The sequence below is a fragment of the Thalassophryne amazonica genome, chromosome 20 (assembly GCF_902500255.1).
Source record: "Thalassophryne amazonica chromosome 20, fThaAma1.1, whole genome shotgun sequence".
Lineage (NCBI taxonomy): Eukaryota > Metazoa > Chordata > Actinopteri > Batrachoidiformes > Batrachoididae > Thalassophryne > Thalassophryne amazonica.
Genome location: NC_047122.1, coordinates 21,954,078 through 22,074,370, shown reverse-complemented (window position 1 = coordinate 22,074,370; position 120,293 = coordinate 21,954,078). Strand labels below are relative to the sequence as shown.

General features: G+C 41.4%; 4 protein-coding genes across 7 annotated transcripts; 1 reads left to right on the top strand and 3 right to left on the bottom strand.

Annotated features, from left to right (window-relative positions):
• Nucleotides 1-7,016: 7,016 nt before the first annotated feature.
• On the bottom strand, nucleotides 7,017-38,970 carry tatdn1 (TatD DNase domain containing 1). Of its 2 annotated transcripts, none has more exons than XM_034161554.1 (12): nucleotides 37,803-38,970; nucleotides 15,655-15,720; nucleotides 15,517-15,566; nucleotides 15,332-15,395; nucleotides 14,472-14,615; nucleotides 11,351-11,393; nucleotides 10,615-10,700; nucleotides 10,418-10,458; nucleotides 8,996-9,072; nucleotides 8,347-8,417; nucleotides 7,485-7,611; nucleotides 7,017-7,194 (listed from the first exon to the last, which is right to left on the bottom strand). In XM_034161554.1, the coding sequence occupies exons 1-12, from the start codon at nucleotides 37,840-37,842 to the stop codon at nucleotides 7,092-7,094; spliced, it is 912 nt and encodes a 303-aa protein (XP_034017445.1). In that variant the 5' UTR covers nucleotides 37,843-38,970; the 3' UTR covers nucleotides 7,017-7,091. The 2 variants fall into 2 exon arrangements, with proteins under 2 accessions (XP_034017445.1, XP_034017444.1); XM_034161553.1 differs by lacking the exon at nucleotides 37,803-38,970 and adding an exon at nucleotides 16,884-17,044.
• On the bottom strand, nucleotides 29,144-50,134 carry LOC117502494 (class I histocompatibility antigen, F10 alpha chain-like). 2 transcript variants are annotated; one of them, XM_034161551.1, is made up of 8 exons: nucleotides 49,958-50,134; nucleotides 46,489-46,755; nucleotides 44,894-45,172; nucleotides 43,643-43,945; nucleotides 42,690-42,791; nucleotides 41,933-41,953; nucleotides 41,741-41,801; nucleotides 41,310-41,345 (listed from the first exon to the last, which is right to left on the bottom strand). In XM_034161551.1, exons 1-7 carry the CDS (start codon nucleotides 50,007-50,009, stop codon nucleotides 41,746-41,748), a joined length of 1,080 nt encoding a protein of 359 aa, XP_034017442.1. In that variant the 5' UTR covers nucleotides 50,010-50,134; the 3' UTR covers nucleotides 41,310-41,345; nucleotides 41,741-41,745. The 2 variants fall into 2 exon arrangements, with proteins under 2 accessions (XP_034017443.1, XP_034017442.1); XM_034161552.1 differs by lacking the exons at nucleotides 41,310-41,345; nucleotides 41,741-41,801; nucleotides 41,933-41,953 and adding an exon at nucleotides 29,144-29,197 and having other exon boundaries at nucleotides 42,778-42,791.
• Nucleotides 50,135-69,470: 19,336 nt separating this feature from the next.
• Nucleotides 69,471-85,081, bottom strand: LOC117501464 (serine/threonine-protein kinase Nek2-like). The gene is made up of 7 exons (XM_034160366.1): nucleotides 85,052-85,081; nucleotides 72,225-72,442; nucleotides 71,875-72,112; nucleotides 70,396-70,478; nucleotides 70,182-70,308; nucleotides 69,702-69,921; nucleotides 69,471-69,496 (listed from the first exon to the last, which is right to left on the bottom strand). The coding sequence occupies exons 1-7, from the start codon at nucleotides 85,079-85,081 to the stop codon at nucleotides 69,471-69,473; spliced, it is 942 nt and encodes a 313-aa protein (XP_034016257.1).
• Nucleotides 85,082-111,968: 26,887 nt separating this feature from the next.
• Nucleotides 111,969-118,892, top strand: ndufb9 (NADH:ubiquinone oxidoreductase subunit B9). 2 transcript variants are annotated; one of them, XM_034161310.1, is made up of 4 exons: nucleotides 111,969-112,098; nucleotides 112,696-112,888; nucleotides 115,957-116,070; nucleotides 118,603-118,892. In XM_034161310.1, exons 1-4 carry the CDS (start codon nucleotides 112,010-112,012, stop codon nucleotides 118,732-118,734), a joined length of 528 nt encoding a protein of 175 aa, XP_034017201.1. In that variant the 5' UTR covers nucleotides 111,969-112,009; the 3' UTR covers nucleotides 118,735-118,892. The 2 variants fall into 2 exon arrangements, with proteins under 2 accessions (XP_034017201.1, XP_034017202.1); XM_034161311.1 differs by having other exon boundaries at nucleotides 111,983-112,042.
• Nucleotides 118,893-120,293: the final 1,401 nt, after the last annotated feature.

Below are 120,293 nucleotides of genomic sequence, written 5' to 3'. Positions count from 1 at the left end.
TTTTGGAATCTTTATGATCAGGCAAATAATGTGGAATATTTTTCAACATGATTGGAGCATCTTTTAATTTTGACCTCTGTGTAATTCTTCAGTTGACCCCTACCTGACCACTGATTGAAAATTCAAGTGGCGAATCGGTTTTTTCAAAAGAGTTTTGTCTGAGGAGTATTTCTGCCGAATTTGATGCCTTTATCACCATTTGCAGGATTCTCCTCTAAATATTCTCTTATCTGCTGTACTAACTATGGGCCATGCCGATCAGAACGCTTCCCCTGTGACCCCCTATATGCACACTACCTAAATTTGGTATTAAAATGCACAAATGGATTTATTAAATTTTCTAAGTGTGTTTCCCGCATCAGGAAGTGGAGCATTTAAAAAAAGAAATAGTAAAATCAATGAATAAATTCATTATCAAAAAATATTATCGAAGCGAATTTCAACCCTTAGAGATAGGGTGAGGAGCTCGGTCACTCGGGAGGAGCTCGGAGTCGAGCCGCTGCTCCTCCACGTTGAGTCAGTTGAGGTGGCTCGGGCATCTTTTCCGGATGCCCCCTGGACGCCTCGCTGGAGAGGTGTTCCGGGCACGTCCCACTGGGAGGAGGCCCCGGGGAAGACCCAGGACACGCTGGAGGGACTACATCTCTCAGCTGGCTTGGGAACGCCTTGGGGTTCCCCCGGAGGAGCTGGGGGAGGTGTGTGTGGATCGGGAGGTCTGGGCGGCTTTGCTTGAGCTGCTGCCCCCGCGACCCAACTCCGGATAAAGCGGAAGAAAATGGATGGATGGAATTTCAACCAAATAAATTCTCCGTTTCATCAATCTTTGTTGCCAACTAACACTGCCACAGTTGATTGTTCCGATTGGTGGTTAAAATGTTGACATTGAAGGATCCAATGCCAGAAGCCCGGATACTGATGTCTTCATCATTGGCATAGCACTTTCACCCCACCTTGGAAATTCTACTTCCACACTTGAAGAGAAAATAAACGCACAATCCATCTGCAGGCCAATCGGCAACACCTGGGTGAATAGACAGCAGATACTCTTATTGGCTCGCATTGTCTTACAGGCTGTGATTTGGTTAGTGCGTACATTTGCAAAGGGAAGACGAGAGCATCCAAATTAGCCAAACAACATGCCCATTTCTTGTCTGCATTGCAAATGCTTGGCAACAACTTCAACCCAAGTAATGAAGTCCCAGCTGCACTGGAGGAATTCACCATTTGTATGGCCACAAGACAGACAAGCAAGTGAATGATTTGCAGTATGCAGTTTTCATTGTCTACCAGGAATGAGTTCTTGATGCCACCAAACCAAGATGTGTTGCTAAAGCATATCGCTCGTGCCAACTACCAAACTGCCATACATAAGCTTAGCTATTAGAGTCAACCAGAAATGCCATCACCAGTCGGAAATGGTTGGAAACTGATCGACAACATGCTGGGGATAGACTGGATGGACACGCAGCCAGCCCAACAAAGTATCCTCGAGCTCTCACGATGTTCATGCAAGAAACCAAAGTGCAACCACGAAAAGGCAGATGAGCAACATTGTTTCTTTGGATCTGGTGTGCACAGAACTGTGCACTTGCAAGAACTGTGAAAACACCATCCAACCAGATGAGGATGAGTCTGACAGTGCTGATGATGACGACAACTTTGAAGCTGAAGAATCTTTTGAGGTAAGTTAATGTAGAACAACTAATTAACTGATGAATTCTTTCTCAACTGCCAATGGTACATAGACACTAAACTTTTACACTAGTCTTGCTCTTAAATGAGAAAGCTTTAAATCAGTATTATGCATTGAACGGCATAATAATAATCTTAACTGTAATTCAGTTATAGAATTATGTGGATCAAAAGTTTTCTGTACATGTTCCAGTTAAGACCTTAGAAAGTATCAATTGTGACTTCTGACAATTTACCAGCAATTATATCAGCAAGTTTGACAGTTGAAAAGAAATATGTGGACTGAAGTTTAAGTCTTCCAGGGGAGAAACCAACAACAGCAACCTTAATATTTTGGGTGCAACCTACATACAATTACCTACTGTGCTTACTGATGACATCGGACATTGACTCTTGCAAGCTGCAATGTGGCGTTGTGCTAAATCGGACTTGGACATCTTATTGTTAGTTATAGTATTTGACACAATTCTAATTTCATGTGTAAGCATACAGGTTCCAAAATTTTCAATGTGTACCATGTGTCTCCATCAGGTGGTATCACGATGGTTGAGCTTTGGCGCGGTGAGCCACGTGAATAGCTTGGACACATTGCTGTAGCAACCTACACTATTATATAATCACTTCCACAGTGAAATGGGGTGCCAGTTCAGAATATGACATGTGGCACCTGGCATGTCTTGTGAGCGACGTGCTCAATGTATGAAAAAGAATGATTTTCGGAAGCAAAGCTTTTTTTATTGCCAGAGAAGGAATACTTGTTGAAGGGTGTTCAAAAGGTATTTGGTCACACGTGTTAAACATCAAACTTGACTTGCCCTTGGCATAGCTGTAAGATGAAGTTTGTGAAAGTGTTTGAAAATTCATTTAGATCAAAATGTTTTTATTTGGTGGGTTATTGCATGATAGACATTTGTAGTTGTTCTGAGAATCTTGATGTTTGGAATTTAAGAGTTTCTATTATATACCAATTGGCATGATTTGGCCCAGTCACTTTTTTAAATATTGCCCGCTCAAAACAAAATCGGTATATAAAATAAATATTGACTGCTCTTTTATTCGACCAAAACTATTTCCCCTCAATGATCTTGAGCCTATAATACAACCCCTGGCAAAATTATGGAATCACCGGCCTCAGAGGATGTTCATTCCGTTGTTTAATTTTGTAGAAAAAAAAAGCAGATCACAGACATGACACAAAACTAAAGTCATTTCAAATGGCAACTTTCTGGCTTTAAGAAACACTATAAGAAATCAAGAAAAAAAGATTGTGGCAGTCAGTAACGGTTACTTTTTTAGACCAAGCAGAGGAAAAAAATATGGAATCACTCAATTCTGAGGAATAAATTATGGAATCACCCTGTAAATTTTCATCCCCAAAACTAACACCTGCATCAAATCAGATCTGCTCGTTGACATTGACCCTATGTGTCTTTTTGCAAGGAATGTTTTCACAGTTTTTGCTCTATGGCAAGATGCATTATCATCTTGAAAAATGATTTCATCATCCCCAAACATCCTTTCAATTGATGGGATAAGAAAAGTGTCCAAAATATCAACATAAACTTGTGCATTTATTGATGATGTAATGACAGCCATCTCCCCAGTGCCTTTACCTGACATGCAGCCCCATATCATCAATGACTGTGGAAATTTACATGTTCTCTTCAGGCAGTCATCTTTATAAATCCCATTGGAACGGCACCAAACAAAAGTTCCAGCATCATCACCTTGCCCAATGCAGATTCGAGATTCATCACTGAATATGACTTTCATCCAGTCATCCACAGTCCACGATTGCTTTTCCTTAACCCATTGTAACCTTGTTTTTTCTGTTTAGGTGTTAATGATGGCTTTCGTTTAGCTTTTCTGTATGTAAATCCCATTTCCTTTAGGCGGTTTCTTACAGTTCGGTCACAGACGTTGACTCCAGTTTCCTCCCATTCGTTCCTCATTTGTTTTGTTGTGCATTTTCGATTTTTGAGACATATTGCTTTACGTTTTCTGTCTTGATGCTTTGATGTCCTTCCCATGTTGTTTGTATTTGGTCCAGAGTTTAGACACAGCTGACTGTGAACAACCAACATCTTTTGCAACATTGCGTGATGATTTACCCTCTTTTAAGAGTTTGATAATCCTCTCCTTTGTTTCAATTGACATCTCTCGTGTTGGAGCCATGATTCATGTCAGTCCACTTGGTGCAACAGCTCTCCAAGGTGTGATCACTCCTTTTTAGATGCAGACTAACGAGCAGATCTGATTTGATGCAGGTGTTAGTTTTGGGGATGAAAATTTACAGGGTGATTTCATAATTTATTCCTCAGAATTGAGTGATTCCATATTTTTTTCCTCTGCTTGGTCTAAAAAGGTAACCGTTCCTGACTGCCACAATCGTTTTTTCTTGATTTCTTATAGTGTTTCTTAAAGCCAGAAAGTTGCCATTTGAAATTACTTTAGTTTTGTGTCATGTCTGTGATCTGCTTTTTTTCTACAAAATTAAACAACTGAATGAACATCCTCCGAGGCCGGTGATTCCATAATTATTGCCAGGGGTTGTATTATTTCCTGAGATCACAGACCGAACTACTTGTTTTTTAGTTTTTCAATTAGGCGGGAATCCCCAGGAAATGCTCCACCAACTGTTGTGGGAAATGTTGGTTGTGTGATCATACATACATTACCCACATTTTAAGACCAAATTCAGGTAATGTGCAGGAGGGGGTCATGAGAATGACTTTCTAGCCACTTATTCATGCCACGGCCCACAGTGTATATGTAGGCCTCTACTGCACGTCTTGATTTCTGAGAAATCTGATCCCGACTCTGTCCAAGCATTGTTGGTGATACCAGTGTTCCTTTTTGTACATGCTTGCTTGAGAGCCTCCGTGTAGGAGAGCTTCTCCTCCACCCGGACTCTCTGTATCTTAGCTGCTCATTTGTGTGTCTCACGCCCAAAGTTAAAGTTGCTTCAGTTTTGATAAAAAGTTCTGAAAATTATGGTTTGAGCTAATAGGGTCATAAAAAGGAATAGTTTGCACCATGTCACGTTTAGTTATCACGTTATGGGATAACGTGTGAAATGTCACAGAATCCAATGGACGTCCACCTTGTTTGACCTTTACTTTGGAGACCAAACATTCAACACGGTCAAAACTATTCCATTTATTAATCCTATTTGCTCAACCAACAATTTACATAACTTTTTAACCAAAATTGGAGCAACTTTAACCTTAGACCCCGGTACAAACTGAAATTGACCTTTGTCACCATTTTTGCTGTTTTTACCCCATAACACTCAGTCATACTGTATGGAATCTTTATGATCAAACATATAATGTGGTATGAAAAGGACTTCAATATAATTAGGGCATTTTTACATTTTGACCAGTGTAATCCAGGGATGGCCAACATACATTTTTTTTGTGCAGGCCGGGGGCAAGATTGTTCAGTCCCCTTAAGTGGTACTGATTAGGTCAAAATTAGCTTCCAGCTCATGGACTAAAAGACTGTTTATTATTAACATGGACAAATACATTCCTGTATGATTAGGTTTGAGGTTAAAAAGGCCAAACTGTCAGTCTGATGGCTTGATGGCTGCTTTAGCCTGGCAGATATGTGAAATATAGCAACCACTTGTGGGTTTATACAACCCCTGGCAAAAATTATGGAATCACCGGCCTTGGAGGATGTTCATTCAGTTGTTTAATTTTGTAGAAAAAAAGCAGATCACAGACATGACACAAAACTAAAGTCATTTCAAATGGCAACTTTCTGGCTTTAAGAAACACTATAAGAAATCAGGAAAAAAAATTGTGGCAGTCAGTAACAGTTGCTTTGTTAGACCAAGCAGAGGGAAAAAAATATGGAATCACTCAATTCTGAGGAAAAAATTATGGAATCATGAAAAACAAAAGAACGCTCCAACACATCACTAGAATTTTGTTGCACCACCTCTGGCTTTTATAACAGCTTGCAGTCTCTGAGGCATGGATTTAATGAGTGACAAACAGTACTATTCATCAATCTGGCTCCAACTTTCTCTGATTGCTGTTGCCAGATCAGCTTTACAGGTTGGAGCCTTGTCATGGACCATTTTCTTCAACTTCCACCAAACATTTTCAATTGGATTAAGATCCGTACTATTTGCAGGCCATGACATTGACCCTATGTGTCTTTTTGCAAGGAATGTTTTCACAGTTTTTCCTGTATGGTAAGATGCATTATCATCTTGAAAAATGATTTCATCATCCCCAAACATCCTTTCAATTGATGGGATAAGAAAAGTGTCCAAAATATCAACGTAAACTTGTGCATTTATTGATGATGTAATGACAGCCATCTCCCCAGTGCCTTTACCTGACATGCAGCCCCATATCATCAATGACTGTGGAAATTTACATGTTCTCTTCAGGCAGTCATCTTTATAAATCTCATTGGAACGGCACCAAACAAAAGTTCCAGCATCATCACCTTGCCCAATGCAGATTCGAGATTCATCACTGAATATGACTTTCATCCAGTCATCCACAGTCCACGATTGCTTTTCCTTAGCCCATTGGAACCTTGTTTTTTTCTGTTTAGGTGTTAATGATGGCTTTCGTTTAGCTTTTCTGTATGTAAATCCCATTTCCTTTAGGCGGTTTCTTACAGTTCGGTCACAGACGTTGACTCCAGTTTCCTCCCATTCGTTCATTTGTTTTGTTGTGCATTTTCGATTTTTGAGACATATTGCTTTACGTTTTCTGTCTTGATGCTTTGATGTCTTCCTTGGTCTACCAGTATGTCTGCCTTTACAACCTTCCCATGTTGTTTGTATTTGGTCCAGAGTTTAGACACAGCTGACTGTGAACAACCAACATCTTTTGCAACATTGCGTGATGATTTACCCTCTTTTAAGAGTTTGATAATCCTCTCCTTTGTTTCAATTGACATCTCTCGTGTTGGAGCCATGATTCATGTCAGTCCACTTGGTGCAACAGCTCTCCAAGGTGTGATCACTCCTTTTTAGATGCAGACTAACGAGCAGATCTGATTTGATGCAGGAGTTAGTTTTGGGGATGAAAATTTACAGGATGATTCCATAATTTATTCCTCAGAATTGAGTGAGTCCATATTTTTTCCCTCTGCTTGGTCTAAAAAGTAACCGTTACTGACTGCCACAATTTTTTTTTCCTGATTTCTTATAGTGTTTCTTAAAGCCAGAAAGTTGCCATTTGAAATTACTTTAGTTTTGTGTCATGTCTGTGATCTGCTTTTTTTCTACAAAATTAAACAACTGAATGAACATCCTCCGAGGCCAGTGATTCCATAATTTTTGCCAGGGGTTGTACATGGAGGCATGTGCCAACTGTCATGCTTTTATGTATGAACCCACAATTGTTCCACCGATCTGCCCGACTATATCAAGTGGAGGTGAAGAAGACTTTGATGGTGTTGTTGTAGATGGTGTTGGCCAGTTCCGCCGGGTCCTCCTCCCTCGCTGCCGCCAACACCTCCAGAACTTGTCTGGAAGAAAAAGAGGAAATGATTCAATCACCCATCACGCATAAATGTGCTCACTGCTAAAACTGTGCTGTCACATGTGTCACGTGTTCAAAACGAGCTGTGTCAGGCTTCACGTTTACTTCTGGTAATGGAGTTTATACGAGAACAAACAGAACTGTCGAGATTAGAGGACCTTCCTTATTTAACTGCAAAGAAGCCCCCCCCATTATAACCCCTTTAATCCTCAGATACTAGATTTTGCAACAATGTACGTTTGCGCGCTTGCACAGGAAATTAATGTGGATCCTCACATGATGTGACAGGGCTCGTTCCTGTCCTTCAGACAGTGTCCTGCCTCCCATTTTTTCTTTGTGGGAAATGTTGTCTTAACATATTTGGAGCCTGCGTGAGTGTTCTTCACGCCACACCACGGAGCGTCTGCAGAGAAATAGAGAAGAAACGTGCAGAAATTCAGAGAAGAAGCAAGAAGCAGTTTAACAGTCACATGACACACAACCTCAAACATGTGCAAGATCTCTAAAGGAGCAAGTTTGATCATGGTCCAGGGTGACGTCCTCGACAAAGAAAGACTGTCAAGATGTCACATACAAAAAGTGGCCAAAATTACAGAAACAATCTTAGGCAAGGTGCCCATGGTTGACATCGTCTGAGGTCTTGGTGGCGTGACCCTGAGCACAAAGTTTCACCTTGATGCACAAAGCCTTTCCCAAAGTATAGTATAAACAAGCCCCCCCCCCCCCCCCCCCCCCCAGTGGCCACAGTTAGAATCAAAATGCATCAGATGTTGAACTTGTCTGACTTCTATGTGAGGTGACTTTTCAGATCAAGTTTCACTTTGATGAAGACATTTTTCACAAGATATATTGCACACAAGGTTCCAAAAGTCTGCCCCCTAGTGGCCACAATTATAAAATGAACAAGCGCAGAGACGTCGCAGGTAAAAATGTACGTCAGTAAAACCTCAAACCTGCGATGAACTGATCTGAAATCACGCCAAAGTGTGAATGTTTGTCAAAGGAACAAAGCACTAAAATGACGCGATCATGATGTCAAAGAAAGTGGATAAAAATGAGTTTCAACCTGCGTTAAATGGGATAATTTAACAGATTATTATTTATTTTCGTTACCATTTTTAAATGGCTTGTATCTGACCTGTTTCTATCATGAGTCTCTCAGCAGGAATAGACTTCATTGCGTCGATGTTTGCTGACGTTTTTAAGGAACTAAAAAAAAAAAAGAAAGAAAGAAAGATGAAACAGGATTAAAATCACAGACTAAAAATCTACTCACAAAATGAAGGAATTATGGCTAAAATGGGATTTACTGTATTTGTATTTAATGTAGTTAACATTCCGATCTGCTCTGTGTCAGCCTGATCCCGTCAGATCTCAGAAGTTAAGCAGTGCGGGACCTGGTTAGTACTTGGATGGGAGACCTCTTTGGAACACCAGCGGCTGTGTGTGTTTCTCCAGGTAACACTGGAGTTGCGTCAGGAAGGGCATCCGGCGTAAAACCTGTGCCAAAATATCAATGCGGATCTGGTTGTATCCGCTGTGGCAATCCCAAACACAAAACGGGAGCAGCCGAATGGACAACCGTATTTAATGTAGTTAACATCAATTTTTGAAAGGATTTTTTTAGTGTTTTTTTTTTTTTACATTTTAACCTCCGTCTCTGCTGGAATTCTTTCGACTGTCACTTTGACTTTTCATTTCCAACAGTTAAAGCTTTATCTGGACCTAAAAACATGTGACCTGGAAACCCGGCTGAGTTTAGGTGACCTGACCCCACAAACTCTCACCATCCGTTAATTCCGATGTAGAGGTCGAGGTCAACGAGTGCTACAGCGTCTTCTGGATTCCCGTCAAACGAGTGGACCTGAAAGTTAAAAATGAGCACAAATCAGCGAGTTCCTGGGTTTAATCTGCAGCTGCGTTAACTGTTTGAGTTCGACAGTTATGACTTTGAGCTTCACCTTTCAAGGTCACCCAAGGTGTGAGCAATAGGGTGATACATGACTTCATTAGTGTTTAATAGTAACCAGAGAAGTATCTTTAACTAATTCACCACAGCAGCCAATCAAAATCACCCCCCATTATAGAAGCATTGGACCTAAATTTTAACCTTGACCTCTGACCTTTGACTTAACAGTTTTTTCTCTAAATCAAATCATTTTGTCCTTGACTGACCCTCAATTATTCCAACAAATTTGGTCCAAATTCATGAGAACTCCCATGCATGCAGGCAACACACACACACACACACACACACACACACACACACACACACACACACACACACACACACACACACACACACACACACACACACACACACACACACACACACACACACACACACACACACACACACACGATGTATTATTCTCTTCACCAATGAAGCTGGAGGTTATGTTATCGCTCCTGTTTATCTGTTTGTGAACAGCCTAGAGCCAATTTTTCATATATCATTATGAAATTTTTACTGGAGATTCATATCCTGATAGGCAAGAAGTGATTAAACTTTCAAGGTCATATGTCAAAAGGGAAAAGTCATGAAAAATCTTGGAATAATCCCTGTCTTTAACATTGAATGAATTTTCAAAAATTTGTAACTGTCAAAAAACAACAAAAAAACCATCAAATTTCTTTCATATTTGAGAGCATCATATATGATATCCTTTATTGACTGACAAAGTTTATCTGAATCTGATCCAGATTACAGATTTTGTGGCCATTTAAATTTAACACTGAAAACTTTATCTGATGTATATTTTACATTATATCTTAATCAAACGTGCCCCAATCATTCTCATATTTCAACATGAGGTGCAGACTGACACTCACTATCGCCTGACAAAGTTTGATTTGGATCTGATCTGGATTGTGGATTTTGTGGACATTTGAATTTAATATTGAAAAGCCCATTTGGTGTACATTTTGCATTATATCTAAATCAAAAGCGCCTCAATCACTCATTTGTGACAATGAGGTGCAAACTGGCACTCTCAATGAATAAACTAAGTTTGATCACATCCGATCCATACAGCAGATTTAGCGAATATGGGATTGTTTTTAACAGGACTTTGACCTTGAAATTTATTTCCAAGGTAAAAATTTGTGGAATTGGAAACTAGTGTTGGTGGAGGTTTGCCCTCTATGAGGGCGGTGCTCTAGTTTTATTTGCGTTTAAGTTTTGTGACTAAAAGCGGACGGGCTCACACCACTGCTCCGACACATCGGTCTCGATTTCTCTTCACAATGTCTGTCAGACACAAAGAAACACACCATCAATTTGAGACAATTGTCATGAACCCAGTTATATATATATATATATATATATATATATATATATATATATATATATTTTTTTTTTTTTTTTTTTTTTTTTTTTTTTTTTTTTTCTGGTGAACAAATGTACCGATAAAATCCTGATGGGAGTTCCTGCAGTGGAAGAACATCGGCAACCTGAACTCCTCTGCGAGATCAAACTGCTGCTCAAAGAATCTGACAGAAAAAAGGTTCATTTCACAATACATTTATAAAGACAGAATACATAAAAAAAAATACACACCAGATTAATTAATGAAAATAGACATTATCTGGAGATCAATTACAACCTATTATGGATATGAAGAAAATTTTTAAAATAAGAAATTTTTGTTTATAAGATTCAGTGTGACAATGTTAAATTTTTATATTTTTCCTTTTTGAAACATAATTTTCAAGTTCATACTTTTCTATAATTTGAGATTACAGGAAATAAAACTGCAGAATAATTTAATTTAATTAAAGAATCATCAAGATTGGATTTGATAGAAAAGACCTGAAAAATAGAGAGTAAAGACACATTGCTAATCAGGCTCGTGTCCTTCATTTGTGTTTCTTTTATGGACAGATTTTTTTCAATGAAGTCCTCAAATAATTGTATAAGGCAAATCTCTCAACTTGTGTGTGATCATTTGTCCTCAAATTTTGTTGTTTGTTAAAAATGCATCAATAAACTATGAATATGAAATGATCTTTGAACTATGTTTAATCAAATTGTACTTTGTGTGTCTCTCTTTTTTTTTTTTTTTAGGTATCCCAACAAATTTTAACATCTTACATGAAGATGGAGGGTAAATTTATTATATAAAAACATAAATAAAACTTACTTGAGCTGAGTTTCTTTTGGACAAAATTCCAACCTGTCAAAATCTGAAATTGTGACATATTAATAAAAACATTAATTAAGTTTACAAATTGCTTCATAAGAATATATAACAAAGAAAGACATGTAGTGTACAACCCCAATTCCAATGAAGTTGGGACGTTGTGTAAAATGTAAATAAAAACAGAATACAATGATTTGAAAATCCTCTTCAACCTATATTCAATTGAATACACCACAAAGACAAGATATTTAATGTTCAAACTGATAGACTTTGTTTTTGTGCAAATATTTTCTCATTTTGAAATGGATGCCTGCAACACATTTCAAAAAAGTTGGGACAGAGCAACAAAAGACTGAGAAAGTTGATGAATGCTCAAAGAACACCTAATTGGAAACAGGTGAGTGTCATGATTGGGTATAAAAGGAGCATCCCCAAAAGGCTCAGCCATTCACAAGCAAAGATGGGGTGAGGATCACCACTTGTGAACAACTGTGTGAAAAAAATAGTCCAACAGTTTAAGAACAGTGTTTTTCAACATTCAACTGCAACATTTAACTGCAAAGAATTTCCATCATCTACAGTCCATAATACGAGGTCTGTTAGAAAAGTATCCGACCTTTTTATTTTTTGCAAAAACCTGATGGATTTGAATCACGTGTGCTTGCATGAGCAAACCTTGAACCTTTGTGCGCATGCGTGAATTTTTTCACGCCTGTCGATTGTGTCATTTGCTTGCAAGCAGCCTTTGTGTGAGGATGGGTATTGTCTCTCGTCAGATTTTCATTTCAAGGAAAATGGCGGAACGACTGGAGCAGCGCTACTGCATCAAATTTTGCCAGAAACTGGGCGACAGCCAGGTGGAAACCATTCAGAAGATTCAGACGGCTTTCGGTGACGATCCTATGGGCATCACACAGATTAAGGAGTGGTACAACCAGTTTAAAGACGGCCGCACAATGGTGGAGAGCGCGCCACGCAACAGTCGGCCATCAACATGCTGAAATGACCAGATCATTTCCAAAGTGAACGCTGTGGTGATGCAGGACCGTCGTGTGACTATCCGAGAAATTGCGGAAGAGGTGCATCTTTTTTGCACGTTCCACTGTGACAGCAGATTTGGCCATGAAAAGAGCGGCGGCAAAATTCGTGCTTCGGCACGAAGCTGGTAACGGCAGAGCAAAAGCACCTCCGTGTTGAAGCCTCACAAGACATGCTGTGACATGCCCACCTCTTCCACCATTCGGAATATTCAGATGGCTTTCGGTGGCTTTTCAGTCGTGTGACTATCCGAGACATTGTGGAAGAGGTTGGCATCATTTTTCGGAGTCCAGCATCATCACCGAAAGCCGAATGGTTTCCACCTGGCTGTCGCCCAGTTTCTGGCAAAATTTGATGCAGTAGCGCTGCTCCAGTCATTCCGCCATTTTCCTTGAAATGACAATCCGACGAGAGACTACACCCATCCTCACACAAAGGCTGCTTGCAAGCAAATGACGCAACTGACAGGCGTGAAAAAAATTCACGCATGCGCACGAAGGTTAAAGGTTGGCTCATGCAAGCACACCTGATTCAAATCCATCAGGTTTTTGCAAAAAATAAAAAGGTCCGATACATTTCTAACAGACCTCGTATAATCAGAAGATTCAGAGAATCTGGAGAACTTTCTACACGTAAGCGGCAATGCCGAAAACCAACACTGAATGTCCATGACCTTTGATCCCTCAGGCGGCACTGCATTAAAAACCAACATCATTGTGTAAAGGATCTTACCGTGTGGGCTCAGGAACACTTCAGAAAACCACTGTCAGTTAACACAGTTCATTGTTACATCTACAAGTGCAAGTTAAAACTCTACCATGCAAAGCGAAAGCCATACAGCAACAACATCCAGAAACACCGCCACCTTCTCTGGGCCTGAGCTCATTTCAAATGGACAGACACACAGACGAAAAGTGTGCTGTGGTCTGATGAGTACACGTTTCAAGTTGTTTTTGGAAATCATGGAAGTTGTGTCCTCTGGACAAAAGAGGAAAAAGACCATCCAGATTGTTACTGGTGCAAAGTTCAAAAGCCAGCATCTCTGATGGTATGGGGTGTGTTAGTGTCCATGGCATGGGCAACCTACACATCTGTGATGGCACCATCAATGCTAAAAGGTACATCCAGGTTTTGGAGCAACACATGCTGCCATCCAAGCAACATCTTTTTCAAGGATGTCCTTGCATATTTTAGCAAGACAATGCCAAGCCACATTCTGCACGTGTTACAACAGCGTGGCTTCATATTAAAAGACTGGCCTGCCTGCAGTCCAGACCTGTTGCCCAATGAAATGTGTGGCACATTATGAAGCGCAAAATATGACAACAGAGACCCCGGACTGTTGAACAACTGAAGTCATACATCAAGCAAGAATGGGAAAGAATTCCACCTACAAAGCTTCAACAATTAGTGTCCTCAGTTCCCAAATGCTTATTGAGTGTTGTTAGAAGGAAAGGTGATGTAACACAGTGGTAAACATTCCACTGTCCCAGCTTTTTTGAAATGTGTTGCAGGCATCTATTTCAAAATTAGCAAATATTTGCACAAAAACATTAAAGTTTATCAGTTTGAACATTAAATATCTTGTCTTTGTGGTGAATACAGGTTGAAGAAGATTTGCAAATCATTGTATTCTATTTTTATTTACATTTTACACAACGTCTCAACTTCATTGGAATTGGGGTTGTATTATAGTATTAATATAAAGCACTTCCTGGGCCTCATTAACAAAAAAAATTCTTACATTCTCACTTAAATGATCATATTTCCCGGAGTACAAGTTGTGTGATTATTTATTTATTTATTTTTTAATAGTTTGGGAGGTCCTGCAACTTGTGTGACTTATACATTGAAAAACATTCATTGCCTACTAATATAAGCAGCAGGTTGGTCATTATTGGCGTTGACCTACAGCAACTTATACTCAAGGTTCTTAAAATGGAGCAATCCTTCCACTTGGTGGACATTTACGATGAATGCAGGTTCCACCAAGAGCTCTGACTAGTAATAATAATTATGACAATAACAATTAAGTTTTTTCTAAATAAACCTATTGTTGTAGTTGTGCTGATTGTATACACACCTAAACCACACTCTCCAATGGCCACCACCTTTCCTCTGTTCGCTGTCACCAGCTCCCTCAGTCCGGAAAAGTACTGGGATGCCCCATGTTCCTCGAACTCACCACAGCGGGTTGGATGGCAGCCAACAGTGCAGAAGAACTCATCTGGATTAAAGAGAAAAACATGTTGGGTAAAAAAAGATTAAAGGTCCAACACAAAAATTAGCAGCAATGATGTTTACATCTGTCCTGCGATACACTGGTGATCTATCCAGGCCAGGGTGTACACATCCCTCATGCCCTATGACTGCTGGGATAAGCTCCACCCCCCCCCCCCATGACCCTGACCTGGAGTAAGTACGTGTTGAAAAAAAGGCTGGATGGATAGATGTTTACCACTGTTGCTCTGGGGGTTAGTAAGGTTAGACCTTACTTGTGTGAAGCTCCTTGGGGAACTCTGTTGTGATTTTGCGCTATATAAATGAAAATAAATTGAAAATTGAAAATGTTTACGTCTCATCTGTAACGTTCAAAATAAAAGTACTGGATTCTAAATACAGCTAGTATTAAAATGCTTTTATTTTGAAGGCCCAAGTATCAAAGTGGATGGCCGTCCTTCCGGGCCTATGGAACGGGACACGCTGATAATTTCCCTCAAAACAAACTTTTCTGCACTGACTCAAGGGGACAATATGGCTGGAAAACCTGTTTAAGTTTGACCTCTAAGACTCAAGCAGCCGCGCAGAAAACAAACAAACCAACCAACAAACTCTAAACAATCATTTACTTTTCTACAAAGATGAAAACGAAACCTTCATAAAATCACATTCAGGTCTGAGACACCGGAAAGCAGCACAGCAGGATCACGTTCCTGTCCTGACCTCTGGTCTGAGCCAGTGCGACAGCCGCCCTGCTGTCCTCCAAACTTCCTCCCGTGATCATGAACTGAAACACAAACATCATGTCGTCACCTCACAGACGCATCATCAGAGTCATCATCCATTAATACAACGACTCTACCATTACGGAACATGCATCAGTTTGCGCCTCTTCTTCATGTATTTACCTTTTCCACGCCAACTGTGATGGCTCTGTCGATGATCTGATCAAAATCATCTGTCAAGAAAAATCAATCAGAGTCATCTGGCTGGAAAATCAACAGACAAAAGTGTGCACAGGTCACAGACATAACTGAGCATCTCACCGTCATGCTTCTGCTTCCCTCTGTGGACTCCTCTGAATACCGGGTCCGTCAGGTTCACGCCGACATCTGCACAGACACAGAGTCACTGATCAGTAACTGAGTGTCTGCTTTAACAGGAAAACAGCAGCTAGTCTTCACAATTCCTGTTTCTGATGCAGACCGCCATGAATCACAGCCGACATTTCATCCTGCTGAACAGACACACTGCACAGACACGACTGTGAGCTGTATCAGCTACCCCTTGACCCCTGACCCTAAACCATATCATATTACACCAATTTCTTGCAGTTCAGAAACTGACCACCATTTCAGGAGCTATGGTGCTTCCGGTGTCAGAATGAGGCTCTAATCCTAGTTACTTAGTTAGTTACAAGTTGGATTTGGATTAGAGTTCCTTTTTTTCCCTCAAAAGCATCAAAAGTCTGGAAATTTAAACAGTAATTCTGCTACCAGACTGTGACTTTGCACACTTCAAAAAGTCTTGCGCATTAGCAGAACTCCAATTTCGGAATGTTTCTGATTCACACAATACTGACAAATAAAACCAGTTCAGCAACTGTGAAATAAAATTGAAAATCATCAGATGTAATAAGGTATAAAAAGTAATTTTTTTAAATTAATTAATTCATCCATCCATTTTCTAGATCCTGCAAACACAGGGAGAACATGCAAACTCCACTCAGAAAGACCACAGGTAGGAATCAAACTCATGACCTTCGTGCTGTGAGGCAACAGTGTTAACCACTAATCCACTGTGCCGACCTTATGCATTCATTATCGGGGTCATTTTTGATCATAATTAATTATTTTAGTTGTAAACTTTGCTCCCATGTCACTTTTGATGAAACAAGGGCCTTTATTATTTAATTTTTAAAATGACAGATTTTTTCTGATTTATTTAGTGGCTTACTTCTTTTACAAAAAACATATTTAATGTTTAACTTGCATTTATTATCTTTAGGCTGCACTCTTGGCTGAAGGTTCAATTCCCCGAAGTTTGAACTGACACGTGCGTTGTTGTAGACTTTTTTTTTAACTAAAGTGTTAAATCGGGACGTGTTTAGTATGAATAATATGAACAGTAAATCAAATCAAACATTTTATTCCTGGAACGTTCAGCAGGGCTAAATCATTAGCTTACAGGCTAACTCAATGGGTACATTTTAAAAGCGTTGAACCGCTTAAAAAACGTTGGTTTTAATTAAAGGCATAAAATATGAGTTTCTTACCGATTAATTTGAGCCGATTCATGTTTGTGAGAGTATTTAATGTTTTTACAAGAGCCACACATGCAGCTCTCACCATAACGCCACATTACCGTAATCTCTAAAAGAGATACGAATCACATTTTAACTACTACGTTACTGTTTATCCAAAGAGATAAACTTTGGTTTCAGCTAATCGCTTAACTAATTAGTTGTTGACAGTTACCACTAAAGAAGCTGTTTAGCCCCGACGTAACAATGACAGTGAATTACTAAAGCGTATTTATTTTATTTTGAAATGTCGTCGTGGAAACTCTGTCCACGTGGTACCCTGACATTTAAATTTAAATAATTTCACATGTACCTGATACATGAACGTTGCTCCATTAAATAAAACGCAGAAAAAGACGTTAAGCCTGAAAGGAGATATACAAAAAAAACAAGTTACTTGTAAAATTACAAATATGTTATTACATTCATTTTCCTCCCTAAATCAAACTATATAAAACAGATTTTTTTTTTTTTAATGGTGTAAGTCGCGCGGATAACCAAATATTTCCTGCGCATTTTATACAGGTACAACGATGATGTGTCGTAAAACTTCAACTCCCAGAAACCTCCTTGCGGATTCCAACTCCGTGACTTTCCAAACCCCCTTGACGACTTATTTTCTCAAAAGCGACTAGCGACAAATCTAGCTACTTTTCCTGAGGTCCATGGACTCTTTTCCGGTGTTTTTGGCGACTCAAAAATGAACGCAGTGCCTGTTGTCAATGCGCAGCTTGGCCTTGAGAAGTTATTTTATTTTAAGAAGTGATAGCCAATTTTAATGGCAACATAAATAAACAAACCAAGAATCAAGTTTATTTTGTGTTTTACTCACTTTATTTGTCTCTTTCACAACGTTTTATTTTTCAAAACTTTATTTCAACAAATACATTGACGGGCAGGGGGGGCGGTGCGGCGAAACACCGACAGGAGCCGAAAGGAGCCAATAGGAACCGACAGGAAACTGACAGGAGCCGGTAGGAGCAGGTGTTGTGCCGAATTCAGCACACCTACCGTGAAAAGCACCACTTCACGGGAACGCGCATTTGAACCTCGTCGCCAAACTCACATTTAACAGCACAGATACACAGTTTGCACCGACAAAAATGTACACGTCAATATAATTCTTATTCTATGTCACGTTCTCTCTAGATATGTGGGAGTGAACCTGTTGAGATTAGCGTCCATTCCTAGTTGTCTGTATATGTATTATGTCTGTATATAAAATAAGAATTTATTCAGAGTATCCTAATCATCATCATAATCAGAATTATTATTATTATTATTATTATTATTATATAAATGTACACAAAACAATGGTTGTCATTCCAAGTTACTTAATTTCCAAATACAATACAAAAGTGAAAGAACGTGTATTTTTGGAAGTGTGTGAAATAACTTTCTGTCGAACTCGTTACACATGGAAACAGATTTATTGGCAGGGAAGGGGAGAGCAGTGGCAGTTCTACAATGAATTACTCCCCAGGTAAGACCAAGCGCACCCCCCCCCCCAAAAAAACAAAAACAAAACAAAACAAAAACAGCCATTTTTAATTATTTTATTTATATATTTATTTTTATATTTTAAAAGGGTCCCTGAAATTGTAATTCAAATTGACATCAAAAGACAGCAGGCTAAACTATAACTCTTATTCATGCATTGCAAGTTTGAATAAACAGGCCCTGACATGCTAAATGTCTGTTATTAGATGCTTTATTAATCTGGCTTTCATGGAGGAACAATTAGCTCTTTATTAATGTGCATATTTGTCTCAACATTTAGCTAAATATGTAACTTGATTTTTGTAAATATTTGGCTAAATGTGAAAATACTGAGCATTGACTGATTTAAAAAATGTTTTAGGTTTGACAGAAATGTGACACTCAAGTTTTTGCCTTTTTTTCTCCCTAATTTTTGGTCTTCATCTGTGGGTCAAAAGAAAATCTAAAGTGAAATGTTACCAGCATTCCCATGTCACTGAAATCAAATATGATTCTTTTTCTCCATCAAATAAACCAGTCAATTATGAAGATAAGTCTAATTTAAATGTCATTATTATTATTATTATTATTATCATCAACATCATCATCATTATTAAGTGTGTAAAATATATTTTCTGTCTACATACACTGAACAAAAATAGAAATGCAACACTTTTGTTTTTGTTCCCATTTTTCATGAGCTGATCTTACGAGGGCTGTCAATAAAGTAACGGTCCTTTTTATTTTTTTCAAAAACTTTATGGATTTCATTCATATGTTTTTACGTCAGACAAGCTTGAACCCTCGTGCGCATGTGTGAGTTTTTCCACGCCTGTTGGTGACGTCATTCGCCTGTGAGCACGCCTTGGGAAGGAGTGGTCCCGCCCCCTCGTCGGATTTTCATTGTCTGGAAATGATGGAATGAAAAGGACTTTTTTTCCATCAGAATTTTTTCAGAAGCTGTTAGAGACTGGCAGCTGGAAACCATTTGAAAAATTTATCTGGCTTTCGGTGAAAATTTTACGGGCTTCACAGAGAATAAGGTCTGTTATTACAGCTTTAAGGACCCCTTTAAGGACGCTCGGTGCGCCACGTTCTGAGCTGCGACGACGCGGCACAAGCCACCGGACCATTTCTAAACGGATGGCTCTGTGGATACGAGACCGTCGTGTGCTCTTTCTCTGGTTATCACAAGAGCTGGACATCAGCCATTTTCTGGCAGATTTCACTTTTAACAAGAGATTTTGTCATGGAAAGCCGAGCAGAGGCTTCGCGCGTAAAGACCGATTCGCTTTGGAAGCGAGACAAAGGAACACCTCCGTTTCGGCGTGTCAGAGGACAAGTTTGGACATGTCCAGCTCTCCACAATTTCACTGATACTTACTGGACTGTCTCGCTTCCAAAGCGAATCGGTCTTTACGTGCGAAGCCTCCGCGCGGCTTTCCATGACAAAATCTCTTGTTAAAAGTGAAATCTGCCGGAAAATGGCTGATGTCCAGCTCTTGTGATAACCAGAGAAAAAGCACACGACGGTCTCGTATCCACACAGCCATCAGCTCAGAAATGGTCCGGCGGCTTGTGCCGCGTTGTCGCAGCTTGGAGCGCGGCGCGCCGAGCGTCCTTAAAGGGGTCCTTAAAGCTGTAGTAACAGACCTTATTCTCTGTGACGCCCGTAAAATTTTCACCGAAAGCCAGATACATTTTTGAATGGTTTCCAGCTGCCAGTCTCTAACAGCTTCTGAAAAAATTCTGATGGAAAAAAAGTCCTTTTCATTCCGCCATTTCCAGACAATGAAAATCCGACGAGGGGGCGGGACCACTCCTTCCCAAGGCGTGCTCACAGGCGAATGACGTCACCGACAGGCATGGAAAAACTCACGCATGCGCACGAGGGTTCAAGCATGTCTGATGTAAAAACATATGAATGAAATCCATATACTTTTTGAAAAAAATAAAAAGGACTGTTACTTTATTGACAGACCTCGTAAGATCTAAAGCATTTTCTATATACACAAAAGACCTATTTCTCTCAAATATTGTTCACAAATCTGTGATAGTGAGCACTTCTCCTTTGCTGAGATAATCCATCCCACCTCACAGGTGTGGCAGATCAAGTTGCAGATTAGACAGCATGATTAGGTGGGAATCAATCCCACAGCCTTCTGGCTGTGCGGTAACAGCGGTAACCACAAAGCCACCATGCTACCCATAAATTAATACTCTTATACTGAACTGTTTTGTTTTTTATATGCACTCCAGTTTTATTATATACGAGGGCTGTCAATAAAGTAACGGTCCTTTTTATTTTTTTCAAAAACTATATGGATTTCATTCATATGTTTTTACGTCAGACATGCTTGCACCCTCGTGCGCATGCGTGAGTTTTTCCACGCCTGTCGGTGACGTCATTCGCCTGTGAGCACTCCTTGTGGGAGGAGTTGTCCAGCCCCTCGTCGGAATTCCTTTGTCTGAGAAGTTGCTGAGAGACTGGCGCTTTGTTTGATCAAAATTTTTCTAAACCTGTGAGACACATCGAAGTGGACACGGTTCGAAAAATTAAGCTGGTTTTCAGTGAAAATTTTAACGGCTGATGAGAGATTTTGAGGTGATTCTGTCGCTTTAAGGACTTCCCACGCAGCGAGACGTCGCTCAGCGCTCTCAGCCGCCGTCGTCAGCCTGTTCAAGCTGAAAACCTCCACATTTCAGGCTCTATTGATCCAGGACGTCGTGAGAGAACAGAGAAGTTTCAGAAGAAGTCGGTTTCAGCATTTTATCCGGATATTCCACTGTTAAAGGAGATTTTTTTAATGAAAGATGTGCGGACGCGACGCTCCGCCACAGGAAAAACACCTCTGTTGAAAGCCTTAAGGACAAGTTGGAACATGTCCTGCTGTTAAACAATTTCTCATATACTCACTCCACTGAAATCCATCAAAAGCCGCCTGGATTTTACAAATGGTTATCAACACGGAGGTGTTTTTCCTGTGCCGCCGTACCGCGTCGGCTGTGTCCCGACGCGCGGACCCGTCCGCACGTCTTTCATTAAAAAAATCTCCTTTAACAGTGGAATATCCGGATAAAATGCTGAAACCGACTTCTTCTGAAACTTCTCTGTTCTCTCACGACGTCCTGGATCAATAGAGCCTGAAATGTGGAGGTTTTCAGCTTGAACAGGCTGACGACGGCGGCTGAGAGCGCTGAGCGATGTCTCGCACAGTGGGAAGTCCTTAAAGCAACAGAATCACCTCAAAATCTCTCATCAGCCGTTAAAATTTTCACTGAAAACCAGCTTAATTTTTCGAACCGTGTCCACTTCGATGTGTCTCACAGGTTTAGAAAAAATTTTGATCAAACAACGCGCCAGTCTCTCAGCAACTTCTCAGACAAAGGAATTCCGACGAGGGGCTGGACGACTCCTCCCACAAGGAGTGCTCACAGGCGAATGACGTCACCGACAGGCGTGGGAAAACTCACGCATGCGCACGAGGGTTCAAGCATGTCTGACGTAAAAACATATGAATGAAATCCATATAGTTTTTGAAAAAAATAAAAAGGACCGTTGCTTTATTGACAGACCTCGTATAATTATGGGTCCAAGCTAAAAGTGCTGGAGCCCTCTTGAAATTGCTGGCATTATTATTATTATATTATTATCTATTACCTATTAGTATCTGCATTGTGAATGTGCTCTCAAAATACCCCCCACATTTGAACCATTTCCCACTCAAATAGTGTAATTTGATTGTTATTATTATATTATATAATCCTTAACTGGGGAAACAAATTTGCTACAATTAGTTATAATTAGTTATTCTGGAGCAGCACGGTGGGTTCGTGGTTAGCACTGTTGCCTCACAGCAAGAAGGTCATGGGTTCAATTCCCACCTGTGGCCTTTCTGTGTGGAGTCTGTGTGTTCTCCCCGTGTTTGCGTGGGTTCCCTCCGGGTGCTCCGGTTTCCTCCCACATCCAAAGACACAGGTTAGGTGGACTGCAGACTTTAAATTGTCTGTAGGTGTGTGTGTGCGGGTGTGAATGTGTTTGTTTGTATATATGTGGCCCTGTGACAGACTGGCGTCCTGTCCTGGGTGAACCCCGACTTGCATTCTATGACTGCTGGGATAGGCTCCAGCCCCCCGCAACCCTTCATTGGACTAAGCAGTTGAAGATGAGTTTAAGCATTTTCCTTATTTTGCCTTTCAGCTTCTGGAGGGGCTCTGCCCCCCATGCTCCCCAACTTTTCAAGCATTTTTTTTTTTAACTTTTCAGCTGACCCCCCAATTACAGCCCTCTTAACCCCCTGCCAATTTAAGCATTTTTTAAATGTAGATGTAAATTAATATTCAAAGTTTTCAGCTACTTGACAGTAGGGCTGTACAATATGGTCAAATTATCGTATCTCAATATTGTCACATAAATTGTTATGTAAATGTCACTTATATACATGCTGTCCATATTCTTGAGCCGCTTAGGTGGGTAGGGAGAGTTCCCATGGGATAAAAAAGCTTTTCAACCTACCATCCCTGGTTCTCAAGACCAGGCACCTACTCTTTTTTTTTTCTTTAAAGATATTTAGTTGTACCTTAGTAAACACTAGTAGAGTTCCACGCTAGATTTGGAATATATAATACAGTAGAAGATATACCTTACTGAATTTTTATATCAGTATGATATACGATATGACTATGATCTGACACAAAATACAGCAACAGTGAAAATTAAACACTCAAACAAAACAGTAATAATACTACATTCATTTTGCACTCATCATAAGGTTAGGATACTGTGCCCTCCAAAAGTATTGGAACACTTGGAATTTCACACATTTTAATTTGTTTATGCCATTTTAAATACAAGAAATTCACACACACACACACACACACACACACACACACACACACACACACACACACACACACACACACACACACACACACACACACACACACACACACACACACACACACACACACACACACACACACAGAAAGAATAAAAATTTCTAAAATTATCTTCCTCAAACTCAAACTGAAAGCAAATCTCTAAAACTTGATAAAACCTGTAAGTAATCAGTTTTCTTTAGACAAGTCAGGGGATGGAAACATGAACATTTTCAAGTCACTGATTTTATTTACATCAGTTATGAAGAAATGGGAAAGGTTCCTTCAACAAAACATCAAATCTACTCGTAGTCTTTCATCTCAAATGTACTTTCTGTCAAATTGCAGCTGAACTTTCAGGTCTTCTTTTTAAGAAAATCCTCCTCTACACCACTTCATCAGGAAGCTAGATTTTATATTTTTAATTAATTTATATAAAGTTGTAGGGAATTGCTTTCAGTTTGAGTTAAGGAAGATAATTTTAGAAAAAAAATGTATTTGAAATGGAATAAACAAATTAAAATGTGTGAAATACCAAGTGTTCCAATACTTTTGAGGGTAATTGAGAAACAGTGAGAAGCAGCATCTTACATCTCATATTATTACATCTCATTATTTGCCTGATCATAAAGATTCCAAAAAAGGTATAGTTTGGACAATTTGTGACTGAATGTTATGGAGTTATGAGGTAAAAGCAGCAAGAATGGTGATAAAGGTCAGTTTCAGTTTGTACAGGGGTCAAACGTTAAAGTTGCCCCATTAATTTTGCTCCAGCTGTATTTGTGCTGGATTTGATGCTCGTATCACCATTTGAAAGATTGTTTCAGTTATCTGCTGCACTAATAAACCAACAGAGCATGAACCAGCTGCTGTCTGTTAGCTTAAACGTGTATATAAGGCAATCCAAATTAAAGGAGAAATGCTGCTTTTAACAACCTGGACCTCATTTCTGGCATAAAATACGGTCGTTTACTCACCAATATAAGTGTGGTGTGATTAGAAGTCTATAGTTCAAATGACGTGTTCAGTTCAAATCTGAAGCAAACATTTTTCTTCTTCTACTAAGGTGGATTAGAACTTTTCGTGGTACACAGCACAATCTACTGGACAGGAGGAACCTAGCAGTCAATGTGACTCTGATTTCAAAATGCAGGTCTTTCAACCAGAAGTGTGGTGCCTTGACATGTCAATCATCTGTGTCCAATCAGATTTCAGGGGAGTCCAGTGAAACCCCGGCCTCTGCTCTAGCTCCATCCATGCAAGGAAGTGTTCAACATTTCCTGTTTCACTGTGACTGAGAATTTGGCACTCCTGTTTGAGTGTGAGCTTGCCACTGAGGTCCTGCGAGATTCCATGGGATCTCGTCTGTCAATCCAGGAAGTGTTTGACATTTGAACATTTCCTGTTTTACTGTGGATTTGAAAATTGGCACTTCCTGTTTATGATGCCCTGTACCATGAGTTAGCTTTTGCTTTGCGCTGCTGTGAGACGCTTCGCTCATATTAATTTGATTAAGACAATACTTTGAATAAGACAGTTCCAAGTAAACACCGTTTTCTGATTGCCTTAACTTGCATAAGGTCATAAACACCATAAACAATAATCTAATTGAGATGTGGAGTAATCAAACTATGACATCTTTTTGGAGTTTGCACAGCATTTTGCAACACATAAGGCATAGTGGACTTATAGCAGTCATCAGTCATTAATCACCTCTGTATGCTGTAAGTCAGTTTGTGAGTGAGTGAGGGAATGAGTTAGTCAGTCGGTCAGTGAGTCAAGCTGTGTTCAAAACCAGATGTTCCATTATTTTCTTTTGAACTTTTGCTGCTTGCCACAGTGTTATGGACAAACTGGATGCTGTTTTATCTTTAATGAGGAGGAAAAATGAACAGCGAGAGATGGATTATTTAAGTGCAGAGAATCACCTGGCTTTAAACGTGTGTGATATTTCAGAAAGGAATTCATTTCAAACCTCACAAAAAGTTAACATTTTAAGCTGCCATCAGAGCCAGGGTTTCCTGTTTTAATATAATGCTGTGTAAAATGCTAAAACACTTTATCTTTCATTAAGTAAATTATTGTCTGTGTTGTTATTGAAAAATGGCCGCGCCTCATGTCATTACCTGAAGTCTGATGCTGCAGACCACAGAAACTCTGCTATAGTGACCACAGTGATGGTTTTTCTGACACCATCATCTGAATGCAGCATCAGTCAGTGAGTAAATCAGTGAATCAAAGAGTCAGTGAGTAAGGCACATGTAAAGTAGACCTGTGGTTTAAGTGTTTATAAAGCCTTGTTGATAATTTCAGGATCTGATAGACACTAAGGCCAATGCTGAACACACTATGAAGTGATTTTTAAACTTCATACTAAGGTACATAAGAAGAACGTTGTTTCTTTTAACCTGATGTCAGATAAAACTGGAGCACTTTTTGTTCATATGTACACTGTGAAGATGAGCAACACTAAAACCCATAACTTCTCTGGCCTGATGAGACAAAGATTGAACTCTTTGGTGTGAATGCCAGGTGTCATGTTTGGAGGAAACCAGGCACCATCCCTACAGTGAAGCATGGTGGTGGCAGCATCATGCTGTGGAGATGTTTTTCAGCAGCAGGAACTGGGAGACTAGTCAGGATTGAGGGGAAGATGAATGCAACAATGTACAAAGACATCCTGGATGAAAACCTGCTCCAGAGCGCTCTTGACCTCAGACTGGAGTGACGGTTCATCTTTCAGCAGGACAATGACCCTAAACACACAGCCAAGATATCAAAGGAGTGGCTTCAGGACAACTCTGTGAATGTCCTGGCCCAGAACTGAATTTGATTTAACATTTCTGGAGAGATCTGAAAATGGCTGTACATAAATACTTATGTACATGTGATTTCTTAGTTTTTCCTTTTTAATAATTTTGCAAAAATTTCAAAAAGCGTTTTTCATGTTGTCATGATGGGATGTTATGAGTAGAATTTTGAGGAGAAAAATGAATCAACTCCATTTCAGAAAAAGGCTAGAACATAAAATGTGAAAACCTGAAGCGCTGTGAATACATTCTGGATGTACTGCAAAGATCAAACTGCAACAGTCTTTGTGTATGTAGTTGCCCTTTATTTATTTACACAAAAAATTAATACAAATGTTTCAATCTGTTGGTCCACTTAGAGAGGGACCACGATTGTCTCAATGTAAAAAATACATATGGAACATGGGAAGGAGCACAAAAAAGAGGTGTCCCACAAGAGACACAGAGGTGTAAGTTTTCACAGAAAACACTGAGTTATGATGAGCACAGAACACTGATGAGGTGATGGCGCACGAACGGGAACAACACGCCGTGCTCACGTGTGATAAGAACATTTCAGCACCACTGTCGCTGGAGACGCACAAAAGAAGTGGAGCTCATCTTCAAGTCCTCACTTCAGTCTTCATAAAAAGTGTGAGATCAAGTGTGATGGGATGAGAAACTGTTTGAAGGAAGTTACGAGTTGGAAAGCTTCCTGCTGGACTTTGTTTCCGTACAGAGTCTGACCCTCAAGATCGTGATCCTACAGATGGGCTGGCACAGCTGCTTCATACTGTTTTGTGTTCTCCATTGCTCTGGAAGTCACACCTTCATTTTTTTTTTTTGTGGTAACACTGGATCCTGCTTACAGAACAAGGTTCTAAGCTTCTGCCACAGGTGGCCTTCCACAGTGTCCATGCTGGTTGTTAACAAGGTGGTTTGGAAGCAGTGGTGGTCCATTGACACCAGGATGGTAAAATGCACAATTGTTCTCATAGCGACAGCTTCCCTTCATCATGAAGTGTCGACACACCGGCCTGTTGGATGTGTCCGATGGAAAAACAGAAAACAGCATTAAGGTCAGCAAACGCAGCACATCTTTTATTCCGCCTTTAAAATGCATCGACCTGGAATTTGATTGCATTATTAGTGGCTTTTATATAACGGCTTGTCATGTCACGTGACATGGATTATTCGTCCCATTTGTGTTACGGTGCCTTTAGTGTGCAAATTTGGTTCCATACGTTTTGTACCATTGCACACTGTGAACCCTGCCCACGCACACACTAGTGGGGGCAGCGTTTAGCTAAACATGGCAGACTTTGTTTTGCTAGAGACTTTGCGGGGGATTCTTGCAAATAAATTAGCTTCACACAGGCGTCTTCTAACTGTCACAGCACTTACAGGTAACTGCAGACTGTCTTTGATCATCCTGGAGCTGATCAATGGGTGAGCCTTTGCCGTTCTGGTTATTCTTCTATCCATTTTGATGGTTGTTTTCAGTTTTCTTCCACATGTCTCTAATTTTTTGTCCATTTTAAAGCATTGGAGATCATTGTAGATGAACAGACTATAATCTTTTGCACCTGTGTATAAGTTTTCCCCTCTCCAATCAACTTTTTAATCAAACTACGCTGTTCTTCTGAACAATGTCTTGAACGTCCCATTTTCCTCAGGCTTTCAAAGAGAAAAGCATGTTCAACAGGTGCTGGTTTCATCCTTAAATAGGGGACACCTGATTCACACCTGTTTGTTCCACAAAATTGACAAACTCACTGACTGAATGTCACACTACTATTATTGTGAACACCCCCTTTTCTACTTTTTTTTTACTAATAGCCCAATTTCATAGCCTTAAGAGTGTGCATATCATGAATGTTTGGTCTTGTTGGATTTGTGAGAATCTACTGAATCTACTGGTACCTTATTTCCCATGTAACAATAAGAAATATACTCAAAACCTGGATTAAACTTTTTAGTCACATAGCACTACTATTATTCTGAACACTACTGTATGTGGACAGGTGTGTGTCTTTCCAAATCATGTCCAATCAACTGACGTTACTCCAAGTGGACTCCAATTAAGCTGTAGAAACATCTCAAGGATGATCAGTGGAAACAGGAGGCACCTGAGCTCAATTTTGAGCTTCATGGCAAAGGCTGTGAAGACTTATATACATGTGATTTCTGAGTTGTTGTTCTTTTAATAATTTTGGAAAAAAAATCTCATAAATGCCTTTTTCACATTGTCATTATGGGGTGTTCTGAGTAGAATTTTGAGGGAAAAAATTAATTTCATCCATTTTGGAATGAGGCTGTAACATAAAATGTGGGATAAGTGCAGCGCTGTGAATACTTTCTGGATGCACTGGATTTGTATTTATTAAAAGTTCTATTTTAAATTGAATTCTCACAGTTAGGATGCACGCTACATATTTTTGCATGATTTGACATATACAAGAGCTTACAAAATTGTCCACCAGAATCCAAAGATTTAGAGAAGAGATAATTACCTTTTCTGACATTATAGTATGTAAATGTTGACAGGAATTACTGTATGACTATACTATACACTCTACCACAGTATACTGTAAGTAAATATATGTTTCAGTACATCACTGTGCCAATGTACTGTAGTATTGTAATGGAGGGTTAGTCTAACTGTTTGCAGGCCTAGTATTCCATGTATATTTTTGTACTTTTTTTTTTTTTTTACCATAGGCTTTCTGTGTACAAGTGTGAAATGCACATGATTTCTGTTTGTTTTTGTACAAGTGCTACATATAAATGCGCAGGATTTCTGTTATTTGTACTTCTTTTTTACAAGTGCTAAATGCACAGGTTTTTTTGTTCTGCAACATGCATCTAGCCAACAGTGAACAATAAACATTTATTTCTACAGCTTCATGTCCTGAGAATCATTTCTTCTGTTTTTCTATGTAGCGTTTAGAGACTGATCAGTACTGTTTTTTAATTTTGATTAACTCGGGGCAGGATTTGACAACATAGTTCAGTTTGGAGCACAGATTGAACTGGTTGGAGGGGGAGGTGTGTGGGGGGTGGTGGTGGTGGTGGGCATTATTATACGTGGCACTGCAGGTCCTACCAGCAGACATACGGTGCCAGATTCATCTCGAGGATCTCTCGTATGCACTGAACTGTGGTTAGATGGTCCTCAGATTGCACATGGACCGCTGTCGGATAGGTGTCCCATCTTGATGGCGCCCGGAGAATTATGACCATGTGTGTCACACTCGGGGACGCCGGCCGATTTTGACCAACTGTGTGGACTTCCGCAGATGGCTGTCAGAACTTTTCGGATGTGCGCCGATTCATAACTCCGACGGCACTCTGCGTGATTCCAGTTATGTGTGATGGGGTATAAGAGTTAAACCGAATACGATTTATCCCGAGCTGTCAGTTCCGCGGTTCTGAATTTGGTCGATTAGCTCTGTGTCGGTTACACAAGAGCTGTGCAAGTTCACCATGAACCCACAAACACCAGAAGCATAATTTATAAAACATTACACCAACAGTCGTCTCTTTTGACTTTAAATAGAATATTTTTGGCTGTATTTAGTGTGCTTTAATAGAGGATGGCTCTTTTTAATGTCAGTGGTTTTAAGCCTCGACCCAACAAATCACTAGCTTTGGGACCAAAATCCAGGAGTTTTCTGTCCCGCTGGTTGCAGATGAGTACATTATTAGTTTGAGCAGTAAAATTATATTCTGCATCTTCTGAGCTGAAGCTGCTGAGTTGGAAGCATCAGATGCGTTTCTTTCATTTTATGCGTCTCTTGTTCTCACTGTGTGACGTGTATTTGTTGATCAAATGTCATATTCTTCCTTTATTTTTGCTGTCTCGAGTTGGTGCCAGATAATGTTTGGTTGTAATATGAACACTATTATTTTCTCTTCCCTGTGCGGTGCCATTACGCATGTCTTATGTTAGTTTTCTTTTCAGCCATCAGGGTTCCTGAAGTCCTGCGTCCAAGAGGAGGGGTGTGTCTGGACCTGAACCATGGGACGACCCCCCTGACCTTCAAGTTCAGACATGGAGACACTGTGGGCTCAGCAGCCAAATACTGAGGAAATAATGCAGATCTGGCAACGTGGAAAATCATTGTCCATGCAAATGACAAAGCGTTTGCTGTTTTTGTGTGTTTTATGTCATAAACATCCGAGTCCACTGTCATGAGTATTTATATGGCCCCATTCAAATGGTGTTAAATCAACTCTGGCATATTGTACAAGAGCTCTGTTAGTCCTGATCAACTTGATTTAACACTCTAATACACTGTCACAGATATTGTTTATGGATAACACACACTCAACAACAAAGAACAGACAAATTTTCTTTTTCGTGATGTAACCGATGACATCAGACAAAGAGAATTATTTCCCTGCAGATGAGATAATGACTGTGTTGCGTTCAGGGACCTGGTCTGTACTGTGTGGTTGATATTTTGATGCATCTGTCTGCTCGCCTGTTCTCCACCGACTGTGTGTGTTTCTGAAATAAAAATCTGGCAGTGTTTTTCATTTTGTTTTGAAATATTTATTGTGAATGTCTGTATGTGTTTGAAGGGATAGAATTACTTTTTTGAACTATACAATAATTTTTCAACATCATGTCCAGTCACACCTCATAGTAACAATGAACATATCAGAGCTCCTTCAGGTCCAACAGACACTTTACATTCAACAATGAAAGAGGATTTTATTCCACTGATTAAGTGTTTACTTTCTCTCCACAAGAACATGTTTATTTCTTTGTGAGGTTAAAAATATCAAAATTCATTTTATTTAATTGAGGAATTGATTCAAAATGTTCACTTCTATAAAGCTGCTGTCAATTCAAATGTCAGAGTTTAAAGCAGGAAAAGTGGCGATCCAAACAGACACCTGATACAAAAGCTAACAGTCACGTGATTTCTCAGAAACAGGCCTCGTTTGACTTCAGTCACGTGATCCCACACAGGCTTCGTTTGGACACGCCCCCTATGCTCAACACACCTGTTTGTTGAGATCTCTAAAGCCCTCAGCTTGAGGCTTGAACCCATAGACATTATATACATACAACCTCAATTCCAATGAAGTTGGGACGTTGTGTGAAATGTAAATTAAAACAGAATACAATGATTTGCAAATCCTCTTCAACCTATATTCAATTGAATACATCACAAAGACAAGATATTTAATGTCCAAACTGATAGACTTTTTTGTTTTTGTTCAAATATTTGCTCATTTTGAAATGGATGCCTGCAACACATTTCAAAAAAGCTGGGACAGAGGCAACAAATGACTGGGAAATTTGATGAATGCTCAAAGAACACCTGTTTGGAACATTCCACAGGTGAACAGGTTAATTGGAAACAGGTGAGTGTCATGACTGGGTCTTAAAGGAGCATCCCCAAAAGAATCAGCCGTTCACAAGGAAAGATGGGGCGAGGATTACCACTTTGTGAACAACTGCGTGAAAAAATAGTCGAACAGTTTAAGAACAATGTTTCTCAATGTTCAATTGCAAGGAATTTAGGGATTCCACAGTGGGTCTACAGTCCATAATATAATCAGAAGATTCAGAGAATCTGGAGAACTTTCTACATGTAAGCAGCAAGGCCAAAAACCAACACTGCAGGCAGCACTGCATTAAAAACCGACATCATTGTGTAATGGATCTTACCACGTGGGTTCAGGAACACTTCAGAAAACAATTGTCAGTTAACACAGTTTGTCGCTACATCTACAATTGCAAGTTAAAACTCTACCATGCAAAGCGAAAGCCATACATCAACAACATCCAGAAACACCGCCGCCTTCTCTGGGCCCGAGTTTATTTGAAATGGACAGACGCAAAATGGAAAAGTGTGCTGTGGTCTGATGAGTTCACATTTCAAATTGTTTTTGGAAATCATGGACGTTGTGTCCTCTGGACAAAAGAGAAAAAAGACCATCCAGATTGTTACCAGCGCAAAGTTCAAAAGCCAGCATCTGTGATGGTATGGGGGTGTGTTAGTGGCCATGGCATGGGCAACTTACACATCTATGATGGCACCATCAATGCTGAAAGGTACAACACATGCTGCCATCCAAGCAATGTCTTTCAGGGACGTCCCTGCTTATTTAAGTAAGTCAATGCCAAGCCACATTCTGCACGTGTTACAACAGTGTGGCTTCGTAGTAAAAGAGTGCGGGTACTAGACTGGCCTGCCTGCAGTACAGACCTGTCACCCATTGAAAATCTGTGGCGCATTATGAAGTGCAAAATATGACAATGGAGACCCCGGACTGTTGAACAACTGAAGTTGTACATCAAGCAAGAATGGGAAAGAATTCCACCTACAAAGCTTCAACAATTAGTTTCCTCAGTTCCCAAATGCTTAATGAGTGTTGTTAGAAGGAAAGGTGATGTAACACAGTGGTAAACACACCACTGTCCCAGCTTTTTTGAAACGTGTTGCAGGCATCTATTTCAAAATGTGCAAATATTTACACAAAATATTTGTGTAAATATTGGTCGTGGTTACGTTATGGCAGAGCGGCGAACCCACCTTCCCCCTCCCCCATCCCATGGTGGCTTTCCTCTCACTCAAACCCGCAGCTTCACGGTGCTTTAAACAGTGTGGACAGAGTTCACAGAGTTCAATAGCGAAGCAAAGAGTGCCTCGAAACGAGACGAGTCATTGGATAAATGTTGGGCTTTGTCCTGCCCATCGGACGCTCAGCGTCTCTGGGGGTCTATGGGGCAGTGGGCTGGCATTGGCTGGCCTGGACGCTCAGCTTCTGCATGATGATTGGATAATCTGTCTGAGGCTGAATCCCTTTTTGATTGTTAGCGACATAAGCGAATCAGCGATCTTTTGGTGTAAACATCCGTGGGAGCATTTTTTAATTTTCATTCTGTTCTGGGTTGAACCGTAGACTTTCCTAATCCTCTTAGCAGCATTTTCTTTGTTAAAAACGACTAGCGACAAATCAAGCTTCTATTTCTGGTGTTTTTTTTTTTTTTGTAGCTGCTTGTGTTTGGAGACTGATTTCTATCACTCTTTCTGACTTCTATCGCAGTTTCTGTCCCTACTGAGCAGCGGGTGTTCCTTCACCGTCACAAAGCACTCACAGGCGGACACACTTCACACTAGCCTTGCGCCAGTCCCAGCTAGCGAGCTAGCTAGGTAGCAAGCTGCACATAATGGGAGACAATTTGAATGTTGTGGACCAGATTTTGGCGAAGCCATTTGATAATCTTCCTTACGAAGAAGCCATGGCTGCTGTCATGGCTTCGGCTCTCAATGGTTTGCAGCTCAAAGTTAAAGCAATAGCCCCCAGTGCAATGTTTGTGCATTGCTATGCTCACAGACTGAATCTGGTTCTGTCTCAGGGGGCTAAATGCTTATCTGAGTGCAGAATATTTTTTGCATCACTCTCTGGGTTTGCCACATTTTTCTCAAAATCCACAAAGAGGATGTCTTTTCTTGAGTCTGCAGGCTGCTCAAGGTTGCCCAGAAATGCTCCTACTCGAAGGAATTTTACATCACGGATAGTGAACACTGTGGCAAACAATTATGATGCCTCCTGCAAACTTTTGAGATGATCATTGCAGATAAGTCCATGGATGATGACACATTAGACTGTGCCAATTTCTTTGTGTTTGTTATTGCAGTAGTCATTAAAACCGGAAATTTGTTCTTGAAAATAGCTGTTGTGAGTTCATTTGTGGGATTGTGGGTGTTCTGGACGAAGTTAGTGTTTTCATGGGTGCTGGGGCGGAGGTGGTGGCCACGTTAGTGTGTGCGGGGGGGGCACGCAGGGGGTTTCGCCTGGGGAGTCAATCACTCTAAGACCGCCACTGCTGGTTGCTGCAGGGTGAAGGACGCTGCGCTCCGGCTTATACTTTCACCTTTGCATTGCCCAATCAAATTTCTTCTGCTTTTTATATTGTAGTAACAAAGATGTTTAAGAGAAATGTATTGGAGTAAAAGTATACATTTTACTGGGGAAATGTTGTGGAGCAAAAGTGAAAGTTGCCAGAAATGTAAATAATGAAGTAAAGTACAGATACGTCAAAATTCTACTTAAGCACAGTAACAAAGTATTTGTACTTTGTTTCATTACAACACTGCATCTTGTCAGAACAGAATTGTTGTCAGAATTTACTCAGATGTAACCCAGGGTCAACCTCTTAAACCGGGGTTGACAAAACCTGGTTTTCTCAAGTGGTGTTAATCGGTACTACTACAACCCCTGGCAAAAATTATGGAATCACCGGCCTCGGAGGATGTTCAGTCAGTTGTTTAATTTTGTAGAAAAAAAAGCAGATCACAGACATGACACAAAACTAAAGTCATTTCAAATGGCAACTTTCTGGCTTTAAGAAACACTATAAGAAATCAGGAAAAAAACATTGTGGCAGTCAGTAACGGTTACTTTTTTAGACCAAACAGAGGGAAAAAAATATGGAATCACTCAATTCTGAGGAATAAATTATGGAATCATGAAAAACAAAAGAACGCTCCAACACATCACTAGTATTTTGTTGCACCACCTCTGGCTTTTATAACAGCTTGCAGTCTCTGAGGCATGGACTTAATGTAGTACTCTTCATCAATCTGGCTCCAACTTTCTCTGATTGCTGTTGCCAGATCAGCTTTGCAGGTTGGAGCCTTGTCATGGACCATTTTCTTCAACTTCCACCAAAGATTTTCAATTGGATTAAGATCAGGACTATTTGCAGGCCATGACATTGACCCTATATGTCTTTTTGCAAGGAATGTTTTCACAGTTTTTGCTCTATGGCAAGATGCATTATCATCTTGAAACATGATTTCATCATCCCCAAACATCCTTTCAATTGATGGGATAAGAAAAGTGTCCAAAATATCAACGTAAACTTGTGCATTTATTGATGATGTAATGACAGCCATCTCCCCAGTGCCTTTACCTGACATGCAGCCCCATATCATCAATGACTGTGGAAATTTACATGTTCTCTTCAGGCAGTCATCTTTATAAATCTCATTGGAACGGCACCAAAAAAAAGTTCCAGCATATTCACCTTGCCCAATGCAGATTCGAGATTCATCACTGAATATGACTTTCATCCAGTCATCCACAGTCCACGATTGCTTTTCCTTAGCCCAATGTAACCTTGTTTTCTTCTGTGATGATGGCTTTCATTTAGCTTTTCTGTATGTAAATCCCATTTCCTTTAGGCGGTTTCTTACAGTTCGGTCACAGACGTTGATTCCAGTTTCCTCCCATTTGTTCCTCATTTGTTTTGTTGTGCATTTTTGATTTTTGAGACATTTTGCTTTAAGTTTTCTGTCTTGACGCTTTGATGTCTTCCTTGGTCTACCAGTATGTTTGCCTTTAACAACCTTCCCATGTTGTTTGTATTTGGTAAAGAGTTTAGACACAGCTGACTGTGAACAACCAACATCTTTTGCAACATTGCGTGATGATTTACCCTCTTTTAAGAGTTTGATAACCCTCTCCTTTGTTTCAATTGACGTCTCTCGTGTTGGAGCCATGATTCATGTCAGTCCACTTGGTGCAACAGCTATCCAAGGTGTGATCACTCCTTTTTAGATGCAGACTAACGAGCAGATCTGATTTGACGCAGGTGTTAGTTTTGGGGATGAAAAATTACACGGTGATTCCATAATTTATTCCTCAGAATTGAGTGAGTCCATATTTTTTTTTCCCTCTGCTTGGTCTAAAAAAGTAACCGTTACTGACTGCCACAATTATTTTTCCTGATTTCTTATAGTGTTTCTTAAAGCCAGAAAGTTGCCATTTGAAATGACTTTAGTTTTGTGTCATGTCTGTGATCTGCTTTTTTCTACAAAATTAAACAACTGAATGAACATCCTCCGAGTTCGGTGATTCCATAATTTTTGCCAGGGGTTGTACGACGCTGAATAAGATGTTGATTTGTTGAACCTGTGTTAAGCTAATTGGAGTTTGTGCGCGTTCACATAAAAGGGGCAGGTTGCAGCACACGTCACCATTTTTCAATGATGGCGCGGTCACCTTACTTTACTGAAGAAGAATGCACGATTATTATGCAGAGCTACGAGGAATTTAAATTAATGTTAAGGGGGAAATCGAACACATCTTCTGCCAATAAAGCAAGACAGGCTTGTTGGCAACGTATTGCTGATCGGGTAAATGTGTATGTACAAGTCAATTGTTCCCCAAATCTGTTACAGATGATTAACCTGTGGAATGTCTAATATGTGTAAAAAAATGACCTTCTGTCATTAATTACACCCAGATGCAACACGATTCAGAAGTGGGCATAGGCCTACTAATAAATGTTAGGTTAATTTAATGTTTCCTAAATAGGCTACCTTGACTGTATGATTGCTATTCCTAATCCTGTCAATATTTCAGATGCAATAGCAGTGCCAAACGCACCTGGCAGCAGGTGAAGATGAAATATAAACATCCTTCAGAATGGTAGGTTTATATTCATAGCTTGATAAGCCCCACTTCGCCTAATTAATGGACATGCATTAAACCTATTTTGATATTAGTAATTACCCGCGATTGCATACAACCCTTCTTTGATTTGCATTGCGGATAAATGGCCAGGGAAAACAACAAATGCATCCAACAGTTTAGATAGAGCAAGTACTACCTTGCGAATCATACGACATACAGTATTCTTGCTCAGATGTTCAGCATCACCGATGGAATACATAAATTGTCCACTGGCAAAACAGGCACAAGGCACATTATCTGCTCGATCGTCAGGGCATTGCTACACTGTGAAAAATGACTTTTTTGTACAGGAAAACGCTGGCAGCTGTGGTTAGATAACATTACAGACATAATATGTATATGGATTTACAGTAATGAACCACGGCTGACTCACATTAAAAGAACTGTTAAATCTACAAACAAGAGCTCTCTTTTTTGTACATTTAACTGCTGTATCTTTTACAGGAATTCCCTGGTAACCACAGCTGCCAGTGTTTTCCTGTAAAAACAAGTCTTTTTTTACAGTGTACGATGGGTGATGTTACAGACTTCTGGCCCGATCAGCTGACAAAGATGACGAATTCCCTCGGCTAAGGATCTATATCTTTCATAGAGAATATCTTCCAGGTATGTCAGCGGATTCTGGCGGTCTTTAAAAACCCTCGCCCTGCGAAGAGATCCCCTCACAATTTGTGCCCCAATATCAAACGGATCATCCAGGTAGGCCGGCATTGTCTTCGGAGTGATTGAAGGTGGATGGATGGTACTTATAAAGGGAGTGGTTAAGCGAAAACCTCAAGCTAACCGAGAACATAACCTGCTCGGATCAGGTTTGGCACACAGCATAAATTGCCATGGCAGCATACCTCGATCAAAACCTATCCACCTTTCGTAGTATGGGTTAACCGGGAAGTTACTCCACACATCATCAACTTACTCCCGAAGTTACCCTGATAAGCCAGTAACCCCGCTTCGTTGTACAGGCCCCAGGTTGTCAGACGAGGCGACCTCATGACTTGCTGAAATGTAATGCAGCGTCGCCGCCATATTGGATGGGTCTCTTCACAATCGGCTGGCACCAAAGTCAACCGGAGTTAATGGAGAGTGAGCAAATAGGCCGTTATTTTGTGCTGCTTAAGGATGCAATAACCGGTGCAGTATAGAAACCAGAGTGGGATTACCTTTCACAAGTAAGACTGAACAATAATTTTGATTATTTTACCATTTGTAATATTATGTCATCATAACAAATGGTACTTACCTGTAATGTTAATACAGCAGGAACTGGTTCTCTCTCTCATTAGCTGTTTCCATCTGGGCTGATGATCCCCTCAGAGGGACCAGTGAAGGTGGTCAGAGCAGCAGAACGCGATTCACCAAAACACACAGAGAACAAGGTGTCAGTGTGTCCTTCAGAGGATGTGTTCTTACTTGGGGAGCACATTACAGAAACCCAATTTGGAATTGAGAACCATCATTTCATGCTTCTGTCATTTGTAGATAAATTGATAGAAGTACAATGAAATTATCTTCACACCCAATCACCTCAGACAAAAATACAGCAATTAATCCACAATTATTACTTGTTGACTGTAATAATGGCACACATTACATTTGATTGTTTATGTACACTAAGACAGTCCATCATCCGAATTGAGGCAATGTGTGTGTGTTGTGGTGTCTGTATTTCACAAAGTAAGGCTGTGAAATAACACATCTCAAAATTAACTACACTGGTGTTACAGAATGCCAGAACACACAAGAAGCTGTGCAAAACAAATCTTTTTTTCAAAGGTTTTAGTTCTCCAGCCCCAGTTGCAAGCCAAAGAAGGTAGTTTAAGACCCTGGAATGACCTGGAATTATATTGTTTCTTTTCCTGGCCTTGAAAAATAAAGTTCATCTTTGTAGCAAAACCTGGTGAGCAAATTCAAATGAACAATCCAAACTTGTTTATTTACTAAATTATAAAATTAATTCATTTATCTATATGCCATACCATATGTCTTTGTTAAAGAGCATAAGACAAAGTCTTTCAGCATGAAAGAACGCATTTTTAATGTGACCGCATCCTGTACTTTTACTGAATCTCTGCTGTTATTAATAAACCAAACCGTGCGAAAATCAGGTAAAAATCAGGGGAGTTACGGATTACTGTATTTGGGGATACACCTTCCGCAGTACAAATAAAAGCAATAGGGAGCCATCTAAGATGGCAGCCACACTGATACGTCAGCTCCAACAGGCAGCGGCAGTCCATGCGGCGTCTACGTACAGTGGGTTGCAAAAGTTTTCAGCCCCTTGGTTAAGTTACACATTTTAATTTGTTTATGGCATTTAAAATACAAAAAGTAAATCAGGCTTCTCAATATAAAATTTCTAAAATTATCTTCCTTTGCCTCAAACTGAAAGTAAATCTCAACTTCACTAACTTCATTTAATTAAAAATATAAAAGCTAAGATAATGGGTTGCATAAATAGTCAGCCCCTTTGATATAATACTTGTAAATCAGTTTAATTGCCAGTTTTCTTCAGACAAGTCAGGGGATGGATACATGTGTAACGGAGGCCAGCAGGTGTCGCTGTGCAGATGTAGTTAGTAAACCTCACTCCCAACAGCTCAAAAGGATTCTCTGGTCACGAAGCCAGAGCCCTGGGTTTTAGCCTTCTGGTTAGAGAGTCCGACTCCCATGCCGGAGCTCGTACGTTCGCATCCCAAGGGGAGCGAATGGGCGGAGTCATAACAACACAACGCAGAGTGCAGCCGCTACACATGAACATTTCCAAGTCACTGAAATGTCTGGAACTTTATTTACATCAGTTATGAAGAAGTACAAACAGTATGGCACTCTATGGTAAATCTGTGTGGAGTAGACAGTTCTCAAAAACTGAGTGAGTGTGTAAGAAGTAGAGTGAGGAAAGCCACCAAGACACCCAGACAACCCAAAAGAAGTTACAGGCTTCTGTGGCTGTGATTGGAGAAATTGTGCACAGTGCATGTTTTGCATTTTGTATCACCAGTTATACAGCTTCATGATGAAGTGGTATAGAGGATTTTCTTTCACCATGTAATTATTAAACATCCTTGATCAAAACATCTCAATATGACATACAGTGTTTAAAACATGAATAAAAATTCTTTATACTGAAAAGCTTCAATCAACAAGATGGTAAAGAAAAAAAACAAAACAATAAAGAATATTTGCACAACTAGAAAATCTGCAGATTGGTTGTGTGATAATGTGAGTCTATGTGGAAATTTATATTATATTACTGCATTTATATTAATTTCAATTCAACAGCAACACAAACCATCACCAAAAATATTGAATTGCTCTTACTGTTGATTTGTTGAACACAAACATAATAATGTATCATTTTATGATGATAATAGTGACAACAATGACACATCTTGTTTACCTGCACCCACATATGAAACAAAAAACATATATATACACATATACATACATACATACATATATACACTCAACAAAAATATAAACGCAACACTTTTGGTTTTGCTCCCATTTTGTATGAGATGAACTTAAAGATCTAAAACTTTTTCCACATACACAATATCACCATTTCCCTCAAATATTGTTCACAAACCAGTCTAAATCTGTGATAGTGAACACTTCTCCTTTGCTGAGATAATCCATCCCACCTCACAGGTGTGCCATACCAAGATGCTGATTAGACACCATGATTAGTGCACAGGTGTGCCTTAGACTGCCCACAATAAAAGGCCACTCTGAAAGGTGCAGTTTTGTTTTATTGGGGGGGGGATACCAGTCAGTATCTGGTGTGACCACCATTTGCCTCATGCAGTGCAACACATCTCCTTCGCATCATCCGTGAAGAGAACACCTCTCCAATGTGCCAAACGCCAGCGAATGTGAGCATTTGCCCACTCAAGTCGGTTACGACGACGAACTGGAGTCAGGTCGAGACACCGATGAGGACGCCGAGCATGCAGATGAGCTTCCCTGAGATGGTTTCTGACAGTTTGTGCAGAAATTCTTTGGTTATGCAAACCGATTGTTTCAGCAGCTGTCCGAGTGGCTGGTCTCAGACGATCTTGGAGGTGAACATGCTGGATGTGGAGGTCCTGGGCTGGTGTGGTTACACGTGGTCTGCGGTTGTGAGGCTGGTTGGATGTACTGCCAAATTCTCTGAAACGACTTTGGAGAAGGCCTATGGTAGAGAAATGAACATTCAATACACGAGCAACAGCTCTGGTTGACATTCCTGCTGTCAGCATGCCAATTGCACGCTCCCTCAAATCTTGCGACATCTGTGGCATTGTGCTGTGTGATAAAACTGCACCTTTCAGAGTGGCCTTTTATTGTGGGCAGTCTAAGGCACACCTGTGCACTAATCATGGTGTCTAATCAGCATCTTGGTATGGCACACCTGTGAGGTGGGATGGATTATCTCAGCAAAGGAGAAGTGCTCACTATCACAGATTTCGACTGGTTTGTGAACAATATTTGAGGGAAATGGTGATATTGTGTATGTGGAAAAAGTTTTAGATCTTTGAGTTCATCTCATACAAAATGGGAGCAAAACCAAAAGTGTTGCGTTTATATTTTTGTTGAGTATATATATATATATATTCAAACTGGTTTGTTTTTAGATATTCACTCAATAAGCTCCAATACAGAAAATTAAATCATTTATTTTTTAATTCTAAAATTAGGATGAATTATTAAAATAGTACTCATCAATAATAGTTTATAAAAGTTTACAGATGAACAGAACACGACGATGTCTCCTCATATTCCAGTGAGACATTTATCCAAAAACCTACGACACCATAAAATGAAAAAAAAAAAAAAAAAAAAAAATGAAGTAAAAAAACTGTCGCAATTTAGCTGCTCCACATTTCATTAAATAAGTCATCAAAATGCTTATGAGAAAAATTCTTAGTCTAAAGCTCTCATAATAATCCCATAATCACTCAAATGAAAAAATAAATAAACCTGAACCACATTTGATTTGACTTCATAAATATTATCATGCGAATTAAAGAAAATAAAGTGAATAAAACATTTACAATCTTTTTCCCCATTCTGAAGTTGAAGCAATTTTCTTTCTTCCACCAAACAAATTACACCTTACATTTTGATGATGATTGTTGTTTAAAATGTAAAATTTGCAGAGTTTGAGTCGTGTTTTTAAATCCATATAAAGTGACTCACAGTGTTCATGTTTTCGTGGCGTCTGGATTCAGGTGCTGTGACGCCTCAGAGCTGCTGTCAGCTGTAAAATCAGAAAAACAGTCAGTCCATTTATTCTGAACAGCCTTTAAGAAACAGCCAATAGAGCAGCAAACATCTGCAACTACAAACCTTCAACAAAATACAACTGAATAAAAAAAAATCTGCACTTACGAGACGGAGGACATTTAGCTCCTGAAACAAAAAGACAAGTTCAGTGTCAGTTTCAGTTCAACAAGTCAGATTGTTTCTTCTACAGACTGAAAGAAATTCCCCTTAATGTTGGTTTGGAAAAGGTCAAGGTCATTGGGGTCAAGGGTCAAAATTAAGTTTTTCACTTCGCTTTGCACCAAACATGGCTCACATATGCAGGTGGGTTCTGGAATTACCCAAGTGAGGTCAAATTTTCCAGAGGTCAATCATTGGGTCAAAGGTCATGTCTGACTCCTCCCAGGTCCTTTCACTGATTTCTAACAAACCTCATATTTCAGTGAAGTTTGATCCTGAAACTGACCTTTAAAAAATCATTTGGTCAAAGGTCAAGGAATTACATTTTTAGCCGACTGGGACCAAATGTGTCGCACATTGAGGTGGATTCCAGGTTTGTCCTATCAAAGGTCAACCAGAGGTCAATCATTAGGGTGAAGGTCACTGGGGTCAAATGTCAGATTGCTGTAGTTCTTACTGTCTTCATACTCACGGGTACTGTTACCTCGGAGTATAAATACTGATGACAGATACAGTTGAAATTGCTGTAGAAATATTTGTTTTTATTTTATTGATGCTGAAATGACATAAAATAATAGAGATGATATGAAGACGACTGTGACGTCACTAAAACAGAAATTACAAACTGATCAGATGAACTCTGAAAAATAATTAAATCAAAGTGTTGGAAACTGAAATGAGAAAATCTGTTTTATTCGCTCACCTTTCTTCTTCTTGTAAACTATGAATCCAACGATTGCAGCCAGAACAAGTGCAAGAAGAACCGCTGTAACAATGACTGGGATGAGCACGTCACTGGGCGTCTCTGTCCAAAAAACAACAGCAGCAACAATTCAAACATGCACAGAATCAACATGTCCCATCTGTCCATTTTTAGACAAACACGTCCAGTTAGTGAGGAACTGGTTTCCTGCTGTCCACCAAAATAGACGGGTGCAGTGGGTGGTGAAGTCTGCACAGAGGACCATCAGATGCAGCTTACCACCCATTGAGGACATCTACCTACATCTCCAGATGTAGAGACAAAGCCACCTGCATCCTCCGAGACTCCACCCACCCTGCGTACAGTCTGTTCACACCCCTTCCCTCTGTGCAGCATCCAGGCAAAAGCATCCAGACTGAAAAACAGCTTCTACCCGAATGCTGTCAGACTGTTGAAAAGTTCAACATCCACCACCAAACTGTGAACGTTGTACTACATGCACATTGTCACCTTCTTAATACTCTTAATACTACTTCTTAATGCTGCTGCTGCCGACCCTGTGCCTTGTATATATATTCTATGGCCACAGGGGTGCGCATATTGTACATTGCAAAAGTTTATATTGCAAACCCTTACTAAAAAATAGTACTGATAAGTATATAAAAAGTAAACTAGAAGTATACTTGCATATACTACTTTTTGGTAAGGGAAAGTTTATACAATAGGTTAGGTAAAAAAAAATAAAAAAATTGTCCCAGTTAACTACACCAAGACCTGGAGAAACTGCATTTCGTTCAGCCTGTAAGGGTCAAGTGACAATAAAAGTGTGTCTGAGTCTGAGAATAAGTGTTCCAGATCAAACAGGATCATCTCTGACTTTGAACTGAGTGAGACTGTAAATATGCATTTAGCAGTTTGACTCTCAAGCAAATGAACTGAGACTGTTGTCTCACCGTGGTTGGTCCAGATGACGTCTTTGTCCAGTTTGGTGATGATGTCGTGTTTGACACCAGCCAGCTGAAACACACACTCGTACTTCTCCCAGTCTTCAGGTTTGACTGATGAAAGGTTCAGGTCCACACTCATCTGGAAGGTTCCGTCGTGGTTGGGGAGCAGCTCTCCGTGATCCACGTCCTCGAAAAGCTGCTGTCCTTCTTTTCTCCAGAATATGTCAGCTTTATCAGGATAGAAACCTGTAGCGTGACAGCAGACTGGAGAGGACGGAGACTTCTGGAGGAGAAACACTGAGGGGAGGTCTGGAGAGAGAGATACAGAATAGAGAGATATTACTGATAATTCTGCGATATTGACAAAACGGTCACTAATGTCTTGTGATTATTTATTCTAAAAAAGTACAAAAAAAAAACAAAAAAAAACCCCATAAAAATCTTGATTTTTACTTTTGATTAATTAATTAATTAATTAATCAATCATTTTGTCTATAATAATGTGAATCCAAACATATTTAATTGGTTTTGAGAAAGAAGTCAAAACCAGTTTAACAAATTTCATCAGTGTGAATCCAGCTTCATTTTTAAATTAACAAAAGAACAGTTAAAAAAAAAAACCAAACCAAAAAAAAAAAAACATATCTTAAATTCAATCCAGTTTAAATAATCCAGTTTGCACCAATTTAAAACCAGTTCAAATTATATCGAGATTGAAACAGTTTAAAATCAAAAACCAGTTTGTCTGAAACAAGAGAGGAAACATTCACATTTGAGAAGCTGAAACAGATTAAAATTTGACATTATTTCTTATTAAATTACAGAATGAATTAATTATAAAAGTTGTTTCAGTTGTTTTCTGTTAATTCTTGAAACGTTTGAGCTTCATTTTATCGTTTTATTGACCGTTTGCTCATATTATCATTCACGTTAGAAAAGAGGTCAAAGGTGAAGAAAGAGATGGACAGAAGTGAGGAGAAGTGAAATGAAGAGAAAAAGAATTCAAGATGGACAGAAAAATAGAGACAGATAGAAGAGAAAGAAAAGAGGAGGGAGAGAAAAATAAGTGAGATGAAGACAGATGAGACAGAGAGAGAAAACTAATGTGTGGACATTGAAAATAAAAAGAGGACAGTTTGATGGACAGTGAGTCTCTACGTGATGGTTCATGTTCAGAAACATGTTCCTGTGAATCTGACACAGAAGAGCTTCATGAACCGTGTTTCAATCAAACCTCATCAGGTCATGTGATTCCACCTGTTCTCAGCAGTTGGCTCCTCCCATAGTTCAGGTACTTCTTCAGCCACTCAGGACACTCCTGGGTGTAGTAGTGTTTATATCCTGCCAGTAAAGCTTCGTTATTGTCCCACTTGTGTTTGGTGAAGACAGCCTGTGGATTTGGAGCGATCCATGTCAACGTCTTCAGGTCCAGTGATATGAAGTCTTCTCCATCATAACCATACTGCTCATAACCATTAACGTGTCCAGTCTCATCGTCCCATTCACAGCCGAACATCCACTGGACAATGTGGACACCTGAGAGAGACACAGAGACGTGAGTGAAGCAGAGTGAGACCTCAGCACAGTCAGCTGTTATCAGCTGATTTCACATCTTGACCACAGAGACACACTGATCCACAGACCCCAGATCACAGGATCCACATCTCCTGCTGTGATTGTCCCCACTGAAGACACTCACAGCCAAACATCACGTGGACAAAGTGGACCAAATAGTGTGACGTCCTGACACAGTCACTGTCACACACTGAAGACCTGTCCTGACCATCAGACGCACATGAAACCTGATCCTGGACTTCACATCACGTCCACTGAAGCCCTGCAGCCAGAGGACCAGGAAGGAACCACAGAACCAAAGCAGAGCGTCCTGAAGCTGTTCTAGAAGCTTCCACTGAAGGACGCTTTGAGTCCAGGATCAGTCACTGGACTCCACCTGCTCAGTGATGTTCAGCAGAGTCTGACTACAACTGGTCCAATGAGACGGAGACCAGTAGGACCTTCATGGAGACCAGGAGGCGTCTGTGTGTCCTGATTGGTCTGTCCATCAGCCAATCACAGCACACAGATGTTGGTTTGACGCTGCCTGCTGCATGAAGCAACATGCTGTGGTCAGCAGACTTCATCTAATCTGGACTTCTACTTTCTATCTGAGACTTTAGTGAGGATTCAGGAGTTTTTGATTCATTGATTCATATTTTTCTCAGTGAATGAGTGAGTGAGTGTCTTCACATGACTGATTTTACTCACATTTGGCAACATGCAGCCTGATGAACTGACTTTGGACAACATGATCTTTTCAGGACAGAATGAAGAGCATTTTTACAAGAACTAAATCAAGAATTCACACTTTACAGCACTGATTTCCTGCCTTGATTTCAAATGACACTTAGAACACTTGTGGTCCAGTTTAGTGACTTTACTCTGAGCTTCACACACTTTACATTTTTAAATACGACAAGAATTCAGATATATTATTATCAATATTTACAGCTCACGACTTTATCTCACATTTTAAATTGATCCTCCATAAACTCACAAACTCAACATTTATATTTTCCTCAAGTGGAATCTGGACAATATTAATAAACTGAATGAAACTACGAGAGATTCTGCAGATAAAAAGAGAAAAAATTTAGTTTATCTGTTTGTTTCAGGTGTTAATGAGTGAAGATTGATGAATATTAAGAACACACACACACACACACACACACACACACACACACACACACACACACACACACACACACACACACACACACAGTTTTGTGTGCGTGTGTGTTTTGCAGCTACATAATGAAAAAAATATTCTGTCAGTAAAAGTGAAACAAACTCACCTCCAGTTTGGTTGAAGCGACGTTTTACTGTTTCAATGTTGTTTTTTTCGACCTGCTGGTTTCCCTTATTGAGCTCAGTTTGTGTCTCCCAGTACTGAGGATCATCAGTTGTGATTTTTTCCATCCAGTCCTGTTTGGGTTTTGTTCTCTTGGTGTTACTGTCATAATGAACTATTAAAACATCATCAACATAACCGACAGCCACAAACTCTGGAAGATTTGTGACTCCAGAGGAGGAGGTGTAGAAATACTTCAGAGTGTGAGTCACTGTTAAAAAAAGAAACAAAGAAAATAAATGTCATGTTTAATAAAAAATGTGACAAGCAGTAAATTTAAGACATCAGAAACTTCATGATGATAATATGAAGATTTAACTCAGATCTAAATCGAGGAAGAATAATTTCATATTTGACAGATCAATAAACTTGATACAGGAAAAAATAGACAAAAACACGCAGAAAGTTTTCTTATTTTGTAAGAACGTCCCAAAAATAAATAGTGAATAATTGGTTCCTTGAAATAAAACTTCATATTTAAGGACACAAAATGTCTAAATCATTTAAAACACCTCAGATAAAGTAAAAATAATTTCATAAATATGTGACGCAAGAAGAAAAATAAAGGCGATCCTTCATAAAACATACAACCATCAGTATTTTTTAACAAGTACAGACGGTTGCCCAGTTCCAGATCACCTTTTATAAAGTCCCGCTATATGGAGCCATAATGCAACTGAATGCCCTTTAATTGTGTATTGTTGTATTGGGTATTTGGATGTTATTTAGCTGAAAAAGTCTGGGTGGAGTAGTGCTTAAAGTGTGAAGCCACATTATGTGTGGCGCAAACATTTACCAGAAATGGATCACTTTTGCCGGTTCCGGATCACGACACTCTGTGTCACTTTGGGTTCATTCCTGGCATCTGGCTGGAGCCCTTCTAATGCAGAATGATACACACTGTGCCCGAGAATGTGTTTTGAACACAAAATGATATAAATTATACTTATTAAATGAGAATTTACTTAGTTTCAAAAGGCGCCGTTATACGTTTTTACGAGCAAAAAATGAAGTGTGGAGGTGAGATTTCTCCCGAATTAAAAAGTAAAAGCCCCACATTCATGCCCATTTGTGATGTTGAGATGACCCCCAAAGTCCACATGTCTCACAAGTACTGACACGAGGCTGCTGCTTCAGGAAGACATAACACACTGATATTTTCTACACAAGTAAGTAAGTATTTTCCCACTCTAGAACCAATGACACTGATTGGCGGACTCACCTTTGCTACGTTTTAGAGATCATCACTTTCACACTTGCACGAAAGAGTAAGTCAGAAAACGCGCGCACACCACGGAGACTGGATGTTTTGATTCCTCTGCTGATCACAAAGATGGCTGGATCCGGTCGAGCTTGTGATCGTTTGTAGACAAAACATCAGTATTTCCATTGGTACCAAGTATTAACTTATTCGCACTGATTACTAGAAACGGCGGCGCAAAAACTACAGCAGTGATTGGGAACCGGCAATGATCCAGAACTGGGCTACCTTACACGTAGCTAAGGGTGGGCCTGGGCCCGCCCACTTGTCAGCCAGGCCCGTCCCATCCAATGAGAAGGCTGAGTCAACACTCGACTGTCTCCTGTTGCCTCATTGTATTCCTATGATATGGTATTGCATTAGCACTGAGCAACAATTAATAAATTTTGTCAAAAAAAATCTGATTCATCTTGTGATTTTTATTAATTCATTTTCAGAGTACAGTGGTCCCTCGCTATAACGCAGTTCACCTTTCGCGGCCTCGAAGTTTCGCGGATTGTTTTAGTGCAATTTTGCATGCTTTTTTTTTTTAACGGCGCATTGTGTTCTGCGTCCTTATCAGGCGGGCCGTTCGCGGCACTGGTCGGCATCACCGCGACTGCTCTCACTGCCTCCGATGCGCTTTCTGCGGGCTCGGTAAATGCAGCAGCGGGCCACCTCCTCCTGTCTGCTGTGCAGAATTGCGCCAAATCTGGCAAGAGGTCCAGAGATACACTCGCTGTTTTGATCTGGATGTTGATCGCAGCCGCAGAGCTCCGTGGCCACCGAGAGAGGACTTGGATTCTTTGCGGGTCCCACATCCGTACCTCTGGAGGCAGTGAGCGAAGGGAGAGCTGCGCATTGTGTTCTGCGTGTGTCTGTTTATAATCTTCTCGCCCAGAAGAAAAAAGAGAGTGTTTACACAGGAGAGAAAAGTGAGAAAATGTTAATGCCTGTTTGAGAAAAGTGTATAAAGTGTGTAGTGAGGGGTTTTACAGCCTTAAAACATCTATAATAATTGTAAAAACTAACGCTGACTACTTCGCCGGATTTCGTTTATTGCTGATTATTTTTGAACGTAACTCCCGCGATAAACGAGGGAGCACATTTTTCCTCAAATAAATAGTCTTCTGCGGGCCCTCATCACAATGCCAATAACAACATGCACCGTCGAACGGCTGTTTTCTACTGTTAAATGGATAAAAAATGTCCACCAGAACATCCATGTTGACTCACAGACTGAATGCACTCTCCCTTGAAAGAAAACTGACTGAATCATTGGACTATGATGACGTAATAAGAGAGTTCAACAAAAAACCCCGTCGTCTCCTGCTGTAGCATACATTAAAAGGATTCGTCAAATGTAAGTGTGAGACCATTAATTACTTTTTTCTTCTAAATAGGCCTAATTGTTAATATTATATTGCAACTGCCACGAATCACGTTGGTGTCCGTTGTGATGGTTTTTAATTTGGCCGCTGAGCCATGGTTTCCACTGTTTATCAATTTCATAATTTGGCCGCTGAGCCAACCTGTTTTCATGTTGCGGATATATTTTGAATTTTTATTTTAAAGGACTTTACATGACTAAGCATTGTGTTGCTGCTTGCATTGTCCATGGGCTTGTGTCTGACACTTTGCGTCTGTGTAACTGTGCACACAGCATCTGTGCAGTTGGCTGAGATGTGTTCATCATTAAACTTGGAATTCATTTTTGAAACAATGCCTTATTTAAATACCTATTGACGTTTTGGGTTTAGGCCGAGCCAAGCAGGCTACCAGACTTGCACTGAATGTGTGTGTGTGTGTGGCGCTGCACTGCAGCTTGCATTATCCATGAAGAGTACTTGTGTCTGACGTGTTGCGTCTGTGTGCTCACTTTGCCAGTGCTGTAGGCTAAGTGATAACGTTGCTTGCGATGTCCAAACGAGGCACACTTTTTCAAACGGTGTATTATAATACCTACACCTTACCTACAACCCCAAAGGTTGGGCCCGTCTGATTTTTTTCTGGGCCCACCCGTTTTATGATTTCTGCCTACGCCCCTGCAAGTGACTGTACCTCCTGAAAATACACACAGAATAATGACCAGTAAATCTTATAAATCAAACCTAAAACACAAAATGTCGACATCATTATTATTAAAAATAATCTAAATGTTGTTTAAACTCACCAGCTGCAGCTCTTTGTGCTCCGAGGAGAAACAGAACAAATAAGATGTTCATTTTTCGCTTTAACACGAAGCTTTGACAGACTGACGAAGAGAGTTTTGGATTTTGAAGTTAAACAAACAGAATCCGCAGCAGAACCGACGACGATCAAAGGAAACAGTCAGAGAAGAGTCCGACTTTGGCCTCCGTCTGAGCCAATCACAATTCAGTCTGAGCCCCGCGTCACTTGTATCTGGGTAAACCGGATCCACACAGGTTGTGAATGAAAGAGAAAGTGTGTTTTTGTCTTCTTTTAGTTAATTATAAGAGCAGAAATATTGTTTTTGTGTGTTCAGATGCAGAATGTTCAGGTCTGTGTCAAAGGTCATTGGGGCCCCTTCAAAATATGTCTCTTCTTCAGGAAAATTCATTGTTGTGTTACGATTTATGCAGGTGTGTTTTATAATTTGTATCTGTGAACTCCTCTAATGAACATTTCTACTCATGTTTATTTTCCATCTCTAAACCTTTCAAATAATATCACTGAATCTTTGTTCCAAATCTGAAGAGATAAAACAAAACAATCGCTCACAAAAAAAAAAAGAAAATTCAGGATGAATTAGATATAAAAATTGTTTCCTGTCACAATAATTTATTTGAGGCCCATCTAAGGGGTCCAAACCCACAAGTTGAAAACTAGTAACAAGGCAAATGAGACATTTGAATCATTGTTTTTTTTCACAAGTTCACATATTGAATTTATATGATAAAACTACTCCTGTAATATTTTTTATGTAATTTCGACAAAAATGTTAATTTTCTGTGATGTCAAAGGTCAAAAACTGATTAACTGTGCAGATTTTGGGAATGAAACAGTGTTTTTTTGTTTGTTTGTTTTTTAGTAGTAGTTTTGTTTACGTTTGAAAAATAAAAGTGAAACTAAATCAGTAGTTCAATGTGGTAAAGTGCGCCACCTGGTGTTCACTGTGCAGCACTGAACACCAGAACAGAAAAAAGTATATTACTATAAATAACTTGTGTTGGTCAAAGTGTTTGAATTTAAATTAAATGAATCAAACTGGTGGTCAGTCTGAGCTTCTTCCTGCTCGTGAACTGATATGAAGCTGTGCAAAAGAAACATTTAACACCACTGTTGATGTTTGAAACCTGAAGCTGTTTTTTTATTTATTTATTTCAGATGATGGGCCCCTGGACACGGACGCCTTAAAGCTCCAAACTGCTCATCACACTCCATCACACCTGAAGGAACAAACACACAACATCATTTTATGTATATTCTACACTTTGTCATTATTTTTTTAATTGCATTTCTTCTTCTTCCAGTTTGCTAAAATTTGATTTGCATGAAGATTTGAATGATGCAGTAATTGTGCAGGATTCTTCAATTAAGCATTTGGTCTGTTGTGCAGAATTCTCTGGAACTGTCAGTTCAGTTCTCTCTCTCTCTCTCTCCTTTCTTTGCATATGTTTTTTCATGTGTGTATATTTGGTGTTATGATCCATCTTTTTATAACCTGCACATATTTTTTTCTTTTACCTGCACAAATATCAAACACTCGACTTTATTCTGTTTTTCCTTTTAAGTTCTTTGTGCCCACAGTGATAAATAGATTACTGGAAAATAAAAGGACATATTTTTATAAAACATCTTTCACGAAAAGTCTGAGTTTGAGGTTGTGAAATGTAAAGTTGAAACTGTTAAAAAAAAACTGTTAAGTTAAAATTGTACGAGCTAATGAGAAAAGTGCTTTCTACTCTGTTTCTATGAAGCAACAATACATGTCCGTCTAAAGCTCTGTTTCGTGCAACACATCGGAAGGGCAACTTCATTCTTGAAAGGAAATTTGAAAAATATTATTGTTGTTCAGAAAATGTATATTCCCACATCAAAATGTGCTCACAAAAGCATGGAAACAAATCATTTCTGCAATAGAGTTACTCCAGAGGCCCTTTGGGAGAAAGGACATTGTCATAAGTGCCCATATGTCCAAACTACTGAACTTGACACCTGTTGAAAGATCGTCTGATGTTGCAGCTTTGAGTCACTTATATGACGAATGTGAGATCCAGATACGTAGCTTGGAGTCCTTTGGAGTGCAGAGTGACACGTACGGCTGCCTGCTGTGTCCAGTGCTACTACAGCTCATTCCCGAGGACATAGCACTTGCCTACACTCACCAACCAAACTCAACCAACAAATGGAAGGTGCCAGAGTTGATTCAGTTTCTGCAGAATGAGTTGCAAAGCAGAGAATGGGCGCTTCAGCTTACCAGACCAGGCCACACACACTGAAGGATCCTCACATGCAACACAAGCATGTGGACAAGCCATCCTACGCCTGTGATAAAGCCAGAAAGTGGAGCATCCTATCAGTGACCGCTTAGCACACAGCCAGCGCTGTACCCCGGACGTGTGTGTATTGTGACTAAAGTTACCACAAGCCAGAGAACTATCCCGAACATAGAGTGAGCGCATGCAAGGATAAACTGAGGAAAGTTGGATGGTGTTATGTCTGCTTAGGCCAAAAACAGACAGCAAAATACTGCAGAGTGAAGGTTTTATGTTGCTTATGCAACCGTAAACACCATTTGTCAGTTTGTGAGCAATCTGAAGCTAAGCCAGATATTGATACTATCAATAATATGGAAATGGAAATACACGTGTTGTCTTCAGTGACAAACCCTGTAAAGGTTAAGACAAATAGAACACAGTATTGCTTCAAACTGTTAAGACATGGACTGTAGAGCCAAAAGAGAGAAAGATAACTCGCTGTTTGTTAGATGGAGGCAGCCAGTGTAGGTTCCTTCACAGAAGCATTGTTATAGCATTAGGACTGACAGTTGTAAGGCAAGAGACGCTAAACCTCCATGTTTTTGGTTCCACTACTCCTGTAACGGGGAAATGCAATGTTGTGAGAGTTGAGCTTGAGAATATGTGGAACACTGAACACAGACTTGAGACAGAAGCTGTCGAGGCTCCTCAGGTGTGTACTGCTGTGATAAAGGTCCCAAACGAGCCCATTCAAGAGGAGATAAAAGAAAAGAGGACTGCAACTTGCAGACTTTCCACCAGATGGTGCTAATGACCAAGAGTTGCAGGTCTTAATGGGGCAGACTACTACTGGCAGGCAGTCACTGGGAAGGTCCAAAAGGTCACCAATTCACTGGTGGCAGTTGAAAGCATTTTTGGATGGGCCTTACAAGGACTAGTGACTACCTCCAGTGTTACAGAGACCACTTGCATGCACATTAGTTTGACTGAAGCAGTTACATGCGTTCTAGGAGGTAGAGTCCCTGGGCATATTAAACAAGCAGGCAGAGAGTCCAGAGGACTCAGACGTCCTACAAGGCTTTGAGCAGACTACAACATTTGAAAGTGGACGCTACCAAGTTGAGTTACTCTGGCGATGCCACCAAAGACTGTTCCTTTGCCAACTCAGGTACTCACAACAAACGGTGGGCAGCTAAGTAGAAGGTGGAAATACTGGCAGAGACTTTTGACCAGCATTTGGAACAGCTGGCGCAGAGACTATCGAATGGGATTGAAATCAGCTTACAAGGTGGACACCCCAACTCCAACAGCACTTAAAGTAGGAGATGTTGTTCTCATTGGGGAGGATAACTTGTCCAGACAGACTTGGAAAATGGGTAGTCATTGAGGTCTTTCCAGGCAGGGATGGCCTGAGTTGGATTTGAGCAGCAAGAAGAAATGAGTGGATTTAAAGAAGCGAAGAAACTAGTCAACGTGCTGAATGCTGTTTTCAAGTCTGAAATTCACTGATCCAGACAGCAGTGGGAGCAGTAGAGCAGACATGGCCATACCTAGGGATGGGTATTGATAAAATGTTATTGCTATCGATGCCATTATCGATTCCGCTTATCGATCCGGTTCCTTACTGATTCCCTTATCGATACCCCTTGTGAATTTTCTGTGTACTAAAAGTAGGCTTTACAGGTTTTCTATGTCAACAACATTTTAAATTGTAGACTGGATCCTTGATCTCTGGACATAAATAAAACTAATTAAAATCTGTAGTTTTTCCTTTCAGACATTTTGGCATGAATGTCTCTCTGTACCTCTGAGCTGAGCTCAGCCGGCTGCTGATTGCAGTTTGTTTGTAAAGAGGTGTCATTTGATTTAAACAGTGTTTCTCTTTAAATTTATTAATTCTGACTGGACTCTATCGTTTTAACTTGACTCGACAGAGAGCCGCACAGCATTTGGAGCTGTGTGAACAGAACGGAGGAGTGACTCACGATTGACATATTCAGGGATGAAAATGGTGAAAAACAAAAAAAGCTGAAACCCCAAATAACACCACCCGCACGAAAATGTTTGAATTCTAGAAGCTTTTTGTCTCTTTCTCTAAAATTGTATTGTAACATTATTAGTCTATTATTATTGACTATTATTGTCTATTATGTAGACTATTGTTGTTGTTATTATTATTAATATATGAATAAAAAAAAAATACCATTTGACTATTTTACGACAACGAACGCGGAGCCATTAATTATACAGAAAACTAATCAACAAAATCAACAAATGTGCTGAGATGCGAGCAGCTTAATGCTAACTTTAACATTGAAAACGCTGCAGACATGCTAACGAGTTAGCATTGGTCCAGTTTTTAAGTTATAAAATACATCTATCAACTGTTTCAGAAGACCATAACAGGTCGGTTTAACATAAAAATATTAAATATTACTCACAGACATATGCTCTTCAGGGTTTTAGCGGGGAAAAATTAGGATAAAGCGATGGACATGAGCACTGCTTCGATCTGCGAATCACTGCTTTGATTGGTTCAAGGTTCAAAACAAAGCCGAGCTGCAGAAAAGTTGATTACAGACCCGCAGCAGGTCTGTAATCAATGTAGAGAAATGATCATTTTCCTGACAAACACCCCCCCCACCAAAAAAAAAAAAAAAACAGCCACTCTGAAGGTTTGATAAGGGAATCATTAAGCAAAAAGGTTATTGATGTCGGTGGATCTAATCAGTTCTTAATGATACCCGAAAGGAACCGGTTCTCGATACCCAACCCTAGCCGTACCGCTTTCTACAGCTACAGCCTTTGGCCACGTTTGGCGTTCACTCAACAGTGGGCTGGCGGGCTGATGAGCACTGACGGTGGAGTTCTCTTGCAGCAGCTGCGTAGCGGATGAGCTTCGGTGGTGGAGATGCGCAGTTGGCAGTGGTGTCAAAAGTACACACAATTGTTACTTAAGTAGAAGTATAGATACTGCAGTTTAAAAACACTCTGGTAAAAGTTGAAGTATCAACTCGACTTCTTTACTCAAGTAAAAGTGAAAAAGTATGTGCTCCAAAACCTACTTAAAGTATAAAAGTATAAAGTAACCTTTTTTTAAAAAAAAAAAAAAAAAAAGGTAGATGCCACTATACGAACTGAAAGCTTAATTTAAAAACTGATTCGTTCTACATGTGGCCCAAGACCCAAAACCCAAAATTACCCCCCAACACCACCTGCACGAAAATGTTTCAATTCTAGAAGCTCTGAAATGCAATCTGGGACTATTCCAGAAAATAAACTGCAGTGAGTGCAGCATCCATTTAGTGAAGAAAAAAAAAAAAAAACTTTCCTTATTCAAATTCATTCCAGTAGTATTCTGCTCTTACAATGCAGCAGTTTTCGAGTTTGGCAGATAGTTCTGGAGAAAATCACTGAAGAAATTAACACATTAAAAATATGGCTTGACCGAAACAAACTGTCATTAAATAAGACAGGGATGAAGTGGAGGTGTAAGAGTCACTAGGTGTTCACAGGAAACATTTATATATTTATGTATGTATGTATGTTCATTGTTAGTTGCTTTTATATTTTCTGTTGTGTTTCTATTGAGGTTCTTTTTGCCTCTTTCTCTAACATTGTATATAATAATCATTAGATTATTAATATATAAACAAAAATAAATTTAAGAAATATTACAATTTGAAAACAAATGCACCCAAACGTGATAAGAGCTGCAATTGCTTAATGCTAACTTTTAACATTGAAAATGCCATAGACATGCCAACGTGTTAGCATCGCTCCCGTTTTTAAGTTATAAAATACATCAACTGTTTCAGAAGACCAAAACAAGTCGGTTTAACATAGAAAAGGTAAATAATACTCACAGAAGTATGCTCTTTAGGGTCTTAGCGGGGGAAAATTAAGCGAAAGAAAATGAATAAACGAAGCAATAGGTCGAAGCATTGCCTCAATCTGCGAACCACTGCTTCGATTGGTTCCCGGTTCAAAGCAAAGCCGTGCTGCAGAAAAGTTGATTACAGGCGCACATGACGTGAAATATATATATATAAACATTAAACTGAAGCCAAGAGTAACGAGGCTGTTTGTTTTAAAAATGTAAGGAATAGAAAGTACAGATACTTGTGTGAAAATGTAATGAGTAGAAGTCAGAAGTAGGCAGAAAAATAAGTAATGGAGTAAAGTATAGATACCTAAAAAGTGTACTTAAGTACAGTAACGAAGTATTTGTACTTCGTTACTTGACACCTCTGGCAGTTGGACCCAAAATGGTGCCATGTTCTGAGTTGTAGCTACTCTCAATTAAGGGACTCCACCCTGAATTAGTCATGGCTGGAGTCCTTTACAGAGGCAGGGCGATGACATCATCCTTTCAGTTTTTCACTGTAAGATACTTCTAGTATTTTCAGATTCATGTGATGAGATAAATATTTCACTCATAAAAGAAAATAAACATTCATCAAGAGAACTGGTTGTTTAAAACAAAATGAGTGTAACGTGATGTTCAATGACATCACGTTTGATGATGACGTAGTACTGTACTGAGTGTAGTTTGAAGTTGCTGAAATGGATCCGTATTTGCTGCCCAAATATCCATAAGTGGAACTGTAAAAAGTGAAGTTTGTGTTGTAGTGGGGACGGACAAACCAGTGATCCGGTGTCACAGACCGAATGGTCCACCTGAGAAATTGGTCTGGCCTGCCTTCACTGCGCATGCGTCATTTCTGAGCGCCACCAGCAATTCATCCATTATCACCCCGTTTCTGCTTCAAACTGCACTCCAGTCATCATCGATCTCAACGACAGATATCTGAAGCTTTTGTACAACAATCATTTGCACATAAATTCAGCATTATTTCAGAATAAAAGACGGCGGACTGATCAGAGCAGCTGCTGCGGCGCCTACGTCATTTCAGAGTGTCAATAACGACTCGCTAATTATCACCTCGTTTTCTGCTTAAAATGGCCTTGTTTCTGCTTAAAACTGACTTCAGAATGACTCACTTAAGAGGTTTTACGTTGTCATCTGATGGTTAATAATCCCATTAATCTATTTGAACACTTTGGGTGTAGAGTTTCCGTCTCAGACGTGCTGCTGTGGTCCCAAATGACGCATCTGCGGGGAAGGCAGGGCGGACTATTTTTAGGGGGGCGTTCGGTCTGTGACACCGGCACTCCTGACATTTAACCCTCAGAGAACACGGGCCCTGGACAGGAACCAAAGCACTGATGCTTTTGCTCTTAACCACAACAGGTGCATTGTGCTGTTTTGAAGACATCAATGGCAGGTGAAAGATTTCCTCTCTGCCTGCCGTTGGCGTTTATTCCCTGAGGCTATAGGCCACGTGTCAGTCTGTGGATATTTTTATTGAACAGCAGCCTAGGTTTGTGTGTGATTTTATTCATTCTGCATGTCATCAATGACTGTCCTAGATCAATCTGGGTAGATGTGTGTGCGCCCGTGAATGTGGCAGAGGTGCAGCAGAGAGCCATTGTGACACACTGCCCTTATTTAATCGCACCCTCATTAAAATACCAAGCCCCCCATAGCACCTGCAGAAAAAATCTCTGGAGCCGCCACTGTTGTGTCCATGTTTGTCATGTCATGAACAGAATCCCACAGTCTCTTGTTGTTGGCCCTGGAGAGGTCCTGTTCTGCACGCTCCTTATGTTGCAGTCAAGCCTCTCTCATCCTCTGATTCAGGTCTTTTTGTGTGTCCCTGAACCCTGCAGTGTCCCTTGATTTAAAGGCTGCTTTCTTCCTGTTAATACGTTCCCATATTTCCTGTGTGACATATGATTTATTGTTCGGGTATTTCTTAATGATTTTTTTGAGGAATGATTGAGTCAGCACAGAAGAAGATGTAACTAGGAATTGCTTCTGTGGCAGAGTTGATGTCCACATCTTGGAAAAAATGTCCAAATCCGTACACAAAAAACATCCTTTCAGCTCCTCAGGTTTACTGGATTTAAACGCTGATCGATAGGTGGGGAGAAGCTGGATTACACTACGATCCGAATTGCCAAGGTGGGGGTCTGGCTCTGGCCGTATAGACATCTCTTATATTCCCAGAGCACTTATCAAGGGTCTTATTGTTCTTGGTGCTACACTGAACATATTGATAGAACCCAGGCAGGGATTTATTTAAAATGCAGTGGTTTAGATCACCGAGAACAAACATAGGAGCAACCGGTTTGTTTTGAAGATGAGAATGAACACAATCTCAAATCTGGAATCTAATCCTTTTATGTTATTTAAACATTTATGTTCTTTAACCTTTTATGTTCTCTATAATCATGAAATCCATTTAAAGCCCAAATGGATGGTCTTGTTCAGGAAATTGGCTGACTGTCACAGGCTTGTTGGATTACAATAACATGTTTTTTGGTCCAATCATTTTATATAACATTTACTACAAAAATGTCTGTATTAAATTAGTAGTGTGTCAAAACATTTTGACTAAAATGTAAATCTTTTCTGTCACAAGGGTTAAAATACCTTTAGTCTTTGTCCGGGATAATGAGAGAGAGAGAAAAAAAAAGACCACAAAACATGCTTGATATCAAATTTTTAAATTAACTTATCTCAATTTTCACCATATAAGTGTCAATTGTCAAGTATCTGTATGCATATTGATTATATGGCACAGCATGATACAGTGGAAACTTCATCATCACTCATCTTCAGTCACTTTTCTGGGATCGGGTCGTGGGGGCAACATCTCCAGCAGGGGACCCCAGTCTTCCCTTTCCCGGGCCACATTGACCACCTCTGACTGGGGGATCCTGAGGTTTTCCAAGGCCAGTGTGGAGATATAATCTCTCCACCTAGTCCTGGGTCTTCCCCGGGGTCTCCTCCCAGCTGGACGTGCCTGGAACACCTCCCTAGGGAGGCACCCAGATGACATCCTTGCCAGATGCCTGAACCACCTTAGCTGGCTCCTTGCAACGCGAAGGAGCAGAGATTCTCCTCTGAGCTGCCCACGGATGACCGAGCATCTCACCTTATCTCTAAGGGAGACACCAGCCACCCTCCTGAGGAAGCCCATTTCGGCCGCTTGTACCCGGGATCTAGTTCTTTCGGTCATGACCCAACCGTCATGACCATAGGTGAGAGTAGGAGTGAAGATTCACCAGTACACAGTGGTGGGCACAGTTCCGATAATCCGATAACTGATAATTATCAAAGATAATGTTTTCATTATCAGATTATCTTTTAAGATAACTTAAAAAACCATTATCGGACTAATTATCTTGCGATAATTTGTAGACCGATAACGTGGTAAATAAAGCTGAACAGGTACAAACATTTCTAAAATTTAAAATCAGTTGAGCACCTACCTGTTAAATGTTTTGTAGCAGATGTGTAGTTCTACCCTCTGAAAAACAGAGAAGAGGTGTTTCTAGAAGAAACCGCTCTATCCTCTGCAGGCAAAGGAGAACTGGTCACCAAAAAAATTAATTTCTTTTAACCCCATACTGATACACGGGCAATATCACTCAAGTCATCCAGAGGCATACATTTTTAACTTATGGTTCATATTTTAACCAAACTAATTTCGGGCAAGTTATTTAAATTAACGTCATGTCTGAAGTTTTATAAAGTGAAAATATCAGATATATGTTTTAGTTTTAAAGTAATGCACTAATTTTTAAGGTTTTAGTGTGGACATGCTGTGTCCAGGTGCATTATGGGTGATAGGGTAATCTCAGTACGTTCACAACAGGAGAAATGAATTTGAACAGCTTCACGGACAACTCCATTAAACTCTAGTGCCTAAAACTCTCGTGAATATATTCTCTGGATTTATAGACGTTGTTATTTTGTTTGCATTTATTAAATTCCATGCATCTTAAATGTAGCAGACACAGATTATCTGGAATTTTGTTTTGGCAAGTTTTTACGGTCTCTACTGCCATCTACTGGCCAGTAGTGTTCATGGCAGTATTCAAACTGAAGCTGGGCTGATATTTTCAATCACTGTACTCAGTTCCAGCTCAAACTGTGAGTACAGAGATTGGATGGCCCTGTGAAGGGACCCCCTCACTCCATACTCCCGCAGCACCTCTCACAGTATCTCCCAGGGTACCCGATCATACGCCTTCTCCAAGTCCACAAAACACATGTAGACTGGATGGGCATACTCCCAGGCACCCTCCAGGATTCTTGTTAGCTTGAAGAGCTGGTCAGTTGTTCCACGACCAGGACAGAACCCGCATTTTCTCTTCAATCAGAGGTTTAACTATCGGCCGAACCCATCTTTTCCAGGACGCTGGAGTAGACTTTACCAGGGAGGCTGAGTAGTGTGATGCCCCTGTATTTGGCACACATTCTCTGGTCCCCCTTTTTAAATATGGGGACCACCGCTCAAGTTTACCACTCCTTAGGCACTGTCCCAGACCTCAATGCAGTGTTGAACAGACGTCTCATCCAAGACAATCCCTCCACACCTAGAGCCTTCAGCATTTCTGGACGGAGCTCTTCAACCCCCGGGGCCTTGCGACTGCAGAGTTGTTTGACTACCTCAGCGACTTCCACCAGGGAAATTGATGAAAATCCTCCATCAGCTTCCAGCTCTGCTCCTACTATAGGGGGTGCTCCGGTCTGATGCAGGAGTCCCATCCTTACTATAGACAGCTTGGATGGTTCCCGTTTTCCCCTCCTGAGGTGCCTCAAGTCCACCAGAAGCACCTTGGTGCCAACCAAAAGTCCTTCTCCATGGTTGCTCCGAACTCCTCCCACACCCGCTGCTTTATCTCCCCACAGCAGAAGCTGCTGCCCTTCGGGCCTGTCAGTACCTTGCAAGTGCCTCAGGAGTCCTCCAAGATAACAGATCACGGAATGACTCCTTCAGTCAGACAGCTTCCCTGACCACCGGTGTCCACCACGGTGTTTGAGGGCAGCCGCCCCTTTAGGCACCTAAGACCTTCAGACCCCAGCTCCCCGCTGCTGCTTCAGCAATGTAAGCTTTGAACATTGCCCATTCTGGTTCAGTGCCCCCAACCTCCACAGGGATGCTAGAAAAGCTCTGCCAGAGGTGTGAGTTGAAGATGTGGTCGGACAAGTGAGCTCCTCCAGACGTTCCCAGTTCACCCGCACAATCCGTTTGGGCTTACCAGGTCTGTCCAAAGTCCTCCCCCACCGTCTGATCCAACTCGCCACCAGATGGTGATCAGTTGACAGCTCTGCCCTTCTCTTCACTTGAGCGTCCACAACATGCGGCCTCAGATCAGATAATATGATCACAAAATCAATCATGGATCTTTGTCCTAGGGTGCTCTGGTACCATGTACACTTATGAGCATCCTTATGTTTAAACATGGTGTTCATTATGGACAGTCTGTGACTAGCACAGAAGTTCAACAACAAACGACCATTTGGGTTTAGATCAGGGAGGCCGTCCTCCCAATCGCAGCCTCTCCAGGTGTCTCTGTCATTGCCATGTGTGCGTTGAAGTCCCCCAGCAGAACAATGGAGTCCACATATGGACAACACACACACACACACACACACACACACACACACACACACACACACACACACACACACACACACACACACACACACACACACACACACACACACACACACACACACACGTCAACTGCAATATTAAAATATTTGAGCAATTCCATAAGAAAGCTAACAGTGGTGTAATTAGAAATACAATATTAAAATAAATATTTAAGTAATAATATAAAAAAGTTAACAAATAAACTGCCTTGTAATTCTAACACCACTGTAAATATGATTAGAAATACAATATTAAAATAAATATTTTGGCAATAACATTAAAAAAGTTAACAAACTGTCTTGTAATTATAACACCACTGTAAACATAAGAATACAATATTAAAATAAGTATTTAAGCCATTATATGAAAACCTTCATCAATGTGACACCTTCCGGGGGGTCGGGGGGGAATAAAAATATCATTCTTAGTCCCAGCGTGAAATGCTTTTAAGAGTACATTCATAGCACAGATACTGATAGATACAGCAAATTTCATCAACTTGACACCCTCCGGGGGGGAGATACGAGGGGGTGCATTTATGTGCTAAATGTTGAGACAAATATGCACATTAATAAATAGGTAATTGTTCCTCCCTGAAAGACAGATTAATAAAGCATAATATAATGTAATAATAATATAAAAATAATAAAATCATAAAAAAATGGCTGAAAGGGGTCCCGGAAAGTAATTCATTGTAGGAACCGCCACTGCGTTCCCCTTCCCTGCCCTTGCTGAATAAATCTGTTAATGGTAAAAATGGACTGCATTTATATAGCACTTTTCCATCTGCATCAGATGTTCAAAGCGCTTTACAATTATACCTCACATTCACCCCGATGTCAGGGTGCTGCCATACAAGGCGCTCACTACACACTGGGAGCAATAGGGCGATTCTATGGTAACGGAATTACAATCGCAGCACTTTTTAATGGGGAGCTAAAATATGGCCAGATTTTCCCATCGTCATAATTCCGTTACCATAGAATCACCCAATAGGGGATTAAAGGCCTTGCCCAAGGGCCCTTAGTGATTTTCCAGTCAGGCGGGGATTTGAACCCATGATCTTCTGGACTCAAGCCCAACACCTTAACCACTAGATCATCACCTCCCCCCATCTGTTTCCATGTGTAACTAGTTAGACAGAAAATATATTTCACACACTTCCAAAAATACACGTTCTTTTCACTTTTGGTTTGTATTTGGAAATTAAGTAACATGGAATGACAACCATTGTTTTGTGTACATTTTTATATCAATAATAACAATAATGGTCATAACAATAATTCTGATCATGATAATGATTACGATACTCTGAATAAATAATATTTTATATACAGACATAATACATACAGACAACTAGAAATGGACACTAAATTCAACAGGGTCTTCAAACGTTCCACAGTGATTCGAGCTGCATATTCATTCATAACGTCAATGAATAAAATTAAAATCATTTTAACAAATAAACACTAAAACAAACACCATCATGAGTGATGAAACGTCATAAAATAAAATAGAGACGCTTCGTTCCGACTAAACAAAAGAAGCCAATTAGTGCTCGTAAATATGAACATATTCTGTTCACTCCCACATATCTGGAGACAACGTGACATAGAATAAGAATCATATTGATTTGTGTACATTTTTGTTGGTGCAAAATGTGTATCTGTGCTGTTAAATGTAGGCAGACAAGGATTATCTGGAATTTTGTTTGGCAATTTTCAAGGTCTCTGCTGCACATCTACTGGCCAGTAATGTTCATGGCAGTATTGGCCGTGAAGCTGGGCTGATATTTTCAATCACTGGACCTCGGCTACAGCTTCAAACTGTACCACAAAACCGCACTGTGTAAAAGCTCAGAGCGCACGATTTATGTTCTCACACACATTGTATGTTCAAAAAACCACACGTCGGACTCGTGTTTCCAGAAGCAAACGTAAACAGAAACTTTTTTTCAAACTTAATTTACAAAAACTCTCGATGGGAGTATGGAACCTGGGAGAGGTCACTTATAGTGATATTTTTTTCTGGCCATGATAATTTGTGCGCACATTTTCCTTTAACTGAGCCCACAAATTAATAAAATGTGCTTGTTGTGGGCTGGGGTGTTTGGCTGGCTTTGTTTTTGTTTTCTGTTTCTCCCACCAGGTGGTATGCATTCAGGACTGAGTGGCTGAGCATTAGGACCTCACCTTGAACACCTGAGGCTTGTTTTCACGTGCAGGTCATCAGGACTCACAGCTGTGGTGTATTCTGTCTTGATCAGAGATTGCTGCATTTAAACCTTGAATGCACAGTGTGTGATTGCCAGAGACTCGACCTTGTGAGCAGACGTGTGAGATCGACGTCAGGAGAACAATCTCACCATTACGGACGCAGAGACCGCTCCAGGTTTGACGCCACAGTCTGTGAAGGAGGATTGGGTGAGGTCTCACGCTCTTCAGCACACTTCCTGAGGTAATTTGGTTTTGGTGACTTTTATGAAGTAATGACAGTGGATTTGGTGTCCCTCACACCTTGTGTTATTGAGCTGTCACGTTATGCTAATTGTCTAATCAGCTTCTGCTGCAGTGGAGATTTGAACTGAGTTGTTCCGTGCCTGCAGGGTGAGAAGCTGATATACGAGGTCTGTCCGTAAAGTATCGTACCTTTTATTTTTTTCAAAAACTATATGGATTTCATTCATATGTTTTTACGTCAGACATGCTTGAACCCTCGTGCGCATGCGTGAGTTTTTCCACGCCTGTCGGTGACGTCATTCGCCTGTGAGCACGCCTTGTGGAAGGAGTGGTCCCGCCCCCTCGTCGGATTTTCATTGTCTGGAAATGGCGGAATGAAAAGGACTTTTTTTCCATCAGAATTTTTTCAGAAGCTGTTAGAGACTGGCACCTGGAAACCATCCGAAAAATTTATCTGGCTTTCAGTGAAAATTTTACGGGCTTCACAGAGAATAAGGACTTTAAGTACAGGTTTAAGGACCCCTTTAAAGGACGGTCGGTGCGCCGCGCTGCGAGCTGCGACGATGCGGCACAAACCACTGGATCATTTCTAAGCTGATGGCTCTGTGGATACGAGACCGTCGTGTGCTCTTTCTCTGGTTATCACAAGACCTGGACATCAGCCATTTTCCGGCAGATTTCACTTTTAACAAGAGATTTTGTCATGGAAAGCCGCGCGGAGGCTTCGCGCGTCACGACCGATTCGCTGATGAAGCGAGACAAAGGAACACCTCCGTTTCGGAGTGTTAGAGGACAAGTTGGGACATGTCTATCTCGGCTTTCAGTGCTTACCAGCCCAGTGAGTATAAAAGAACTTGTGGAGAGCTGGACATGTCCCAACTTGTCCTCTAACACTCCGAAACGGAGGTGTTCCTTTGTCTCGCTTCATCAGCGAATCGGTCGTGACGCGCGAAGCCTCCGCGCGACTTTCCATGACAAAATCTCTTGTTAAAAGTGAAATCTGCCGGAAAATGGCTGATGTCCAGGTCTTGTGATAACCAGAGAAAGAGCACACGACGGTCTCGTATCCACAGAGCCATCCGTTTAGAAATGATCCAGTGGTTTGTGCCGCATCATCGCAGCTCGCAGCGCGGCGCACCGACCGTCCTTTAAAGGGGTCCTTAAACCTGTAGTTAAAGTCCTTATTCTCTGTGAAGCCCGTAAAATTTTCACTGAAAGCCAGATAAATTTTTCGAATGGTTTCCAGGTGCCAGTCTCTAACAGCTTCTGAAAAAATTCTGATGGAAAAAAAGTCCTTTTCATTCCGCCATTTCCAGACAATGAAAATCCGACGAGGGGGCGGGACCACTCCTTCCACAAGGAGTGCTCACAGGCGAATGACGTCACCGACAGGCGTGGAAAAACTCACGCATGCGCACGAGGGTTCAAGCATGTCTGACGTAAAAACATATGAATGAAATCCATATACTTTTTGAAAAAATAAAAAGGTACAATACTTTATGGACAGACCTCGTATATTTAAGCCAGGAAGTGTTTACTGATTGTGTGCACCCTTTTGAGTTGTGTCTCTCTGGGTGGAGTTGGACTCACCTCATGTTTTCTTTCTTCACAGACTCGGTTTGTCGCGGCCACCTGGGGGGTGTCGGCGGGGTCCCTGGGTCCGAACTGCTGTGGCTCCAGGCCGTGTTTTCACCTCACCAGACCGCGGACATTTTTGGTTGTTTATCACTGCACTCATTATGATTATTAAATTCTGTTATCTTTTGAACCGTGCTCTGCTTATTTCGTGCTGGGTCCTGTCAAACGCTGGGTCGGTGCTCCGACCGCATCCGACACATAACAGTGCTCTCAAATTAATAAAACGTGCGCACGTTTTCCTGGTCGTGATAATTCATGCGCACGTTTTCCTTTAATTGAGCCCTCGAATTAATCAAACGTGCGCACGTTTTCCTTTCATTCAAAATGAACTTCATAATATGACCTAAATTATCATCCTCACGACGGGGAGACACTTCGCCCTCAGCATCCTTTTTAATGTGCTTAAACTCCAGATGATGTCATGCTGAGTAGCCGGAGTTCTCTGTATGTCCTTGTGCGCCCAAACTATGATGATACACTCTGACCAGATCCATTTCTAATGGGGAAATATATTACACTGTCTCCTGGTTTGTTGGCTAATAGCCAACATTTATGTGTCAAGACAATATTGAGTGCACGTTTTACAAATTGTGGCCACGTTTAAGTAGATTGTGCCCTTGTTTTACTCAAAAGATGCTTAAAACGTGTGTGCAATATAATAAAACGTGCCCACAATATAATAAAATGTGTACATAATATAATAAAATGAGCGCACATTCTCTCTCTCGCTCCATAAAAATGTCTGTTTTTACAAATAAAAAAATGGAATATTTTACAAAGCACATTTGTCTGTAAACACACGACACGTCACATTAAAGTGTTGGTTTACATAATGAATGACTTAACCAATCAGTGTTTAGCGGAGGCACATTTTACCCAGAATCCTTTGCGATCTGTCTGTGTTTGTTACAAAACTTCAGAATTAGTGCATTATTCAACATTAAAAGATACATGTTATATTTTAACTTTGTACAAATGACAGAATTGACATTAATGGAGTTATTCTATCAATATTCATTTTATTTATTCACCAAACCATAACTCAGCATTGCTTTATTTTCCAAGACCTCCGCCTGACGGGAGTGTTGTGATTGGATAGAGAGTTGAGCTTTGTGGTTCCTCTCAGTTGCTTTTGTGTTGGAAGCCATGTAGTAAACAAGAGCTTCCAGCTGGGGGCAAGATGTAGAGGTGGGCGAGACCGGGATTTTTGGTATTGATCCGATACCAAGTAAATACAGGCCCATTATCGCCGATATCAATACCGATACTTTTTCATATTTAAGCTTCATAGATCCAAAGGGTCCAAAGACCTGGGATAGAATTTCGCCAAACATTGTACGTGACAACATAAATACTTTATTATCACAATCAACATTTTTGTTTAAAGAAATATCACTCAACACAACTTAAAATCTCCTGAAGTAGAGGGCTGACAAACCACAATACAAGGGCGCACTGCTTCGTGTTGTGTGACACAGTGCAGCGCTGCTCTTACAGAGAGTAGACTTTGATGAATCTGCGTGTGCAGCAGTCAGTGCGTGTGGGAGAGAAAAAAGCGTGAGTATCGATCTTTTTACACGAGGATCGTTCAATATCAATACGAGCGTTGGTATTGATATTATCAATATTAGGATCGATCCGCCCACCTCTAGCAAGATGTTCAAAGACAGAAGTGCTGGCTCATTGTTTGGGTCTGTTGTTGCTTTTGATGCTACCAGAAGAGATCGTGGTGTTAAAACTCAAATTCAGCTTGTTAGTAGTTGCAAATGTACCAGAGACAATACTGGAATTTATCACTTATCGGTTATCTGTAACTTCTGATACATTTTTTTTGGTGGTTTATTGTTTTATCTTTATCAAAGATAACTTTTCAGTTATCTGATTATCTGTTATCGAAGTTAATTTTTTGGTTATCTGTGCCCACCACTGGTGACAGGTGAAAGATTCTTCTCTGTCTCCTGTTGGTATTTTTCACTCCATAGCCTACAGGCTACATGTGCAGCTCTGTGGAAATTTGTATTGAACAGCAACCGAGTTTTGTGTGTGATTATGTTCATTCTGTATGTCGCCAGTGACAGTCGCAGATGAGAACACAGCTATGTGTGTGTGAGTGAAGCTTTCCTGTTGCCTGTCTGATGCTCAGATCAGGTTTTTTTTTAAACCTGCACCCAATACAACCCTGACCTGAAGGGGGAAAAATGGCAATGTGTTGATGTTGTGGATCCATACTATTGAAGTAAAATGCTTTTGTTGTGATTTGTGTAAAATAGAATCCAACATGTAAACACACATCCACACAGGAAGTGTAAAAATAAATGATTTATTACTGAGTGTCCCTTCAAAACAAACAAAAACAGGTAGCAGTCCAGAACATTATAGAAGTGTGAGGTGTGTCCTCAGCCAAAAGAAACATCTAGTGAGGGTCGACGGTCGGTGTGAGGGTCGATGATGGTCACGTCACACATGGACTCTTCGGCAGATCACACCAACTCATGGTCCACAAGATGGTTTTCCTGTTGGCCCTAAAGTCCAAAAGGTACAAAATTTATACACATATCACAGTTCAGGATATCATCATGATATCATCATGAAAACTACATTCATTTATTAGTTTGGGACACCGTCATGAAAAGCGCCACATTTTCGTGCTGGGATCCCAAATTCATGTCATGATGGTATCATGAAATGTGGAATCTGTGGTGGTTATGTTTAGGGTTAGAGTTAGGGGAAGGGGTAGGGTTAGAAATAGTAAAATAAAATAAAAAACGTCATGAAAATGTGACTCATTTAATGGTGGCAGCATGAAAAAAAAGTGTGAGACTGGGCTGTCTATTGACTTCTCATCATTCAAAAGGATCAGTGGAAAAACTCTTTATCTTCAAACCACAATCACAAAATTGTATTATTTTTGGTGCCATGTGCCCTGAGATATTTAGCCATAAACATGAGACGTTCAGCTTGATTTCACCTGCTGCTTTTTAACGGTCAGATTTGACAGCCTGCAAGAAATGTTGATTTCAGTGACGTCACATTGGGGACGTCCAGGTCCATGTCAGTTGGTGTGTTGGTTTGAACGAGAAGAGAGGACTTTTTACATTTACAATTAGGTGTTCTTGACGAACTTTCACGGTGTGGATGTGGAAATGGTGAAGAGGTCCAACAGAGCCTGTGCTGCTGTGCTTTATTTTAGAAAATTTTTTTAGCCTTTTCTCCAAGATGCAGGAGTCTTTCAGGGTATGTATTTAGTATTATTTTGTTTGTGCACCATGAAGGACTCAGGGGGTTCCACGGTGTTGTGGGTGTGGAGATGTGCGGCACCAGGACATGGTCCCAGACTGGATTTGTCTTTTAATGTTCATGTGTCCATCCCCTGACTTTTCTCAAGAAAACTAACTGTAAAAGTGATGATTTAATCACTCAAATGAATTGCCCCAAATATCCATCCATTTTGGAACATGTTGCAGGACTTAAATGTAAGAATGGATGAATATGAACAAATTAAATTAAGCTGACTGCACAAAATATGAAATGTCTTGGGTTCATACTGTCTGCAATGAAAGTAAATGTAAGATCTTTTAAAAAAAAATTTTTTTTAACGATGAGTATGTTTCTAAACTAAGATGTTAAGAGTCTCATCTCACTGCAGGGTTGCGACAGCCTGCAAACACCAATTGTGAGGGAAATCACTTGATTTTGCAGAATTTTTCCAGGGTGGCGCTATTCCCTCGCTTCACTCGCAGGGCATCACAAACATTGCACACTTTGAGCTTCTATATAGATGGAAAAGCACCATATAAATGAGGTCAATTTAAGCAGTTGACCTTGAAAATAAAACCTCCTTGGTTGTTGGTGGAAACGCTCACCTTTCCGCCTGCGCTTGGATTTTTGACTGTGGCCAGACTCCAGCTTCCTCTTTCTCTTTGGAGATTTCTGGAGTTCCTCCTCTTTGGGCCTGACGTCTGCAGGTGGCATGGGAGGAGGAAGAGGATGATCGGGACTGTGTGATCTTTTCTTTTCCTCAGCAGCCTTCTCAGTCTGCAGGCATCTGCTGAGGATGTCTTCAGCTGAGGGCCTGGAGTCCTCCTAGAAAAAGAGAAGACCAAGACCAAGTAAATTCCAACCCACGACTTTAACATTTTGGCCATTGGCTGTGTTTCTTTATGCATGAGTTTCGAGAACCCCATTGGCTGGAGAAGGCCAAGTGGACACGCCCACATTTCACCTGGCCACAAGCATTGCTACATTTGAATGAATCAGCACTCTCACCACGTCCATCAGATCACCATAGAGGACGGACAAGAAATGTCTGAAATAACAGCAGAGTAGATGAACGTGTGACTCACACAGATTTGCAGCATGTCCCTGATGAGGGAGTCCAGCTTGTCCGAATAGCAGGACGGGATTCTTTTGAACTTCCCACTGTTGATGCGGTCTGACAATTTTTTAACTCCATCATCATGAAATGGATGCCTAAAAGAGTAGAAATTCAACAAAAAGTATTCGGATTTACTTTCAACAAATTCTGTAAAATCAGCTCAACTGTGTTTCAGGTCTTACTTTAAGGCACACAGGTAGTAAATCAGACACCCCAGAGACCAGATGTCCGACTTCTCGTTGTAAAGTTTGCCTTTTGTTTTTTCCTGGAGAAACAACAACAAAAAGTTTAGACGATGTCCACAATTATGGGTGAGAGTGTTCTCATTTACCGTAATTTCCAGACTATAGAGCGCACATGAAAATAAGCTGCACCCACCAATTTTAAAAAGAAAAAATAATTGTACATAAATAGTGTTTGAGCCACGGGTCTCCACGTTGTAACATGAGATATTTACACAGAAAGATGTTAAACAGAAAGATTTTTTAACTTTTAAATTAAATACCATAAATGCTTTTTTTCCTGAAGGTGTTACAGGTAAATATTGGTGAGCACATCATCCAGCGTGTGCATGGTGTCGTTCGATTTCTCAGCTCCACACTGAGAACTGAGTAATTTTACTTTTTTTTTTTTTTTTTTTTTTTTTTTTGTGGATCATGAGGTAATTTCATTGTGTACAGTCTGGATCGCCTGGTGTCTGTGGCAAATGAGACGTTAATGAGGCGCTGTGACTTTTTCAACTTGTGGCGCAAAGACAGAGACACGGTGGGGGGGAGATGGAGCTCCGCTGACTGATCTGACAGAGGCACAACTGTGGTGCAAATTTCCTGGGACTTTTTTTCAGCCACGAGAAGGAATTAAAGTATTTTCAGACATCGTTTTCTTCAGGACATATTGATGAATCCACAGCAACAAACAGGTAAGACTTTATATTTATTGTGTGTGTGAATTTACACTGCATGAGGACTGCATCTTTCAGTCAATTAATGGACAGCATCAGCTGAGGCATTTCCACTTATGAGAAAGCCTGTAAAAATCCATAAATTAGCCACATCATTGTTTAAACCGCAGTGTTCAAAGCGTGTGGAAAAAGTTGCGACTTATAGTCCGGAAATTACGGTACAAGAAAACACTTTGTGTTGTAAATATCACTGTTTGAATTTTGTCTTTTCTGACAGAGAAATTCCAGACTTTAGGAGCCATCAGCCTGACCTCTTGACCTGGACACAGAACACAAATGGACCTTCCTCAGCACAAGTGTTAACCTGATGATGAAAGAACCTCAAATGTCTCTACCCACAGTCATGTTTAAAGGTGTAGATCAGGGGTCACCAACACTACAGCTGGAGATCACCTGACCTGCATGTTTTCCATGTGTACCTGCTGCAACCAGCTGTTTCTTCAAGTCTGATGTTTCCGAGCTTCTGTTTGTCCGAGCAAACCTGTCTTAGTTAATCAGCAGTGGCTGGAGCAGGAAGAGTTGGAAAACAAGGCAGGGCAGGTCATCTCCAGGAAAAGTTTGGTGACTCCTGGTGTAGAAACGACCACTGTGACTGAGAGAGATCCCTTTGTGCTCTGCATTGACCCACACTTGTAAACCTCTGATATTTACCCTCACAAGAAGGTAGTTCAAAAAGAAAAAGAAAAGAAAAATGACTTACTGGAGACATGTACAGGGGAGTCCCAGCTGTTGACTGTGCACAGTCGTTCTTCGTGGGAAGGATCTGTGCCAGCCCAAAATCACCGAGCTTGACAGTGAGGTTCTTCTGGAGAAAAACATTTGCTGGTTTCAGGTCCTGGTGTAGCACAACACTCCCATCAGGACGTCTGTGGCAGTGCTTCAGCGCTGAAGCCAGTTGCACCAAAACCTGAAGAATGAATTCTTCTTTTATTGACTTCCTGTTGGGACAAAGAGACAAGTTAATCCTTCAGACATGACAACATGGCGTATCCTGAAATGATAGTATGTGTGATGGAAAGATCCCAAGACAATCAAGGATGACATATTTACCCTTTCTTGATGGCATGTTCGATGAGACGAGACAGATCTCCACTCTCGCAGTACTCCATCACAATGTAGACCTCTTTCTTATTCTTGTTTATGAACTGATCATAACACTGTACAATGTTTGGGTGGTTGAACTTCTTCAGGAGCGCCACCTCTTGGAGGAGCCTGTCATGTTGACGTGTGGACATGTCCCTGAAGCTCACCACCTTGCAAGCCAGGATCTACGGATAGCAATAGATTTATTAAAGACAGTACAAATCAAATCGTTTCCAAAATAAAATACAATATTTCAGCATTCATTAAGATTATTACCTCTTTTTGCTATTAAATGCACAAAAAATGGCCACACTAAAAGTAAACAACACAAAATGACAATTTTCAGACATAATATCAGAATAGAAAATATGGCACGAGCTTCCTGTCACAGTATATATTCTACACAGAACAAGTTCAAGGTTTGAACACACTTTCCCATTCAACTGAATGGGAAAGTGTGTTCAAATGCAACAGCCGAGTGGCTTGTGTGTGTGTGTGTGTGTGTATAGCTTTGATCACACACAAACCACGGAGAGCTGACATTTGCCATTTGGTATGCTTATGTATTTTGGGTTAAGGATGAACCCTGCAAAAACGGAAAGTTGACAGGACTAATATTTGTGGAGAAATTAGCAATCTTGGCTAGCTAATAAAAATGCACATTGTGCTGCAGTGCACCAAGGGACTTCAGGGTTTTGAGGTTTTAAATGTTATTGTGGTTTATGTTACAGTGAAGAAAATAAGTATTTGAACACCCAGGATTTTGCAAGTTCTCCCACTTAGAAATCAGGGAGCGGTCTGAAATTTTCATCTTAGGTGCATGTCCACTGTGAGAGACATAATCTAAAAAAAAAAAAAAAAAAAAAAAAAAAAAATCCAGAAATCACAATGTATGATTTTTTAAAATAATTTATTTGTATGTTACTGTTGCAAATAAGTATTTGACCCCCTACCAACCAGCAAGAATTCTGGCTCACACAGACCTGTTAATTTTTCTTTAAGAAGCCCTTTTATTCTGCACTCTTTACCTGTATTAATTGCACCTGTTTGAACTTGTTACCTGTATAAAAGACACCTGTTCACACACTCAATCAATCACACTCCAACCTGTCCACCTTAGCCAAGACCAAAGAGCTGTCTAAGGACACCAGGGACAAAAGTGTAGACCTGCACAAGGTTGAGATGGACTACAGGACAACGGGCAAGCAGCTTGGTAGAAGACAACAACTGTTATGATTATTTATTAGAAAGTGGAAGAAACACAAGATGACTGTCAATCTCCCTCGGTCTGGGATTCCATGCAAGATCTCACTATGTGGGGTAAGGATGATTCTGAGAAAGCTCAGAACTACACAGGAGGACCTGGTCAGTGACCTGAAGAGAGCTGGGTCCACAGTCACAAAGATTACATTAGTAACACATGATACTGTCATGGTTTAAAATCCCGCAGGGCAGCAAGGTCCCCCTGCTCAAGCCAGCACAGTCCAGGCCCATTTGAAGTTCACCAGTGACCATCTGGATGATCCAGAGGAGGCATGGGAGAAAGTCATGTGGTCAGATGAGACCAGAATAGAGCTTTTTGGAATCAACTCCACTTACCATGTTTAGAGGATGAGAACAACCCCAAGAAAACCATCCCAACCGTGAAGCATGGAGGTGGAAACATCATACTTTGGGGGTGCTCTTCTGCAAAGGGGACAGGATGACTGCACTGTATTGAAGGGAGGATGGATGGGGTCATGTGAGATTTTGGCAAACAACCTCCTTCCCTCAGTAAGAGCATTGAAGATGGCTCATGGCTGGGTCTTCCAGCATGACAATGACCCCAAACACACAGCCAGGGCAACTAAGGGGGTGCTCTGTAAGAAGCATTTCAAGGTCCTGGAGTGGCCTAGCAAGTCTCCAGACCTGAACTCAATAGAAAATCTTTGGAGGGAGCTGAAACTCCAAACCTGAAAGATCTAGAGAAGATCTGTATGAAGGAGTGGACCAAAATCCCTGCTGCAGCGTGTGTAAACCTGGTGAAAAACTACAGGAAACGTTTGACCTCCGTAATTGCAAACAAAGCTACTGTACCAAATATTAACATTTATTTTCACAGGTGTTCAAATACTTATTTGCAGCAGCAGTAACATACAAATAAATTATTAAAAAATCATACATTGTGATTTTCGGATTTTCTTTTTTTTTTTTTTAGATTATGTCTCTCACAGTGGACATGCACCTAAGATGAAAATTTCAGACCGCTCCCTGATTTCTAAGTGGGAGAACTTGCAAAATCCTGGGTGTTCAAATGCTTTTTTTCCTCACTGTAGTTTAACAGTGTTGTTAGCATTATTGATTGATTGTGTTTTGTAACACTATTGTTTTAGCCATTTTAGTCTTATGTTGCTCTTACCATGAGAGACTTCAGTTTGATGCTGGTACCATGAGTGAAATGTGTAGTGTTTTTAATGTCTTCTGCCACTGTCTTTGTTTGTCAAATTAAAAGCACCTGCTTACAGCAACTGTGCATGGAACTTCAATCACAGAGAAACTGTTGACAGCTGACATTTGCTGTTTGGTATGTTTATGTATTTTGGGTCAAGGTTGAACACTGCAAAAACAGAAGAATGGAAATTTCTGGCTATGTTCTGGACACACACCATTCTAAGTCGGTAAGTCATCTTTATATTAAAGGTGTGAGTGTAGTGAGTGATTTTAAGTTCAATGTAAATGCGTAATGTAATTGTAAATATGTTAAAAATACATGGATGACACAAGAAAATGAAAACACTTATTTCCATTGTGGTCCATTTAAAAATCAAATAAATAAATAGACGGAGAACTAAAACAATAATAAAAATAATATTATGAATAATAATAATCAGGGGTGCACATAACTGGTATGTCTGGATGGCGCAATAAAAGACTGGGAATGTTGATGAATGGTCAAAGAACACCTAATTGGAAACAGGTGAGAGTATAAAAGGAGCATCCCCAAAAGGCTCAGCCATTCACAAGAAAGATGGGGCGAAGATCACCACTTTGTGAACAACTGTGTGAAAAAATGGTCCAACAGATTAAGAACAATGTTTCTCAATGTTCAGTTGCAAGGAATTTAGGGATTCCATCATCTATAGTCCATAATATAATCAGAAGATTCAGACAATCTGGAGAACTTTCTACACGTAAGCAGCAAGGCTGAAAAGCAATATTGAATGCCCGTGACCTTTGATCCCTCAGGCAGCACTGCATTAAAATCAGATCATTGTGGAAAGGATCTTACTGCGTGGGCTCTGGAACACTAATGGTAAATGGACTGCATTTATATAGCACTTTTCCATCTGCATCAGACGCTCAAAGCGCTTTACAATTATGCCTCACATTCACCCCGATGTCAGGGTGCTGCCATACAAGGCGCCCACTACACAATGGGAGCAATAGGGGATTAAAGGCCTTGCCCAAGGGCCCATAGTGATTTTCCAGTCAGGTGGGGATTTGAACCCATGATCTTCTGGACTGCAGTCCAGACCTGTCGCCCATTGAAAATGTGTGGCGCATTATGAAGTGCAAAATACAACGGAGACTCCAGACTGTTGAACAGCTGAAGTCGTACATCAAGCAAGAATGGGAAAGCATTCCACCTACAAAGCTTCAACAATTAGTGTCCTCAGTTCCCAAATGCTTATTGAGTGTTGTTAGAAGGAAAGGTGATGTAACACAGTGGTAAACATACCACTGTCCCAGCTTTTTTGAAACGTGTTGCAGGCATCTATTTCAAAATGAGCAAATATTTACACAAAAACAATAAAGTCTGTCAGTTTGAACATTAAATATCTTGTCATTGTGGTGTATTCAACTGAATATAGGTTGAAGAGGATTTGCAAATCATTGTATTCTGTTTTTATTTACATTTTACACAACATCCCAACTTCATTGGAATTGGGGTTGTATTTTTAGCACGTACAAGCACCATGAGTACCAGTTATGTGCATGTCTGATAATAATATGTGATAGCAAGAACCAAAACAATTCATAAATACATTAAGACAGTAAAATAACATTAAAAAAATTATAGAATTTAACAGCAGATAAAAGGGTTGAGTTTACATCTAAAAATTGTTGAGGTCTCAGGTTCTAAAAACATTCTGGACTCACACGTCATTCCAACTCATTATAGAAGCTTTGATTAATTTATTACCACTCTTACCACAAAAATGTCAGCTACATCTTTTATAAACACTACCCAATCTAGAGTCCGTGGATCCCCGCGGACAACACACTAGTATTGATTTAATAGAGAGCAGCAAGCAAACTTTATGAAGGAGTTACATATTTTTGACTATTATGACATCAGAGATAAGAACATTTTGTACTTTTTCTGGAGGAGACATCAAGTCTCTTCTTAGCCTCAAAAGTTGACTGTGATTACACTAAAATGATAAACTTGTAAGACATTTAGTTGAAGCTACCACCGTCTTTTATAATTTAAAGGTAATTATGTGCAGGAGTAGATCCAAAATCAAACACATTCAGATATGAAGACGGTGTGAGCAAGTGGCTAACTGTTAGCTTATCACACAGCCAACATTCACCATTAAACATGAGTTTAATCATTTGTGTCTAACACCAAGAAACTTGGCTACATTATTCTATCAAATCCAGTCAGACCATCAGGATCCTCATGGATTACTTTTTGTCCAGAAAGTGATTTAGGAGGTTGCTAATGCTAATGCAAGATAATGTAACAGAAACATCCTCCACAAAACTTCACAGCAACTCTCTTCATCATGAATGCAAGATCACTGTTGAACAACGAGGAACAGCCAGAATTTACCACATGCAGAAAAACATACAAGACTGGATGATTAGAGTTTAAACACATTTTGACTGTTACACAAAGTGTAACAGAAAAAAGTTTCAGTGTTACTTACTTTTCCATCAGATATTCTTCTGACTCTCAGGCATTTTCCAAAGGAGCCAGAACCAACTGTAGCCAACACTTTATATTTGTAGATAGAAGACATTCTGTTGCTCTGTTTCAACTGTGACCTGCTCCTTCTGCAAACTGATCACCTCTGAAGGATATTTCTACAAATGTTTCTTCTGAATGCTTTGTGAATGCTCATCACAAAGGCTCACAATGTCATAAAGCCAATATTCAATGCTCATCACAAAGGCTCACATGTCATAAAGCCAATATTCAATGATCATCACAAAGGCTCAAATGTCATAAAGCCAATGTTCAATGCTCCTCACAAAGGCTCAAATGTCATAAAGCCAATATTCAGTCAGTGATATTAAAGCAGACTGACAGAAATGGCAGCCATCTTGGAGAGTGGTGGACATTTTGGATCCTTGCTTAGTTAAAATTCTTCTATAACCTCATGTTGATATATATCTGCCAGTTTTGTAGCTTGCAGGAAAATTTGAACAATCTTTCTGACATTTCATTATTTGTCTCACTGCTCTGTGTGTTTTCTAACTCACACAGCTCCATACACAGCTAATGAATGAAATGCTTTGATAAGCATCTCTCTCTCTCTCTCTCTCTCTCTCACACACACACACACACACACACACACACACACACACACACACACACACACACACACACACACACACACACACACACACACACACACACACACACACACACACAGTCATTTGACGTGATGATGACATAATTTGATGATGTCATCACAAAAAACTTACAAAATGTAGATTTTTTTTTAGGGTTTTGACAAAGCATGTAAATCATCTTTACAGATACTTGTAAGTTCACATATAGCAGTCTTATGGAGATACTTTTCAGCACACAAAAGGACCAAGCTCAAGGTCAAAGGGCAAGGTCACAGGAAGGTCAAACACTAAATTCAACAAAACACCTTTTCTGGTCACCATTTATGCAATTTTGCATCCAAATTTGGCATGGATATCGTGATTGGCCTTCCCTATAAGCAATTACCTGGGATAAGCGATCAACCTTGACCTTCCGGGTTTACTTTGAGGTTAAAGGTGACCTACAATTGGGTCAAATTTCACATTACAGTAAAACTTGGTCTAATACACCAAATTAAAGAGTGTGATCAGAGGATCCAGAATATATAAAATGTTTTAGGTTATGATGTCATTTGATGATGTCATCACAATATAACCTGCAAAATTTAGATTTATTAAGATTGTGAGAAAGCATGTAAATCATCATTGCAGACTCATGTAAGTTCACATATAGCAGTCCTATCTACATACCTTTTAGCACAGAAAAGGTCAAACATTAAATTCAACAAAACAACTTTCCTGGTCGCAGTTTTGAAAGATTGCCACCAAATTTGGCATGAAAAAAGTGAATGGCCTTGTCCATAAGCCATTACCTAGGATAAGGGATCGACCTTGAACTAAATGGTTTACCTTGAGGTCAAACATGAGCTTAAAGTAGGTTAAATTTCAGATTTGAGTAAAACATGTCGTATAATACACCATATTAAAATGCTTGATGAGAGCATCCATAATATATCAAATGTTTTATGTTATGATGTCATTTGATGACATCATCACAAAACATTTGCATATTTCTGATGTTTTAAGGGTGTGACAAAGTGTATAAATCATCATTGCAGACTCATGGAAGTTCACCTATAGCAATCCAATCTACATACCTTTCAGCACACAAAAGGATCAAACTCAAGGTTAAACATCAAGGTCACAGGAAGGTCAAACATTAAATTCAACAAAACAACTTTCCTGGTCGCAATTTTGAAAGTTTGCCACCAAATTTGGCATGAAAAAAGCGAATGGCCTTGCCTATAAGCCATTACCTGGGATAAGGGATCGACCTTGACCTAAAGGGTTTACCATGAGGTCAAACATGATCTTAAAGTAGGTTAAATTTCAGTTTGAGTAAAACATGTCGTGTAATACACCAAATTAAAGTGCTTGATGAGAGCATCCAGAATATATCGAACGTTTTAAGTTATGCTGTCATTTGATGACATCATCACCAGTGTTGCCACAGTTACTTTGAAAAAGTAATCCAATTACTGATTACTGATTACTCCTTGAAAAAGTAACTTAGTTACTTTATTGATTACTCAATTGTAAAAGTAACTAAGTTAGATTACTAGTTACTTTTTTAGTTACTTTCCCCAGCTGCCGACAACAACCCTCTGCCACCTCAACATGACAATGATACCTGTTTTGCCAAAACTTACTTTATAGTCACCCTTTCTTGACTTCAATGAAAATAAATACTTGTTTTATAAAAAGTAAAATAAAGACCTTTCTTGACCTCATATTTAACTGTTGACAGCACTGTAACAGTAAAACTTGCAATTTCGAACCTACATTGTTTATAAATGTAACTATTAAATTCTAACATTTTTCTAACATTTAAATTCTCTCTAAACATTTTACTTGTCGAAATTATTATTATTTTAAGCAATATTAGTAGTTGTAGTAAAAAACGGCTTGAAAACTGGACCTTTAATCTAGGGGTGTTGTGGGGGGGGGCACATCCTTGCCCCACACCCCCATTCCATCTAGATTCGCCCCTGCTTTGGCGTTTGAGCACAAAGAATGGATAACATTTATTTATGCAGAAAACATGACCAGATTTACAGGTAAGAAAGTTTTATTGTTTTTTCACATCATGAGGTCCTCAGAAAGAGAGTTTAGGTGCATTTGAGTGGAAAATAGTGTTAGTTGTTGACGCATCGCGGAGGATCTGCTGTTTTTAACGACCAGATTGGAGCGGCTCAGCTCAGAATTCTAAATAAAGGAGGGAAAAAAGTATAAACATGTCTTTGTAAAGCTCAGTGCAGGTGTGCTGATCACCGCGCTTTAAGAGGTGAGGATGAGTCGAGCAGCTGCAAAAAACCGTGGATGAAAAGCTCACAGTTCGCTTAAAGTGTGCAGTTCAGTCGAGCCCCGACCTCCTGCCCACGGACCAAGTTTAATGCTGCTGTCGACCCACAATGAAAAATAATAGTAACACTCAGTGACTTGGAGAAGTAACTTTAATCTGATTACTGATTTGGAAAGATTAACGCGTTAGATTACTCGTTACTATAAAAAGTGGTCAGATTAGAGTAACACGTTACTAAGTAAAGCGTTACCGGCATCACTGATCATCACAAACCATTTGCATATTTTAGATGTTTTAAGGGTGTGACAAAGTGTGTAAATCATCATTACAGACTCTTGTAAGTTCACATATAGCAGTCTTATGGAGATACTTTTCAACACACAAAAGGACCAAGCTCAAGGTCAAAGGTCAAGGTCACAGGAAGGTCAAACACTAAATTGAACAAAACACCTTTTCTGGTCACCATTTATGCAATTCTGCATCCACATTTGGCATGGATATCATGATTGGCCTTCCCTATAAGCAATTACCTGGGATAAGCAATCAACCTTGACCTTCAGGGTTTACCTTGAGGTTAAAGGTGACCCACAATTGGGTCAAATTTCACATTACAGTAAAACATGGTGTAATACACCAAATTAAAGAGTGTGATCAGAGGATCCAGAATATATAAAATGTTTTAGGTTATGATGTCATTTGATAATGTCATCACAATATAACCTGCAAAATTTAGATTTATTAAGATTGTGAGAAAGCATGTAAATCATCTTTGCAGACTCATGTAAGTTCACATATAGCAGTCCTATCTACATACCTTTCAGCACACAAAAGGTTAAATGTCAAGGTCACAGGAAGGTCAAACATTAAATTAAACAAAACAACATTCCTGGTCGCAGTTTTGAAAGATTGCCACCAAATTTGGCATGAAAAAAGTGAATGGCCTTGTCCATACGCCATTACCTAGGATAAGGGATCGACCTTGAAGTAAATGGTTTACCTTGAGGTCAAACGAGCTTAAAGTAGGTTAAATTTCAGATTTGAGTAAAACATGTCGTGTAATACACCATATTAAAGTGCTTGATGAGAGCATCCAGAATATATCAAATGTTTTATGTTATGATGTCATTTGATGACATCATCACAAAACATTTGCATATTTTTTATGTTTTAAGGGTGTGACAAAGTGTGTAAATCATTACTGCAGACTCATGTAAGTTCACCTATAGCAGTCCAATCTACATACCTTTCAGCACACAAAAGGATCAAACTCAAGGTTAAACATCAAGGTCAAGGGAAGGTCAAACATTAAATTCAACAAAACAACTTTCCTGGTTGCAATTTTAAAAGTTTACCACCAAATTTGGCATGACAAAAGTGAATGGCCTTGCCCATAAGCCATTACCTGGGATAAGGGATCGACCTTGACCTTCAGGGTTTACCTTGAGGTCAAATGTGAACTTAAAGTAGGTTAAATTTCAGATTTCAGTAAAACATGTTGTGTAATACACCAAATTAAAGTGCTTGATGAGAGCATGCAAAATCTAAAACGTTTTAAGTTATGTCATTTGATGATGTCATCACAAAACATTTGCATATCTTAGATCAATCAATCAATCAATTTTTTTTTTTATATAGCGCCAAATCACAACAAACAGTTGCCCCAAGGCGCTTTATATTGTAAGGCAAGGCCATACAATAATGATGTAAAACCCCAACGGTCAAAACGACCCCCTGTGAGCAAGCACTTGGCTACAGTGGGAAGGAAAAACTCCCTTTTAACAGGAAGAAACCTCCAGCAGAACCAGGCTCAGGGAGGGGCAGTCTTCTGCTGGGACTGGTTGGGGCTGAGGGAGAGAACCAGGAAAAAGACATGCTGTGGAGGGGAGCAGAGATCGATCACTAATGATTAAATGCAGAGTGGTGCATACAGAGCAAAAAGAGAAAGAAACAGTGCATCATGGGAACCCCCCAGCAGTCTACGTCTATAGCAGCATAACTAAGGGATGGTTCAGGGTCACCTGATCCAGCCCTAACTATAAGCTTTAGCAAAAAGGAAAGTTTTAAGCCTAATCTTAAAAGTAGAGAGGGTGTCTGTCTCCCTGATCTGAATTGGGAGCTGGTTCCACAGGAGAGGAGCCTGAAAGCTGAAGGCTCTGCCTCCCATTCTACTCTTACAAACCCTAGGAACTACAAGTAAGCCTGCAGTCTGAGAGCGAAGCGCTCTATTGGGGTGATATTTTAGATGTTTTAAGGGTGTGACAAAGTGTGTAAATCATCATTGCAGACTCTTGTAAAATCACATGTAGCAGTACTACTGAGATAGCTTTCAGCACACAAAAGGGTCAAGGTCAATGGTCAAGGTCACAGGAAGGTCAGATACTAAAATCACCAAAAAAAAAAAAAAACTTTGCTGGTTGCAATTTGTGCTTTTTTGCCTCCAAATTTGGCATGACGATAGTCTATTTCCTTGACTGTCATTTCCTCTTCATGGTGGTCATTCCTCTTGGTCGTCTCTTTTGTTCACCTTTTAGCAAGATACTGGTCACTCTCAGGGTCATGGTTTTCATTTGTTTGTTTGTTTGTTTGTGTCACGGGTACAAAGGTCACAGCCTCTATGCATGAGCTGATTGCCTCTGTTATTTTACCATTCTGCAGGTTTCCTTTTATTCATGATTCTAGAAGCCTGACCACCAAATGAAACACATTTTCCATTTTCTCCATCTCTCTGAGGACTGTCTCAAAGTCATACTCTTCTGCTTCAGGTTTTCATTTCCATGTTGTTCCTCACTGTTTGACTGAATGGATCTGTCATTTCAGCAGGTAGAGACAGGTTTTATATGAAAATGAGTTTTGAGGTCATGTGTATGTGCATTCATGGAAAAAGTTGGGAGTGGACAGCAGGCACATGTACATATACACATACTTCCACGAGCACAAAGATTTATAAAGGAGAACCATATGTATATACGGCTTTATAACTGAAAGAAATACTGTGTATTGCACATACTGTGTATGTGCAATACACAGTATCAATATCTTTGAATTTCTGCATTTCTGCTCCTTCACATTGATTTTGCACTTGAACCAATAAGACCCAGAGGATACGAGAGACTTGGACCTTTGTCCTATCCAGCATTCTGAAAAAAATAGAGAAAATAATAGTATTGTGTGCATCACACAAAGTACTAAACATTGATTTCTAACTAATAAGCACAGGTGAATTCTTGTGCATGTAAACCACTGATCTCTATATATTACTGGATAGCTCACTGGCCAATAATTTTGAAGCAAACCGGCCAGCATATTACCGCTCCGATGTCCCGCTCCTGAACGCTCTTTTCTATTGATCTTTAATGAGGCGCACAAAACTTTATTCTTTGTAATTACTTTAAAAAATACCTTAATGTGCAGCTATAAACTGTACAAATTGCCAGATCAAAGGCTGTGAATGAACATTTCACCTGTGAGTATGATTGAAATGGGAAGTAATGAACAATAATTTGAAGAGTTCTCTGCCTTATTCCAGCATATAGACAAAGATGATGATAATAATAATAATAATAATAATAATAATAATAATAATAATAATAAGTGGCTTATTAACCACATGTTGTGTTTTGTGTTGGACAAACTATTTTAAGACATTTATTAGGTCTACTTGTACATAGTTTTGGAGCTTTAGGTGTTGTTGCTACAAGCTTTATTACTTATATTAGGCTGAAGCTCATTGATCTGTGTGTAATAAATGTTTTCACTGCAGGGAAAACTAACTCTCCTGTAGCTTGTAAAGTGGTGTTTTATTCTTTTAGTGCAACTATCTTTTATTTCCATGGTTTCTGTGTTATCCATCATGATGTTTGTTATCCATCCACTTTTGTTCATGATGTGGTACCAATAGACACACACACACACACACACCATGTGCCATATCAAGATGCTGATTAGACACCATGATTAGTGCACAGGTGTGCCTTAGACTGTCCACAATAAAAGGCCACTCTGAAAGGTGCAGTTTTGTTTTATTGGGGGGATACCAGTCAGTATCTGGTGTGACCACCATTTGCCTCATGCAGTGCAACACATCTCCTGCCCAAACGGCAGCGAATGTGAGCATTTGCCCACTCAAATCGGTTACGACGACAAACTGGAGTCAGGTCGAGACCCCGATGAGGACGACGAGCATGCAGATGAGCTTCCCTGAGACAGTTTATGACAGTTTGTGCAGAAATTCTTTGGTTATGCAAACCGATTGTTCCAGCAGCTGTCCGAGTGGCTGGTCTCAGATGATCTTGGAGGTGAACATGCTGGATGTGGAGGTCCTGGGCTGGTGTGGTTACACGTGGTCTGCGGTTGTGAGGCTGGTTGGATGTACTGCCAAATTCTCTGAAACGCCTTTGGAGACGGCTTATGGTAGAGAAATGAACATTCAATACACGAGCAACAGTTCTGGTTGACATTCCTGCTATCAGCATGCCAATTGCACGCTCCCTCAAATCTTGCGACATCTGTGGCATTGTGCTGTGTGATAAAACTGCACATTTCAGAGTGGCCTTTTATTGTGGGCAGTCTAAGGCACACCTGTGCACTAATCATGGTGTCTAATCAGCATCTTGATATGGCACACCTGTGAGGTGGGATGGATTATCTCAACAAAGGAGAAGTGCTCACTATCACAGATTTAGACTGGTTTGTGAACAATATTTGAGAGAAATGGTGATATTGTATATGTGGAAAAAGTTTTAGATCTTTGAGTTCATCTCATACAAAATGGGAGCAAAACCAAAAGTGTTGCGTTTATATTTTTGTTGAGTATATGTGTCATATCAATCCTGCCCCGCATCCTGTGGCCCCTGTTGATTTATGCAGTCCCAATAACAGCAGTTGAGTCCCTAGAGAGGAAGATCAGTGGCTTTCTTCGAAAGTGGCTGGGACTTCCTCGCAGCCTTACCAGTGCTGCCCTGTACGGAACGAGTAACATCCTGCAGCTTCCTCTCAGTGGTCTCACAGAAGAGTTCATGGTGGTATGCACCAGAGAAATTCTACAGTACAGGGACTCAAAGGACTGCAAAGTGTCAGCAGCCGGCATCGAGGTGAGGACAGGAAGGAAGTGGAAGGCATGGGAAGCAGTGGAGCTGGCAGAGTCACACCTAAGACAGAAGGCATTGGTAGGCACTGTGGCAACAGGCAGAGCAGGCTTGGGTTACTTCCCAAAGATCCTCATCAGCCAGGAAAGGCACCACCAGGAGGAAGTCAGAGCGGGTGTGGAGGAAGAGCAGGTGAGCAGGGCAGTAGGACTACGGCAACAGGGAGCATGGACAAGGTGGGAGAGCACACTACAGCGCAGGATCACCTGGACAAACATCTTGCAGCCAGATTTTCAGCGGGTCCGCTTCCTGGTGCAAGCTGTCTACGATGCTCTGCCAAGTCCAGCGAACCTCCATGTGTGGGGGAAAAGTGAGACACCTTCCTGCCCACTGTGCTCTGGTAGAGGCTCTTTAGAACACCTCCTCAGTGGCTGCCCAAAGGCTCTGGCAAATGGTCGCTATCGTTGGTGCCATGACCAGGTGCTTAAGGCAGTCGCTGAGAGTGTAGCCTCAGCCATCAGCTCCAGCAAGAACCATCATGCTCCAAAGAAGGCAATCTCCTTTGTTAAATCTGGAGAAAAACCCAGAGCAAACCAACATGTGACATCAGGACTACTCCACACAGCAGCTGACTGGCAGTTGCAGGTTGACCTGGATAGGCAGCTGAGGTTCCCCCAGCACATCGCAACAACATTCCTTCGCCCAGATATGATCATGACCTCTCAGTCTTCGAAACAGCTGATGATACTGGAGCTGACAGTGCCCTGGGAAGAAAACATCGAGGAGGCCAATGAGAGGAAGAGGGCTAAGTACCAGGAACTGGTGGAGGAGTGCAGGGAGGGAGGCTGGAAGACGGTCTACAAGCCCATAGAGGTAGGCTGCAGGGGATTTGCAGGGTGGTCTCTGTGCAAGGTCCTCAGCCGCCTGGGCATCGTAGGAGCGGCAACGAAGAGGGCCATCAAGTCTGCAAGCAAAGCCGCCGAAAAGGCCACCAGGTGGCTTTGGGTGAAGAGGGCAGATCCGTGGGCTGCTACTGGGATGCAAGTCGGGGCTTGATCACCCCCGGCTGGGTGGCCTGGGTGAGGGTGTATGATGTTGCAAGACCCGAAACACCCGATGACCCCAGGATACATCACTGATGATGCGTCCCAGTGCATCCATGAGGTGTATTTTGACTATGAATATATATATATATATATATATATATATATATATATATATATATATATATATACACACACACACACACACATAAGCTTGCTGATGATTCCACAAAACTTGTATAAACTTTGATTAAAGAATGATAATTTTTAGAATTGAGTATTTCTTATAGCTTGGGACTCCGACAAGGGCAGTCGCATCTCCTCCACTCTCCTTTATCTCTGTTCTCTGCCTTTAACCTTCAAGTCCCTTCTTCACCAGACTGTGAATTCCTCAAATTATATTGGATTCTGGATGTATTGGACTACTATTGGATTAACCATGGAATTGATCAGCTGGTCTCTGAACGCTATTGACACCATTTTTTCTACAAGAAGGTCAGGACCGGGGGATCCTACCTGCCCAGATGGAACGTATCCTGCGGGCTATGTCTTCGACTCCTGGGGGTCTTGGCGTGTTGCATGCTTGGCGCCTTTCTCTGTTGAGCACGTCGAGGATTTATTCATTTTTGGTCTCATGGTAGCAGGTACTTTTTGGCTTATGTGCTGCCCTGATCTACCGGAAAATTGGCAAGACGGCGGCATCAAGAACCACGGCTCCTCACTTGTTTGTCATGATTAACGAGGTTGCCAAGGCAGTGCATTCTCAGACTGCGATGACTCTTGAACTCAGATGCAAATTGGATGACATCTTGGAGCAGATGCATGCCTTGCAGTTGAAACTGAAGATTTCAGAGGCCGGTGAATATTCTTAATTCATAATTGGGAATATTCTTAATTCATAATTGGGATTTGGTTGTGCAAGTGGAACTGTTAAAAAGTGATTTCACTGCTGTAACCATAACATTACAGGCTTATCAAGCCTGAAGGTCAAATTGCCCGAATGTTTCCTCCAGGGGGATTTGTTTCAGCCTGGGGAACATTGGCTGTTTGTCTCATCTCACAAAGACAATAAACTGCTTTTCACAGGACTGAAGCATGTTCCATTCCTTCCCCCCCACCCCCTCCTTCCCCCATCAACACCCACCCTTTCCGGCGCCTGCTTATCGTCATTCAAAGCGCATATTAAACAAATATGTAGGACTGCTTTTTTGCATTTACGCAATATCTTTAAAATCAGAAAGGTCTTGTCTCAGAGTGATGCTGAAAAACTAATTCATGCATTTATTTCCTCTAGGCTGGACTATTGTAATTCATTATTATCAGGTTGTCCTAAAAGTTCCCTAAAAAGCCTTCAGTTAATTCAAAATGCTGCAGCTAGAGTACTGACGGGGACTAGAAGGAGAGAGCATATCTCACCCATATTGGCCTCTCTTCATTGGCTTCCTGTTAATTCTAGAATAGAATTTAAAATTCTTCTTCTTACTTATAAGGTTTTGAATAATCATGTTGTGTGGGCCGCTGAAGAGGAGGTACTGCTGGCCCACCACCACTAGAGGGCGCCCTGCCTGGAGTGTGGGCTCCAGGCACCAGAGGGCGCTGCCGCCTCACAGGAGCAGCCAGGACGACAGCTGTCATCCATCACTAGAGACAGCTGATCCCAATCAAGACGGAGGTATATCAGCAGGACGGCATCTCCACCTCATTTGCCGAGATATCGCCATACCTAAGAGGTAACGTACTCAGCCGATTGTATTCTTGACGATAATACCTTGTTGCTTGTGTGTTGGATAGCAGATAGTGAGTAATACAGTGGGAGATTGTATTGGACTTCTTGGATAAGTACTCACACTCCTGCACTCACCAGTATTTTCCTGACGAGAGGTGGAGGTGGACTCTCCACCCTCCGTTTTGCTGGGTGCAGCCGCACCCACACCTGACTGTTTCTGTTTCCTGCCAGCAGTACCGGATCCGGCGAGCGGAGGCAGTGGCCACCTGGGAATTCGGGACTTGGCGGCTCCAGTATCCCCGGGGTCCGGTGGCGGCGGAGATCGGGTTGGTTCCGGTTCGACTTGGACAGACGTCTCCTATCGTCGAGCCTGCCCACACGACACCTTTGAATTAGACTTAATCTCTCTATTGTTATCAGTTGTATTTGTTGTGCCCTTTTTTTCACAACAGTAAAAACAGTATATTTGATTCCTCCATTGTCCGTTCATTGTCGCCCCCTGTTGTGGGTCCGTGTTCCTACACTTTCACAACAGGATATCTCGGCCAGCGTCATGGATCCCGAGGGGCGTCAACCGGCTGTTGAACGGCCAATGGAAGAACAGGACGCGCAGGTGTCCGCGGGAGGGGTAATCGGTGAGTTGCAGCGGATCCTCACCGCTTTCACGACTCGGTTAGATTTGATGACCGAGCAGAACGTCCTCCTGAACCGCAGGGTGGAGGCTCTCGCCGCGCAGGTGGAAGCGCGCCCTCCGGGCGCCGCTGCGGCTCTCCCTCCCGCAGACCCTGTGCGTAGCGTTGACGTTCCACTGGTTGTTCAACGACCTCTCCCACCTTCCCCGGAAGCATACATAAGCCCCCCAGAGCCGTACGGAGGCTGTGTGGAGACGTGCGTGGATTTTCTGATGCAGTGTTCGCTCGTCTTCGCACAGCGTCCCGTTATGTACGCGACCGATGCTAGTAAAGTAGCTTATGTTATAAACCTGCTTCGCGGTGAGGCACGCGCTTGGGCTACAGCGCTCTGGGAGCAGACTTCACGGCTCCTTCTGACATACGATGGGTTTGTAAGGGAGCTCAGAACCGTGTTCGATCACCCTAATAGAGGCGAGACCGCTTCAACCGTGCTACTGTCAATGAGACAGGGGCGCCGGAGCGCAGCTGCCTATGCAGTCGACTTCCGCATTGCGGCTGCGAGATCCGGCTGGAATAGCACTGCCCTCCGCGCCGCCTTTGTAAACGGACTGTCTTTGGTTCTTAAGGTGCACCTGGTGGCTAAGGACGAACCGCGGGACTTAGATGGGCTCATCGATCTCGTCATACGATTAGACAACCGGTTAGAAGAACGTCGGCGGGAACGAGACGAAGGGCGTGGCCGGGTACGCGCCGTCACGCTCCCTTCCGGTTCCGACCGCACTCCGCCTTCCCCACGCTTTACGGCCCCTGCGCTCCGTGGGGCCACAGCTCCCCCTACTGACGAAGCTATGGACACGAGTAGGGCAACATTTAGGGCACCAGATGCACAGAGGAGACGAGCCCATGGAGCTTGTTTTGTTTGTGGTGCAATAGAGCACCATATGAGAGACTGCCCCGAGCGGTTAAACTCCAACGCCTGCCCCTAGAAACTGGGCTAGGGGTGGGCCGAGACATTCACGTGGGACACACCCACATCGCCACACGACTCCCAGTTACGATCCTTTATGAGGACTCAACCCTGAAGGCCCCAGCACTGGTGGACACGGGCTCTGAGGGGAATCTGTTGGATAGCAGATGGGCCAGGGAGATAGGGCTCCCTCTGGTGGCGCTTACCTCGCCTGTACAGGTTCGGGCACTAGATGGCTCCCTACTCCCTCCGATCACGCATAAGACACCACCTGTAACGCTGGTGGTGTCAGGAAACCACCGGGAGGTGATCGAGTTTTTTGTGACTCAGGCCACTTCCCGTGTGGTTTTAGGTTTTCCCTGGATGTTGAAGCACAATCCCCGGATTGATTGGCCGTCCGGGGTAGTGGTTCAGTGGAGCGAGACCTGCCATCGGGTGTGTCTAGGTTCCTCGGTTCCTCCCGGCTCCCAAGCTAAGGAGGAGGTCAGAGTCCCGCCCAATCTGGGGACGGTGCCGGTGGAGTACCACGACCTTGTCGACGTGTTCAGCAAAGATCTGGCTCTCACGCTTCCCCCCCACCGTCCGTACGATTGTGCCATTGATTTGGTTCCGGGCAGTGGGTTCCCGTCCAGTAGGCTGTACAACCTCTCACGGCCTGAGCGTGAATCAATGGAGACCTACATCCGGGACTCGTTAGCTGCCGGGTTGATCCGGAATGCCACCTCCCCGATGGGCGCAGGTTTCTTTTTTGTGGGTAAAAAAGACGGCGGACTTCGTCCATGCATTGATTATAGGGGGCTGAACGAAATCACGGTTCGCAACCGATACCCGTTGCCCCTGTTGGATTCGGTGTTCACACCCCTGCATGGAGCCAAAATTTTTACCAAGCTTGATCTTAGAAATGCGTATCATCTGGTTCGGATCCGGAAGGGAGACGAGTGGAAAACGGCATTTAACACCCCCTTAGGTCACTTTGAGTACCTGGTCATGCCGTTCGGCCTCACAAACGCCCCCGTGACGTTCCAAGCCTTGGTTAACGACGTCTTGCGGGACTTCCTGCACCGGTTCGTCTTCGTATATCTAGACGATATACTCATCTTTTCTCCGGATCCTGAGACTCATGTCAGGCATGTACGTCAGGTCCTGCAGCGGTTGTTGGAGAACCGGCTGTTTGTGAAGGGCGAGAAGTGTGAGTTCCACCGCACTTCTTTGTCCTTCCTGGGGTTCATCATCTCCTCCAACTCCGTCGCTCCTGATCCAGCCAAGGTTGCGGCGGTGAGAGACTGGCCCCAACCCACAAGCCGTAGGAAATTGCAACAGTTCCTAGGCTTTGCTAATTTCTACAGGAGGTTCATTAAGGGCTACAGTCAGGTAGTTAGCCCCCTGACAGCCCTGACCTCACCAAAAGTCCCCTTCACCTGGTCGGATCGGTGCGATGTCGCATTCAAGGAGTTGAAACGGCGCTTCTCGTCTGCACCTGTTCTGGTGCAGCCCGATCCTAATCGCCAGTTAGTGGTTGAAGTGGACGCCTCGGACTCAGGGATAGGAGCCGTGCTATCCCAGAGCGGGAAGACCGATAAGGTCCTTCACCCGTGTGCCTATTTTTCCCGCAGGTTGACCCCAGCCGAACGGAACTATGACGTCGGCAATCGAGAGCTCCTTGCGGTGAAAGAGGCTCTTGAGGAGTGGAGACATCTGTTGGAGGGAACGTCCGTGCCATTCACGGTCTTCACTGACCACCGGAACCTGGAGTATATCAGGACCGCCAAGCGGCTGAACCCCAGGCAAGCCCGCTGGTCACTGTTCTTCGGCCGTTTTGACTTCCAGATCACCTACCGTCCCGGGACCAAAAACCAAAGATCGGATGCCTTGTCCCGGGTACATGAAGATGAGGTCAAAACGGAGCCGTCGGATCCCCCGGAACCCATCATCCCGGAGTCCGCTATCGTGGCCGCTCTCACCTGGGACGTGGAGAAGACCGTCCGGGAGGCCCTGACACGAGACCCGGACCCCGGAACCGGACCGAAGAACAAACTTTACGTCCCACCAGAAGCCAGGGCTGCAGTTTTGGACTTCTGTCACGGTTCTAAGCTCTCCTGTCATCCTGGGGTGCGAAGAACCGTGGCAGTCGTCTGGCAGCGCTTCTGGTGGGCGTCCCTGGAGGCCGACGTCCGGGGTTACTGTTGGGTATTTTCTCCTCCAAACATTTTTAAAACCTTTAACAAGACAAACAGAGTCAAGAAACACCAGTGAGACAGAAAATCAAATATTACGCGCGGAGTGCGGCCAGGCTGTACACCAAGGCTACACTAAAGTCTGGCCTGCTTTTCCGCTCTTTTTATTAAGAGACGCCCTCATCACATAAACAAGAAACTTGTCCTAAGGGTGGGGGTAATGACGCAAGACAAGTTTCTTCCCATAACATAAACGCATACGTCAATAAGTGCAGCTGTAAGGAAGAACACTTCAGGTCAGCACATCTCGTTCGTCTGTTGCAGGTATCAGCTGTTCTGCATCTGCCTGAAGTGTCCTGTCTTCCACACTCCTTCACACTAAACACCACATCACAAACGTCAAAACAAAATTGAATTCTCAGGATTGCATTAAGACAGGTGCAAAACAGCACATCTCCGTTCTCATGAGAAAGAAGACAAAGCTAAAAAAGGTTGAATAACACGTACGTTCTCAGGGTGAAGTGCAAAACAGCACAACACCATTCTCATGAGAAAGAAGACAAAGCTAAAAAAGGTTGAATAACACGTACGTTCTCAGGGTGAAGTGCAAAACAGCACAACACCGTTCTCATGAGAAAGAAGGCAAATGTACAAACGTTTAACAGTGATAACATGTATACAAAATCTCTAACATTCCCCTCCTGTTTATCGCCTGTTAAAACATACAGTAGGCATCACTCAGCTTAGCACTTCTTTTTGAGATTTTCACTAAGAGGTTCATCATGGTATGTTTTCTCTAGGCTTACACCCCAGAGGTGATGTCATCATTGTCACCATCATCGGTGTCTGGGTCATCATACTTCCATTGGTCTGGGTACAGGTCAGGAGAGCCATCGTCCTCCTTGTCGTCATCTGTCCCCAGAAGTGGATATGATGCTGGACCCCCTCCTGGTCCTGGACTAATTGCTGTGGTTATCATTCTATTTACAAGGCCTCGGAGACATGGAATACAACAACATCCACACAATGTTAGAATTGCAGCAAATACTGCTATAGACACTAATAGTGAAGAAATCAAAGACCTCCATTTTCCCATCCCTTCCAGCCACCAATCCCAGCCTTCGGTGTTTACTCCACTGTGCTCTTTCATCTTCCTGTTCAACGTCCTCAGCCCGTCAATGGCTTGAGTGAGACTGCCGTCTGCAGCTGTGTTGTTGGGAATGAATGTGCAGCATTGTTCTCCGAACATGGCACAAACACCTCCTTTCTCTGCCAACAACATATCCAGAGCAATGCGATTCTGGAAGGCCATAAGGGACGTGGCTTCTAACTGTGAATGGACAGCCTTAAATCCTTCCTCAGTCCAATTTCCTAATTTCTGTACATTGTAGTGGATGTAGTTTATTCTGTCCACGTTTTTATTAATTGAGCACCACCAACAGATGGAAGATTCGAATCCAGCTGCTATTTGATTAACCAGTTTATACTCGTCAGGCACTCCCCTGGGGACTCCTATTGCGTCAATATATGTTGGATTTCCCACTCCTTTCCAATCTCTTTTCACTCTATGTCTGGCTACGCCTTTCTGCCAATCTCCAGGAATAAGAGAGGCTGCATATGTCGTAACGTCTTCAGGGGTCATGGGTATGGCTTCAACTGGTAACAATAATGATATTAATGCACAATAACCTGACACATTTCGTGGCAGTCTGTCAAAGATTCTGTTATCCCCACACCACCACCATACGTCACTCCTCCCGACAGGTTTGAATGTGGGAGTACTATGGACCACATTCTTACACCAGGCGGTGTGGTTTAAGCTACCCAAAGTCTTACTTGTCCCTGTCAAGTGTACACATGTATGGTTAGCATGCCCAACTTTGCTTGAGAATAAAGGTTTAATCTTAGTCAATTTGGTCACTGGATAGATCTTGTCCCACTTAGAACATTTGTTGTTTGCCGCAATGTATGTCTGTGTCATAGCAGTCAGTAGACAGTCTTTGGGTAATGCTGCCGGTATTACCTGTAATATAGGTCTGGGTCCCATACATACAACACAGTCCTTCTTTGCTGCTAGTCCTGCTTGTTCTGCCATTAAAAGCCAATTGTTATTTTGTCCACTAATTCCAGTAGTTACTAGGAACCAGTCATCTGCCTTCATGTCTTTTGTGCCTTGTACAGACACCCCCTTTGCTTGTATGGACACCCCCTTTGCTTGTATGGACACCCCCTTTGACGTACTTAATTCGGTCAATATTGGTTGCTGTACTCTATCTGTTTCACAGAGGAAGAAATGGAAATACGGATCTTTTCCTTGTTTGTATACCCAAAGGAGGAACAACCAACAGTCTCCCTCTATATCAGGTGGGAATATGGTTCCTTTTTCTGTGGTATTCACCACTATAGACAGCTTATCATCTGTTTGATACATTTTGAGACTTTGACTCTGGTACTTAGCCCACTCGGTTTGTGCCCATCTTGGTGTCCATCTACTCCATTCATCGGCTACCAACGTTTCCCATCTCCTATCTTGTTGATCGTTGGTCATATACCATGAGAAACTATTTCCGTAATTAGTCCCTCTGTCACCATCCGGCATTCCATGGGTAAGAGCACTATATGGTACAGAGATGATCACAGAAGTATTTCTAGGAATGCAGGCCTGTACACCAAATCGGTATGCATTATTCCCATCACAGCTATGTACTGTGGCATTAATTATCGGACTGGGGTCTTTGTTACTTCTTTTTGGTCTCTGCAATCTGCGGATGTGATCCTTATTATCATGTCCCGTGCTCATGGCTTTTAATAATACTCCCAATTCAAAAAAGAAAAGTAGCATAACAAGGACTGTCCGTGGGGTCCAGAAACCCCCGTTCTTTTTTTTTTTTTTCGCCATTTCTGCACACTACAGCACACCTATGTTCAGAACAGTGGCTTCTTAATGTCTTCTGCTAGCTTTCGTGTCTAACCTGGATCTCAACACCAAGCTCACACACTATTACTAGTCTTGTCCTACTGTTCTTACTGTTTGTCTGTGTCTGCAGAAATGACTTTCTTACAGTGAGTTAAATGAATCCATGTACTTCTTTCCCCAATTTTCAAAGCTGTGGGTGTTGTGAGTAGTACTTGATAGGGCCCTTCCCATTTAGGTGAATGCCAGTGTTTTCTCTTGATGCTTCTTATCAACACCCAGTCTCCAGGTACCACTTTAGGGTCCTCCTGTGGAGAAATGGGATCATCAGTGTTTGGAACGCTCCCTCGTTGTCCTTCTAACATTTTTCTCATGTAATCCGCCAAATTGGCTTCCTCAGGTACATCCCAAATTTGTCCATAATATGGCAATCGATATTTTCTGCCAAACAATGTTTCATACGGTGTCAACCCCATGGTACTAGTTATGTTTATATACATTTTTACCAAATCTACACAATGTGTCCATGGTCTGCCTGTTTCCTCCATTGTCTTTCTAAGTCTGTTTTTTACTGTTCCATTCATCCTTTCCACTAATCCGGCACTTTGTGGATGATAAGAACAATGATTTTTGAGATTAACCTGTAGTGCTTCTCCTACGTATTGCACTATTGCATTAACAAAATGCGCTCCATTATCTGAATAGACTGTTTCTGGTATTCCAAATCGTGGGATGATGTCTTTGCATAATGCTTTAGCCACTGTAAGTGAATCTGCATGTTTTGTAGGGAACAATTCTACCCATTTTGAGAAGGCATCAATTATGACTAAACAAAATTCCTTCCCTTCATGTTTACTCAGCTGTATATAATCCATATGAATCACTTGAAAGGGATATTGTGGTGTTGGAAATTTACCTCTTTGGGGTCTCAAATTGCCTTGTGAGTTGTGTTTTGCACATATCATGCATGCTCTACAATGCTGTTTTGCATATGCTTCGAACCCATAAAGACAAAAAATAGATTGCAATTGCGATATCATACCCCCTGATGAGACATGCGTCACGCCATGGCTCATAATAGCTGCCCATTTAAACATATTTTTTGGCAATATGGGTTTCTTTTGTGGTCATACGCACAAGCCATTCGCATACGTAGCTCCTTTAGCTATCCACATTTGTTTCTCTCTGTCAGTTGCCTGCTGTTGCATGTCAGCAAGCAGTGTATGACCTAAATGCAACTCTGGGGTAGTTTCCTGTACAACAAAAATAGAAGGAGCTGCTGCTGCCTCTTTTGCTGCTCTGTCAGCAAAATCATTTCCTTTTGAAACACTGTCAGAGCCATTGGTGTGAGCCGCACATTTGCATATAGCAATTTGTTGAGGCAACTTCACAGCTTGCAGTAGGGCAGTTAGGAGAGTGGCATGAGTCACTGGCTTTCCAGACGACGTCACCATTCCACGCTCCTCCCACAGTTTTGCAAACACATGCACTGTGCTAAAAGCGTACTGGCTGTCTGTATAAATTGTTACAGCCGTACCTTCAAACAGATAGCAAGCTGCAGTTAAAGCAACTAATTCAGCTGCTTGTGCTGAAAATGACGATGGCAATGAAGCAGAATCTAATACTTCTGAATTTGTGACGACAGCATATCCAGATTGCGTTTGTCCATAAGCATTTTTGGTGGAAGAACCATCCACATACACGATTGTACTGTTTGGGATGGGTGTGTCCCGGAGGTCTGGGCGTGCTTTTGTACAAACTGTTGCTACATCAAGACAATTGTGCGGCTCACCATCCTCAGGTAAAGGTATCAATGTGGAGGGATTCAATGTTGTACATCGCTCTATCGTAAGGTGTGGCTGTGATAATAGCAAGGACATGCACGAAAGATGTCTTGCTGGGGACAAAAGGCTCATGTTTGTCTGCAACAAAAGTGCAGAGACTGCATGTGGAACTTTCAATGTCAACTGATGGAATAGAACAACATTACTGCTACTTTGAACAGCCATAGAGGCCGCAACAACAGCCTGTACGCATGGTGGTAAAGCACTTGCTACTGCATCCAATTTAGATGAGTAGTAGGCAACTGGCCTCAATTTTGAGCCATACACTTGAACCAAAACACTAGTCATGAACTTATTCTTACAATCAACTGTTTGAATGAATGGTTTACTATAATCTGGTAGTGCCAAAACTGTGGATGACACTAATGTTTGCTTTACTTTTACAAAGGCTTCCTCAGCATCTTTGTTCCATTCCAACACGGTTGACATTGAAATATCATCTTTGTACATCAAATCAGAAAGTGGACTAGTCAACTCTGCATAGCAAGGAATCCATGCCCTGCAGTAATTTGTCAATCCAAGAAATGACATCATCTGCTTTTTGGTTTGTGGTTTTGGAGCATGCAAAATTGCTTCCTTCCTGTCAGACAGGATCGTGCGCCCTGTGGCTGATAACTCATGTCCTAAATATTTTACTTTATCCCTACACAACTGAACTTTGTTTTTACTCACTTTGTGGCCATTATCAAATAAGAAACATAATAATGCTACTGTGTCAGTTATGCAGTTTTCTCGTGTGTCAGAGGCAATCAAAATGTCATCAACATACACTAATAGTTGGCTATCTGCCGGTGGAACAAAATTGGCTAAACATGCTGACATGACTTGAGAATAAATAGTTGGGCTCTCTGCGTAACCCTGCGGTAATCTGGTGAATGTATATCGTTGTCCTTTAAAGGTAAAAGCAAACCAGAATTGACTATCTGGATGCACTGGCACAGAGAAAAATGCATTACTTATGTCAATTACTGAGAAACTATTAGAATTTGGTCTCAGCGAATTTAACAAGGTATGTGGATCTGGGACACATGGTGCTCTTTTAATCACAGCAGCATTTACTGCCTGCAGATCTTGAATCATTCTCCACCCCACTGAGGGCGGAGCCTTTTTCACAGGAAATATGGGTGTATTACATGGTGAATCTGGACATGGCACTATTACTCCTGCTGTTAATAAATCCTCTATTACTGGCCTGATTCCGTCAATTGCATCAGGTTTCAATGGATACTGTCTTACACATGGTCTGTATTCTGTTTTTGGCCTTATAACTACAGGTTGTGCATTTTTAATCAGTCCTACGTCTGAAGGACCTGTTGTCCACAATCCTGACGGTACTGAAGAGAGAAGAGCATCCTCTTCAGGACTCAACTGAAACACTCAGGATTGTGAAGTGGACGCATCAATGTGTGTTCCAGCTGTCAGCACCAATGAGACATTAACTAGCACTTTATACAACTTGGTTGATGGACTGAACTCTGTTCGTGGGCCAACTCTACTCCAATCAGAGGCTGACAAAGCTGTTATGACAGTCAGTCCCAATTCTTGCCATTCTGTCAAATATGGCTTACAAAGTGACATATGTAATGGCATACCTGTGAATTTCAATTTTGATACATCTTCAGTGGCGCCTGTTACTGTTATGACGGCTATTGAGTTGCCATCATGAATCAAATCGGTCATTGTCAGTTTCACAGGTGAAACATTTTTCAATTTAGTTTCATAGTCACCATCCGGACCTGGAGGATCTTTATGCCACATTGTGACATGCAGGTCAGGTGGTGACATCTGTTGTTCAGGATTTTTTAGTAGGGCTGTCGCTTGCAAGACGACATCTTTACCCCATCCTGCAGCATCTTCTTCTGAGATGTCAAATGTATAGTAATAGTGGAATGTGGGGTCAGCGCTTTCTTCTCTTACCATGTTAACGCCTCCTGTGCGTTCAACAACTAATTTCCCTTGTTCCACAATTATGGACAAGCCCAATGCAGTCAATCCGTCTCGTCCTAGGAGGTTAACTGGACATTGTGGCATGCTTAACACTGACATAGTACACGTCAGGCCAAATGGATCTGTCAACGTTATGGGTTTGGTGATAGGGACGTCTGATGTTTGTCCATTTGCAGAGCGAACCCTAAAGAGTTCGTTGCTTAATTGATGGACAGGTATGTTGTCATTACATGTGGTTCTACATGCTCCTGTATCACAAAGGAATGTCACTGGTCGTCCATTTACCAACAAAGTCACTTCTGGTTTTGGTACCGGATTTCCCAGCAAGGCACACAGATCCATACATACAGATTCAGACTGCCTATCTGATATGGAATCATGGATTATGGATTCTAGTCATTGTGGATACTGTGGCTGCGGAGGATTATTCCGTTGTGGAATTCTCCCTGCTGCTCCCTCAGTAGGTGGATTTGGACAATTTCTATACATATGTCCCTCTCTTCCACAGTTCCAACAAATCAGGGGACCACGTGGTGGCCCTCCCTGCTGTTGTGGTTGCCATGGTCCTTGACGTTGTGGCTGTCCACCTTGTCTATTTTGCCATGGCTTTTTGGGGCGTTTGCACTGCTTCTGCTGTCTTAAGTTGCCCTGCTGGTAATATATTTCATCATCTCCATGTGCTACATACACTCCTTTGTCGCTGTTTCTTGTCTTTTTCTGTTTTAAGACTTCTTCTGCATGACAGCAGTGTGTATGTGTGTCTTCCAATGTGCCTGTAGGCAATCCAATCCAATGTTTCTGTATCCAAGCTTTTATATCCTTATTGGAATGTTGGATCAGAGCGTTTTTCAATTGTTGTTCATACACAGGTGTTTCTGGCAATATGCCACTATGGACCCTAAACACATTCTCAAATCTGCACCTAAACTCTGTCCATGGCTCTCCTTCTTTCTGAGTTGTCCTGGTAATTTCAGTATAATTTATCTTTGGTCCTAACACTCCTTTTGCACGTGTAATCATAGCTTCCACTCTTGTTTTCAAGACTAGATCATCATGTGTCAGTGGTACGCCTTGTTGATCTGCAGGATTCCAGTCTCCGCGTACCTGACTCCATTTAGGGCCACATGCTTTCATCCACACCTGTTGGACTTCAGGTCCATTAAGGTGGTAAGATGTTCTAATGTTTTCTATATCCTGCATAAATCCCTCAATATCGACATGTGGCGATGGTATCATGTCGACTGCTGCTTTGATATCATCAGCATTCCATGTCCGATAAACGAGCATGGTTGGTAGCTGTCCTGCTGTTCCTGCACGAGGATTTGGTACTTCTATCATAGGATAGGCACCTCCCTGATCACTATGTTCCACCATGGGAGGGGCTGTAGGCACTTTCGCTTGACTGCGTGTTTGTGGTTTTTCTGGTTTTTCTCTTTTTACCTTAGGTTTTACCGCCAAATCATACTGTGGTGGCGGTACATCGTCATCCTCTGGTAGAGGAGACAAAGGTCTCTTTGTCACCGACGATCCAGCCGGCGGTGATTGTTGAGGCTGTTCTGGCTCTCTGTGCTGAATTATCACATCTTCTTCTGCCTTACCTACAGCTTTCTTTTTCCTTGCTTTCTCTAATCGTCGCTTCTCTGCTCCTTTCTGTCTGTTCTCTGCTTCTTCCTCCCAAAATGCCACTAAATCTGCCCCTACTTTCTGCATCTTTTTCTCATCACCTTTATGTTCCCGTTCTAACTCCTTCTTCAGCTTTTGTATGCTGATCAGGTTCAGTCGTCCGTCAAAGTCATGTTTATTTATCCAGGTCTCCAATTCTTTGTGCTTTTGGATTTTTTGCCTCCATAACTTTCCAGTCGTCAGTTGATAAATTTCCTATTTTTAAGACGTCTTACCCCCCATTTTTATTATCCCTTGTTATAATTTGGACTTCAGACGGGGGCACACCTAGGGTGTTCTAAATCTGAAGTTTTCACACTTTCTTTGGACGTGACAATTAATTTGCCATCGTGTGGTTGATTCCTTTCACCTCCCCGTAGGAAGCGGAATCACTTGCCTCTGCTTCCACACGCATGGTTGTCACTAACGTTGTCCAAAGTATTACACTTTCACACAGTTATTTACACTTGCGCAAAACACTATTTACACATAGAAACACTCCTAATAATCGTACGCGTATTCTTATGTCAGGGGAGCTCGCCCTCCCGTGAAATTTAACTAATGTCCTGCCTTAGGGGACTCCGCCGTCCCTGCCAAATTTAACTGCCTTTTTACAGTGCACATATTTCTACCCGGGATTTCCTGTACGTATTAAAACAGAGGAGTCCCGTATCCTCCTTCCGGAATTTAACTACTTGCGTCCCTCGCAACCGTAGAGGAGTCCGTCCTCCTTACAGAGTTTAACTGTGTTTCATTAACAGACGATTCTGTATCATCGCTTACGGAGTTTAACTGTTTTATGTGATCACTTTATCCCCTACCGGTACGCATATATAAACAGAGGAGTCCGCACCCTCCTTACAGAGTTTAACCTGCTTTGCATTAACAGGCGATTCTGTATCATCGCTTGCGGAATTTAACTGTTTTATGTGATCTGATCACCACTCCTCAGTACTGTTTACAAAGAAATTTTACTCACTGACTCGACTTCCTGTCTGTCTTCTTCGGGAAAATCTCGTCAACCAGACGATGCCAACGGTGGTCGACAATTGCAGACACGATCAATCGATCGATCAGACCTTGGCCAAGGATTTACGTCTGGACTTGACGACCTCCGCCGGACACCTCCGGTATTGTTGAGATCCCGGACGTAGCCCCCAGTCAATGTTGGGTATTTTCTCCTCCAAACATTTTTAAAAACCTTTAACAAGACAAACAGAGTCAAGAAACACCAGTGAGACAGAAAATCAAATATTACGCGCGGAGTGCGGCCAGGCTGTACACCAAGGCTACACTAAAGTCTGGCCTGCTTTTCCGCTCTTTTTATAAGAGACGCCCTCATCACATAAACAAGAACTTGTCCTAAGGGTGGGGGTAATGACGCAAGACAATTTCTTCCCATAACATAAACGCATACGTCAATAAGTGCAGCTGTAAGGAAGAACACTTCAGGTCAGCACATCTCGTTCGTCTGTTGCAGGTATCAGCTGTTCTGCATCTGCCTGAAGTGTCCTGTCTTCCACACTCCTTCACACTAAACACCACATCACAAACGTCAAACAAAATTGAATTCTCAGGATTGCATTAAGACAGGTGCAAAACAGCACATCTCCGTTCTCATGAGAAAGAAGACAAAGCTAAAAAAGGTTGAATAACACGTACGTTCTCAGGGTGAAGTGCAAACAGCACAACACCGTTCTCATGAGAAAGAAGACAAAGCTAAAAAAGGTTGAATAACACGTACGTTCTCAGGGTGAAGTGCAAAACAGCACAACACCGTTCTCATGAGAAAGAAGGCAAATGTACAAACATTTAACAGTGATAACATGTATACAAAATCTCTAACAGTTACATCCAGGCCTGTACCACCTGCGCCAGGGGCAAGGCGGACCACCGCAAGACACCAGGATTGCTACAGCCGCTGCCCGTGCCTCATCGCCCCTGGTCTCACATCGGCCTGGATTTTGTCACGGGTCTCCCGCCGTCCCAGGGAAACACCGTCGTCCTCACGATAGTGGACCGATTCTCCAAGGCGGCCCACTTCGTGGCCCTCCCGAAGCTACCAACGGCCCAGGAGACAGCGGACCTCCTAGTCCTCCACGTCGTCCGTCTGCATGGGATACCATCAGACATCGTCTCCGATCGCGGTCCCCAGTTCTCCTCGCATGTTTGGAGGAGCTTGACCAACGGACAAGCAGAACGGGCCAACCAGGAGTTGGAGCAGACCCTACGCTGTGTGACAGCCGCGCACCCGACGGCCTGGAGTACCCACCTGGCCTGGATCGAGTACGCCCACAACAGCCAAGTGTCGTCCGCCACCGGCCTCTCCCCCTTCGAGGTGTGCTTGGGGTATCAACCCCCGTTGTTTCCGGTGGTTGAGGGGGAGGTCGGTGTGCCGTCGGTCCAGGCCCACCTACGGAAGTGCCGTCGGGTGATGTGCCGCCCGTTCTGCTTTGTTGAGGGCCCGGACGAGGGCGAAGAACCATGCAGACCGGCGGCGGGCCCCGGCTCCCACGTATCATCCTGGGCAGGAGGTATGGTTGTCCACCAAGGACATTCCCCTTCAAGTGGACTCCCCGAAACTGCAGGAGCGATACATTGGTCCTTACAAGATTCTCAAGGTCATCAATCCCGCCGCAGTGAGGCCGGAAGCTGGAGCCTCACTGCGGCGGGATTGATTCATCCGGTTTTCCATGTCTCCAGGATTAAACCCCATCACACCTCACCCCTCTGCACTCCGGGTCCGGCGCCACCTCCTGCCCGGATCATCGACGGAGAGCCGGCCTGGACCGTGCGCCGGCTCCTTGACGTTCGACGAATGGGCCGGGGTTTTCAGTACTTGGTGGACTGGGAGGGGTACAGCCCCGAAGAACGCTCCTGGGTGAAGAAGGGCTTCATCCTGGACCCGGCCCTCCTGGCCGACTTCTACCGTCGCCACCCTGACAAACCCGGTCGTGCGCCAGGAGGCGCCCGTTGAGGGGGGGGTCCTGTTGTGTGGGCCGCTGAAGAGGAGGTACTGCTGGCCCACCACCACTAGAGGGCGCCCTGTCTGGAGTGCGGGCTCCAGGCACCAGAGGGCGCTGCCGCCTCACAGGAGCAGCCAGGACGACAGCTGTCATCCATCACTAGAGACAGCTGATCCCAATCAAGACGGAGGTATATCAGCAGGACGGCATCTCCACCTCATTTGCCGAGATATCGCCATATCTAAGAGGTAACGTACTCAGCCGATTGTATTCTTGACGATAATACCTTGTTGCTTGTGTGTTGGATAGCAGATAGTGAGTAATACAGCGGGAGATTGTATTGGACTTCTTGGATAAGTACTCACACTCCTGCACTCACCAGTATTTTCCTGACGAGAGGTGGAGGTGGACTCTCCACCCTCCGTTTTGCTGGGTGCAGCCGCACCCACACCTGACTGTTTCTGTTTCCTGCCAGCAGTACCGGATCCGGCGAGCGGAGGCAGTGGCCACCTGGGAATTCGGGACTTGGCGGCTCCAGTATCCCCGGGGTCCGGTGGCGGCGGAGATCGGGTTGGTTCCGGTTCGACTTGGACAGACGTCTCCTATCGTCGAGCCTGCCCACACGACACCTTTGAATTAGACTTAATCTCTCTATTGTTATCAGTTGTATTTGTTGTGCCCTTTTTTTCACAACAGTAAAAACAGTATATTTGATTCCTCCATTGTCCGTTCATTGTCGCCCCCTGTTGTGGGTCCGTGTTCCTACACTTTCACAACAAATCAGGTCCCATCTTATCTTAGGGACCTCGTAGTACCATATCACCCCAATAGAGCGCTTCGCTCTCAGACTGCAGGCTTACTTGTAGTTCCTAGGGTTTGTAAGAGTAGAATGGGAGGCAGAGCCTTCAGCTTTCAGGCTCCTCTCCTGTGGAACCAGCTCCCAATTCAGATCAGGGAGACAGACACCCTCTCTACTTTTAAGATTAGGCTTAAAACTTTCCTTTTTGCTAAAGCTTATAGTTAGGGCTGGATCAGGTGACCCTGAACCATCCCTTAGTTATGCTGCTATAGACGTAGACTGCTGGGGGGTTCCCATGATGCACTGTTTCTTTCTCTTTTTGCTCTGTATACACCACTCTGCATTTAATCATTAGTGATCGATCTCTGCTCCCCTCCACAGCATGTCTTTTTCCTGGTTCTCTCCCTCAGCCCCAACCAGTCCCAGCAGAAGACTGCCCCTCCCTGAGCCTGGTTCTGCTGGAGGTTTCTTCCTGTTAAAAGGGAGTTTTTCCTTCCCACTGTAGCCAAGTGCTTGCTCACAGGGGGTCGTTTTGACCGTTGGGGTTTTACATAATTATTGTATGGCTTTGCCTTACAATATAAAGTGCCTTGGGGCAACTGTTTGTTGTGATTTGGCGCTATATAAAAAAATTGATTGAATTGAATTTAATTGAATTCCTTCTTCCTTCGGCGGTGCAGTTTTAGCTGCAAGCCCACGTCATCCCCCCCCAAGCTGATGGCAGCGCAACTCAGGGTTGCTGCGTGGCCTTCACCCACTTGCCTCAATTCAGATAACGAATTTCTTCAAACTTATTGCACATAAACAATGTCAAATTTGTATGTGTTGCCTTTAATTCTGATGTGTGCCATTATTACGGTAAACAAGTAATAATTGTGGACTAATTGCTGTCTGAGGTAACTGGAGTGTAAACATAATTTCTCCATTGTGAGATCAATAACGTAACGTATATCTTGTCCCAGTGAGATACGAGTGAGAATAGAAGGGAAGACAGTGTCAGAGTAATAAAAGAAAGAAAGAAAATAAATCAAATAGCTAATCATGGCATGCATAGATTAGGAGGGATCAAGCTTACATTACCCAAAGAACAAAAATAAGTAAATGAGAGAATCAGCTCAGTTACTACTTCCAGTTGTTGACATTCTATTATCTGTCTGTGTGCCGTCTGCGTAAGTTGGGAGTGGCAAGATGGCCGCCAGTTTGCTTCAGCGGATTGTATGGAGTGTGTGGGCCAATGAGCTGTCCAGTAATATATATACAGATCAGTGGTGTAAACTGAGGCAGCCAGCCACCATATTACTCGTCTTGAAACAGCTTTACAGTTTTTCCAAAACTGCTTCAACCCATTTCTTGAAACCTTCTATGTTTTCCCTCAAAATGTGAACACAAAACCTGATTTTCAAACTACATTCTCATCATTGACTCTTGTTGCAAAACTGAGCCATCGCCTCAGAACACTTGTAACTGTGTTCAAAACCAACCAGTGTCCTCAGATCATTTACAAAGCAGTCAAAATGAAGACACAGCAGAGTTGTCATGAAACACTTTATCAAACAATGGAAACAGCTGCTGGAGAAATGTTTATTTATTACAATACAGTAAATGCATTTTACAGGGCCAACAAAAAGAAAAGACAAAAAAAAAAAAAAAAAAAATCATAACTCAGGATTCAGCATTTACTTTTCTCACATTTTTTTAATGTTACAGCCTTATTCCAAAATGGATAGAATTCAATATTTCCCTCAAACTTCTGCACACAATACCCCATAATGACAATGTGAAAAAGTTTTTTCTTTGAGATTTTTACAAATTTCTTTAAAACAAAACAAAACAACAACAACTAAGAAATCACACGTACATAAGTTTTAACTGCCTTTGCTGTGAAGCTTCAAATTGGGCTCAGGTGCATCCTGTTTCCACTGATGATCCTTGATTTAATTGGAGTCCACCTGGGGTAAATTCAGTTGATTGGACATGATTTGGAAAGACACTCACCTGTCTTCATATGAGGTCCCACAGCTGACAGTGCATGTCAGAGCACAAACCAAGCATGAAGTCGAAGGAATTGTCTGTAGACCTCCGACACAGGATTGTCTCAAGGCACAAACCTGTACAAGGGTACAGAAACATTTCTGCTGCTTTGAAGGTCCCAGTGAGCACAGTGGCCTCCATCATCCGTCAACAGAAGAAGTTCAGATCCACCAGGACACTTCCTAAAGCTGGTTGCCTGTCGAAACTGAACATTTGGGGGAAAAGGGCCTTAGTCAGAGAGGTGACCATGAATCTGATGATCATTCTGTCAGAGCTCCAGCATTCCTCTGTAGAGAGAGGGGAACCTTCCAGAAGGAGAACCATCTCTGTTGCAACCCACCAATCAGGCCTGTATGGAGGAGTGGCCAGACGAAAGCCACAACTTTGTAAAAGACACATGGCAGCCCACCTGGAGTTTGCCAAAAAGGCACATGAAGGACTCTGACCATGAGAAACAAAATTCTCTGAATGCCACTCGTCACATTGGAGGAATCCCTACAGTGAAGCATGGTGGTGGCAGCATCAAGGGGATGTTTTTCAGCAGCAGGAACTGGGAGACTAGTCAGAATTGACGGAAAGTTGAATGCAGCAATGTTCAGAGACATCCTGGATGAAAACCTGCTCCAGAGTGCTCTTGACCTCAGAGTGGGGTGACGGTTCATCTTTTAGCAGGACAGTGACCCTGAGCACACAGCCAAGATATCAAAGGAGTGGCTTCAGGACAACTCTGTGAATGTCCTTGAGTGGCCCAGCCAGAGCCCAGACCTGAATCTGATTGAACATCTCTGCAGAAATATGAAAATGGCTCTGCACCGACTCTCCTCATCCAACCTGATGGAACTTGAGAGATGCTGCAAAGAGGAATGGGGAAAACTGCCCAAAGATGGGCATCATTTTCAGTAAGACTTGAGGCTGTAATTGCTGCCAAAGGTGCATCAACAAAGTATTGAGCAAAGGGTGTGAATACTTCCATCCTTTTCTGTCTTTTCTTTCTAAGGTTGTAGAGAAAATTGTTTTTTGTCAACTGAAACAGTTTTTAGATGAGAACGACATCATGGAGGTTTTTCAGTCAGGTTTTAAAACCCTTCATAGCACAGACTCTGCTTTAATAAGGGTTTTTAATGACATCCTTCTTGCGTGTGATTCTGATAACCATGTTGTTTTAGTTTTGCTTGATTTAACTGCCACCTTTGATACAGTGGACCATAACATTTTATTATCTCAATTACATCATTTAGTGGGCAACGGTGGTACTGCACTTGAATGGTTTAGGTCTTACTTGGTAGACAGAACCTTTTCTGTGCATATATGGTTCTGAATCATCTGCTTTGTTGTTATGTGGCATTCCACAGGGTTTGATTGTAGGGTAACTGCTTTTTTCATTTACTGCCTCTGGATTCCATCATTAGATGGCATGGGAGGTCATTCCAATGTTATGCTGATGATTGTCAAATTTATCTGCCCTTAGGGCAAAAGGATGTCAGCTCCATAAAACAGCTCCTGCTATGTGCAGATGACATTTAATCTTGGTTGGTCTTGAACTTTTACATTTTAATTTCATGTGATGATTTTTGGACCCAGTGGCCCCTGTGAGTCCTGTTTTGTTGCCTTAGGACCCTTGGAGGTTTATTTTAGACCTGTTATTATAGATCTTGATTTTAAAGTGGACAGTGATCTTAAATTGGACAGCCAAATTAAAGCTCTGGTTAAATCCAGTTTAGCGGTTAGCAACTGTGAAATGTTTTCTGTTTAGACATCACTTTGAGACAGTGATCCATGCTTTTATTTCATCTCGGGTGGATTATTGTAATTCACTTTATGTGAGAGTCAATCAGTCGCTATGTGAACATTATATCCAGTTTCTGGTGGTGCTGCTCTGCGTGCGACCCGGACTCGTGTGTTGCTGCTGCTTTCTTTCTACATTTTAAATCTTGTTGTGTGTTTTTGGATGCATCCAATTCCTTTGTGTTTACTGCGCATAGGGGTGGCATTATTTGTGAAAGTACTTCTTTTGGTGCTATTCCTCTGGACTTTGTTGAGGACATGCTAAACTTTTCTACATGTGGAAGGTGAACTTCCGCTCACCTTCAGCAGAGATGCGCTGCTTTCCCGCCGCTCTTTGGGAATTACGCCTCCGGTGGATTTACCTGAGGCTCTGGTGGTCCAGCCAACTTGCAAGTTACGACAATGAAAACGAGGCCGGCGAGGGGGGATATGACAGCATCTCCGCCGTAGAGGCAGCAGACCATCGTTGTCGGGCATGATTCTCTGTAATGCCCGGTCTTTGAGGAACAAAATGCAGGAGCTCCGGGTTACTGCCAAGGTATGTTTCGAGTACTGTGAGTCGACCATGCTGGTTTTCACGGAGACTTGGCTACATGTGGATTTTCTGTCTTCTTTTATTGAACTGGAAGAAAAACTTCTCTGTTATTCGCGCGGATCGGACCGAAACTTCAGGGAAGAGCCGCGGAAGGGGAATCTGTGCATACGTCAGCAACAGCTGGTGCAGAAATGGCAGGGTGAGGGAGACTGTATGCAACACTGACGTTGAGTTGCTAAGAATCTCCCTGAGACCACTTTATCTTCCTCGAGAGTTTGGAAATGTTTTAATCTGCATTGTTTATGTCCCTCCTAGTGGTATTGCGGCCCGGGCAGCAGCTCAGATTGCTGACTGTGTTCATCATCAGCTACAATGCACACCTGGGACCCCTGTTTTTGTTCTTGGAGATTTTAATCACTGCAAACTGGAAATGTCTCTCCTCGGCTTTATGTTAAGTGTGCCACTAGAGATAATAAGGTTTTAGACAAATGCTATGGAAAAATCAAAAATGCGTATAGTTATAGAATGAAGCCTCCGCTGTCAAATTCTGATCATAATACAGTCCATTTAATTCCTACATACAAGACTGTGTTCAAGAGAAGGAAACCTCAGTCAGACCGTATCTATGTGGACACAGGATTGTGTGGAGACACTTAAGGGTTCATTCCTCTGCACAAACTGGAATATTTTTCATGATTTGGATATAAAAGAGGCCACAGAAAGAATAACAGAATATTTTAAGTTTTGTGTTGACTGTGTGGTTCCCAAAAAGAACATTATTGTGTATCCCAACAACAAGCCTTATATCACCAGAGAAGTAAAAGACTGTATTAATTGTAAAAAATCACTTTAGGTTTAAAAACAGTTAAAAAAGAACTCAACCAACTGCTGCAGGAGGCAAGAAGGAAACACAGGAACATCATAGAACAAAATTTTAGGTCATTGGACTCAACAAGGCTTTGGGATTCTATGAAAGCTGCAGTAAACATGACTACGGAGAGGAAAGTCTTCGTAACTCATGTGAACTGGAGAAAGTAAACGAACTTAATGATTTTTTTCTCAGGTTTGAAACTCAGGACTTTTCTTTGTGAAGCAGCAGGACCTTCGTGGCCAGGACGACGGTGGGGATTGAACCCACGCGGCTAGCACAAAAGACCGTTCCTCTACCAGGTCAGCCAAAGGGGAACTCCCCATTAGCCAAGTTAGCGGGAACGTCTTTTCAATTGGGACCCGGGACTTTCATCCCGCTGCACATCTCCCCACCATTTTTGACTTTGTCCCGAAGTCACAGGTGCATGTTAGCATACTCTGTGATCCACATCCTGTTCGTGACGCCAGATTGAAGCAGCAGGACCTTCATGGCCGGGACAACGGTGGGGATCGAACCCACGCGGCTTGCACAAAAGACCATTCCTCCTCTACCAGGTCAGCCAAAGGAGAACTCCCCGTTAGCCAAGCTAGCGGGAACATCTTTTCAATTTGGACCCGGGGCTTTCATCCCGCTACATTTGGAATGTAATCATGTGTTACAGTCTCTTCCTCTTACTGAGGTTGGGTTGGTAGTTGACCCCATAAAATTAAGTTACTGCTTAGTCAGGTTTGTAAGGGTAAATCCACAGGCCCTGATGGCATTTCTGTTTTTCTTTTAAATGTGAGGTTCAAATGCAAGGTTCAAATGCACGTTCCAGTGAAGAGGGTGATTTTCATGGCAGGGGTGCTGAATTCGGCACAACCAACTGCGATTTCCCCCTGCTCCCACACAAAGATAACAGTATGTTGGTTCACTACATGATATAAAAAATCTGTTTCATAATCTTTTGACTTAATGCGTACAGTGTCCAATAACACGCCATAAGCTCTCTCTCTCTCTCTAAAACCACGCTGTAAGACGTTTAAAAACGCACAATTATAAACTGTACTCTTTTATTTGTCTGTGCCATTTTCTTTTTAAAATAAAAGATAAGCATATGTGGGTGATGTTTCTGTAAAAAAAAAAAAAGTTTTTTTAACCAGTGTAAAAGCTGAATTTTATTTATTGTAAACAAAAACAAAAAACAAAAACAAAAACAAAAAACCCCAAAGTAAACATCAGTTTGTCTGTTCCTGTCGGTGTTTTGCAGCACCGCCCCCCTGCCCGTCAAACTCCATAGAACAACACTGCCATCTAGTGGATGGAAATGTGAATAGCGATTCACATATTTGTGGATCTGAACTGTAGTTTTGCGCGCAGAATGTCTGAGTACTAGGGGAACTACGACCACTACCTTTGCATCCCCCAGGACTAAACCCAGCCAACTTTTTTTTAGGTTCCTTAGATGGCCCCAAAACACAATCAGGGTGTTCCCCAAAATAAAAACTGGCCTCAAGCCAGTTATCCAAGATGGCCGCCAAAATAGGGTTATTATTTATTATGTAAACATTATTTAAACATGTGTCCTTGAAATAATGCATATTGCTGAAAAAACACATTTCGGCGGCCATTTTGGACGCCATTTCGAATCTTAAACCTATGAATGAATTTAGTTTAGGCACAAATGACTTTGCTGTGACCAGCAATGGTCTTCCCATTGAATCTCTGCGATATTTAAGTTGTTTATATGTTGTTTAAAGGTGTTTTAGTGAAAACCCCTATTTTGGCGGCCATCTTGTACGTGATCTTGAAAAACTGGCTTGAGGCCAGTTTTTATTTTTGGGAACATCCTGATTGTGTTTTGGGGTCATCTAAGGAACCTAAAAAAGTTTGTTTACTGTAGTCCTGGGGGGTGCAAAGGTAGTGGTCATAGCTCCCCTAGTAGAGTGAGCAACACAATGAATGCCTGTAACCGGTGATCTACAAATGCTGAATCACACTTCACAAACAGAATTTTCAGTTTTGCAAATAAACATTTATTTGTAAAAACCCATACACAAATTACAAATCAGAAATTTGTGTTTGTGGATCACAATGCAAATGTACAAATCAAGGGATATTTGTAAATCACCCTCTGTGCATTTGCACGTATTAATGAGACAAGTATTATATACTATATTGAATAGTACAAAGACTTTCTCTTCATTTTCACTGGCTGCGTGAGAAGAGAGTTTCCTTGTGCTTCCTCTGGGTACCGGCTCATGTAGGGATTGACGGAAATGAGGACATTGACATCTTGGCCAATCCATCTTTAAGAATGGACATAATTGATTGGGACGTTCCCTTGAGTAAATTCGAAGGAAAAACTCTTATTAAAGGAAAGGTTATGTAGTTATGGCAGGAAATTTGGGACATGCATGATACAGGAAGGCCCTTACATCAAATCCATAAAGATGCTTTAGGTAGAATGGATGTGGCTGGAAGCAGGAAAGAGGAAGTAGTCTTGGCCTTCTCAGGATAGGCCACACAGGTCTTATTAATAACACTCTTCTAAGGATCCATAAACACCCAACAGGAGTCTGCCCCAACTGTGACCAAATGGAAACTGTTCATCATGATCTTATACAGTGTGAGGCATATATTGAGCAACGGAGGAGACTGTCCACGATACTGTGCAGAGAGAATAAGAACATGTCCCTTGGAAATCTTATGCAAATCTCATCACACATCGTGCAAAAAGAATTAATTAAATATCTAAAGGACACTGAATTACTTGATCGCATCTGAACAAATGCCTCTGGCTGCCATGCATGAGTTAAGGTTTTGTAAATCTCAGCGATCACTCACCAGCCCGGTAGGTGGCGGTAGATGCAACTTAAGCTGGTGCCGTCCACCATTGAATTCGAAAGAAGAAAAAGAAGAAGAAGGTGACAGGGGACAGTAAAGAATGGCCACTGCTTATCTGACACACCAACAAAAAGTGTTACGACTTTATAAGAAATCTTTGAGACATCTGGAGTCGTGGTGTGTCTTCAGGTAAAGTGCTTCCATTTGTCGTACCTCTAAAAATGCAACATGTCGACGGAAAAGCCTGTGTCTGTTGTGCTGTTAGCCTAACTAGCAGCTAAGCTAACGGATAACCATTGATTTCTAAAGGCATCTTATTTTAGCGTGTTAGCTTTTATCCTTTTCACACTAGCAGAGTGTCGAAATCGTAAATTTAGTGCACATGCTTTTTAAAAGTGATACGAAATAAAAATACGAGACCTTGACTCGTTTTGAAGTTTGTGGTGAACCCTGAGTATTTATATTCAGACCGCTGCTTTCCCTGGAATGAATCCAATTAAATACGGGTATTTTCCATTTGTAACTGTTTTTAAACAACGGTAAACTTTCAAACTAATGGAAACAGTCTTAAATAGGGTTTAAATGTGCTAAACAGCTCATCTTTGGAAATTGACTATTTTTGAAGCTTTTTCTGACATTTTATATACTAAATTATTATTTTAAAAAATTCTTATCAAAGATTATTTATAAAAATCACAATAGTCAGTTGTAGTCCGCCATTTCTGTTTGTTCCATTATTTGGTTCAGTCTGGATTGTGACTGTTGCTGTGTCTGTCGCTGGCCCAGGGATAAATACCGTTTCTACGCCTGCCTGCTGCGTGCTCGCTTTGATGAGAACAAGAATGAAAAGGATATGGTGAAGGCCACCAGGATGCTTAAGGCAGGAGAGGAAGAGTTCTGGGCTAGGCAACATCCTCAGCCGTACATCTTCCCCGACTCTCCTGGAGGAACCTCCTATGAGAGATACGATTGCTACAAGGTGAGCCCACAATCGCCGTACCAGTCCCCAGATCCATGACAGCCTAAGTGCATCGGAGGGCATTTTATTCAGGTTGTGTATCAACAACAAAATCTACTGATCATCAGTTGGAAATTAACGGTGCAGCAGATAAAATATTTACAGAGGAGTCCTTCAAATGGTGATACAAGCACCAAAGTTGGCACAAAAACTCCTTAAACATTACTCTTTTGAAAAAAACTGAGTACCCACTTGAATTTTTAATAAGCGGCCAGGTAGGGGTCAATTGAAGCATTACACAGGGTTCATAAATGAAAAATGTTCCAATCATATTGAAAGCTATACCACATTATTTGTCTGAACATCAAAAAGGTATAGTTTGGATTGTCTATGACTGAATGTTATGGAGTTATGGGGTAAAAACAGCAAGAATGGTAACAAAGGTCAGCTTTAGTTTGTACAGGGGTCAGATGTTAAAGTTGCTCCAAATATTGTAAAACTTGATGCAAATTATTGGTTGAGTTAATAGGGTTTTAAAGAGGAATAGCTTGCGCCATGTGTCATGCTTAGTCGTCACGTTACAGGGTAACATATGTCACATGCCATAGAATCCAATGGACGTCGACATTGTTTGACCTTTACCTTGCCGACCAAGCATTTAACACAGTCAAAACTATTCCATTTATTAATCCTATTAGTAGGTACGTGATAAAAAAAATTAAAGTAATTGTAACAGAAATGGTGTTTAAATATTTGTTCCATGTCACATGAAGAAAGGTATGAGCATTTGAAGTTCGGAAGATCTTGGTCATTTTCAACTGTGTGCTTAAGGGAAAAGCTGTGACCGGTGTCTCATTGTTTATGTTTCAAAATGATGGGACAACGTCAAACCTAATTATTATCTCATTTAAATGTGTGATTTGCAACTATCCGCCGCCATATAAACTGTTTTCTGACAGTACTTGCCAAGCTAAAAAAAAACAAACAACAAAAAACAAACGGCTATTTTGCCATGTCCGCTGTATTGCCGGCTTGACATCGGTGCTGCAGATCATAAAAATCTGCATGCGAATGCTATGATCACCACCAAACTTGACAGCAAAGTACATAATTACATGAATTAATTTTTCTATATTATTTGAAAACCGATCTTACTCAGCATTACAAGTAAAAAGTAAACGCATTCCTCCAAGTGCAAACTCAGCACTACTGCCTGGAAAGTCTCCCAAGCCAGAAACAGCTGATATGTCCAAAACAATGGACACCATAGTTAGGTCTTACGTGTGCACCTACTATTAGTTCAACCAATAATTTACACCACTTTTTATCAAAATTGGAGCAGCTTTAATTTCTGACCCCTGCACAAACTGAAATTGACCTTTGTCACCATTCTTAATATTTTTACCCCATAACTCCATAACATTCAGTCATATATAGTCTAAACTATACCTTTCTGGAATCTTTGTGATCAGACACATAACGTGGTATAGCTTTCAATATGATTGGAACATTTATAAATTTTGACCCCTATGCAATTCTTCAATTGACCACTACCTGGCCGCCTATTGAAAATTCAAGTGGATACTCAGTTTTTTCAAAAGACTAATGTCTAAGGATTATGTGTGCCAATTTTGGTGCTTGTTTCCAGAAATGAACAATTGTTACAGTTATCTGCTCCACTATAATAATCAGCTCAGCTACAATTCTCAAATTCATGTTTACCTGTTTTTGTTTGTCTGTCCCATAACAGTTGATTAAAGAGGGACTAGCTTAAAAATAATTATTTTATCTGATAAAACATACTAAAAACATGCATTTGTAACTGTTCTCATGAGTTTTTTGGTTTTGATAATTAATAAATCGATAAAATTAAAAAAAAATTGTAAAGAACACATGTGATTGGTCAGAAATTTTATGATGTATGTGTGTGGGGTCCAAGCTCCTGCCTTAATGCATCCATATTAAATTGTAAAAGCAACAAAGGGAGAATGTCGATAAGACGGACTGACAAAGGTTTCACCAAGTTGAGGTGCGATCAGTGGGATTGTCACAAACAGCATCTGTGTGTATATGTGTATATACACTTGGCCGGTTGATTATATGCTTGTCTAAAAATAGAGTCTAATTCATTCACTTATAGACACAGACACTAATGTGACAGTGGCTCACAATTCCTCACTTTCCCTGCTGAGAATGGGTTCAAAACCACAAAAACTTGCTGAAAGATACTGCAGTCCCAACATTATTTGACTTTAGTTAGTGTGTAAACGTGGGGCGAGCCACAGTCAGAATCTTACCTGTTACGCCATTTCAGTCAGATTCGTTATTACAGCCTGATGAAAACTTATCCACATAACGTGTCCTGATTGTGCACGGCGAAAATAGTTGAAAATAGTTCCTTGTTGTGACTGACGAAACGTAGCGTTTTAAAAGAAGTCCCTCTGTGTTTTCAGCCTTAACCAGAGAACGCCGGCATTTTGTTCCACAGCAGTAAAATTAACTTATTTAAAAGAGTCACAGCGCCTCAATCATTCATGTGACATCAGCGTTTACCGCAGCCATCTGTCGCCTCTTCCTGTGATGAAAATGCATCCCATGTTCCACCAGCACAAAAATAAAATCTAAAAAATGTTAAATTACTCTGTTTGGCATCCCGTGTAATAAGTGAAAGAGGTTCAGAGCTTCTGGTGCCCAGCTGTCTATAAACACATTAACCCCAGAATGATACTGTTATACCAAAAAAATTTACAAGAGGTCCCTTTTAAATCTTTAAAAGTTGTAATTACAGACCTGAATGTTTAAAAAGGAGTTTTAAGAGAATTGGTAGCAAAATTTGGCACTTTAAGGTTGATTAAATTTCTGCTGAAAGATCCAAATTTACTGTTAAATTGAGGTTTATTGTCCAGAATTTTAAATTGTGATGTAGCTGCTTTAAAAATAAAAAAAAAAACATACCCCTGACGGAGATTCTCAGCCATTTTTAATTTTGTAAGCTAATTTGCTGCAGTTATGCAAAGAATCACTTTTTGCACATGTGAAAATGTTGACAGTCACCATGTTTGGCGTTTTGATCTGCCGGGATCCTGCAGGTCCCAGAGTGGGCGCTGGACTTCTGGCACCCTTCGGAGAAGGCCATGTACCCCGACTACTTTGCTAAGAGGGAGCAGTGGAAGAAGCTGCGGTTGCAGAGCTGGGACAAAGAGGTAAAAAAAACAAAACAAAACTAGAGCACAGCACTCATAGAGTGCAAACCTCCGCCAATGCTTGTTTCCAATTCCACAAATTTTTACCTTGGAAAAAGTTTAAGATCAAAGTCCTGTAAGAAGTGGCTTTTCATAAGCTAAATTAGATGTGATCAAATGTCAGGAGGATATATTTAGTTCATGCACTTGATTCAGAGTATTTTTTTTTTTTTTTTTTGAGGTGTTGTCAGGTTTTTTTTTTTCTTACCTTTCCAGTTTCTGAATACTTTTTCAGATGATTTTCACAGAACATTGGTTATCCCTGCTATGCACAATTTGTCATTGGTTTTTAGCACTTGGTTTCTGACTGATAACTGGAAGACAGATAAACAGGCATTTGTTTCAGAAGACCATAACAGGTGGGTTTAACATAAAAAAGGTAAATATTACTCAGACATATGCTGTTTAGGGTTTCAGCTGGGAAAAATTAAGATAAAGCGAAATAAAACAATGAATCAATGAAGCAGCAGGCCGAAGCACCGCTTCGATCTGTGAATCACTGCTTCGATTGGTTCAAGGTTCAAAGCAAAGCCGCGCTGCAGACAAAATGATTTCAGACCCGCTGCAGGGTCTGTAATCAATGTAGAGAAATGATAATTTTCCTGACAAACACCCTCAAAAATAACAGCGACTCTGAAGGACATACGACCCCTGGCAAAAATTATGGAATCACCGGCCTTGGAGGATGTTCATTCAGTTGTTTAATTTTGTAGGAAAAAAGCAGATCACAGACATGACACAAAACTAAAGTCATTTCAAATGGCAACTTTCTGGCTTTAAGAAACACTATAAGAAATCAGGAAAAAAATTTGTGGCAGTCAGTAACGGTTACTTTTTTAGACCAAGCAGAGGGGAAAAAAATATGGAATCACTCAATTCTGAGGAAAAAACTATGGAATCATGAAAAACAAAAGAACACTCCAATACATTACTAGTATTTTGTTGCACCACCTCTGGCTTTTATAACAGCTTGCAGTCTCTGAGGCATGGACTTAATGAGTGACAAACAGTACTCTTCATCAATCTGGCTACAACTTTCTCTGATTGCTGTTGCCAGATCAGCTTTGCAGGTTGGAGCCTTGTCATGGACCATTTTCTTCAACTTACACCAAAGATTTTCAGTTGGATCAAGATCCGGACTATTTGCAGGCCATGACATTGACCCTATGTGTCTTTTTGCAAGGAATGTTTTCACAGTTTTTGCTCTATGGCAAGATGCATTATCATCTTGAAAAATGATTTCATCATCCCCAAACATCCTTTCAATTGATGGGATAAGAAAAGTGTCCAAAATATCAACGTAAACTTGTGCATTTATTGATGATGTAATGACAGCCATCTCCCCAGTGCCTTTACCTGACATGCAGCCCCATATCATCAATGACTGTGGAAATTTACATGTTCTCTTCAGGCAGTCATCTTTATAAATCTCACTGGAACGGCACCAAACAAAAGTTCCAGCATCATCACCTTGCCCAATGCAGATTCGAGATTCATCACTGATTACGACTTTCATCCAGTCATCCACAGTCCACGATTGCTTTTCCTTAGCCCATTGTAACCTTGTTTTTTTCTGTTTAGGTGTTAATGATGGCTTTTGTTTAGCTTTTCTGTATGTAAATCCCATTTCCTTTAGGTGGTTTCTTACAGTTCGGGTTTCCTCCCATTCGTTCCTCATTTGTTGTGCATTTTCGATTTTTGAGACATATTGCTTTAAGTTTTCTGTCTTGACGCTTTGATGTCTTCCTTGGTCTACCAGTATGTTTGCCTTTAACAACCTTCCCATGTTGTTTGTATTTGGTCCAGAGTTTAGACACAGCTGACTGTGAACAACCAACATCTTTTGCAACATTGCATGATGATTTACCCTCTTTTAAGAGTTTGATAATCCTCTCCTTTGTTTCAATTGACATCTCTCATGTTTGAGCCATGATTCATGTCAGTCCACTTGGTGCAACAGCTCTCCAAGGTGTGATCACTCCTTTTTAGATGCAGACTAACGAGCAGATCTGATTTGATGCAGGTGTTAGTTTTGGGGATGAAAATTTACAGGGTGATTCCATAATTTATTCCTCAGAATTGAGTGAGTCCATATTTTTTTCCCTCTGTTTGGTCTAAAAAAGTAACCGTTACTGACTGCCACAATTATTTTTCTTGATTTCTTATAGTGTTTCTTAAAGCCAGAAAGTTGCCATTTGAAATGACTTTAGTTTTGTGTCATGTCTGTGATCTGCTTTTTTTCTACAAAATTAAACAACTGAATGAACATCCTCCGAGGCCGGTGATTCCATAATTATTGCCAGGGGTTGTATAAGGGAATCGTTAAGCAAAAAGGTTATTGATGTCGGTGGATCGAATAATTTCTTAACGATACCTGAAAGGAACCGGTTCTCGATACCCATTCCTAGTTACAAGGACATTTTCACTGTCGTAACGGCTGCAGTCAGAAGTGATGTGTTGCTCGTCTTACATTGATATTTTCGTTGGTTCCAGGTTGCCCAACTGGAGGCTGAAACCCCACCCGGTGGCCCAACAACCGAAGCACTTCCTCCTGCCCGTAAAGAGGGTGATCTCCCCCCTCTGTGGTGGCAGTATGTCACCCGTCCCCGGCAGCGGCCAATGTGAACTCAAACCGTCTGAGCCCAAGCTGTCCTGCTTCAGCTTTTACTGAACGACCTGTGCTGAAATAAATAAGATGCTTCCATGACATTATTAAGCAGGTTTAGAGTTGTGTGAAAGTATAAATGTCTCTTCTAATAATAAATAAATGTGATGGAAGCAGACTGTTGGTTTGGTTTTCACTCAGACGTTTTGAGTCATTTTGATGAGATACAGTTGTGTTCAAAATAGCAGTGTGTTTTAAAAAGTGAGTAAACCTCAGAATCCTTATCATAGCTTTTATTTCCATACACAGGCATGTGAAGGAATATTAGGCTGTTCAAAAAAAAAAAAAAAAAACTGCATTTTTTTTTCTTTCTTTCAGTGACCCTTATTAAACCCTTACACATGGCTGTTATTTAAGGATGAAGGCAGCAGATGTACATGTTGGTTGTAATGCATTTCTCTCTGAATATCTGAGCAAAGTGGGTCGTTCCAGACATTGAAGACATCAGAAGAACTTTGATTAAAAACCTGATTGGAGGGGGGAAACGAAGTGCAGAAAATGATCTTAAATGCTTTTAAATGGAAACCAAAATCAGAAAGATGTGGATGAAAACCACCATTAAAATGGATCCAAGATTAGCCAGAATGGCAAAGACTCAACCAGTGATCAGTGCCAGGGTGATCAAAGGCAGTCTGAAGTTACCTGTGAGTCAGTCAAGAAATGCAGAGGAACTGTGGAATGTCATCCAGTCGTCCTTGGCTGGAATACCTGTTCACAGGTGCCAGAAAAATTCCTTGTCTCATCTGTGTGAAGAAAAATTCTATTATTTTGAACAGCCTAATATAATTTTCTTTCAGTAAAGTAATAAATTTGATGATTTTTTTTTTCTTAATATTTTGATTTGGATTAGGATGTGCAGTGTTGCCAGTGTATGTGTGTGTTTGGAAATAAAAATAAGAATTTAGAGCTTTACTCACTTTTTTGAAAACAAGTTAATAGTTTGCATGTATTTGTTTCTGTGTAGGCTCTCAGTTGTCCAGGTGGTTTCCATAATAGAGAAGCTTGAATCTTCGACTGGACTGGGTTGCTTGACGTGAGGACGTTTCGCTTCAAATCACAGAAGCTTCCTCAGCTAAAATTCTTGCTCTGGTAGTCTGACTTCTGTCTTGACTCTTGTAGAGAAGAATAAACCAGAAGCCAACAAAAGTTGGAGTTTTTTAACCTAACCAGACCCCACCTACCGAGAGGCTGACTGCTATAGGCTAGTGACTAAACAATAGCTTTAATTAACACCTATTGTGCTCTAGTTAGCACTCTCCTAATGACAGGATGGAAGCCTCCCCTGATGGCTCCCTTGACGACTCTCTCCTGATGAAGTGAATGACTCATTGCCATGAACAAAAGACTGAAACTGCTTTGACCTGAGTACCACATTGTAAACGGGATAAAGCGTGTCTGAGACCCGTTCCACAGTTAAGGCTGGGTTTCAACTGTTTTACATAGAATGCTTCCTTGACACCTCTCTCAAACCATTTCTTCTCTCTGGCTAAGATTTTAACTTCCTTGTCCTCAAACGTGT

Excerpts from the sequence above, each read along its gene's own strand:
- tatdn1 (XM_034161553.1), bottom strand. The coding sequence starts at position 16,959 with ATGGTGAGAGCTGCATGTGTGGCTCTTGTAAAAACATTAAATACTCTC. Across the intron at positions 10,701-11,350 it reads CCAAAAGAAACTCAGCTCAA|ATTCTTTGAGCAGCAGTTTG; the intron begins GTAAGTTTTATT and ends TTTTTCTGTCAG. Across the intron at positions 7,195-7,484 it reads AACGAGCCCTGTCACATCAT|ACAAGTTCTGGAGGTGTTGG; the intron begins GTGAGGATCCAC and ends TTTTTCTTCCAG.
- LOC117502494 (XM_034161551.1), bottom strand. The coding sequence starts at position 50,009 with ATGAACATCTTATTTGTTCTGTTTCTCCTCGGAGCACAAAGAGCTGCA. Across the intron at positions 45,173-46,488 it reads TCGCTTCAACCAAACTGGAG|GTGTCCACATTGTCCAGTGG; the intron begins GTGAGTTTGTTT and ends TGTCTCTCTCAG. Across the intron at positions 41,954-42,689 it reads AGTTTACAAGAAGAAGAAAG|GAGCTAAATGTCCTCCGTCT; the intron begins GTGAGCGAATAA and ends TTTTTGTTTCAG.
- LOC117501464 (XM_034160366.1), bottom strand. The coding sequence starts at position 85,081 with ATGTTACTCGTTCCGTACAGGGCAGCACTG. Across the intron at positions 72,443-85,051 it reads TTCCGTACAGGGCAGCACTG|ATCCTGGCTTGCAAGGTGGT; the intron begins GTAAGGCTGCGA and ends TGCTATCCGTAG. Across the intron at positions 72,113-72,224 it reads GAACATGCCATCAAGAAAGG|GAAGTCAATAAAAGAAGAAT; the intron begins GTAAATATGTCA and ends TTGTCCCAACAG.
- ndufb9 (XM_034161310.1), top strand. The coding sequence starts at position 112,010 with ATGGCCACTGCTTATCTGACACACCAACAAAAAGTGTTACGACTTTAT. Across the intron at positions 112,099-112,695 it reads GAGTCGTGGTGTGTCTTCAG|GGATAAATACCGTTTCTACG; the intron begins GTAAAGTGCTTC and ends TCGCTGGCCCAG. Across the intron at positions 112,889-115,956 it reads AGAGATACGATTGCTACAAG|GTCCCAGAGTGGGCGCTGGA; the intron begins GTGAGCCCACAA and ends GGGATCCTGCAG.